The 144,179-nt window shown below is 34.7% G+C and overlaps 13 protein-coding genes across 22 annotated transcripts; 4 read left to right on the top strand and 9 right to left on the bottom strand.

Moving 5' to 3' along the window:
• Positions 1–1,734: 1,734 nt before the first annotated feature.
• On the bottom strand, positions 1,735–3,705 carry LOC128671226 (NADH-ubiquinone oxidoreductase 49 kDa subunit-like). The gene has a single exon (XM_053747545.2). It carries the CDS (start codon positions 3,165–3,167, stop codon positions 1,800–1,802), a length of 1,368 nt encoding a protein of 455 aa, XP_053603520.1. The 5' UTR covers positions 3,168–3,705; the 3' UTR covers positions 1,735–1,799.
• A 1,190-nt stretch (positions 3,706–4,895) lies between these two features.
• LOC128671224 (aldehyde dehydrogenase 1A1-like) lies at positions 4,896–12,983 on the bottom strand. Its single transcript, XM_053747544.1, has 11 exons — positions 12,849–12,983; positions 11,613–11,717; positions 10,303–10,570; positions 10,041–10,157; positions 9,071–9,258; positions 7,941–8,043; positions 7,504–7,688; positions 6,489–6,653; positions 6,107–6,264; positions 5,254–5,328; positions 4,896–5,017 (listed from the first exon to the last, which is right to left on the bottom strand). The coding sequence occupies exons 1-11, from the start codon at positions 12,873–12,875 to the stop codon at positions 4,948–4,950; spliced, it is 1,461 nt and encodes a 486-aa protein (XP_053603519.1). The 5' UTR covers positions 12,876–12,983; the 3' UTR covers positions 4,896–4,947.
• Positions 12,984–16,959: 3,976 nt separating this feature from the next.
• LOC128671523 (RYamide receptor-like) lies at positions 16,960–40,495 on the bottom strand. Of its 2 annotated transcripts, XR_008404855.1 has the most exons (8): positions 40,218–40,495; positions 30,700–31,383; positions 29,924–30,122; positions 29,026–29,094; positions 27,800–27,958; positions 25,076–25,163; positions 19,972–20,852; positions 16,960–19,323 (listed from the first exon to the last, which is right to left on the bottom strand). XR_008404855.1 is itself a non-coding variant. In XM_053748040.1 (7 exons), the coding sequence occupies exons 2-7, from the start codon at positions 31,338–31,340 to the stop codon at positions 20,662–20,664; spliced, it is 1,347 nt and encodes a 448-aa protein (XP_053604015.1). In that variant the 5' UTR covers positions 31,341–31,383; positions 40,218–40,495; the 3' UTR covers positions 16,960–20,661. The 2 variants fall into 2 exon arrangements, 1 of the variants encoding a protein (XP_053604015.1); XM_053748040.1 differs by having other exon boundaries at positions 16,960–20,852.
• A 6,571-nt stretch (positions 40,496–47,066) lies between these two features.
• Positions 47,067–62,703, top strand: LOC128671319 (leucine-rich melanocyte differentiation-associated protein-like). 4 transcript variants are annotated; one of them, XM_053747717.2, is made up of 7 exons: positions 47,067–47,326; positions 47,799–47,895; positions 52,512–52,597; positions 55,142–55,283; positions 61,610–61,749; positions 61,862–62,076; positions 62,212–62,703. In XM_053747717.2, exons 2-7 carry the CDS (start codon positions 47,890–47,892, stop codon positions 62,289–62,291), a joined length of 669 nt encoding a protein of 222 aa, XP_053603692.1. In that variant the 5' UTR covers positions 47,067–47,326; positions 47,799–47,889; the 3' UTR covers positions 62,292–62,703. The 4 variants fall into 4 exon arrangements, 3 of the variants coding, with proteins under 3 accessions (XP_053603692.1, XP_053603691.1, XP_053603690.1); XM_053747716.1 differs by lacking the exons at positions 47,067–47,326; positions 47,799–47,895 and adding an exon at positions 48,817–49,070; XM_053747715.2 differs by lacking the exons at positions 47,067–47,326; positions 47,799–47,895 and adding an exon at positions 50,190–50,615.
• A 332-nt stretch (positions 62,704–63,035) lies between these two features.
• LOC128671318 (aldehyde dehydrogenase 1A1-like) lies at positions 63,036–68,604 on the bottom strand. Its single transcript, XM_053747714.2, has 11 exons — positions 68,497–68,604; positions 67,929–68,033; positions 66,652–66,919; positions 66,407–66,523; positions 66,094–66,281; positions 65,265–65,367; positions 64,855–65,039; positions 64,542–64,706; positions 63,837–63,994; positions 63,410–63,484; positions 63,036–63,243 (listed from the first exon to the last, which is right to left on the bottom strand). The coding sequence occupies exons 1-11, from the start codon at positions 68,521–68,523 to the stop codon at positions 63,174–63,176; spliced, it is 1,461 nt and encodes a 486-aa protein (XP_053603689.1). The 5' UTR covers positions 68,524–68,604; the 3' UTR covers positions 63,036–63,173.
• A 1,606-nt stretch (positions 68,605–70,210) lies between these two features.
• LOC128671338 (aldehyde dehydrogenase, cytosolic 1-like) lies at positions 70,211–76,240 on the bottom strand. The gene is made up of 11 exons (XM_053747739.2): positions 76,070–76,240; positions 75,205–75,309; positions 74,539–74,806; positions 73,963–74,079; positions 73,546–73,733; positions 73,211–73,313; positions 72,731–72,915; positions 72,488–72,652; positions 71,922–72,079; positions 71,345–71,419; positions 70,211–70,436 (listed from the first exon to the last, which is right to left on the bottom strand). The coding sequence occupies exons 1-11, from the start codon at positions 76,094–76,096 to the stop codon at positions 70,367–70,369; spliced, it is 1,461 nt and encodes a 486-aa protein (XP_053603714.1). The 5' UTR covers positions 76,097–76,240; the 3' UTR covers positions 70,211–70,366.
• Positions 76,241–77,233: 993 nt separating this feature from the next.
• LOC128671336 (SH3 domain-containing kinase-binding protein 1-like) lies at positions 77,234–101,584 on the bottom strand. Of its 2 annotated transcripts, XM_053747736.1 has the most exons (15): positions 101,374–101,584; positions 99,630–99,813; positions 95,979–96,084; positions 93,695–93,827; positions 93,080–93,265; positions 88,486–88,612; positions 87,938–88,064; positions 86,905–87,008; positions 86,521–86,694; positions 84,864–84,949; positions 84,346–84,490; positions 83,882–83,993; positions 83,274–83,406; positions 82,477–82,862; positions 77,234–81,766 (listed from the first exon to the last, which is right to left on the bottom strand). In XM_053747736.1, the coding sequence occupies exons 1-15, from the start codon at positions 101,396–101,398 to the stop codon at positions 81,614–81,616; spliced, it is 2,181 nt and encodes a 726-aa protein (XP_053603711.1). In that variant the 5' UTR covers positions 101,399–101,584; the 3' UTR covers positions 77,234–81,613. The 2 variants fall into 2 exon arrangements, with proteins under 2 accessions (XP_053603711.1, XP_053603712.1); XM_053747737.2 differs by lacking the exons at positions 99,630–99,813; positions 101,374–101,584 and adding an exon at positions 97,053–97,207.
• Positions 101,585–102,139: 555 nt separating this feature from the next.
• On the top strand, positions 102,140–103,106 carry LOC128671343 (NADH dehydrogenase [ubiquinone] 1 beta subcomplex subunit 2, mitochondrial-like). The gene is made up of 3 exons (XM_053747746.2): positions 102,140–102,337; positions 102,462–102,588; positions 102,751–103,106. Exons 1-3 carry the CDS (start codon positions 102,240–102,242, stop codon positions 102,832–102,834), a joined length of 309 nt encoding a protein of 102 aa, XP_053603721.1. The 5' UTR covers positions 102,140–102,239; the 3' UTR covers positions 102,835–103,106.
• A 756-nt stretch (positions 103,107–103,862) lies between these two features.
• On the bottom strand, positions 103,863–105,343 carry LOC128671342 (uncharacterized protein). Its single transcript, XM_053747745.2, has 4 exons — positions 105,151–105,343; positions 104,791–104,934; positions 104,400–104,481; positions 103,863–104,163 (listed from the first exon to the last, which is right to left on the bottom strand). The coding sequence occupies exons 1-4, from the start codon at positions 105,169–105,171 to the stop codon at positions 104,042–104,044; spliced, it is 369 nt and encodes a 122-aa protein (XP_053603720.1). The 5' UTR covers positions 105,172–105,343; the 3' UTR covers positions 103,863–104,041.
• A 335-nt stretch (positions 105,344–105,678) lies between these two features.
• Positions 105,679–129,357, top strand: LOC128671339 (importin subunit alpha-7-like). Of its 4 annotated transcripts, XR_008404839.1 has the most exons (13): positions 105,679–105,838; positions 106,465–106,638; positions 106,827–107,039; positions 107,271–107,494; positions 108,227–108,336; positions 109,006–109,159; positions 109,537–109,741; positions 111,729–111,856; positions 112,471–112,637; positions 113,308–113,504; positions 121,187–121,367; positions 121,818–121,926; positions 128,936–129,357. XR_008404839.1 is itself a non-coding variant. In XM_053747740.1 (11 exons), the coding sequence occupies exons 2-10, from the start codon at positions 106,465–106,467 to the stop codon at positions 113,490–113,492; spliced, it is 1,560 nt and encodes a 519-aa protein (XP_053603715.1). In that variant the 5' UTR covers positions 105,679–105,838; the 3' UTR covers positions 113,493–113,504; positions 115,706–118,235. The 4 variants fall into 4 exon arrangements, 2 of the variants coding, with proteins under 2 accessions (XP_053603715.1, XP_053603716.1); XR_008404838.1 differs by having other exon boundaries at positions 121,187–121,926; XM_053747740.1 differs by lacking the exons at positions 121,187–121,367; positions 121,818–121,926; positions 128,936–129,357 and adding an exon at positions 115,706–118,235.
• Positions 117,018–120,916, bottom strand: LOC128671337 (juvenile hormone esterase). The gene is made up of 3 exons (XM_053747738.1): positions 120,635–120,916; positions 118,710–119,980; positions 117,018–118,522 (listed from the first exon to the last, which is right to left on the bottom strand). The coding sequence occupies exons 1-3, from the start codon at positions 120,812–120,814 to the stop codon at positions 118,312–118,314; spliced, it is 1,662 nt and encodes a 553-aa protein (XP_053603713.1). The 5' UTR covers positions 120,815–120,916; the 3' UTR covers positions 117,018–118,311.
• LOC128671344 (uncharacterized protein) lies at positions 122,853–123,267 on the bottom strand. Its single transcript, XM_053747747.2, has one exon. It carries the CDS (start codon positions 123,156–123,158, stop codon positions 122,940–122,942), a length of 219 nt encoding a protein of 72 aa, XP_053603722.1. The 5' UTR covers positions 123,159–123,267; the 3' UTR covers positions 122,853–122,939.
• A 4,708-nt stretch (positions 129,358–134,065) lies between the features above and the next one.
• Positions 134,066–136,373, top strand: Adat1 (Adenosine deaminase, tRNA-specific 1). Of its 2 annotated transcripts, XM_053747742.2 has the most exons (3): positions 134,067–135,194; positions 135,468–135,779; positions 136,170–136,373. In XM_053747742.2, the coding sequence occupies exons 1-2, from the start codon at positions 134,266–134,268 to the stop codon at positions 135,760–135,762; spliced, it is 1,224 nt and encodes a 407-aa protein (XP_053603717.1). In that variant the 5' UTR covers positions 134,067–134,265; the 3' UTR covers positions 135,763–135,779; positions 136,170–136,373. The 2 variants fall into 2 exon arrangements, with proteins under 2 accessions (XP_053603718.1, XP_053603717.1); XM_053747743.2 differs by lacking the exon at positions 136,170–136,373 and having other exon boundaries at positions 134,066–135,194; positions 135,468–135,811.
• Positions 136,374–144,179: the final 7,806 nt, after the last annotated feature.

The raw sequence follows: 144,179 nt of genomic DNA, 5'->3' as shown, positions 1-144,179 counted from the left end.
GTGTTTATGAAGGTTCCCATTATTTCTAGTTGTTGATGTTAGGATTGAGATGTCGTCGGCGAACAAGACACAATGTTCTTTTATTATTTTTGGGAGGTCGTTGATGTATAAAAGAAATAGAAGACATCCGAGCACGCTTCCTTGGGGGATCGAGGAGTTCATCGGCACACAGTCAGAACGGACGTTTTCGATTATGTTTGTGTTGTAATTATAATGTTCAATTTCAACAAATTGTTTCCTGTTTGTTAGATATGAAGTAAACCACTTTTTTACATCGTTGGTTTTTTCATTGCCGTAAATAAAAGCACTTATAAAATTACGTAATGTTTGTGCATTCGCGTGATCTGTCTAAGATCCCACGATAGTGTAGAGCCGGAATTATAGGTATTCCTGTAATCCATAGTAAATGTTTTGTAATAAACCTCTAACACCATTTATCCAATTTTTCGCGAATTAATTATTATCCTATCCTATAAGGGTTTATTTATTTTTTGTACAGAACCCTAAAAATAATTAATTCTCACAATACCTCTAATAAAACACAACAAGGCCTCTGACATACTCATAGTCGCCGTTAACGTAGTCTTGTTTATGCTGTCCTTTATGACAAGGTAAATTTGTTGCGGTGCTTCCAGTTAAGTGTTTACTGCGAATCCTTTCATCAATTCGTACGAACGTCGGTTTCTCCCGCTATTCTCAGTATTTTTACCACTGGGTATGGTTGCTATGATGGTCACAGACAGACATGTGTGACGTGTATCTATAAATACACAGACACAAATACTTACAACTCCTCCTTATGTCGTCGGGGGTTAAAAACAAACAAGAAATGATTGTATAAAAAGACGCCCCTTTCTGTGTCGGCTACCAAACTGAAGTAAATAAAGTAGAACATCCACAAATAGTAATATATTTGAAGCAAAAAAATGCAAAATGGAAATATTTATCGTCGTAACAAATTAGCTAATTTAATAAATTTATATATAAAATGGCCTTTGGAAAATGTGTCCGTTTTGACGTTACGTACGTATAAAGAAATTAATGAAATCTAATATTAATTCGCTAGAACCATTTTTAGAAGTACCAATTTAAATGAAGGAATAACGGCGTGAATTTGATTTTTATGAAAATGCTAGGTATAATTATGCTTGGAATAATTAGATCTTGCCCGCCAACTCATTAATACATTCTACGATTTTGAATTTAATTAAATCGAATAGTGAATAATCATAACTAATATAAATGCCAAAATATTGATTGTTATTTCTTCACGTTGCATCTACATAATCTCTTATGTTTGTACATACCATTAATACCGAAAAGCTCGGGTTCATTCAGGACTTTGAAGCCGTGAAGCCTGGTTGAGCGTGGAAAATAAACCTTATAATTTTTATGGTTGAATTAATCGCATTTGGGTAAAATCATATGGTCCGATCATATGATTTTACCCAAATGCGATTAATTCAAAATCTACTGAATGGATTTTCACATAGTTTTCAGTAATACATAGTGATTTCTGGGGATGGTTTAGTTCTGTGTCTGTTATGTCATACAAACATTATAATTAACAGGTACAATATAAGATCAGACACCATTTCTTTGTCACTGCATTTATATATTAAAATCGAAGCATGTCTTCGTAAATAAAACCTATGTAGGTATAAGTTCGGATAAGCGCTTTCATTATTTGTGAATGTGTAAATAATTAAAATTTTAAAATTGATAAACATTACATACCACGCACACATTTATTTCACTAGCTACTTATAAATAATCTTATTTCAAAGTACACATATTTTTCAACGATCAATATCACCAAATACAATATCAATAGTAGCTATAAGAACGGCTACATCAGCAAGCATGAGTTTCGGTGCCAGAATGCTCAGACCCATGAGGTGTGTGAATGAACACGGTCGCAGATGAACTCTGTATGGTTTCGAGCTGCCATCCGACACCATGTATACGCCTAGTTCTCCTTTAGGAGCTTCAACGGCACTATAAGTGGTCCCAGGTGGCACAGGATACCCCTCGGTACATAACTTAAAATGATGAATAAGCGACTCCATTGACGTTTTCATCTCCTTCCTAGTCGGGAGACATACTTTGGAATTATCTGTTTTCACCTCGCCTTCTGGCATCGTATTTATCACTTGATCAATAATTCGCAGAGATTGTCGTAATTCCTCCAAACGAAGCAAATGACGATCGTAGCTGTCTCCAAAAGTTCCTACTACTGCGTCAAATTCGTACAAATCATAACCATCATAAGGATGAGAGATTCTTAAGTCCCATTTAACTCCCGTGCAACGTAACATTGGCCCTGTAAAACCTAAACTAATGGCCTCATGAGCACTTACTACTCCAATACCAGCGGTCCTTGCATAGTACAATCTATTGCCAGTACATACATCCTCTGTTTCATCACAACGTTCACCCAATTTCATGCACAGTTCATGGACGTCATCCATGAACCCTATGGGCATGTCTTGAGACACTCCCCCGGGCCGCACATATGCACAGTGAACACGAGCGCCACACAGTCTTTCAAACAACTCGTAAATTTTTTCTCTTTCTTCACACATCCAAAAGAAAGGTGTGATACCACCAGCATCAAGAATTGTGCCTGAAATATTTAGCAAATGATTTGCGATACGACAAAGTTCACTGCCCAATACACGTATAGCTTTAGCTCTTGGTGGTACTTCGATGTTCATTAAAGTTTCAATCGCTATGCAAAAGCCGACTTCATTTGATATTGTAGACACATAATCCATGCGATCCATAAACGGCAAGCTTTGATTATAATGTTTATTTTCCATGAGTTTCTCCGTCGCTCGATGTAAGAAACCAATATGCGAATCAGCCCTGACCACGGTCTCCCCGTCCAGCTCCAAGATCAGGCGCAGCACGCCGTGAGCGGCAGGGTGTTGAGGACCAAAATTTATCCACATATTCTGAAGTTTCCTTTCAGCTGGTTTCAAGATTGAATTGTAAACCTTTATGTAAAACTTCTCTGTGTCTGCTGACGGAAACATGACATTTCCTTCGAACTGTTTAATGAAATCCGTATCTGGATACCATCGATGTCCGTACAGTGGTGAGCTTGTTGATAAACGACGGCGATGGGAGATTATTTTGTATAAAAATCTATTAAAATTTTGCATTCTATTTAATTATTTCCAAAATCACTAATAAAATATTTAACAGATTAAAATAAATCACAATTGTTTACAAATAAATTAAACTTGTTGTTTTGGTGTATGAACTGTCATATTTGTTTTTCATTTCGTAGCATGTCGAAATGTAATCTTTATACCGGTATAGAGGTTAAAAATACTTACTTAAAACTTCGTCGAATTTTGAACAATTTGTTGAATGTGATTGTGGAATTATGTGCAGTTATAAGTATGCTAGGGGCTTGTATCATGGTACGATAAGCACTAATTTTCTAACTTAACTAGCTTTTCCCAAGGTCGCATGTATGTCTCGCATGTATTTCTCAAGGCAATTTTAAGATATCATATATAATAAATATAAATATAAATATAAATTAGGACAAATCACACAGATTGAGCTAGCCCCAAAGTAAGTTCGAGACTTGTGTTACGGGATACTAACTCAACGATACTATATTTTATAACAAATACATATATAGATAAACATCCAAGACCCGGGCCAATCAGAAAAAGATCATTTTCCATCATGACCCGACCGGGGATCGAACCCGGGACCTCTCGGTTCAGTGGCAAGAACTTTACCACTGCGCCACCGAGGTCATCAAATATATCCTTCATCGTACTGGGATAGTAATGCATTTCAACCCGAAATGAAACCAGAGACTTCCAGAGCGACAATCCAGGATGATATCCAAATAGGTATACCTACCTGATGTGCTAAGTAATATAACTTCTTCTTTAAATTTGTTCATTTTTAAATTTAAGTTTTGATGATTTTATTTAATCTATATTATTATTGTAAAGAGGTAAGCGTTTGTGAGTTTGTATGTTTGAGGCGAGTAATCTACGAAACTACCGAATCGATTTCAAAAAATATTTTACCATTAGAAAGGTACATTATCCAAGATTACTATACTATATTTTATCTCAAAATTCCCACGGGAGCGAAGCCCCGGGCAACGTCTAGTTTATAATATGCTTGTTTTATTAATATTTTTTGAAACTGCGTTTATCATCTTTCATTTTAATTGTTATGACGCCACGTCTTACACAACCTTCACTTCTTTGTGTAAAATCCGGCAAGTTAAATGGACCTTCAAGTAAAACTTAATGAGGCTAAATTCTGCTTTGTATAATAATGACATTGTTTCAGGACTGTAAATTTACAACAATTGTCTTAATTCTAGAAACAAGGATCAGATTCTAAAGGTTTACGTAGGCAGTTACTTATTTGTTTATTCTACGAAGGTAGCAAATTTTTGTGTTAGTAGGTACCTACATTCTAGTAGAACAATATAGGTAAAACAATGCAATTGTTGTAAACGTAAAAGTCTATAGTCCTATCTGTCTGGGCTGTACACTAAATAGATATTTATAATATTCAAATAGAGACCCTAATTCTAATTCCTACCCACCTAGAGACCAAAAGTGGGCGTGAAAGATTCTATGACAATTGCTACTTAATAGGTACATTTTTTCGTTGGTCGAACGTTAGGAAACACTTGTACTTACATATAAAAAACTTGTATCTTCATATAAAGAAGTAAGCGTTTGTGAGTTTGTATGTTTGAGGTGGGTAATCTCCGAAACTACCGAATAGATTTAAAAATTATTTCACCTTTAGAAGGGTACATTATCCAAGATTGCTATATGCTATATTTTATCTCAAAATTCCTACGGAAGCGAAGCCCCGGGCAAAATGTACTTATAGAGGAATTTTAAGAAAAGAAATATATTTTCAAACTATAGTCACAATTTGATAGTCGTTTTAGAATTTCTTAGGCAAAGCCATGGTCACCGTCTTGACCTCCAGGTACGGATCCACGCTGTGCAAGCCACTGGAAATAATAAAAAAAGCTTAAAAAAGTGAAATAACAGTAAATATGTTAGGTAAATAAATCTTTTAGTAAAGTAGGTAAGTCGGCTGTATTTTGTCTGTGTGTATTAGGGAACGTTTCGTGACTGTGGAGAGGATTTTTATTTCTTATCTTAAATATAAGATAAGTACCCATACATAAATATACATAAATATATGTACCCACAAAATTAATTTTTCGATTTTAATAATACTTACTTCTCACGTCCAAGACCGGAATCTTTAAAACCTCCAAATGGCGCCTGGCATCCCATTTGAAGATATGTGTTAACCCTGACAATCATATAAAAATAACAAAATAACTAAGAGAAGAAGAGAAAGACATAGAAAGTAAGACGAGACGATGGTAAGTCGTAAATGCCCTTTTCAATCGATGTAAGATATCTACTATTCCTATCCACTTCAGTTTGAATTTGAAATACGAGTAGAACCGAAAATAACAAAACCTTGTAATGTTGTACCGAGAATAGACTCAAGTTGTCTTGTTTTGGTGACAAAATTCATTGTACAATATTGAAACTATAATCAAAAGTATATAATATGCAAAAATAGGATATGATTTCATCGACATGTATCGTGACATTTAGAATAAATTGTGTATTTATAAGAGCAAATATTTTAGTTAATACACTCCATATATGTGCGGCTTGCAAAGTGTATTCACTTAAATATGTTAACAGGATGCGTTTGTAGTCTCGATTTTACACTACACGTTAATTGGGTTTGTTGCTATATTGACATCAATCAATGGTGTAATTACCCATCATGTTTGTTGAACATCAACACCGACAAAAAATATATGCTCTCAAACTATGGCGGATTGACTTTAAGAGATCGTAAACGGATACAAGGAGCCCAAGACCCGATTTCCAACTTTTTTGTCTCCATTGCGCACCGTCGTCGGCATCCCTAGTTTTTAGACCATTGACATACATATCATCCTGACGACATCAAGCCTACATTTTTAGGGTTTACACTTCCGCCAGGACGAAGCGGTAGCGGCATAATCAGACATCTGTTATGTACGTAATTTACCGGTCTAAGTTATTACCAAACAATGCCAGCTTCGACGTGTTTTGAAAACTGCAGCGCTGTGTTGATGTTGGTGGTGAAGATGCCGGCTGCCAATCCAAAGCTGGTGTCGTTGGAGCGGTCGATAACCTCTTCCAGGGTGTCAAACGAAAGAATATTTTGAACTGGACCGAAGATCTGCAAAAAAATGAATTTACCAGATAGCTTATTGTATGACTAGATAATTATTTAAAAATAATTTGGTATAAATTAAAATATATACCTACCTACTCATGCGTTGAGTTACTATGCGTTCAGAAACTGTGTCGGTGAAAGTTCCATGTTTTGTGTCTATAGACATCTACATTGAGAAGGTTTAATATAGAATTATGTATAAAACTATACTAAGATATTTGCATTACCTCTTCTTTAGCAATGGTCATGTCATCAGTAACATTGGCAAAAACAGTAGGTTCAATATAGTAGCCGCTGCTGCCGATCCGCTTGCCTCCCGTCATCAGCTTAGCCCCTTCCCTTTTGCCTTGTTCAATGTAGCCCAGTACTTTGTTCATCATTTCTTCGTCCACCTACAAATAGATTCAGGTTTATCTAAAATTTGCATCTAAACTGTCAGAAATAAACAATTGGGTACGTACCTAAGTTTCTATTCTATCGTAACTAATATTATACATGCGATGCGAAAGGAAGTTCGTTACCTCTTCACGCTCTATCTACTCAACCAATTTTTAAGTATGAAGATGGACATAGGATATCTTTCCGGAAAAATAACTATTCCTGTAGAAAATCGCACTGGGTTCGGTACTTATGGTACTCATAAAAATATGTTTATCGTGTAATACACTATGGACAATGAAAATACCAATATAATATTTTAATTCCATTTACTTATTTACCAAAATGAGACGAGACTAGGCCATTTCATATAATGGAATATCAGAGATATTTCAGAATAACAATGAAAATCCTATTATCTATCTCAGCATGATCTCAGCGGTTCTAAAACATTTTGTAAAGAATCCTTTAGAAGGCCACGAATTTGACGAAAACCTAAATCTAAACTTGTAAAATTAAGTCATGTTTTATGTGTAGTGACGTAACAGGTGACTTCAATAAAGTTTTTATTTTAATTAAAATATTTTCTCCAGCGCATATTTTGCCAGTTCTTTTTTCAGTATGGCCTTTTACCAGAGTCCTGTGGCTTCACGGCAGCAACTTTTAAGAACCGCTGATCTATCTATCGTGGGTGGTGGTCATTTTTCTTGAAGAAGGAATTATTTCCAAACAAAATCAATGATTATTAACATTACCATAATACAGATTAATTATTTCAAAGTTAGGTAGTAAAACTATTTTTTGTCTTTGATAAAATTTGAAAAATTCGCGGCGGTCGCAACGCTCTGAAAACCACCCCCTTACCTGTGGTCCTTGTTGTACACTCGCATCGGTCGGGTCTCCGACTTTGATTCCCTTTGCGTGTTTGACCGCAGCTTCCACAAACTTGTCATAGATGGTGGACTGCACGAACAGACGGGACGCAGCCACGCAAATCTGCCCTTGATGGGCGAATACCCCGTGAGCGGCAAACGGTACTGCTATGTTTACTGGTAATAATACAAAAAACATGGTGACTTTAAATATCAGCCAAAATTTCATTGAATACAAAAAGAACCAAAAAAATGTTAAAAAGAACGTAAATTGTTGACTTTCTATACTAAATCCGATAAAGCTGATGGTCAATTGTATGGGAGAGAAAAAAATAAAAGTTTTTGCTATACACTTCTAAATTCCTAAACAGTCTAGTATTTCGCAGCAATAGATTTATTAAGACCAGAGAGTATTGTAAAAACATTTACAATCAGCGTCGTCCATGATGATGAGAGGACTCTTGCCTCCGAGCTCCAGGGTTACACGCTTCAGGTTGTTGACACCAGCTGCTTGTTGAATTAGCTTGCCGACCTGCAAGAAAATATATTATGACAAACAACATGCGCGTGTCCTCAAGGATCTTCCTCTTATCTGAGTGTTCGCTTATGACATAACCTTAAATTTTTTTCTATTCGGCTGTGGTTCACACATTCTTCTCTTTGGGAATTGTTTTGTTTCTCAGGTGTCAAGGATTTTAATCACCCACACATATCACACACGGATTCGTTATAAGTAGGTAAGTTTCTATGCAGTAAATAAAAGAGCTCTCATACAAATTACGGCGAGTGTGAAGTGGGAGCTAGCATAAAGTCTACACCAACCAGATGTTTTTTATAAATATATCGCAACAATGAATACTTTTATTTTTTAAACTGCATATAAATATTGCGTGACGTCTTGGTTTTATTACTACACATTATGCAATGATTATGATTATAAATATTTATATCATGATTATTAGTGTATATAAGCTATTTCGCTAAAACACTTAATACATAGTACAAACACACAAAACACAAAATTTAAGTATCTAAACAAAAGAAAATTTTAATTTACTTAAATTTCACAACTTTAAGTAGTCTGAACAACTTGTAAAGAAAATTAGAATGGAGATTTAAGAATACACTCTAGAAATATTAGCAGATTCCCAGAAGGTATTTAATTTTAATCTTATGTAAATTAACTGTTTCTCAACCCACCCCCGAAACTAGAAATGAAGTAGCTCGATAATATAAATTTAAATAAGAGTTCTCAAAAATAGAAATTACGATACGAAAAGGCAGGGCACTTCATTTCAGTTTGTAAAGGAAAATTCGGTAATTTAAGTTTTTATTTCTTGAAGTTGATAATGCATGCAAGTGACTTCGCCTTACATGACTTTTGAGTATAATGTTTAAATTATCTTCAAATGTTTTAGACAGAAGATCCTTACTATGAATAAGCTTATGTATATGGTGCGTAAGGGCACACTTGCGGTTTCCCCATAGCCAGTGACTAGGTTGACAAAGCCCTTCTTAAGAACTGACTTCTGTTATAAGACCACGAATATGAAGCTTACCTGAACGGAGCCAGTGAAGGAGATCTTAGCAACGTGTGGGTGGTGTGTGAGGGCAACACCGGCAGTCTCGCCGTAGCCGGTGACCACGTTGACGACGCCCTTAGGAACGCCTGCTTCAGCTAGCAATGCTGCTAAGGCAAGGGCTGTGAGCGGGGTCTGTTCAGCCGGCTTTACAACCACCGTGCAACCTGCGACATGATTAATTTAATAAACAAATTTAAAAATCATATTCAAATTACGTCGTCGTCGACCTGGCTTGCAAAATGGCTTGAATGTTCATTTCTTAAGATTTCATTTTTACGTTGCTTCTGCTTAAATCCAATAGAGTAAACATCTGCACATAATAGTGCATATTATTTTAAATATTGGTATTATATTCTTTAGCGGTGGGGTAATAGTTAAAGTTCGAATACTGTTCATACCACGAGTTTGTATACCAATGTGACTCGTGTATAGTAGATTTCATCGACCACCTACCACTTGCTTCCGGTGAAGGAAACATCGTGAGGAAACTTGCAGTCTGTTTCATTATCAATCTGTGTGTAATGGAGAAGGCAATGGCAAACCACTCAATTAATAGTGCCAAGTTAAATTGTGTCCCAAGGGAACTGTACGTATTTCCGGGATAAGAGTAGCCTATGCTATTTATATTCCACATCATATCCATAAATCTATAATACATAAACTGATTGATGAGTATGGAAAGACATAAATCTATAATATATAAACTGATAGATGAGTATGGAAAGTGCCCATGACCAAATAACGAAAATGACGAATTAAGGAAAATGACGAGTTACAATACACAATGTTCATTTAGCACATGACAATGTTAGCGGTACATGATGATGCCCTTCAGATTTCAATCCTGGTGACAATTTTGTACTAGCTAGCTGGTGTGCTCGCATGTGAACGCACCTTTGATGTAGCTGTACCAATATATGTTTAGCTGTGCAGAGAGAAGTCTCACCTGCAGCCAGCGCGGTCATGACCTTATTGAGGAACATAAGGATGGGGACATTCCAGGGCAAGATCAGGCCGCAGACGCCCACAGGCTGCTTCAGGGTGTACGAGAAGCCGTCACCATCTGCGTTGCAAATTTTATTTATTTATTTATTTATTTATTTATTTATTTACATTTTGTCCCACTTAATACCAATGTATTTTTAAGCCATTAAAAACTAATGATTATTATTACAATTCAGACGCTAATTCAAGTCTAGCTCACTTACCGACTGGTAGTGTGTCTCCTTGGATTTTGTCTGCTAGACTGGCGATATACCTAATCGACTTCCCTGCCCCGGCCACGGCCATTTGAGCCATTTGGGTCACCATACCATTGTCATAGGACTCCAACTGCGCGAGATACTGAACATCTCTCTCGTACAAATCTGCGAATTTGTTCAGAATTCGGCCTCGTTCGGACGCGTCCATGAGACGCCATTCTGAGTTGCGGTGGAAAGCACAACGAGCTGCTGCCACGGCTGCGTCTATATCTGCCTGATGGATTTATTTCATTTTTTCAATGTTTAAAATTAATATTCTCAAATAATGCCTAATCAACTATTATCTTAAACCTGTCTTTTAAAATACGTATACTTTTAACGACAAAAACCTAGTTCTCTGTCTTTATTAATAAAGGTCAAGATATTTAACAGCCTTTACTGTCCTTGTGCTAGACAAAGACCTCTCTTCAGCTCCTCTACAACTCTCGCTCCAGGGCGTGGTGGAACTTATTCAACTCGTCATATTCGAGGCCACTATGAGGCAACTAATTAAAAAGTAGCAAATAGCTTTAGGAAAACACGTGCTTACAGTGAGACGAAATGGGCATGTCAAATAACCACAAACCTAAACTATGTCATGTCGTGATATTGGTGTAATTAATTTAGCTATTTATTCGTAAGGCAGTTTTGACATTCCAGTACATGTTAATTTCAATAATAAATTAATAAACCTATAGTAGCTATGCTCCAGGGCTTTGCTCCGATGGAAGGCATAAAAAGTCTATCTACCCTAAGTGCTATTTCATATTTTACCCGTGTACCAAATTTCACTGCAATCTGTGGACACAAACCTATCTAAACTTTCACATGAAATTCCCATAGCCCTTATATGTCAAAAGAAAATCTGACATAATAAAAATAAAAGCAATCGCCAATCATAAGCAGTGGAGTATAAAAGATATGGATTCTAACATAACACGCATGAGAATGCAACTATCAGTCGCATACTAAGTCGCAACTAGCAGTCACACTTGCACAAACACTTGAATTGGGTATTCGGAAATTAAAAAAATAAAGAATGCCGCTCTTTCATTGCCCTAGCTTCCAGACCATTGGGCCTTTCATCATCACTGTCTTATAAAACATCATATTGTGAGTGTGTTGCTAGTGCTCAATTCTACTCTTGAGAAACATAATTTTCACGCAATCTGTTCGATATTGCTCTCAGATACTAGCGGTGAAAGTGACCCTAAGGATAAAAATCTATAAGGGTTCCGTTCTTGCCATTTGGCAACGGAACCCTAAAAACACCTTACCTTGTCGCCCTCAGCAACTTTTGCGATGACAGCTCCGTTATGGGGACTCCTTGTTTCGAAAGTTTTCCCACTCTTTGCGTCCACCCACTCATTGTTAATGAACAGCTAAAAATAATAAAACTATTTTAGAAATAATAAAGCGTCTTGCTGTTGGATTAAAAGTTATCGCTGCAATAACTTCGGTCTGGACTCTGGATATAATTGTTGTTTGTACAGTTTGTTGTATTTGCGGTTGTATTATATTATTTGTATCGACAGACTCATATTTGTGCTGAAATTGAAATAACAATGTAACTAATGTATTAGTTACAACTCCCGTTTTTTACGAGTCATAACTAATCAATACATATAATAAAACAGTAGAAAAACATTTTCTGTACAGTGAATATATTTACAGACGATAAGAGTCAAAGTAATAGAGTAAGAATTAGAAAAAAAAATTACGTCTGTTTGTCTTTATGTCCGTTTGCAACTATCAGGAACTATTGGACAGATTCGAATGAAACTTTTTTGTTATTAAAACAAAATCAACCCTCATAAAAAACTAAAATGTTGTAACAACTTTTATTAAGAGGACGAACACATCTATTTTCTTTGCGAACATTTTAGAAAATTGTGACGTCACTTGTTCATGTCTTTGGCGTGTCCATGTGTGATTTTATTTTTGTCGTGTCGTGTATTTGTGTCGTGAATTGATAATGTCATTATCACAGTAATTTTTTTTCACTGGTGTTTCTATTTTGTTATAAAAGTAGTCATCAGAACAAAAATTTATCAATTAGCCTATTATTGCTTTTTTGAAGTGAAAACTTCTTTCGCGGCGTTGTGCACTTTTTGTGATGTTAAACTCGCGTCAGGACACGTGACTTGATCGAAAATTCGTAAGACGTAAAAAATGCACAACGTTAATATTCAAGTTTTCACTTCTGCCGGCAACCCGGGGTACAACCCGTTTTTTTAAATAAAACAAATATTAGTTCAAACATATTGTATTGTAAAGTAAAACATGTACTTATTAACCACAAGAGTACCTAATTTATTAAAAAGTCTAATTCTAATATTGCTGTAAAATCATAAAAAGATAAGATTGTTTTCATAATAAGATTTGTAAGATGAGTTTGCACATTTTACCTCACTTTATCTAATTGTTTAGCTGTTTTGTGACATTTTCTACCACCTTATCATGGTTTAAACCGGTTTACTACGATTTTTTCACTTCAATTTAATTCCACTTACCTTTGTATATTTAATTTCGGGAGCCATATCTTACGTTTTTATCGATCACTGCGAAGGCAACAACTAACAAAATTACTTGATAAACGCTATTATAGTATCCAAAGCGTATATACGTTGTAGATAACACTTGTTATGAGTATGACATGAAGGCTAAACGATTGAGCGTGACGCGGTCTACAGGTTCCGAAGTTATGGTCTTTATATAATGTTGTAGGTTCAGCTTTCAAACATGTAGGACTAGCTTTTGCACGCACGAATATCCAACAGGAACATTTCTTTTTCCGAAATGTACTCTGTATCCATCTCCGTATTTCGAACTTCTTTGAAACAGAACACAAGATTAGTGAAGAATATAAAGCGTGAAAAGTTAACAAACCAACTTACTTTCGCTTATTTTAATTTAAAATTTAAATACCTATATTATGTATTCCAAAAAAAATCTTTCTAAATCTGATCGCAAGGTGTCGTAACTTGCAATCTGGTTCAGAAAGAAATTAGAGCTGCTTAGGGCGGATTGGCTTGTCCTTATCTCTATTCCAGGAATATCGATTTTCAAAGACGAATTATCTTTTCTTCATAGATTTTTAATAATAGTTACTATTTCGTGCAAATAAAAACCACGATTTTAACAGATTTCATCCAGTTGAGCAGGAATTGTATGCAAATATAAAGATTCTGTTTATTACTACTTACATGTGATTGTCGTTAATTTTGATTGTCATTTTTTGCTTTTTAAAACGTTTAACTAATAATATATGTACTCATGTATTTCGGCTAGTCATTTTGAATCATGAATCTTCGTGATGACAAAGTCAAACAAGTTTGAGATGTTGTTGATGTAATTAATGTTGCAATATAACGTAAAATTATGAAATTTTGATTTTGTTATTTATTTAGACTCTGTACATTTTGGTATACAGGCATAATTTAAACATTTGCGCCAATTATCTTTTTACAAATTTGAAATTCACAGAATATTCATTGTTATTATAAGAACTTCGCATTATTCGGTACCTACATAAGAAGTTCTAGGTAGGTACTTACGTAATTAATAATGTCGTTTTTCCATCAATGATCAAGTCAAAGAGGCATAGTTAAATTAACAATTTCTGCACGCTGAAAATGCGACAGCACATAATAAATTGATATTTTCTCGAAATTCACTAGTAAAAATTCCCGGTTTCCATGTTAAACATTCATGTGAACAATCAAAAAACATGTAAGCAAACTTCCGGGGCCAGATTTAAATTTAATCTCGTACGTACCTACATGTGATTGGAACATCATTCGGATCAAATTAATAAAACTAATAGGTTAAACATGAAACGTTCATTCTCGCATGTAAACCAAAGTGGGTAAACACAATTTTCAACGTGCTAACGTGCAACCTTAACTAATAAACCTCCTGATCCCTTTGAAATACAAAGTTAAGATATAATTATTATTTTTATTATATTACCTACTAGCGGTATGCACATACAGGATCTTTTGGTATCTGTAGTATACTTGCGAGGTTACGTGCCCCGCCCTCGCACCTGACAGTACATCACAGCCACATGACTGATGCTCCAACGTCTGTGCGTCTCGCCGTCTCGTAAACAACTGCACCCTTGCAGCGCTATTGCTTATATCACAGTAGTGGGGAGGAAGTGAATATAGGCATACACTACAGTATCTATAAATCTGTCTAAATAACAGTAAATATTGCGTCACAATCCAAACCTTGTTTTATACTATATAGTGACAGTGATTATAGGTGAAACCACGGCTTCCTTCCTGTAGAAATTTCGGGAATCAGGATAACTTTCGTTATGTTGGTTATCCTATCTAATATGGCTGCTATACACAAAAATATGTTTACCAATTATTCCAGAGTTTTCAAAAACAAATTCTTGCGCTATTAATATTGTTTGTTTTACTTTCATCAAATATAAAAAAAATCATCTTTCCTAATATTTTATCAAGAATTTTCATTGCTCAAGCTATTTTCATTGGGAATACAAATAGTATTGAAAATTTGTTTGTCAGTATAATTAACTAAACACGAAAGGGTTTGGTATTGTCAGAAGCATTTCTAATTAAGGACAATGTAAATTCAGTTCTGGGCTTGAAAACTAATGCCCGGGGATTCCAACTTAGAAGACATAGACTGATAAATATATTTTAATTGGATGTCAGTTTTGTAAGTAAATCTATTTTCAAGGACATCGGTAATTTTATGTCAATCTTTTTTATGTGCTGTTATGTCTAAGTGATCATAACTATTTGGTGTATAAGCTTAGGGCGGATCGACTTACATTCCTTAGAAAGGAACGCACTAAGCATTCCATTCCAGACAATGTATTTTTGGATCGAAGAGCTAAATAGAATATTTCACAGCAACATCGTTTCATCATGGCTCTACTTTTAAATATAAACTTAGATAGCAGTAAATTCTATCTATATGGAAGTAGTATTCTATGTAATGATTGAAAGAAATTAATATCCCTGTATGATATATACTTTCTGTGAATGACATATTTCATTTAGGCAAGATATCTATAACAATAACGGCGAAGATTTGCGAGGCTGCCTGATATTGTTAGCAATAAATTGATGGCTCGTTGTTCGCCGAAGCCCTTAATCACAGGGCTTTTGTTATTTTTGATCGTCAAATGTTTGGAGAACCGTATATCATCATCAATTAAGTATACTTTGGTCCCTCTCGTGTTTTTTAGGATATAAAAGCGAATGTTTTCTAAGATAGGTTTACCAACTTTGGGGTGTGTAGATTAGGATATTATTTCTTGTGGTATATTTTTTATATAAAAGAATAATAACAAAAATAAAAATTATAAAAAATAAAGGGATTCTAGCACGTCGCCGCGCGTAAGGGTTACAAGAAGGCTGGCAGCTTTACCCCTTTGAACCGTTATGGCAATCCTTTGTGCATATGGCAATATTTCAACACTGGTGTCAGATTTTATTCAAGTCGTCCAAAGGCCATAGGCATCTGAATACTTACAATATCGGCATCAAGTGTACACTATTGAACTTTACAGGAAACTAACAGTAGAACACGAGTCTGATTGTATACAAGAGTAGGATTCCAGATACGGATAATTCAATTACAAGTGGCAGTCGTAACCACTAGACCACCATCGCTATTGAACTGATTGATTTCGGCATTAGATTTCAGATAGTATCGCAAGAGAGAAGTGGGATTATTACAGGTTATGACCTGTTCTATTGTCGGGTAATAACCTCATTGGAGCTATGGCTCCAGGCAAGGGCGCCACCAATAGGGGCAGGGTTCAGCTACCCCACCTTAAATATTCTAAATGAGATCAAATAATTTTATTTACTTAAATAGGGTAGGTAATACAATATCCACATGTAATGGTATAGAATAAGCCTATTTAGCCGTTGTCAACAGCATGCAAATGTTAATAATAGCATATTTAAAAAATAATAAATAAAATATATACGGACTAATTACACAGATTGATCTAGCCTCAAAGTAAGTTCGAGACTTGTATTATGGGATACTAACTCAACGATACTATATTTTATGACAAATACATATATAAATAAACATCCAAGACCCGGGTCAATCAGAAAAAGATCATTTTCCATCATGACCCGACCGGGGATCGAGCCCAGGACAGGACCTCTCGGTTCAGAGGCAAGTACTTTACCACTGCGCCACCGAGGCCGTCAAAATTATAAAATGACATCAGATTAAAATAAGATAAAATGTCACTTACAATCTACATATGTATGTTAATTAATGTCATTGTGATCAAAAAAAATCTTTGATTGTGTAAAAAGAAGCCATTTATCAAGAAGCCATTTATTTGTCTTTTAAATTGATTTAATGGCAATTCGCGTATGAATTTTGGAATCTTGTTGAATATTTTTATAACCATAACATAACAAATTTTTGATATAATGTGTTGAGTCTAAAAAAAATTGCTATATAAAGCAACCAAATTACTTGCTGGTATTTATTGATCATTGTCGTAGGTCGGTTAAAACTCTAATGAATTCAGCAATACCGTTCTTAGTACGCGCTTCGTCAAAAAATGTTATGCATGAAATAATGTGCTCTTGACTTTCATTACTACTTACTCATTCTTATATGTCCCAATGCAGCTGCAAAAAAATTACCTCCAGAGACGACATAATAATAATAATTAGCAATAAAACGACAAAAACATTCAATTATTTAATTAAGTGCGTACAATTGTATTTAATACATTTAAGTACAGTCACGAGAAAAAAGTATACAACTTTGAAATTCGAAAAGTTCAAGCATGGGCGGAGTGAACTCGATGAACTCCGCTCAGACGTAAACTCAATTCACCCTGTTTGAACCCTTGTAACCTATATCCAGGTGATTCAGGTCTATTTACACTTACTTCTATCATCTTATCGAAGTTGTTATGCTAACACTGCGGAGCCTAAATGCTGCTGACATGACTTTAGCAACAAACAACCAGCAAACAAGGATGATAGTCACGTGAATTAAATAGTCAATCATTAAACAATTCGTGAATAAATTGGTATACAAATCATGTGACACGAGTAGGATTCCATCTTGATACCTTTTGTACATGCTATGGGTATAGAAGATACATATGAAAAACAAACTACCTACTTACAAAGTGAAAATACAAATAAAAGTATCGAATCGGAGTCTCCGACAACCAAACGATTTTGGAAAGTAAAAACTTTTTATACGTATTTTTGTTGATTTTCTTCTTACAAATACAAATAAAGACGTTAGAGGAAGTTTGATCGAAATCGTTCTTCATTTTCACAATAAGCAAAACACGTACACATTCATACACCTGAACTAGGTAATAAATTGGTATTTTGTAAGACAGGTAAATTATACGTGGGTAAAACAAAGGCTTAGCATAAATCTTTCGGAAAGAATTCTCTAGTATATAAACAATGATAAAGCCTTATTGATATTTATTATTCAAGACACACCTTTATTAAACATAATGAAAAAGACAATTAAAAATAACTGGTCAAGTGCGTGTCGGGCCACGCACAATTTTAGGGTTCCGAATAATGTTCTTCACATGTAGTACATATCATACGACATACAATAACAGATACTTCCACATTTAATTCCAGATATATATAGATAACGAAGATTTGAACATGTTATTACACCTAGTCTATTTAATACTATCTGAAAACTAAATAAAATTTGTTTTTAAACTTAATTGAAAAATTGTTTTTTTAAGATTAGTTACTTCGTGTGAAGCCTACATAGTAGTGATAGTTTTCCTATAAAATTCATTATATTTCCTACCATCGTGAATTTTTTCAAGTGTCCACTAATCACTGGTTACCAGATATAAGATAGAACACATGTCTCGGACAAAATGTTGTTGTCTTAAGTAAACTATTTCGCAAACGATTGATTGGTTGGTTGGTTTATAAAAACCAAAAGATTTTCAGAGAAAGTCTTTGAACACACATATTTTTAAAGACCTATCAAATGACAACTCATGATGTCAGGATAATCGAAAGAAAAAAGTGTCCCTCTTTAGATGTAGTAGAGGTACCTCAAAAAAATTTCGTTTCCACGTGATTAAAGTGTATATTTCTGCCAAGTTTTACAGTTTTTTAGTATTACTAGTCTCTGAGCAAAACCGATGGTGGACGCACAAATATGACGAAACTAAAGAGTTCCTGCCTCTTTTACTTCGGAACCCTAAAAACAAAAATGTATACATACAAACACGAAGTTCTTCACAAACCTGCATGTATGTCAAAAGAAACCTAATAAGTATCACAATTCACAATCATAAATAAAATTATAATTTTTCTCTTTAAGTTGTGAAAAAATATGTTGCATATTTTGTGATTTTACAATGGAATTAATACTGCTACTACTACTACTAAAACTTACAATACCGATAAAGGACAAAAACTAAAAATATGTAAGTTCGTAATAGAATAATGGAATTTACGGAATCTTCGGCGTGTCCAACTAGCATATTTTAATATCTAGTGCAAAAAATATTCTATAGATTTAAAATCAATTTCGGTGGTGTGTTAAAAATTCATTTAAGGAGATTTTTATTTTTGGCGGAATTTTTTGTTCCAATTGTAGAATCGGTTCAGGGTAAAACTTATAAAAAAATATAATTTCATTTTTATAATAGCGTATGAATGTACATAGATATCTTAATTATGAGTACTTACGATGTTTAATGACCATCGTGACATATTATTATTCTCATTGTTATCATTTCTATGGTATCCTGAAATAATACGCAATTTTCTCTATAATCCATACATTTTTTTCAAACAAACATCGAAAGATAATTTACTAACGAACAGTATATACATAATCGGGATACAATCTCATTTAAATAGTTACCAAATGTAAGCATTCCCGCGTGCACCCATCTTACGTTACCTCATGATGATTGTTCGCCATCAATGGTCAGTCATTTCTCTCGTTCTTATCCTAAAAGGAAACGCTAACACCAATCACCTTATTAACATCAACTATTTATGTATATCGCTTAGTATACAATACGTTAAGAGGATTTTGGAGGAGGATGAGATTAGAGATAGGAGGATGATTCCTAAAAAAAGAGTTTTGTAACAGGTTCGATGAGATGAAAAAGTCTTATATAACGTAGTATTTAACGAATTCGTCGCCTTTCTATTTCTATTTTCTAATATAAATCTATGCATTCTACATAAACCAAAAATACAATATATGACTAAAATGATGGAGTCGTTATAAAGTCATGGCATGACCGAAGAAAATCCCGATCTATTATAGAGATACTTGTACGTGCACTGAACCCAAAATAGGTTGTTTTTCAAGAATTTTTAGTCAGTCTCAAGATTTAGGAAAGTCAAGTTCCAGCGGCAACTGTATCCTCTTCATAAACTTTACACAAAATCCTCATTACTTTTAGATCAGTGCACTCCACACTTTGGCCTCTTTCTGAATAATGTGAACGAATCACGGAGGGTGGCCGAAAAGTTTCGATGGGTATTAAGAGTAACCGTATTATGAGTGAGATGAGGGCCACGTCAAAACACAAGATTTATTCGCCAATGCAAGCAGAAAATAGATCAATCAAGTAACAGGTTAACCTACCTTCATTATTTGGTGTTCTCATAAAACAATATTGCATTTTTCGTTGTCTCTAACAACAGTATAATTTGCGTCGAAAACGTAACTGAAACATGGAATGGAAATTCATCGAAAAAGACAAATAAATATCAGCCTGTTCTAAAGAAGTCTATAGTAACACAATATTGTTTATTGTACTAGCTTCTGCGTGCGTCCGCTCATAACTTATTTTGACAATATCTCGGGTTCTAAACAACGTATCACGTGGAAACCTAGTATATATATATTTTAATATATATACTAATGTATATATATAATTTAGATCATCTGCTATAAAACTGTGAAAACTGCATCAAATTTCATCAAGTAATTTTTGTGTGATGCGTGAACAAACATATCGACAGACAGAAAGACAAAAATTCAAAAAAATACATTGGCTTCTAATTTATTTTTCTTTAATATCTTCTATGTGCAGACATAGCGCGCTAAGTTTTATTATATATTTATATATTGTTTGTCGCACACAAAAATAGAATAAATAATATTTACTTTAATTTGTTAAAAAAATACTTCGCTCGAACTAATTATACATGTTATGATGTATTGTAATATGTAGGTACTACTAACGTTTATCACATAAACTCAAAATTAGATGCGCAAAAGACGGTCAAACCGCTTCAAGTCATACGATTTTAAAATAAAAGAACTGGAAATTTACGAAAAATGTGACCGAACGGACAAGGCTTGTGCAGGAGCCGACCTGGTCGAGCTGCTGAAGATGGTCTTCAAGTGTCGCTGTGACGAGCAGCTCGCACACGCTACCCCACTACTCGCGCCGGGTGGAGTACATTTACAACCAGTTCCCCGTCTACTCATCGAATTGTTGCCGTGCACGCCGACCATTTCTGTTGGGCAAATAAAACTAAATTAAAAACTCCCCTCTGAAGTTACTGGCATCATCTCATCTGCTAGAAAACTGAATGCTAGCTGAATGTATCTTTTCCAAATAGAAGAACTCGATTAAATCCTGTTTAATTTTTTTTTTAAACTAGGTCAAAATCGGTTCAACCGTTTGGCTGCTATGATGTCACGGATATAAACGGATATAACTCTCCTCCTTTCCTCGAGGGTTAAAATACATTTTAACTATTTCTACAAAAGTCATTGATGTTGACATAATGCCATTTAAATTGAACTTTTTGTCACAATATGAAGTGCATTTCTTGGCATTTGGTGACAGATTTCAGTGGCATTGGAATTTTAGTGGGTTCGAGTCTCATATACCTTATGGATGAGACGAGGGTCTTTCTACACGTTAAAATTAGGTATTTAAGGATGTTATAAAATGGATGCAAAATGCGTTTTCATAAAATTTGTAGAGTCTATGGATCTATGAAGAAGGGCTTGTTACTTTTTATCCTTAAAATCCCAATTCCCTTGAGAAATTAACAAGGAAAGTGAATTATCACTTTATGTACTACATCATTCAAGTTTGTATCCCTTGGGAAATAAAATATTTACTTATTTTGGCTCATATAAGTTTTGTATCACAAAATATTTAAATTGTGATACATATGCCACTTCGTCCTCAAATTTCAGAAAGTAAACACCATAGATAAGTCTATTCCCTATGAATACTTAACTTTGAAATTAAGCAACGGATTTTAATGCGGATTTTTTATGGCGATTACTCCTCGCACAGTAGCGCCACCTCACATTTTTATTAGATAGAGTGAGAAAAAATTATATGTATGTAACTTGCGTAATATTACACCCGAAGCCGGGGCGGATCGCTAGTAAAGTAAGTTCTTGTTTATTTACTTTTTCTTTGTTGTCGAATACTATTCGAACATATTTCTCTTCTAACATAATAATAATAATAAATATATTAGGACAAATCACACAGATTGAGTTAGGTAAAGTAAGTTCGAGACTTGTGTTATGGGATACTAACTCACCGATACTATATTTTATAACAAATACAGATATAGATAAACATCCAAGACCTGGACCAATCAGAAAAAGGTCATTTTCCATCATGACCCGACCGGGGATCGAACTCGGGACCTCTCGGTTCAGTGGCAAGAACTTTGCCACTGCGCCACCGAGGTCGTCAACACGAAAAACGGGAGGTAAAAACGACACTATAAATATATATCAATCTAAAAACCCTATTTATTTTCATTGCTGAAACATAATGGCCATTTCCTCAGAATAATTTATTGACAATGAATATAAGTATACCAGCTGTGGCCCGGCTCCGCTTCCGTGGGAATTTCGTGATTAAAGTTCCATGTAAAACCATATAAATTTCGGAATCCATCTTGTAGATTTTGCGTCTTTGAACAAGAAACTCATAATAATACTCATCTAAAATGTATTATAATATCAGGGAGCTAGTTGAACTAGTGATAGGTATTGTTCACTTTGAGATATTTTGAGATTTAGATCATGTCTAGGTCATACTCTTTATTATTATGTAGGTATTATATACTATGTAGTGGTTTATTATAGTTTCGCAGATACGTAAGGAACCCACTGTGTCTAGGTACTGTACTGAGTTGGATTTCGTTGAAAACAATTAACCCTTAGAAACTTCACTATATTGGATACGAGTACATGGATTTAGGTTTTATCTTCTGTCTGTCTACGTAACAACAATGTAATCCGTTCATGAGCTTTTGTATGTATGAAAGAGTCTTGTTCTTTCTTCTTTTCAATCATTACCAGTACATTTGATATTTATTTTTATAGATAGTCGTAAGTAAGATGGCTCGAGCATCCCCGCTCGAGCTATGATTTTTTTCATCTCATTATTTATATAAATTTAGTATAGCTTATATGATATTCATATTTGTATATATTTTTTTATTGGCATAACTCGGAGAATGAGGTCAATGAATCTCGGTGAATGAATCAAGTCCCAATGCATCGTTATTGGAAGCTCAAGGCTCTTATGTAGATTGAATGTATTGAATCTCCCATAAATAGACTTTGATAATACAGTTATTAAGATTAGCAGCAACGTTAAAAATCTTGTTATACACACAGAGTACACAATCCTGGTCAGTGCAAATATCGGAGGTTAGTAGGAAAACTTTCGCTGCATTCTGGTCTCTCCGAAGGATCAGTAAATTTTTGCCAATTAGTACCAAAGTTATGCTTGCTCATTCCTTACTGTTCCCTATCCTCGATTATGCAGATACCTGCTATCTAGACCTTACTGAGGAGCAATTAAATAAGCTCGAGCGTCTTCAAAACCTTTTTATTAGATTTATTTATGTTCTTCGAAAATATGACCATGTTTCTGAATTTCGAACAAAACTCGAGTGGCTCCGACGTCGCCGTGATTTGCACACACTTTCTTTGTTATTCACAATACTTTTCAAACCTTCCTCTCCCGGCTACCTTCGAAACCTCTTCAAATTTCGCACCGATACTCAGGGTCGTTCTTTGCGTAGTGCTGCAAACCTTCGTCTAATTACTCCAATCCACTCCACTGTTTTTTTTCCAATTCGTTCACTGTACATGCTGCTCGTCTTTGGAATGCTTTACCTTACTCCATCCGGTGTGCTCAAACTCTGAGTAGCTTTAAATCTCAGGTCAAGACATATTATTTATCTCTTTGATTAGCTTTTTCTGTATTTCCATTCTCATTCATAATTCATAATTATGTGCAATAATATTTATGTAATGTGTGTATGTAAGTTTATAGTATTAACATTTATGTAGGTTTGTAATATTTATTTTAAGTATATTTATTATATTAAATCTATTTTTAAAATTGTCAGTTTAATCCGACCCGCATTTCTGTATTTCCTCGTCTAGCAATTTCCCAAAAGGTTGCCTGGAAGAATCTATACCATAATGTCATTCTATGTGTGATTATACATTTTGTACCTTTGTATACTATGTAATAAATTTGTGCAATAAAGATTTTTTATATTGTATTGTATTGTAATTAGGATTTAATAACGAATAGTCTTTTAATTTCATCTTTTACTAAAATATATGGAGATCGCTCACACAGTGACCTCATTCTCGGATGATTTATTATTCTGCGTCTTGCAGAATATTTCACACAGTAAATCACGGCGGCAAGATTCAATTAATCTAGGAAACCAAGACGCACCATTGCGACGGTCATGCTTAAACTTCCACAACTTATGATCGGCTATATCTGCTAATATATCAGTTTATTTGTTTGAAATAACTTTATTGCACATAAAAACTACAAAAATAATTACAGAAATTTTAGAGGCAACGGAGAACTTATCCCATGAATGGATCCATCACAGAGGGTAGCGACTGTGCGTGCAGTAGAAAGAACAAATAAAAGGATACGGAAAAAAAAATATGAAATATTGATTTTGAAAAGCGTCAATATTAGAAGCCATTTTAGTGTCTAAGGGAAGATAGTTCTAGGGAAGAGCCGCTTCTGCCTGGCCCTCCGATACATAAAGTCCATGTAAGGCCAATCGTATTTTAGTTACATAAAACTTTCGTCTCTTCTATAATTTAATCTTAATTTCATCATCAAAAATTATTTACGCAGAGTTTTACTTTATTGTTCACATTATTCCCATTAATGTAAGTAAAAAGCAATTCTGTTAGTCTGCAACAAATAAAGCATCTGTTGCTTACGCAATCCTATCACGTCGTGAAGTATGAGTTATATGGAAGCTGAGGGTTTGAGCCCGTGCTGACAGCCGATACGACCTTGACGCCTTCGCGGATTTATTAACATACCTACCTATAAACATAGGACAGCTTTGTCAGTAAACAACATTTTAGGGTTCTGTACTCAAACGCTCCAAAACTGTCAGGCAGTCAGTCGATTCTGATAAGTTCGAACAACTCGCATTTTGTTATTCACTCTCTTTTCGCCTAAGGTTTATTTTAATTTTGTATTCTACATATAAGCCTAAAATCATTGAATCTTACACTGCCACCATGTGTTTTTTCATTTTACTACTGAGCAAGCAAACAGCAGGGCATATGGCCCACCTGATGGGAAATGGTTACCGCAGCCCATGGACGCCTGCAACTCCAGGGGTGTGACACGCGCGTTGCCGGCCATGAATTAAACTTCACTCCACCTCAGAGTACACGAAGAGTATTTTCTTACCGGACAAAGGCACACCATCACAGATGCTTGAGCGTTGGAACGAGCGGCGCGATTCCTTCCATTTAAGGCATATCCATCCACTTATAACCTGCAGAGAAAAATACATTCTATACTCTAGTATAATAGCAGCCTTAGCAGCGTTACAACCGAATTTCAACTACCGCGACGATCGTTGAACCACGGACAACGGGGAGCCTGACAGCGAATGGTCTTATTTCAAATACCTTTATCTTGAAAACGTTCATCTAAGTACACATTAGCCTGCAGTCCATGCAAACTGTTTTCAATGCTGTATCATGGACGGCTATTCGTAGGTCAGCATTGCGCGTAAGACCGAAGATTGACTAGTAGAGAATGCTTTTATATAATAGCACTAAGTCCGCCCTTTGTACTAAGTATATTCGTAAAAAAGTTTGAATAAATAAAATAAAAAGGATTTCTAAAAAGTTTGACCCATTTTCAATATTATATTCAAAATCATGAAATAAAATATATACGTGCAGATTCAATACTAAAAATGTATAAAGGTTCATTGTTATATTGAATCGGGAATACCGACGCAAGAAAATGATTCAGTTCGATCGTACGTGCAGAAAGGTTCTTTTAAAATATGGTGACCGAGAGTTGTCCGGGAATGAGACTTTGTGCGGTAATTAAATTCCGCTGCTTGTATTAGGTTGAACAATTACTCGGATATATAATAATTAGCACGAATGCGAATGGACTCTACTTTATGCACTTTCATGCGAAAGTCTGTCTGTCAAGCTTTTACGGCTAAACCACTAGGTCTATTTTGAAGCTAGGTAGGTACAAACGGGTCTCTATCTATAAGCATCAAAATTCAAGCCATAATTTAATATTGCATATTGTGTTATGATTTTTGAACATAATCAATAGCAAACATAATCTTACGCATAACGGTTTACGCATAACTAACCTAACCTAAAAGTTAATTATGACCCGTATGACGTAGTTATTGACCCGTATGCCAAAGACTAATAGGATAAAATAAATTATGCGACGGGCGTATCTGGGTGCAACAGAAATTTAAATATTTCTGTTGGTAGTGTTAGTTAAAAAATTAGGTTATAATGTCTCTCATAAGTCGCTTGTTTACTATTATACCTAGGTAAGTATATGTTTTTCATTAAAAGGTACTTTCAATGGCTGTCACAAAAAAATTCCCCACTGGCCTCAAATTTCTAACCTCTACACAGACTGTTAAACACATTCAGTAAAAAGCTTTTTTATGTCCACCAAAATGAGCAGTGCTAATGCGAGGTACCAACGTAAGTACTTACGCATATTGCCTGTTTGTTTCAATTCGATTCAGGGGAAAATCTAATTGTGTACCGCCCATGCAGTCTACTCAAATCAAATCAACGACGTTACTGAAATCGTAGATAGAATGTGTGAAATTTTCTACGTTGGAAATTACACTACACGCTAATACAAAGAACCCTGCTATTTATAAAAATAACAATTTAAGTTAAATTAATTAGTTAGAGTTATGGGATACTAACTCAACGATACTATATTCTATAACACATACATATAAAAATAAACATCCAAGACTCAGGTTAATCTGACAATGATCATTCCATGTTGACCTGACCGGGGATCGAACCCAGGACCTCCAGTATAGCAGTCCGGCATGATGACCATTTAAGCCACGGAGGTCGTCGGTTTGGATGACAGAAAGAGACAAAACATAGTAGCTTACATAACAGGGTTACAATATAACAAGATTGATAATCTCCGTAAAATGATCTAAACTGCTGTAAATCTATACTATTATTATAAAGAGGTAAGCCTTTGTGTGTTGGTATGTTTGAGGCGGGTAATCTCCGAAACCGAACCGATTTTAAAAATTATTTCACCATTAGAAAGTTACATTATCCTAGATTGCTATACGCTATACTTTGTCTCAAAATTCTCACGGGAAGCCCAGCCCCGGGCAACAACTATTATTTGTATTTAAACTATTTTATAATTTGGTATAGGTATGTTATATCCGTGATAATCCAATTTTCCCCTAGCTTTTAAACAAGCTGTTGCCCGTAGCTCTGCTAGCCTATGTTTGACCGCGGGTCATTAAATTTATCTACAACGAATTTCATCTAAATTGGGACAGCGCTTTTGCCGTGAAAGCGTGACGGATAGTCAAAGAAAGACAGACAGACTTTTACCTTTATAATATTTGTTAGATGTTGCCATCTTCACATTTAGGCCGTTTGCTGACAACATTGGAAAATGAAAGCAATAATTTAAGACAAACATTACAATGAATTTAATATTATCGTCAAAAGAAACCATTTGTTTATAAATTTAATTTGTTAAATCAAAGGCTGAACAATGTTCAATGTTTCTAAGAAACAAAGAAAGTATCATGTAACTTTTCTCGAAAGTAGAATATCACATTTCTTCTTTGTTTAGTAAATGAATATTTTGAATTGATTTGCCTATCATCTTATGCCCGTGCAATATTTTTATAGAACTTTTTTGCTAAAATATTATAATGGTATCACATATTTATATTTAAGATTAAAAATGATATGTTATGTACAGATTAAACTATCAATATGTATGAAACATTAATGATAACCCCTTCTGGCATAACGTTTTTTAAATAATGCTACAAACTTGCGTTTTGCGATGTTACTATATAATATAAACTCTTCGGTGTGCCTTCAGTTTTCTTAACATACCTATTTGGTAACTGACCTGTTTAAAACCCCGTCTGTAACGAGCATTCATGTAGCAGTAAATAATTGGGTTGTAGCAGGAATGTGACATCGCCAGCCAATGAGACGCGAACCACACGAACGGCATGCCCGGCCACGCCGCCCACGCTTCGTCAGCTCCGTGGACTTGCCAGAGTATCTGTGCAATGTAAATACGAAGAGAAGCTCACTGGCTCACTAGCGCCACACAATTCATCGACTTTATAGTAGAAGCTATTAAATGCCACAGGTAATTATGCTACACAAGATAAAGGGTTTTATTAGACGGTGTTTTTCCATTATAAAAAAACGTAGTCGCAATTGTGTCCGATATAAAACTATATGTAATACTTTCTAATAAAATGTATTATCAATTGAAGCATAAATTTGAATATTTTTTAGTTTTCGCTAAAAAATAAAATAAATAAAATAAATTTATAATAGCTAATAAAATAAATTTAAAAAGATAGCGCTCCCCCTTATAAGAAATGTGTTAATTAAAAATAAAAACTCCATTTGTCAAACAGTACACTTAGGGGCCAATACCCTGAATCGATTCCTCTCTGTCGCTCTTGAACATAATTATTGGCGTCGCGTCCCCGAGAATACGTGATGGGTTTGTAGGTACTTTCGTAATTTGAAGCCTGCACACTGGTTGACAGTTTCGTTCCCTGGTGTGTATGCGACTACCTGCCACTAGATGGCGGTAAGTAGTCGTCAAAGTCATGTCAGATGCCTTTAGGCGATTTGAATAAAATCTGACACCAGTGTTAGCAATAATACACTCCACATGATGATGATGATGACTTTCATAAGAAAAAGCAAAATTAATTTAGTTTGTCCGTCATGGTTAGCAGTCTGCACTTTCACCATTCTTAGATATGCCAGTATCCTACTCGTACTAATACTATAAATGCGAAAGTTTATGAGAACGGTTGATATACATATGTATACATATAAGCCTGCGGTGACGACGTAGGTGTGTATGTATTTTTGTTACTCTTTCACGTAAAATCTACTGGACGGATTATTATGAAATTTGACATTTTATTAATATCCTCATTGTTTGTGCTAATTGCAGATGTTCTGCACATCCCTGTACCTACACGAGAGCAGTTGAATTTTGTCATAGCTTTGTCCTTACATGCATTGAGCGCTCTAACTGTAGGATATAATTATATGCCTGGAGCTACGAAATAATATTTTAATCGAAATATATATACTTACTATGAAGACGTTTAGTGGAAGCCAACAAATGGTGAATACAGCGACAACCGTGACCATCATCTTTACCATCTGCGGACAAAATTGTGATCATAATTTTGTTTAGATTTACTTATACTTTTTCAGTTACCATAACGGCTTACCATGTTAGTAGAAATTCTATGAGTAAATTAAAAGTTATTAGAAACCCATAATGTAGTGAAAACTAATTAATATTCTTGAAGAAAAAGTTAACACGGATGAATGTGGGTTTAATGAACGAACTGAATAAGTCGATTTGAAAAGCACATACCAGTGTAATTAAATGTTTTGAATTAGCTATTTGCAAAGCGTTAGCATTCCTTTTGTTGCGGAACCAAATAAAGCTAAATCTTCTTGCTTCCTTCTAGCTTTTCTGTTTTTTGCACAGCATTTACCCAGTGCTCCAGTAATATGTATAAAACATACGTTTATATATTTTACAAATTAGTTTTAGCTCGCGTCGTCGCCCGCGTTTACTTCACGTGTCCGTCCATAAATTATTATTGTCAATACTACTTACGTGGGTTCTAAGTAACGTATCTCGATGTAACCTATACCAGATTTTAAGTTGGACCATCTATACAACTGTGAAAACAAACAAACATACATATATAGACAATCAAAAATTCTCAAAAGCATTGTTTTGATTTCTATTAGTCCCATAAAGATCCCCCATAAATATTTTTAACTAATATCTCTTATGTACAGACACAGCCTACTTCGTAAGAAATAAGACTTTAAAATGTAATGTAAAATCGTTACAAAAACGAAGAATTCATTAGTAATTATCGTTTATTTTCTGTTTCTTTTTGATTAATCGGTGTTTACCATAATGGAAAACCTTTAGAATATATTCAACACCTTAGAGAGAATGGCTTACTTTTCGTTTGGAGTGTTGCAACCGGGAATCGCGGAGAGTCTCGGCCTCCCCCGGCGGCCGGCCCCCCCACACGACGTGCGCGATGCGCGCGTACGTGCACACCAGCGCGCTCAGGGGCAGCACGAACTGCAGTGCGAGCAGCGCGCACGTGTACTGCTCGCTCTGCTCGTTGCTCGCCCATTTCTCCCCGCAGATGTCACTATAGTTACAAAATGCGACGTTACTTTATTCTCAATGAATCATTAGACTTCAGACTACCCAATGAAATTAAAACAGGTCACAACGCCATAATCTAAGTGATAGCGCACCAATAAATCTAACACACAATAAATCTAAGACGTAGCGCACCTTCATCGAAGCCATTTAAATCACTACAAGAAGTCCATACCTGGATATAGAACGCGGATTGTTTTTATTAGTTTATCTATCTATCACATTCGGTTCCGTAAGTAGTACTATACTAAAAATAAACGGCAACTTCCAGCTATTACAGCCGGGGCGCAGTTAACCAACAAGCAATTAAGTTGCTAATTAAGCGGAAGAGATTAGGTAAAATATTGTTAGCAGGATACGACAGTCTGTTAATTTTATGCCAATCCATGCTGAAATACAATAACGTGTATTTTATGAAGCCGATATAAGAGCCAATTAACTAAACTCTTCTAGAATTTAATATTTAACTTCATATAAATTAATATTATAAATCTGGCTCCAAAGCATAAGCTTTTGGCTGATTATCTTTGGATAAAATTGGTAGGTGGACTTAGTATACGTACACTTCACAAACTTCATGCCACGGAGACGGTCTTTGCAGCGTGGACACAATGAGTATCGGCGCTGCAGTGGCCAGCGCGCCCAGCCACACCACCGCCACCACCATCTTCGCCGCGGCCTTCCCCAGCCTCGGCTTCAGCGGCCACATGATGGCCATATACCGATCTATCGATATAGCCAACAACGTATACGCACTCACAAACACCGACACAGCTTGAGAATAGTTCACTACTTTACACATCACACCGCCAAACGGCCAGTACCTAAGCACCAACATGGAAACGAAAGAAAACGGTATACAGAACAGAGACATAAAAATATCACCGACAGCTAAATTAACTATGAAGAAGTTCGTAACAGTTTTCATTCGCGGCGTGGTGTGCACTACGAAGCACACAAGTCCGTTGCCCACGAGGGCCACAAGGAACACAGTACTGTACATGACGTAGACAAACATTTGAAACAGTGGTGACGAGACAAAGTCCTCGGTAGGCGCTTCGTACGCGCATACCCAAGTTTCTTGCCAGCTGTCATTGAAAAGTTGGGACTCGTTATAGTGACCAGAAGCATTTTTGTGACAATCCTGCGAGGTGCAGGCCCCGCTGTATATGTCTTGGTGCAAGGACTCACTAGAGTTGAACATCCTCGACGTCGTGACTTACATATTTATCGTTTCTTGTTTGTACCTGTAACAATACATATTTTTATTACATGTTCCATTTGGGCCAAATCTAATTTCTAAAATACTTTCTCCGCCAATAATAAAGCTTTAGATTTATTTATTTTTAAATCAAGGAATGTTTGGCCAAGCTTTTCAAGACACCACGAATCAAATTGATTTTCTAATAAAGATCTTCAAAGCTTTCCCAAAACTTTAAGAGTGGGTTGCACCGTCAACTTTGACGTGAACTTTAACGTGCGCAGAAAAACGCAAAGCACCACATTCCATTCAAACGCCAGCGGCACTCCGTTTAAAATCAACGTCAAATTAGACAGTGCAACTCACCCTAAATGTTTAAATCTAAAATATACAATAACAGTACACTATTAATTTAATAATAAAAAAGTACTGGCTAGTTCTTATTTATCCGAATATCTAAGTTGTAAATTGATTGATTTCATATTGAAGTAGCGTTTCAGCGCAACTACAACAAGAAATCTTATCTACAACCTAATCTATCTATCCATTGAGTATTGTCATTCCCATTGTGATTGGATTAAGACGATTGAAACTTTATACCATTGAATCAGATATCAGACTGGAAGTACTTATAATCTGTGGATCTGAAAATCAATCAAAAATTATCGAAAGTTCAGGATCCTATACAAATATCAGATTTAGATTCGAATATGAACTGAACTACTTACCTCAATGACTGGCTGACTGCCGACCCGCCGAGTGAGTCGTGAAAGGTTGGGGAAAGGGTCCGATTACTTACATATGCGTACGTTATTATATGCGCCTCGCAATGTCCCGCCCGTCGCATGGAACATTGACTTAGAATCCTAATAATGACTTCACAACTTTTTAACCAACTTCCTCAATGCTTAATTATGTCTGTGGCTAAGCACGCACATAGTATGATATGCTCAACATTTATTTTTGTTTTTACTAGACTGTGTAAAAGCCGGTCTCAGTGACCGACTTTTTTTGGGGGTGCTTGGGTGATTACTATAAAAAGCAAGTTTTATCATACTTTTATAAGTACGCGTACCTATATTTTTATTCGTGAATGAATATCCATTGTAAATATGTCAGTGGTAAAGAATAAGCAAAAGGTGCGCGTTTGGGATTTCAATTCTTGCTACTTTTTCGGTGAGAATTGCTTTCAGAAACACCCCCACGGGAATAGTCATGTTAGTTGAAACTTACTTGTGAGCGTTTGTAAGCTGGTTATTGTGTTCGTGTAGGGTTCTTTAGTATGTGGTTACATTTAAATTCCTTACAGTAGAAGCAGCATTTATTTTTCGACGGAAACAGATATTATGTTTCAATTAATAGTACAAAAGGATTTTATTTATTTGTTTAAACTTTATTCCACAACTTAGAAATTTAACTACATGTATACTTAAAGTTATGGTTAAAAAATTAAAACGCCACAAAACGCAAACGCTTGGGTGCTACAAATCTCCACTCCTTCCAGCTGTACTAAATATAATCTTCTTTGCACATTGCCTCACAAAAATATTACACGGTATTGTTTACCATTTACCGTATAAGTAGAATTATCACCAGCATTACAAACATATTGATTGTCTATAACTTTACAAAGCGCTACGCTGCTTATAACTGTAGTGTAGTGTCAGATAACATAAGCTACGCGTACGGTACGGTAAGCTACGAACAATGGCGCAAGCTTGCTTACTAATCATACTACTAGTTACTAATTATTATAATAATTTGTTAATATTTGTTATACTTAAATATTCTTGTTAAATCATAATATATAATTTAAAAATTGACGTGAAAGTCTAATTTCTGAATAAATCCTTTCATTTCATGTTAAAGTATTGGAATACTAAGTGTGGAAATAAAGTGTTTTTTTTACCTGCCTGTATCAAATAAAATACACACATAATATATCTCTCAACCCAGTTTTGAGTACTGACCCCCTTTTTTATCTGACTAAAACCTTAATAACGAACAGTAATTTTGTAGTCTAGACTGTGAAAATATTCATAGTATGTAAATCAACGTTACTACCGGCTGAAACATGCTTATTGTATAATGTTCTTGATGTAAATCATTCTAGGGACACAACTTGTTATGTCATTTGTTTCTCTGCGACACATGTGCACAGTCAATAGAATATTCATAACTACATAAGTTTTATTTCCCTCGAGATTTCTAAAGTGTACTTATTTAGTAGTTTGAAAAAATACTTTTTTACTTACGGTTAAATTTGATACGTTCAAGTAAAATTACTTGAATATTATTACAGTAATAGCTCTATTCCACTCTTATCAGCTGAACAAATTCATTAATGGATTAGTTCCACTTTTTGTTCCACTCAGATCCATTTTTGTACACCGGAAGTTAAGGCATTTTCTCTAAATTCTATTCAGTTTGGTTTAATTTACTAAATTGTCTGTAGAAACGTGAAATAAATGTATTGTGGGTTCTTACGATACTTAATATAACTAAAGATCACTATTGGATTCGTATTATGGCTATAATTTGGAGCCGGAATCCAACCCTCGTCGGATTCAGTCGCGAAACTGATTTAGGTGCCCGGTTATAGTGTGGCTGTTTTTTATTAGTAAATTATTTATCTATCTACTATAGCTCTACCATCTCATCGTATTCCTGAGGCTGTGACGTCACGAATTCCGAGAACAGAATATAAATGAAAAATTTACATCATGTTGCCGTCAATATATCTTGCTATTGTCGAGTCACTCTTCTTATGTTTAAGGTTAAAACTAATCTCGGGTCGTAGATAAATAATCACTGGCATATAGTTACGCCCTAGTATAAGATCATTCCGTGTCCTCTCGTGGTTTTCCCGAAGCGATTAAGGGATAAAGGCAAAACAGAATTTCTAAAGAGAGTTGCCATCAGTAAAGAATATTAGAATCTTCAAATTTTTAACTACAAATAAAGCTACTTTTAGTTGTAGTGAAAATTTTGAAGATTGAGAACTTTTTGGTGAAACAGACATGACACATGCATTGTAATTACGTAAAATGTATATGGTTAAATTATGTTACAGCGATGCTAAAGGAAATTTGCAAGCATTTTCACCTTAAATCCATTGTAACAGAAGGAGCATTGACAAACGAGAGGCCTCCCGTGTACATGAAATAAATCACAATGTCAATTACCTCGCTTTTCTTTTAAAAAAAAACTTTAGACATTTGTTGATGAGGAAAGTGATTAATGGCACAATCGAACATTGGACGGACAAGGACTTTCCTTTTCCCTATACTTAAAGTCCCTTGATTTGCATTTCTCTTGGTAAACAAAAGTATATTGACTTTGGTGACAGTTTTCACATACTTTGTCTAGACAAAGACTCTGTCCCACATCTGAGTTTTTCCCGGTTTCGGCCACAACCATAAAGCATCGGAGTCCAGGGTCCGCCCTCCCCACTTTGCATGGTCTGTATATCCTTAGTTGTTAGTTTGGCATTTTGTCCAGTAGGTTATCTAATATTCAAAAGTATACATTTTCAATATAGTCCGCTGAAGAATATTTAAATGATATTTTGAACATTATCACAAAGAATTTAATAAAAGACATCACAGCACGCGGGAGTTTCAATAAGGTCGACAATATTGTATGACATGAGACTGAACAACAGTGATTTGTAAGCAGACATAATCGAAAATAATTAAAAAAGTCTATAATTAATATGCGTATATTAATTATAGATATTTTTTAATTATTTGCGATTATAACTATATATTGCATGCGTAATTTTCGTTTGATAAAAAAAAAACAAAATATTAAACAGCTTAATAAAAATACGATATAACCACCATGTTTTCTCTCGTGGAAATATAAGGATAAAAAGTACCTTATATCAATCAGGAATAGTGTAGATTCCCATTGGTGAAAGAATTTTGGAAATTGATTGAGTAGTTCTGGAGATTACCTCCTATATACAAATTGTGTGAAAATTTACTTACAGGCGAGGCCCGCTACACACCTGAATTTCCAACTATCAAATTTTACGTTCATATATCTTGTAAATTTAACACAAATAGGCTTAAACGCGAATGTCTGCAATGCGCACAGCTACGTTCAAACGTAAGCATGTGAATCGTTGTCTACATGCATAAAATTATGGTCCCCGAGGACTAGTAAATTTGTTGTTTCATCAAAATTATAACGATGACGATGGTAAATTTAGATCATAGATAAGTTAAGATGTATTTAGACATAAGTCTGTGATTTAGACTCACGTTCGAACTGTGTTATGCCACAAATAGAATAATACCCAAATATACTTAATACATATAAGTTAAAACCAGTTCTAGCAGAACTTATTTTCGCCAATTAACAAAGTATTTTTCGTATGGACGAAATCGCAAACAAAAGTATGTGGGGTAAAAAGTTTGTAAATTTGTGTGATTGGATGTTTGTTTAGCAAATCACGCAAATTTTACTGAACAAATTTCGTTGCAAGTTTGTTACACGAATGGTATATAACCTGGAATAGCGCAGTTAAGGCGTAATAAATATAAAGGCTAAGCCATTTCCACCTGGTCCTGGCAGAAGAGGCAAACCCAACAAGTGTTAGCGTGATTTCGTAAAGGATTATATGCTTGCTAATGGTCCGACGACTAGGGATGACTACTAACTAACTAGGGATGACTAACCGTGCGAAGTGAAGACGAAAAATTAGGAAAGCGGACACTGGACTCCGACGCTCAACGGCTGAGGAAGAAACCGGGTAAACACTTAGATGAGAAATGGAAAATATAAGGGTATAAATTAGATAAACGTAAAAGTTTTACACGTAACCGCGTTTGATGATGAATGCGATGTAAAGTTAGAGGTCGGAGTTTGTTACATCCATAGCCTACACCGGTGGCTGTTATGTTCGTTGAACTCTGGTATCTAAATTAGTACAGACTACAGCATAAATACCTACTCAAATTCATTGCAATGTCGTCCGTAATACCTCGGCATAGGTTTAAACCATGGTAATTTGACATCTGACGTAGAGGAGGATACTGTATACACACGGGAAGTGATGTATTTAATTTTAGATGTAGGTGAACTTATGAGATTTTATAGTTAACCTGGAAGAAAAGTCTTAATAATTAATTTAATCCGTCATTTTTACCAGTATATCAATTATTAATTTTGTAATTACTGTTTTGTTATGTAGGCAGTAAATATAATATGTTGGATTTTATTATTTAAAGATCTAAGTTTGCTAAAGGGGATTAACAAAGTTATTAGGCTTTCCCGAACATAACATTAATAGGACAATTCCTATTATTTTACAGGAAGATGGGTTTCTCCGAAGATAAGGATAAGCCAGATTATCCCGGATCTAAAAAATCACATCGTGTATTTTATTGTAACAATGTAAGTGCAATTTTTGTCCCACCGATTGTTTTGTTATCTTAGAAACTTTATTAGAATATTTGATTAGACCCAATAGTTATTAGTAATAGTTATTTTTCTGATCTAATTTTTTTTTTCATTAAAAACCTATAAAAAAGTATAATAATATATAATCTCTCTATTTCATCTGAGCGTTTACCGGTTCCTTTCTCAGTCGAAACCTATCAGGCTCTTCTGATTTTTCATCTCCACTTCGATATCCTTAGTAGTAAACAGCTCAAAAATATATTATAGAACCAAGTTACATCTACGAGTGTTTTTACTAAGTAGCTAGTGGTCATAGCACGCGCTGCACAACACAGGCATCCATTTCGCCAGTGATATCGTACACGTCTACAATGACTTCAAAATAAATCTGAAATAGAAAATAATCTAAAAAGCGAAGCATTTTAGACGAGGCGTGACTACTATCCTATGTACTACCTAAGTGAATAGTTACGTCGTGAATTGCGAGGAAATACTAATGTATGTTCCTTATCAAGTTATTGGCTTTTTGCAATGGCGGAATATTTTTGTTTTATATTTTTTTCTCCAGTTTTCGTATTTCGTTGTCATATTTTGTTATCATAAACAATAATATTGGAAAAATAAATTCTATTCACCTTCATATCGAAAACGTGGATTTTTTATATTGTATTACTATGGATTACATACTTAGGTATGTGATCCATAATAGCGCTTGTAATAACAAACGATGTTTTCCCAACGAGATACAAAGCTTTTGCATCAGCTATTGCAAAAAGTTCTATAAATCGCTCACAACGCGTACTATTTTATCGCGGAGTACATAAAACATGCGTCAAAAAGGCATTTTATCAGCTCAAGAAACCTAAACAGCGGTCATATTCTTTTACGGGGTCTATTTCTTATCCATGTCGGAACGGTATGAAGAGAACTGACATATTGCGCGTACTGTAGTGAGTTATGATATTATACACACGCGGTATAAGTATAGAAATACTTACATGATCAAAAGAAAAGAAGAAATGAGGAAAAAAGAACGAAACATACTATATTTTTCCAAAACACTATTTCAAGTGATAGATTAAAAAATATTCAATAGATTCGGACAATTTAAACATAATATATTATTTTATCGAAACCCGCACGAAATAGGTAGTAAAATATATAGGTATTTCGTTTAATTTATTTTTTTCGTCTGTAATTTACATAATTCACGGAAGGCAAAATTAAATTTTTCGATAAAATATAATCACACATTATTATTACTTTTTAAATTTAAAAAGTACTCTTATAGGCTTACTAGTTCAATACTGACAAATCGTGTCACTGTTATTCGTCAACCTTTTTCGCAGTAAAAATATTGACATCTCTAAGACATTTGACAAGTTTATAATTAAGGTTTTTGAGGATAACCATAGTACCTATTAATTCCATGGGATAACCTTTTAGCAGTGAAGCCTTGTCACTCGTCCGACACAGCTATCCCTAAAGAATTGTTACCGAGGAAAAACAAGGCTTCAGTAACTTTTTCACCTGTTTTCTAGTGGAGAGAATCAAATTAAAGTATTTATTTAATCAAAATCCCTTAAATTTTGTAGATAGGTTTTTATTTTATTTAATGTATGTGTAATTTATATAATACATATACATGAGTACAGTAACACGTAGTTCATTATACCTACTAATATAAGTTGGTATAAAGGAAATTTAATTAAATTTTCCATTAGACTAAAATAATTTGCTACATCCTGACGAAAAATCAATAGGTACCATTTAGCCTTATATATGACAAAAAATTAAGCTAGGTAGGCATGTACAATGTACATAGCTGAAGATACCTACCTATAGCCTACCTAAGTATACGTACCTAATCGACCCGCTTGACACGACGACATTTACAAATAAAATGCAGATTCTGTAATCGGAAGTTGAAGCCTGTCGACTCCGTGATTCAAATCCAATTTGCAATCACTTTGGCGGTGTGCCGCAAAATTCCCTTTATCAAAATAATTTTAACATTGGAACTGCATTTTTTTATATGAATTCGTTTATTATTCATTAAGTTTGAATCCTTCTCCATTTCACACATAAGTGCAGGTTTCCTCACAATGTTTTCTTTCACCGGAAGCAAGTGGTGGTCGATAAAAACTGCTGTACATGAGTCAGATATGTATACAAACTCATGTGAAACGAGTAAGATTCGAACCTGGGACCTTTCGATTCACAGACGTCTTAACAACACCACCACCGCTTCAACGCCGTTCTGTACCCACATAGAGTTAATTGGAAAGTCCTTGGATCATATCCATCTCATGGGTGCCGTCAAACTGTACTCGTTAGGAAAGTGTGGTCTGTGAGATAGGCCGAGCTTAACGCGAGCTGTCTATGCTCGTGTCCCCGGATAAGTCAAACAGTGAAAACATTATACAGGGATGTTGATAAGCCAAATCACAATATGCTCAGCGCATGAAAATGAAAATTTTTGAAAATACATTGTGTATAATGGATCTGACTATTTTTATAAATGTGAAAATTTGAATGTGTGTTGGAATTAATGTGTGTGGTAGTGAACGTAACCTGAAATAACACATATATTTTTATTTGGTCTAAGATTGTAGATAAGAGGTCTAAGATAGCAAATCTTAGAACTATCTGCTCTATTTCGTCATCTACTTGTATTGGAAATGTTGTTGATGTTAAAAAAGCCGCCCGTCTTGTTTTATGTGTTTGTTTATGTATTTGCAAACATACAATATAATAAAAAAATAATACATTACAGTAAAAATAAATACATAAATATAATAAAATGAACATTCGTGTCAGATTCCATTCAAGTCGCCCAAAGGCATCTTACATGACTTATGAATATCGATATCAAAAGATAGTAGAAGCATACGCATAATGACTTAACAGATATAAGATTCTCAAAATATCAAAATAACTAGGTTACTAGGGGACCAATTACCTGTTTAAATTAGTTTCTTTCAAGGTTTGTATTTTTGTTTGCAATAAATTACTGGACAGATTTTGATGAATGATGACAGAAACCGACGAACCTTCAGGAGTAACATAGGCTCCTTTTTTATCATAGTTTTACCCGAGCGAAGCCGGGTCGGACCTCTAGTTTAACTTTAATTTAGGTAATTTGTATGAAACCCCAACAGATGCTTTGCAGAGCTATTTATTTATTTATAAAGTTTTAATAGTCGAGATCCAAAGTCGAACTCACAACAACCGCTGGATTCCCAGGATAGTACCACCTTGCTGGAGAAAAGAACAACTGGCATAGGGCCTTACAATCCACCCCTGTATTTTTTTAACAAAATTATTTTAAAACTTACGGTGTTGCCTCATTTAGCTCCTCACACAACCCCGTTATACTGGCGCCCAACGTGGGGGTCTATAAATATTCGTTAACTAAAGCTTTTGATTAAAATGGCCTAATTAGATAATTATCAACGAAAACAAACTTACCAATTTGTTTCAATATAAGCCAACCAACTTTATCACATCACAGATAAACAAAGAACAGTAAATTCAAACATTTAAAAACTTTCAAACTATTCACTGATACATAAAAACAGTGTGTAAAGTTTATATAATTCACCAACACATCTAACTCGTGAATGTAGTTTATTGACCGTTTCAATAAGTGTTAAGTAGAAAAATTTTCATACAATAAGTAAGTCTATAGAATAATTAGCGCCACTTCGACGAGAGCTTGTAGGTCCACCTCAAACGTTGTTCCCTGGAGCGGCCGGGCAAACGTTTGCCTCCGCTGCCAGCCCTCACATTGCTTGGCGCATGCTCGACATTCCATAACTTTTGAATTTAGCATGGAAGTGATTTCATGCACAGTTTCTTTTTAAATATATAAAAATAATGTTTTTGACAATAGAATAATAAAGCCTTTTGGATTATTGTGTACGATAGCCGTTTCGGACAACTTATCGGAAAATACCGCACACGTAACGCTCCACATCTATGAGAAGTGATACTTTAGATACTTAAAAAAATAGAACAGAACTCAATTAACTTTTCAAGTTCCTATTTTACAGTTTTACAGTTACATTACTATAATATATAAGTCCGTCCAAATCCGTAGCTTGTAATAAGTATTAAGTTTCGTAGCTAGCTCGTTAAAATTCTGTGTTTATTCCGGTCGTTCATAATCTTCGTAGCAAGTTTACAACACTTTATCTTTGGCTCGTAGCTCGTAGCAAGCGTAGCGTGCTGCGCCGCGCCAAACTATGACTTCGCCGTCATTACAATCATACATAATTTTTGTATACTTTTTGACCATATATATAAATGAGATTTCTCAGCATTTCTCCTCGGCAGTGAGCGTTCCGAAGTACCAGCGATTTGTTGCTTTTGAGAAATCCTGTACTATAATTTAAAATTTGACTTGATAAAGTGCCTGTGAAGGTCTAATTTCTGAAGAAATGCTACTTTTACTTCTTTGGTGCCGTTCTATGCCCGCGGTTTCCTACCGCAAGGGAGACACACATTTGATTTTTGTAGTGGCGTAGACATTTCGTAGTGCCACGTAAGTGCTAGATAGTCTTATACGCGATTCCACCAAAGAAAATTCTTTGGTGGAATAGCGTATAAGAACTATCTATTACTACGTCGACCTTCAACTACAGAAAAATGGCTATTTTTCTGTAGTTGAAGAATTAAAAAAAAATATGTCAGCCACATTCATGGAAAAGGGAAAAGAATGAATGGAAAGAATACTTAATAAGGATTCTAGGTACCTACTACGCCCTATTACTGTCGAGTAGCTTCGCGGAAAACAGCTAGGCAAATTATAATACATTTTTTATATTATTTTGAATAAACAAGTATTTTCATTTAGACGAATATGGACTAGGGCGGACTTCGCACTTTGAATCTAAAACATAACAATATAAGACGCTCGAGAGGGCGGCAAGGTCGCAGAAGTAAACATATAATCAAGACGTGATTTCTTCGTTTCTGCAATCTTTTTACCTCTCCAATAAGACCAGAAACTATCATAGTTCTTGGAAAAAGTAAAAATATATGTTAGATGAAAATTAAAGGTACACATAGTTCTTCATTCTATTTCGCTATAAATTATGGTTTCATATAAATTCCGATTGTAATCACTTTATTTGTAAATTTATGAACATATTTTTTTGAAAAGACGTGTACTATTCCCTATTTGAATTTTTTTTAAAAACTCTATTAAAATAATTAATCTAAATAACACAAAAATCCTAAAGAGTGTAATTTAAATATTATTTAAATATCATTTAAATTACACTCTTATTATTATTTTAAGTATCATTTTCTATTTTTATCCAATTTAAATCATTTTCTATTTTTATTCCGAGAATATAATGGAGTTGTAATGGATTTGAATGGAACAAAAAAATATTCAATAATGGATTTATTCAGTGTATTAGAAGAAATTATGTTAGTTTAGTTTGTGTATGTTTAGTGGTTGCAATATTCTACTCAACGTATTGATATCGATCAGTAACATAATATTCAAACCCGTTGTAACCCTTCTGATACCAGTACCGTATAGCTTTTCCAACAGAATATCTATGTTTTGTTTCTCTACATCTACATTCCGGCCTTCAAGTAAAACTTAATGAGGCTCGTAATAATGGTGTCATTGTTTTACAAATACGCATTTACACAATTTTCTTCCCTCCAACAGAGTAATAGGGTAGGTCCGAAATAGGGTAGATGACAAGGTCAGAAAACTGTAAAAAATATGTATTCTCTAGTTTGTGTAAAGTAAACTAAGTAGTGGAAAGTTCATTTAATAAAATTATAAAAATAAACTCAACCATCATAAATAACCAAAATTTTTAAACAACTTTTATAAAAACGTCATCACCATAAACGCAATAATTTAGGTAGATGTCGAATAAAAATATAATGTTTCGTTAAGATATTACTCTATAGTGATGTCACATTATAGTAGGTATCATTTAGTATAAAGCGTTTGTACGAGTCCAGAAATGTGTAGTAATGTTGGTACTTTGTGCGAATGAATCGAGATTGAATGAGATTATTATAAATGAGATTGAACCGAAAACACATCCATTATTCAAACGATTTTATTGGAAGAGTGCAGCATTAGGTATATTTTATCCCATACACTGCAATAACGGAACAAACTGTCCGACAACACTTTATGTAAAACTCCTTCCTCGTCTATTTTTTTTAGTTATTCCAAATGACTAATATGCATAAACCTTATTATAAAGAGGAAGTTTGTGTGTTACTCTCTACACACCTTCTCTTCTTCGGGACAACCGATTTAAAAAAGTTTTTCACGAGCAGAAACCTATAAAATTATCTAATCTAAATGTAGCCTATTTAGATTAGATAATTTCTAATGCTAGATTATTCCCGAGCGATAAAGAGTAGGTACTAATTACGCAAAATCGACTGGACGGATTTTCATGACAATTGTCAACGTAATAGGTAAAATACAATTTGGAATAGTACTTATATTTATATCTAAATTCCCACGTGTGAGAGGCCCAGATATCCTATCCTACTCGGGAAAATTGCTGATAGAGCGCTTTTTTCTCCCATAGGCACTCCCGTCCATATTTAAAAATAAGCCGGTTAATTTTGCTAAAATATGAATGAAGTATTACTTGAAGTTTGTTGGCTGTCTCTGAAATTATTTCGCATCAATTTCGCGTGACAACAAATTGTTGTGCTCACTTAAAATAGGTGTCATATTTTATTTCTTGAAATAAACAAACAGAAATGAAATAGGTAGTCATGCAATCACCCTCTACTAGGTATTTATTTAATTTTAAAAGTTTTTATTTTATTTGTAATGTATATATGTACGTATAGGTGTAGTGTAGATATGTAGGTAAGCCTATGCAATATGTATATGCATGATGGTGCGCCCAGAATAGGAACTCCCGGCGTTGGAACTTCTCAACGGTGTATGGCATTTTTTTTCTTTTTTTAATGCAAAAAATGCAGACTATAAAATATTTGTTATGCTTAATTGTATGTGTATTCAAAGATAACATTTTTGTATAAAACTTATTATGAATTGGTTTATTATTTCGCTTTATAAATTAATATCCTCTAGAATTACCGGAAACCAATTTGCAAAGGAATAAGTATAAAAATCGGCCATTCGGTAGCTAAACAGCGGGGTTAACCGTTATCTACCTATACCCACAAGTTAGTGGAATTTTGCTTAATCTGTAATCTGTAGTAAGCCCCAAACAGATCCAAAAGTTCTTTGGACTTTTCTGTCGAACAGTTGTTATTCTTTCTGAAATTTTCTTCTTATATTTATATAACCTTACTACTTAAGAACATATTAGCGTAGCAATTGCCTGCAATTTCGTCCGCGGTAGATACTCTGTGCCTGTGTTACTCCTAAAAGTCTAGTCTATTGTGCCAAACTAATTAATACCAATAGCGAACGAAGATGCGGATTAAAACTGATATTACATAAATTTACGTACCGTACCTATATTTAAGAGTGGAAAACATAATAGCTATCTAATTCGTAACTGTTCAAAAATGTCCCTGCAAAATCCTGGTCCGACTGCCTAGGTATGTGTTGTATCTACCATAATACCATACTGTCAATTTTTCCTGGATATCAAGGATCAACATTTTCCGTCGGACATACATAGGTATTGTGAAGTTCTGACAATTTGTGTAACATTTTCCAGACAAACAAACGTAATTGTCAGTATCAAAGTATCAATTAATTACTATTTAGTGAGTTTTACGAGACCTTTTTTATCCCGGACAAAGTATTTTTATGGCATAATAAAATGGCTAGTATCCTTCATACATAATTGATATTTACGACACTGCCTGCACGTATAAGCACCGGAATTTTCCCTATAAATTTACGAAGACATGGACAATGGAAAAAATACACTTTATTATACAGTAGAAAAGCTCTAGTTCGTTGCTTGAGAAAATATTATACCCTAGGTGAATATGCACCATACATACTTAACAAGAGTTTCATAACGCCATGCGCCACTGATGAAACTGGGAACGATAGTCTTAGCGAAAAGTAATTTAAAATATAGGTCTTGCCTAGATTTTCCCACATAATAACTTATTTTCATGGGAATCTACACTTTTCTACTATATACTTCTCACTCTTAATTTAAAAAATTGAAACGATTATTTTTGAGATTTAGAAATCACGTTTCCATTTTTACTTTTTTAAAGACCTGGCTGCATATTACTGTACGTGAGATAATTTATTTCCTAAATCTATAGGTCTAGATTTATTACTCACACGTCGCAACATACCTCAAAGCCAATCACACATGCCTCACTTATAGGTTTGACGTAATAAAAAATAGATTTCGTTTATGATGATTACCATAATACGGTATGTATTACGGTACATGACCCACTAAAGTTTTGTGATATCCTGACAGATGGACGATACACATAACTTGATGACATAACGGTTGCGATTTTGCAATTTGATTACAGAACCCTAACAGCTTGGATTTGAAACTTTACTGGTTACCTTTATATTCAGCCACGTATACAGTACCTATATCTACAAATTTTGTCAATCATTTCCTCTCGGACAATAACTCAGTCCTGTGACTGGGGGTACCTACCATGAAACATCTTGAACTTTGGTTACACGCCTTCTTGGGCGAGTTGAGTAACGAATAAATCCATCCAACTCCCGCGAGACTTTCCTTTGGTTAAAATATTTGTTCGTAAGAGAACGTAGAGGATATAATATTTATATTTATATAATATTTATATTTAGACTAATTTTGTTATTCTCAAAATTGATATTTTTCCAAATACCGCATACCTATTATTTAATTTTTTCTAGTAAGTACAAATAAGGGTTAGCTGGAAAAATTAGGTCAGTCCGTCAGGGAATGTCGCAAAAATTGCACGCTATCTGCCGTTCCATAACTACCTACGAGTAGGTATTACTAATTTATAAGTAGTAGGTAAGTCAGGCAAGGACAGCCTTTTCTACGTAAATATTTTATTTTTTAAACCCCGCATTTCTGATTACATACTACTTAGAAACGCGAGGATAGGTACTCACAGGAAACTTAAATAAAAAATAATTCACCAACATGGGTAAGGTAGATAGATAGATAAACTCTTTATTGCACCATTCACAAAGGAGTACAGTTACAACAAGATATTCAAACATAATGAGTGCAAAGGCGGACTTATCGCTAATGCAATTTCTTCCAGCCAACCTTTGGATGGAAAGAGACACAAGTAAACTAAGAGGGTGCAGTAAACTTAACAGTATTAAATAATTAGACATATCACTACAAGGTATCACTTCCGCATTCCACATTGCTACGTTGCGCTCCGTTGCGACTACGTAGCACGTTGCAGCTACGCGCGTTGTTTCCTATGGGTTTGACATTGACATGCGTTGATGTTCGACGGAGTACCTACTAATTTCATGTATGTATGTACTACGGAGTACCTACTAATTCCATGGTTGGGCCATTCGTTGTACAACTGTGGAAATTAAATCAAATTCCATGCAGTAGTTTTTGCGTGACGCGCGAACAAACATAAGTAGAGATAGACAGAAAAATAAAAATTAAAAACTTAAAAAAAGGCTTCTTTGTATCAGTTCCATTCCCCCTAATTATTTTTTATTATTAGGTAGTTCGACGGAGTACCATGGTACAGACATAGACATAGCTCACTTCACAAATATAGGAACAATGTAATGTTCGTATAACTGTGGCTTACTTACAATTGTATTTATTACATGTACCTATTAGGTATATTATTATATGTATATATAGATATAGAAAGCTGGTATTTAATAATTATTTTCTCTTCTAGTTCAACAACGATGGCGGCATCAATATTTTTATGAAAAAACATATGGCTGTATGTGTACAGATAAAATAAAAATCAATGTTTTACTACTACCATGGAATAGGGAGTATTACTACTGTACATTTATCCCGCCAGAGTACATCACTGTATGTTAGGTACACAAAAGTTTTGCCGCCATTTGCTATGTCGATTAAAACGTTTATTTTAGAGTACTTTATTAATCCTTTCTTTATGTAAGCATTCGTTTGTGAAAATATACAACAATGTAGCATATTCGGATGCCGATAGGGTAAACTCGCATTATTCTGTGATACGCCTAATTCGGTGATACTAGATTCAAAGCTCTGTACCGAGTGATGCAAGTAGTTTTTTGTCATTTAAATGCTACCTAATGGTGAAGTAATAAGTCTTATTTTCGTAGGTCGAATTGAGTGAGCGACATAGCAATTGGCAAGTTAGTCGCTCGAGCTGTCACTTCGGCGTCTCGCGGTGATGTTAAAACAGGTCCACTGTTTATAATTAGTTTTAAAATAGTAAAAGTGTTTAGATTTCATTAAAAATTAGACAGTACCTTGGAGAAGTAATATATTTTGAGTACTATATGTGAGTAATATATGTTGAGAGTAGTTTGTATTTTGAGAAACAATAAGTAGTTTTTGAACAGTGTCTTGTACAAGCCAGTCAAAAAGTTACGTTTTTCGTAAGTTTGAAGCAGAAGCGGTATCACTAAATTAGACAAGGTAAGATAATACGTGTGCCTAAATCTTGATTATAATGCATGATTAAAAAGTTACATTTATTGTTTTGAGTCAGGAAAAAAAATTATAATTATAATACATAAAATAAATTAGATTGGAAGAGCAAAGATAAAATAAGCGTTAATTTTTATCACCGAATTACAAGAATACATACCTGTGTTTTTAAATGAAATTATTTTTTACTGGCAATGTAGGTAGGTATGTATGTAGCTATGTTTGTTCGGGTTGAATCTTGGAAGTTAAATTAGAACCACTTTCAATGTCCGATTGAACTAAAATTTTGTATACTTATGTAAATCGCATGCCAATGCAATATGAAGTCATGGAGTTGATCCGATGATGGAGAACTACTTGACGAATTATTTCCCAAAGATACCGAATTCACAATATGAATTCGCTTACCATAAAAGCTTGTTACTACCTACTTAATGTATTAAAAAAAAATCATTTACAGAACATGGACAACAACAGAAAGAAAAGAAAAAAATCGTAATTACAAGGATGCTACATTAAAATCAGCTATTCAGAACGTTTTGGAGTTCAATATGACGGTATATACCTACAAGATCGCAAGAATTCGGTATTCAAGAAGTATACATGTGTGACGCATGTAGCGTAGAGAGTTTCAGCGAAGAATAGCTATAATAAAGTCGGATTTTTAAACTGATTTAGCTTAGAATGCTGCTTAGAATTTACCTAAACCTGCTTGCTCATTATTATAGTATTTTTAATTTGGTGCCAAAAAAATAATTTTTAACTGATTTGCTTAGAATTAACCTAAACCTGTTTGCTCATTATTTTAGTATTTTTTAATTTGGTGCAAAAAAATATTAAAGCTTATAATTCGGTTTTATAGTCTAATTAGAGTAGTATGTATTACCGACTTAAAATGATTGTCACTGAATTAGCAAAGGGCACCACAAAGAAACCTTAATAATAAGCATAATTACTTATTATTACTATTAGATCGTTTTCCATAAGATAAAAAAAAAAACTTGGAAAGCTATGGGATACGCCTCACGCTGTAAAATTTTCGAGTCAGTAAACGGTCGAAAAGAAGCTCGGAACGAAGATTTATTAAAATATGGACTTCATACAGGTACTTAAGATCTTCAGTCAAAATCAAGTTTATATCAGTTTATGACCACAGTTGAACATTACCTAAAATAGTGTTATTATTTTCAGGATAATCCACGAAATCCTTCCTTTTTCCTTTAAACTCGCACCACGATTACGTAGAAGGTATTTTTGGTCGTAAATATGCAACAATATTGAAAATTGGCGCTTCTTCCTCCATTGGCAATGTTTGTGTACCTTAGTTGTACCGGTATCGCCATCTGCGTTGAGCTTTGCGTAAAATGCCCTATTACTCCGTACAACGTACTTATTAAATTAGTGACTACTACCTACTCCAAGACAAAATTGTCAAATAAAAGTCAATGTCATTCCCTTGTCAGTTCAGTGGCAACTTATTCACATTCCAATGACTGACATTCAGGCAGGTTGGCAGGTTCTTGTTTTGCATTGCAATCTTGTTTATTGTTTTTTCTCTGCCTATTTTGGTTGTAGATATAAATTAGAAAATTGCTTGAACAATAGAATATAATTTTAAAACAAGTTTAATTTTAGTGATTTATTTTTATTAAATACAAAGTAAAGGAAAATTATTAACAAGATGCAAGAAGGACATGTAAATAACTTTGCGCTGAATTTCGACAGTGGTCGGGTAAGTTTAATATGTAAAATTTATAATGATAAATGACTATATTCCAATAGTGAATTTATGCCTCACATTCTATATATTCTTTATAAATCTTTACTGATTTTCCTTGATCATGTTGCATTCTTCTAGCCCCCTTGATTGTATCCCAATTTACTTGGAGCCAGCTCCAGCTCTCCTGGTAAATCTTCGGTCATTTGGTCTATTCATTGTCAAAAATCTGGAATACTAAAAATTAAACTTACTTCAAGATTTGGCTTTGTTGGTTATCAGTCATTTATATTTTGCAATTATCTGTAAATATTAATGTTAACAAAACACATGAAAGAAAGAAAAGAAAGAAATCATTTATTCGGCAAACCCATAAAATCCAAACATTAACACTTAAAGGTAAAGTACAAAAGAGTAACAAATATAGATCGAATACAATATGTAAGCCGAAATGGCGACCAGCTCAGCACATATAAATAAGACCAATGCACAAAGTGTGAAAAGACATTGTACACATGTATGTCTTGTTGAATTGCTGTGTTAATAACCCTTTGTTATAAATAACTAACTATACAAGCATACTTTGTTATGTTTACATAATATTTACTACCATTGAACTATTCATGATAATAATACCTATAAACTTGACTGACTGATATTGCTGTTTGAGTGGCAAGTAGGTGCTTTAATTTACTGATAATTATCAAACATCAAAATATAAGTAAAATGTTTTGTAAGAAAAATTGAGTGAAGATTGTATCTTTGTTTATATAAGGTTTCTATTTTGTCTATAATCAGACACATACTTGAATATGTTGATTTAGTTTGATCAAACTGGCCACACAAAACTCTACTAGTTGCCGTTTCAGAAATAGGACAAACATTCTAAATGTTTTTACGTTTTTTATTAGTCTATAGTGTCCCATTGTGGAGCAAAGGCCCAGCAAGGTAGAGACCTTGCTATCCATTACTGACCATTTTTATTAAGTGGGTACTTAAATTGATAGAAGATTATATGCATATAGGTATCAAAGTAGAATATTACATTGCGTTGAAACTAGAGCACTTACAATGTGGGGGCCGACTTATTAAATTACTCTATTAAATGCAAAGTGGAAGCCACAACAATGTCTCAGTCTCTTGTATTGTTGCTTATCTCCCTCACCTATGTTCTAGTGTTTGTGTATTTTCTTTACCTTGAAATAGGAAACAATCAGACAAAAAACATAGAGACTCATATACCAACTAAAATAAATTTTCAAAATGTTTTCCTTAAATTTGTCAGTGATTTTAAATATTGGAGTAATTTTATTTACCTTACTTGAATCATATATATTTCCTATTGCTATAGTCAAGTGGATAGTCATTGTTGCCAAATGTAGTGGGATTTTCACTCTATTGAAAGGTAGTTCAAAAAAGCCTTTGAGAAATAGATATAGTTACAATTTGTTATTGACTACAAGTCGTAGGTATGTCAATATGACTAAGCAACGTGAATCTCATGTGAATGTAATTTTAGAAGATGAATGCCATACACCAGGATCTTTACAATCTATACAGGTAAGATTGTCTGAAAGACTAAAAACAGTTTTAAAATACCTACTGTGCTAATCTGGGTGTTGATTCTGTTATTGCTAAGTAAGTCACGATTGCATCTCAATGGTTTTGCAAAAGTAATATATGTTAAACTATCGAGACACGATTAAGGTTGGACAATAGCAGAATAAATGCTGTGTTTGATGGATCTCATTTTATAGGCAAGACATTTTATTTTTACGACAGCTCTCCCTATTTTACTTAATTTACATAGTACGAGAGCAGAGGCGAAATCGTTTGAATATTTGGGCTTTAGATAAATAGGTACCTATTTAATCTCGAATGTCTATTGAATCATCTATGCGAAGTTCTATATTTATAGCGGATCATCTCACATCAGATAACTAGATAATATAAAACGATTCTCCAATATCAGTACGATTTTACAACCATATCATTTTGCTTTACCCAACTCCAGTGAAGAGATAAATATTTTACTATCAATAGGGTTGCCGAATACGTCCCGCATATACGGACTATCACGAGTTTGCATCCCGCCTTGTTATAATGGCAAGTCCCGTAGGTATTTCGATAGAGTCTACTCGCGCTCTAAAGCGCTTGGTCCATATTTGTTCCGTATACCAGCATAAGGCCCACGTCTTAAAGGTCATTCGAAAAATTGTTGACGATTGAGATACGGGAGGTTTTCTCCATCGCCAACAATTTTTCAATTCGATATTGGTTGCTTACTTAGGGCAACCCTAGCTATGATCGAGTTAATAAAATAACCGCAGTAAAGACAGAATACCTCAATATGAACATTGTCGTCTGAAATAAAAACTGGTAACAGGATAGTTAAAGTTTATGTTCGTTGTAACCAGCGAGTAGTAACGTGAAGAAGCAGCTTATTACGTCGCGGACTCCCGGGTTACGAGGTCTGTCATCCCGATGCTAACAATAAAAAGAGAGTAAAATAAATCGCCACGATTTATATGTCCATTTTGTGCACAGAAAATTTCCTTTTAATTTAACTTTCATTTTAATAAACGTAAAGCCAATTCAATGAATTTTGTAATTTAGAACAAAACTCGTCCCTAACTCGTTGTCTAATTAAACGTGTAAGTACAATTTAACGAGCATTATAACTAATCTAATCTCTGTCCTCTTTCGACTCGAAACGTCCTATTACCGGAAAATCAGAGCTACCGATAATATAATTATTACGGATTACAATCACCCATCCAAGGTTTTGCTGAACAATGAACCCATTTACTGTAGAATACACCTGGCTTCTCAGGAGGAATGCAAAATAGGAGACGGGAAAGAAAACGGCGGAATAGTAACCCTGAAATAACATTATTTTCGTATCCCAATTTCCTTTGTAACAATTGCTTGGCGAAAATGCGGAAAATTGCTCAAATTCAAATATCAGTCATTTAGAAGAAATATATGTATGCGGATATTTTGGTACGGTATGCAATGAAATTATTTCGCATAGGTATAATAATTTTCGCGATGCTAAGTTTGGATTCGAAAAAATTAGGGTACTATTACTGTTTGGTCCATTTTTTCTGTTTACCCAAACAGCCCATGGTACTATTACCTAATTACGCAACTCATTTTGATACTAGGTTGGTCGCTATTAGTTATAAGGGATGGTTGTCACGTACGTCAATGCCGCGAAATGCGGCCTCATCTCGCAGTATACATAGTTCTAATAAGCTTATAGTATTGGTCAGCCCCCTTCCAACTCATTTCTTTCGTGACAATACATTTCTTAAGAACACCCTTGATTGCCTTTCCTTTGACGTATTATACTCACTTTGTTTTCCTTATCTTGTAAGTAGCAGTAGGTACACCGTTTTATACCGTAAATAAGAGCAAAAGCTCCGAATACTGAAAATTCCTTTCCTTCCACAGTTGAGTTACTGCGGACAAGATTGCAGGAGGATACCCGCGGCTCTTCAAAAACTGTATGGTACCAAAACAAAATGTTTAGATTTAAGGTAAGTTGTTTAGATTAATCGTAATAAAACTTGTAATAATTTGATACTATTATATCTCTATAAATATTTAATAGTAATTTTAAATCAAGAGCCAGACTACTATAATATAGTTACTCAAATATAAGTAGTTACAACTTTGATAAGCTGATGTCAAGAAAAATGATGGGGCTTGAAGATAATTAGATATACACTGCCGTAAATTTGCAGTTTTACTGAATATATGCATGTAGATAATTACGAAGGCCCGACCCGAAAATTGCGGGCCAAAATATTTGTAGCTTTGAATTTCGCGGTCGGGGGCACATTAGCATTTCAAATATAAAGGATTTATTTATAACTGTTTACTTGATGCGCATTTAGTTTTATGTACATAAATGAGTGCATAAAATGTACATTTGTACATATTTTCAAGATTATTTATTTATTACATTACATTTTATGCGCTCATTTATTTATTTATTGCTTAACAACTATTGTTCATTGTACGTGAAGAAATAGGAGAGAAAGGAAAGGAAAAGGAAAATATCATGGAGAAATCTGTACACTAGAATATTCTAGTGTACAGATTTCTCCATGATATTTTCCTTGCTCAGAAGTCACACCATATGTAGGCATTTCTTCGAAGTCTATTGCATTGGGCTTGATTGGGTTTGCAAAGTCTGTTTATCATTTCCACGACAACACAAACGGTATCTATTCTATCAACGTGAAATCATAATCGTGTTTTACTTGTGTTTTAATAATGGTGGTAGAACGAAAGTTGGACATAGTTGATTTTAATCTGATTAAAGATAATAAGGTTAAAATAAATGAAGATTACTTTCAATATAATCTATTTACATTCAACCGTGATTTTTTTCCAGAAATTACAATATTATTTTTGATATTATTTTTCACTACAATCTTTGAATAGTCGGTAATCTCGACATCTGTAGTTAGATTACATCTATAGTCCTTTCTGAATATTACAAAATGCAGTCATAAACGTTAATCCAATCACACTTTAACAGTGAAGATGACTATTATCGATGCTCCATTGACACGATTTGTACCGAATGTTGGCAGAAAAGACACCCTGATCTTTGTGAACGCAATTCATTGCTTCGTTCCGAAATGAACTTTGATTTTGTATGAGGTTCAATTAAGTGCGTTTCAATTTGCGACACAGTCTGAACAACACCACTCATTTAGAAAATAAAAGGGAGTTAATTAAATGGCTGTTTCTTGCGAAATACAACGCAATGGTCCGAGTGATTACGAAACTCGAATTTTACAACCCGCCGTCTGCCTGACCTCAACCCTCCTTGGGAATATTCCACTCCATGTATACTGGAACATAAAACGAAAACCTGGTTAATTTTATGTTTTTCTAAAAAATCAATATTGTAAATGAGAAAGTTTGGATGTCTCTGAGTGTGTGAAGTTTAGTATAGGTATACGGGTAGAATATAACCTGAAATAGGAAATAGGATATGTCTCTGTAGGTATTTCTTATCCAGAAATTCGATCGAAACCCCAAAACGCAACTAGTATGTACGAGATAAAATTGTTCTAAAAATGTCTAATAAATGTTCACTCTAGTTTTAATTACGAATGAATTTCGCGTTATTTCATTTTAACGTCCCGTTAGATGAATTAGAGAAAATTTTGAACAAAACTTTAGCATTAAAAGTTCGCAGAAGTTCGCACTGTTTGTAGGTAACTTGCTAGACAGCCTACGCTCATCTAGCAAGTTACCTACAAACAGTGGTACGTTTACACCCACAATTAACAGCCAAGTAAATATTGGAGGAGGCGACGTAAAATCCTTCCTAAAGTGTTATTAAAACAATGTTCCATTACGACGAAACAATTTTTCTGATTGCCATTTCAGTCGAGAATATCATAGTCTTTTGTATATACATCGTTTCAATATTGTTTCACTGTTATCCGTGATGTGCTAATATTTAAAGTAGAATATTTCATCGATCTGTTCTCTGCTTTCTTGTAAATTAAAATGTAAAATTGTATATTGAGCACTTATGCTCATTCCGGATAAAAAATCCTGGTTGCTTCCATCGCCACAGAGTGTCGGAGCAGCATTTCACTTCTCGCCATCGAATCGATTTGAAATGAGAGACAACGAACCAATCACATTGCGCTATTGTGACGCAACGACAACCAGACTGCAATGTCATTGGTTCGCTGCGTCTCACTTCGAATCAATTCGATGGTGAGAAGTGAAATGCTAATCCGCACTAACCCGTCAGTTAAATTACGTTGAATTGTTATTTTTACTCGAAGTTCTTTTCTTACTAAAAACAATATTTTATTCTATAATCTATTCTAAAATCCTTTTATTATAGAATTCTTGTCGCTAAACGGCATATCTATTTTTCGTCTAATATTTGGAATACCATTTAAAAAAATTTTCATTATAAAATCTTATTGATTGTTCCAAAATTAAAACATTCAAAAGTTATCAAATTCAGAATCGAGACTTGCCCCAGACAACAGAGTTTCTTGTAACTGGCGTTCGATTGTATCTTTCCTGATTTATTGCAGCTACAACACTATCGAGACGCTAAAGGGACTGGAGCATTTCGGCAGATTGGAGGAACTGATACTGGACAACAACAAACTGGGGGACAGCGTCACCTACCCCTACCTCCCACACCTGAGGACCCTCTCGCTCAATAACAATCAGGTAATATCTACCAAGGAATTCGGAAGTGTAGTGTAACGAGCTAGGGGAAATTTTGGTTACGCAGCCTATGCGCAGCTTATGTTAATTACGTTCAAGCACGCAAGTATACTTGTCTAATTGTCTATGTTATCTTGATTGATATACACGACAATTTTCAATGACTACACCAGCCACATCAACTATCTGTAATCGCGTTCGATTTTATTTTTCATGTTTTAAAGTTTTCAATAAAATCAAGTGAATTTCATCTTAATAACGTAGCAAATGGCCGGATCGATATTCTCGAATTCGACACTGGATGCCAAGCCCGAGCTAAAAGCTTGTTTATTTATAAACCATTATTACTTATTGTTCACTTTAAATGAGCCCGACATTTTCCAAGAAATTACCCATTTATAAATTCCAAATGAGAGTCCATTATGAACAGACTAGGTTTGCGTGAACGGTTAAAATATCAAGTATTTTAAAAATTGGTTATTTATATAAAGTAAATGATTTACGGAAGTACTAATAAATCATTATGTATAGAAAATGTCCGTTTTTCAATATTTTCCTTAACAGCAAAAGTTTATAATAAAGACTTAAGGATAAAAAATTTTGCTTTAGATTCACATAGGACTTTGCATGGGTCTGCTGTAATAAAATTTCATTTGAAATAATATGTTTGTCTCTTTTTTATCTCTGTGTACCTAAGAAATAAAATAACACCCCGCCTTTCCTAAGAGAAAATTTCCTAAGGTGTCGTTTGTCGCTGCTTGAAACAAAAATATATAGAACGTTCTCGAAGAAATCTTTGCTCGCGGTTGTTTCGGATGAAGTGGCGTCCAACTTGACCAGGGAGGGCAAGCTTTGGCAAGGGAGTCGCCTTGCCCTTAAAAAAATTCCACTAAAAGATCTGTAACTTTCTATCTATAGGGATTAACTACACTCAGAATAATTACATTGAAAAATGATTAATGAAATGATATCGAATGGGTATTGAAAAAATGATAAGGACTAGACCGGTTCAGTTCGATAAAAATAAAGTAGGGTGCAATATACATCCATATTTTGCACACTAGTCAATTTCAAGTAAATGTTCACAAAATTGTGAAATCATCATTAAATTAAAAATATATCTATCAGAATAGAATGCGGAAATCTTTATTCATTCAGACGCCTCGCGTGTCCATGAACGAGATCTTAGTGTGGCCCCAACACAATTTGCGACCATTACGTGCATTTAATTAAGCCACCATCTCGCCTCGGAAGTTTATGTCTAAAGATTAAACAGTAGTTAACAGTCAAAGAGGACATTTCGCCCTTAATTCGTGGGAAAAGGCGCTTATCGTCTTGTCCACTCCGTACCGCACCTCGAAAATAAACAGAGCGAAATTAATGTTTATTCCCCATATTTACCTTCTGTGATATGTATTCTTACTTATTTAGATGTTCCTTCGCTATATATAAAATACTAGCTGCGCCCCGGGGCTTCGCTCCCGTGGAAATTTCGGGTTAAAAAATACCGTATGTTAACACATAATATTCTACCCGTGTACCAAATGTAATAACAATCGGTCCAGTAGATTTTGCGTGAAAGAGAACACATACATCCTCACAAATTTTCCCATTTATAATATTAGTAGGATTCTTTTTTTAAAACTTGAATGATGGATAGATTTAGTACTTTAGTGATGGATGATTCTCGCGGGACTCATAACAAAATCTAGAGATAACTCTTTATTCTAATCCAGCTAGGGCTTAGTGTCAGACAGAAGTATAATACAACAGATTTCTTCGCATCAGAATTTTTTAAAGGTTACTAAGTGAGAAAGATTAATAAAATAAAAATAAAAACATTTAACTAATATCGTTTATCCATCTAAATAATCAACATTATCACAAGGAAACTAAATGAATATTGTTTTAATGAATCTAAAAATGAAGATATATGCTCACCAAGTTAGTATTAAATTAATCTCTCAGTTCTAGAAATCTGCTGTACTAAGTAGTAACTACGATAGTTCTTATAACTTCAATTATCAAACACAAGTTCGAAATTTATTACAAAATGGGTCTCCAGCAAATATCGTCGTGACCCAAAATTACATCGGATAAAGTAATTTATTGTACACAAGCTTATGTAAAAACTCGGGGTTACTAAAGGATACGAAGATACGGTTACGAATTAAAATACGAGCAACTTAGTTTACTTAGCTAAGTCTCGGAATTTCAGAATAAAAAATATTCCAACAGGATTTATTCTAATTATAAATACACAATACGGACTACTTCCGTGGCATAATGGACATCATGCCGGACTGCTATACCGGCGGTCCCACGTTCGATTCCTAGTTAGGTCAAGATTGAAAATCATTTTTCTCAGATTGACGTACGGATCTTGATATTTGAGATAGCATCCCTTTACTGTGTGATTCGTTCCTATATATTTATTTATTGTTTAAATTATAACAGAGTTTATTTACTTCTAAACGCAAATAAAATCATTTGGAATGCTCAAGGCAGTATTGGTTTGGGCATTGGTCTCAATCAGGCAACGCAACAAAGAACACTCAGATTAAGCTTCCTATAGTGTGTATGATAATATGATGGAAACAAATACATTACGAACATATATTTGCATGTGGACAACAAATATTTGCCCGCATTACAAATCGAATCCTGGAGTGGTTATGGTTAGGGTTGCCAAATGAAAATTAAAAGGCCAGAGAATAAACCTGAAAATTCGGCTTCGATTTTACAACCGACCGCTTGCCTGACGTCAACTCTCCTTGGGAAAGCTATTGTTGCCTATCCGCTCTCTAGACTGTGTCCCTTAGTGGCCTCGCACGACATCCACGGTTGGATATGGAGTGTCCTATTCTAGGGCGAAACCACACGCCACAACTTGAAAATCTTAAAGAAGTAGGTAAGGTAACTACTTACATATGAACATTTAATATGTTACTAAATGTTGATTTCATTTTTACTTATAGTAACTATTATAAGTGATAAAAATGAAATGTCATTTTTGTAAGTTTTTTATATTAACAATTTTATTAAAATTCTAAAAATCGTGTGTTGTTAACCCTGGGAGTGGTAGTGTCGTATTACGTATATTTCTCTAACACCCTGTTCGAATATCTTATTTTCTGGACAATAATAGGTATTGTAGTGTAAAATAATTTGTGAACAGACTTCCCATGATAACAATTTTGGAATACTAGGACACTGACCTCACAAAATAGGATTAGCATCGTCAAGTTAGCGTATGGCGAGGTAGCAAATAAAACTATTTTTTGTCCATTGAAGATCCTTATTTAACTGGCATGAAAAAGCAATTTTTTTTTGTATCTTAAATTTTCGTTCCGAAATCCATTCCTACGTGAATATTCATTAGTCATATTTCTAGACTCTTTTTCAATTTATTTGCCAAAAATGCCATGTTTCTTTTTGATTTCAACTAGACTGATAAATTATAACTCTTACTACAATAATGACGTAAAAAATTTCATAAGGTTTCATGAGTAGAATATAAATGGGATAAAATTTCTCTTGATCCTTTATGTGTGAATGCGAATTCGGGTGTGGATTTCAATTCGTCTGCTGGTAGTCAAAAATCGTGCCCATACTCCCGAAGGACCTCAAGGGTGTAGACAATTTGACGCTGACCTTTGCCTTAGAATAGTTTATTAAATATATATGAAATGAATAAAACAATAGCAATCTTATCTATTTGAATAAAATGATAAAATATGTAGGATTATTAGCGTAGCATTATTAGCCTAAACACGAAATAATGAAACCCACATTACTTATAAGCAAGTGTACTGAAAATATAGTCTTTCAAACCAAGTATAGTCTTTAAAACGTGTAAAAATATAGTTTTCATGTTTTATTTTGGTTGACGAATGGGATTTTTTATAAAAATTCCCATACGTCCTTAAAAAAAAAACGAGACAAAACGGAGCTAACAAATTGGAATGACCGGAATTGTCAGGACAAAAGTCAGTGAAACAAGTACAAGTATTTACTTGCAAGTCAATTTATGATTTCAATTGAATGAAATAGAACTATCAATATAAAAAAAAGAAATACAACGGTAAAACTAATCATCTAATTGAAACAAGATTGACTGGTTCTCAATAATAATTAACGAGATTGTCGAAAACAAGATTGCGTTTATTTAACCCGAAAAGCAAAATTAATATGTGCATACCTAGCATGTTTTATTATGAGTAAATTTTATTATAATAGGTATCATGTCAGGATCTAATAATCTGTATCATATAAGGGTGAGTCGTAAAGCATAATTAACTGACAAAATATGGGGTGAGCGAGCACATCCCGAAGATGACATCACCCAAACCTTTATGTTGGATGGGAGAGGAACATAAATTTTGTCTATAATAATGCCTACCGCTAGCTTAGTTTATTACGCTGTTACTCGTACGTTGACTCTAGAACTTTAGTCATTGTAGAAACTTCTCGATTCAGTGATTTCCTGAAATCGTCTTGAGAAATATTTGATATTTCCTAAACGACTGCTCTATAATATTGAATGTAATTGTTAAGGGGTTTGTGTAACTATAAGGTCTCTTGGTCTCTCTCTCTCTCTCTGATCTTAAATGTCAATCTCATTATTAGGTGTGACGCCCCGAAGCCCGGGATCCGCCAATAAAAGTAACTGTACTTAATAATTCGAAGATTTGGCTGTAATTTTACTTATTTTTCTAACACTGAAAACTGACATATGGTTTTGGTTTTTACATGTACTTGTAAGTAGATACTGTCAATGCAGTTAGAATTAATAAGCCCAGTTGTTTATTTCACAGAAAAAAGATAGCGTTTCACTTTTATTTAAAAAAATTCCTACTAACTAAAACTAATGGATAATAACTAACAAATCGATAAATATTATGACTGTTGCATCTCAGTACATCTTCGACGTACTTATTTTTGTTAAATCTAACTTACACCTGTATAAAACATTGAGCTATGTTAACAGTGTAGTCACTCGTAATAGACATAAACTTTGTATGAACAGATTCCGACTTAAAAAGGTCAGGCGGTCTTTCGTGGGTCAAAGTGTAAAATTGTTAATAAACTCCCTGTAGAGGCTATTAACTTGCCAATGCCAAAATTTAAATCATATATTAAAAATGCTTTAATGGCTAATGCTTATTACACAATTAGCGACTATTTAAATGATAAAAACCTTGGACCCTTCCTAAAACTTCTACCTCTCACACTTGATCTTACTTTTTTATTATTATTTATATATTTTCTTGACATGTTTATTACATATATTTTGACATTTAGTTGTAAAACATATGCGTGATTTGTGATCTTCAAGTGTCTGAAAGTAACATAGGTATCTATTATGTTAGATTATGGAGATCGAGTATGTCATGCACACTCAAATGGTCAAACCGGTAGAGGCGTCGTGGATCGGGTCGGGAGGTTCCCTCTATTGTGGTTGAGCTTCGCGATGGCTGACTCACGCGTCAACTCGTGAACGGGTGCTGCCGGGGGAACTGGTCAGCTCGATCTTTTATTAAAATTTTTTTTTGGTTAATTATACATATAGATATATAGGTATATATATTTTCCTTTCATCAGCACTTGATCACAATCATAATATTTTCAGTAGTTTCAGTATACCTTTTGACCATGTACTTTATTGTGTACTTACATTGTTATATTAAAAAAATATTATACATAAATAATTATACATAAATTTATATTTAAAAAATGGTAAGCCCTTCTGGCATAATAGGGACCAACACTGTTTGAATGAGTTTCTTTCGGCATTTCTTCTCAGCAGTGGTCGTTCCGAAATTCTAGTAGTTTGTAGCTTTGGTAAACATCATTTAATTTAGAATATGACGTGAAAAAGTGCCTGTGAGGGCCTAATTTCTGAATAAATGATTTGATTTTGATTTAAAGATTGTGTAATTTTTCAGAATCTCTTTTAATTACGTAGTATAATATCTCTGTGATTCATTCGGCACTGATATGAAATACCCAGGTTATACCATAAGTTGAGCAAAGATGGGTTTACGTTTATTGGTTGGCGAAATTTTAATGACTGTAGTCGGCACCAATAGTCCCCTCTTTTATCTGATCGTGTTTCCGGTTGTTTCATTAGCCGATAGACGTCGGGGCACAAATTCAGCTTTCCTAGCTTTTCTTTCTTTCTTTCGAGTGTGTTAATTGCTAACACTGGTGTCAGTTTTTATTAAAGTAGCTAAAGGCATCTGACATGACTAGTTTAAAACCAGCATCGACAGCAACACACGACATACAAACTAAGTTTAACTGTTATTGCTATGATTCTCTTCCAGATATCGGATCTAGAGGCCCTTATAGAGCAAATAAGCGAGCGTTTTCCATCCTTGACTTATTTAAGTCTGCTGAGCAACAAAGCTTGTCCGAACCAACTCTCCGACTTCGACAAAGACGACTCTGACTACCAGAGATACAGGTTACACACATTTTTAGTCAAAAACTAACATAACAAATTACCTCGACCATCGAATGTAGTTACCAGACGAAAGGAATAATTAGAAAATATACTGTAATTGCAATATTTTCAGGTATTTCGTGATTTTCAAACTGCCGCATCTGTGTTTCTTGGACTCGCGTCGTGTGTTCGAGACCGAGCGCAGAGAAGCGGCCGTGCGTGGGGAATTCATGCGCGTGCGCAGGCCCGCTGCTGATGCGATACACTCGCCCACACAGACATATTCGCGGTCACAACCTCAAGCCCGCCCTTTGCCCGTGGACTTGGCAGCGTTGGGAAAACACAAAGGTTAGTCTCACATTTTTGAAAGCTTTTCTTTAGATTCACATGTCCTGTCTGTTTGTATATTTTCTCTCTAGAAGAAATATTTTATTTTATTTATCCGTAGAAAGTGAAGAAACTAATTCTGTTTTTTTTTTTCAGGAGCCTACGGAAAATGTCACTACAAGTACACGGGCAAGCACTCAGAGGGTAACAGGTTCATAGTCAACAGCGATTTGTGATCTCACTAAAATGATCTTGTTGGCTTGTCAACCAAACCCTATTAATTAGAGATTAGTTTCTTCGTCGAATTTCCAAAACAATAACGGCAACGAATGTATTGAACCAATGAATTTATACATAGCTTTAATTTAAATAATTTGTGCGTTAAAACTTTGTTACGACCTAGGGGTTAAATGATTTGGATAAGAACGCCTGATTAGTTTTCGTAATAATGTTAATAAATTACTAAAAATATATTAAAATATGTTCTAATTGACGACCTCGGTGGCGCAGTGGTAAAGTTCTTGCCACTGAACCGAGAGGTCCCGGGTTCGATCCCCGGTCGGGTCATGATGGAAAATGATCTTTTTCTGATTGGCCCGGGTCTTGGATGTTTATTTATATATGTATCTATTTTTAAAATATAGTATCGTTGAGTTAGTATCCCATAACACAAGTCTCGAACTTACTTTGGGGCTAGCTCAATCTGTGTGATTTGTCCTAATATATTTATTATTTATTTATTATTTAATTGAACACTGCCATAACATACTTTGTAAATAAAATATATTGACACTTAGTTTCTAGGCATTGTTAAGTTTAAGTAAAAAAAATTAAGGTCCGCGCCATTATAAATGCATTTTAATGTCAATTTGTACGTACCATTATATCGATATTAAAAAAATGCTCAATTATGTTATTAACATCCATAAATAATAGTCCATATTAATTTCGGTGATACTAAGAATAATTATAAAAATATATAAATTTTAGTTACTGAAAATAAACTTTATTATTAAATCACACTTCGTTAAATTATTTATATACAATCTTATCAAAGTTAAAAGTTAATATAATATTTATTGTCTCAGTCATTTTAGCTGCCTCATTGAGTTTTCAATTTAAAACTTCTTTGGAAGCGATATAGACACAGTCTTTACTTCCAAATAGGCGTCGACACAGTGGAAGCCCCTGAAAATTATAATAATTAACCATTACAATCATAACAAATATAAAAGTTAAATTTAAATGTAATAAAATTATGTTTCATAAAATATATTTTAGTTTCATAAAAAAATTGAGCATATAATATATTTTTATTATATGCTCAATTTTTTTACGAGTATATGAAACTTACGATTCTCTTCCGATTCCAGAATCTTTGAAACCTCCGAAGGGAGCTTGGGAACCCATTGCAAAATATTGATTGACCCTGAAATAAAGAAAGAAATGTATTAGTTGTCAAAAAACTGTAAAACAGGACCAGAAGAAGAAACAGAGGGAGGTCTTTGCCCAGCAGTGGGACACCTAATGGCTCTAATAAGTTGTTTGGTTGAGAAAGCTCAGCCGTTGAGCGTCTGAGCCAAGGATCCCCTTTCTACTATTCCGTCGACTTTCCACCTCCTCCACTGCGCATGGTCGTCGGATTCCTAGTAGTGGTGTAACTCATGTGGCACGAGTAGGTTTCGAACCTTGGACCTTTCGGTTCACAGACCTCTTTACCATTACACCAGCACCGCTTCGAAAACCGCTTCAAAATGTGATGATATTTTGGAAATATTTACCAAACTACACCGGCTTCGACATGTTTGGAGAACTGCAGAGCATTGTTGACATTAGTCGTGAAGATACCAGCGGCCAGGCCGTAGCTGGTGTCGTTGGCGCGGTCAATGACCTCCTCCAGAGTATCGAACTTCAGGATGCTCTGGACAGGCCCGAAAATCTGAAAAATACGATTTGTGTCGCTATATAAAATGTTTTATAGCATAGTAGGCAACGATGGTAGAGCATTGATTACCATCAGGCAACAAGCCTGATGGTAATCAAAAACCGTAATCCATGGAATCCGGCAACACGATAAGGCACCTATGCGTTGCCCATTTTGCCCGTCTTGCCACACTACTCTATACAAAACCAAAGTTTTCCTACGGTATAAGTAGATAAAAATAAATAATCAAATACCAATTGAAAAACAATTATAATTTATGTAAGTAATCAGATTACTTGTACAATCTGATCTAAGATTGATCCGATTCACTTGTGATTGAAAGTGATTACGCTTAATCATGATTACTTGTAATCTGTTTATTCGTTAGATTACAAATATAGTTGATTTCGCCCAAGTCCTTTGTTAATAAATCAAGAATACAGTTAACCTCGGTCACTCACCGTACGTGCGCAAGTGATGGGCAAATCGCCCATTTCAGTCACACTTAAAGTGGCGATAGGACATTTTTCTGAGACGCAATATAAATGACTATATAGTTTACCTCCTCCTTGGCAATGGTCATGTTATCCTTGACATCGGCGAACACAGTCGGCTCGATGTAATACCCCATTTTGCCGACACGTTTGCCTCCCGTCAGTAGTTTCGCTCCCTCTTTCTTGCCCTTCTCGATGTAACCCAGCACCTTTGTCATCATCTCTTCATCGACCTACAACATTCAAAATGTTGGTTGTAAACTAACATTTTATAATGTATTAAATAAATTTAATATAAATAATACCTATATTTTAATTAAAATTTTAAAACCGGCATTTAAAAGAACGTGATATTATCAATTTCAAGAATCAAAACGCAACCTGTGGTCCATGTTGCGTAGTGGCGTCTGCAGGGTTGCCGATCTTACGCGCCTGCGCATGTTTGACAGCCTCAGCCACAAACTTATCGTAAATCCCAGCTTGCACGTACAGACGCGAAGCGGCAATGCACACTTGACCCTGGTGGGTGAAGACTGCATTCGCGGCGAATGGGATAGCGACGTTTACTGCAAAAACGATTTAATTGGGAAATGTTAGAAAATCAAATTCGAAACCTGTAAAGTAAATCATCATATTGCGCATTTTAGCTGATGTCTAATTTATTTATGTACCGTTTGGCAATTTTGAAGTTACAGTACAATTACTATTATCATCACCATTACTCAGACTTACTTAAAAGATAATTTAAAGATAATATTTCTGTCTGTCTTCTTTGAGAATATAAAACTTACAGTCGGCATCATCCATTATGACTAGAGGACTCTTCCCGCCAAGCTCCAGGGTCACCCTCTTCAGGTTGTTCACCCCAGCGGCTTGCTGGATCAGCTTGCCAACCTGGAAATATTTTTTCATAAATGATTACAAGATATAGAAGAAATTATATAGAATTTCAATTACATTTTAATCTAAAAACTGGATTAGATTTATCAATCAAATGTAATCGATTACTCCCAGACAGAGTTGGGCATAATCGATTACATTTGTAATCTGATTAAGAATCAGATTAAAATTATTTCTGATTACTTTCAATCGAGGTACCGAGTAATCAGATTAAAAATAATCTTTAAAAAAAATTACAAGATTATTTTTCACTAGCGACTTTATCATATATTTTGGTAGCGAAGGACAATACAGGGTAAATAGAGCCAACGTTGTATCAGGCAGCCCGTTCGCATTTTACGAAATAAAATCACGGTGAAATATAACCACTATCCAGCTACACATGACCTTGGAGTCTCACGACTCTTGGCTCTGTCTAAGCAGTAAGAAGTAAACGACAAAACACGTAAGCAACAAAGCCGGACCTGGGTTTTTGTCTGGGCATGGGGGGCCTTGAATCTAAATCTGGACCTCCGAGTCTCGCCAAAGTGGAAATTACATTTTCTAAATGAAAAATTGCTGAACTTGGCAACACAGGTTTAATTTTTTGTTTAATTAGGTAGATAGTTTCTGAGGGTTGCTCTGATTGCACTCTCCTAAATTTGAAAATTATGAATTGCGAATATCTCATACCTCAACAGTTACTTTGTTAGTGTTGGTCTGTAAGTATATTACGCATACCTCAACAGATCCGGTGAATGAGATTTTTGCGACTTGTGGGTGGTGCGTAAGCGCAGCCCCTGCGGTGGGCCCATACCCGTTGACCACATTAACCACACCTCGCGGGAAGCCAGCCTCGGCCACCAATGCTGCTAACGCTAATGCAGTCAGAGGCGTCTGCTCTGCAGGCTTGACCACCACCGTACAACCTGATAATTAAAATAAAGAAATAGTTCATTAAAAACCACCTGATATATAAGTATACCTATAAAACAATAGTTTCCAAGGTTAAAGTTCATCCATAATTCCAAGAAGTTTTTATGATTCCACTTACCAGCAGCCAAAGCAGTGGCGACTTTGCTGGCGAAAATAAATATGGGGCCATTCCACGGCAGAATCAGCCCAGCTACGCCCACCGGCTGCTTCAGTGTGTATGCAAACGTGTCGCCATCTGTAACAGTAGGTACAACCATAAATTTAGAAATGTATGCATGCATAACATATCATCAATTATATTAATTTCCATATCTCTAACTGCTGTTCAAACTGATTCAATATTAGTAATTCTACATAACCAACCTGAAGGAATAGTATCCCCCTGAATCTTGTCGGCCAAACTGGCTAAATACCGAATGTTAGCTATGACAGCGTCCATAAAGTGCATGGACATGCCAATAACCATGCCGTTGTTATAGGTCTCCAACTCTGCAAGGTACACGGCGTCACGTTTGATGAGGTCAGCGAGCTTGTTGAGGAGGACTGCTCGTTGGGACGCGTCTAACAGTCGCCACTCTGAGTTGCGGTGGAAGGCGCGATGCGCTGCCTTCACTGCTTCGTCGATGTCAGCCTGTAGTGAGATAATACAAATTTACAGTAAAAATTCCCTCACATGATTGATAATTATATGTCTAGTATAGAAAAAGGAATTTTTTACTATTTTCTTTTTTATTTTGAAATATATGGTATAAAACCAAAAATAATAAACAATTTCATGGAACCCACGTTGCTCCACCGAACCCATTTTAGGAATCACCGATCTACCTATATCATTATTTATGCTACGGTTACGATTAAAAAAAACATCAACATTCAAAGCAACTGGACCCACCTGCCAGTTACATAGCAAATATAAAAATTATGTGATCATCATGACATGCTATTATCTGCAGTCATTGGTACACAAACCAGTTTAGCTACCCAGGTCCAAATTATGTGCTATGGTATTGCACAATATGATCCGACACGTCATGTTGTTTACCTAGATCTGGTTTAGTAGCCAAAACGCGTACTTTAAACTTTGTGTCTGCTAGAAATATGTAATGGCAATAAAACTATGACTCATAAATTAACAGAACAGGTTGGAACACTTATTGGAAAAAAACTTTATATTTAAAACAAAAAAAATATATACCGCTTGAATTTTGCATAAGGTACCGCGGTAGTAACCATTTTCTTCAGACTAAGTAGGTACAACTGCACCACGACCTATAAGGTCCTTCGATGGGATTTCAAGGATTCCAATAACTAAGTATCTAAACTATCTTTTTTAGAAAAAGCTCCTAAAAACACTATAAGGCTTACTCAGAATACAACTCTAAGTAAAGGGTGAGTTGCACCGTGAAATTTGACGTTGATTTTAACAGGCTCGCCGCTGGATAGAATAGTGTTCTTTGCGTTTTTCTGCGTCAAAGTTGACGGTGGAACTCACCCTAAGAATGAAAAGTTATTAAAACCTAGTTAAGTATGTAAATATATTTTTTAGGTTTTTCTTTGCCCGCAAGACACCGAAATAGTGTTGTGCTCTTAGAAGTATTTTCATCAGATACAGAAATAATTAAAGTTAGGATCTAACTTACTTTGTCGCCTTCGGCCACCTTGGCTATGACGGATCCATCGTGAGGAGTGCGCGTTTCGAATGTTTTGCCGCTCTTCGCGTCCACCCACTCGTTGTCGATGAACAGCTGAAATGTGGATCGATATATGTATACATATATGTATTGTACTCATATTTAATTAAGTTGTACCTAATTTATTTATTGCTTACATTGTTAACACAACTTCTCAAAAAATACGTAAATATATCCTATTTCCTTATTTGAATTGAGATGGTAATTACAAATAACTGTTATTATGGTGATTGTATTAAAAATGTTTTATTATCAAATAAGAAAAAGTATACAGTATATTACTTTGACTACCTAAGTATAATTAATTATATTTATTTTTAAATTATTTGTTGTACATAATTGTCATCGTAGTAATATTATTTTGATTTTTGTAGACTTCACATAATTCATTTAAGTACCTACAATACAGCAATAAATTTGTAGGTAATTATTATAATAATTATTAGGACAACCAGAGTAGAAATTACTTTTATTAAAATTTAAAATAACAACAATATGTAGGTATGTATGTACACACCTTCGTATATTTAATTTGAGGAGCCATTTTGTACACTACAACGATCGGCGTGCGCGTATCAGCAATTGAGATAGGTTTGCTCTGGTTGACTGTAATACGAGTATATACAACTTCTTGTAGGTACGATGCGTACATAATATGATAACAAATCATGATAACACATTGACATGATAACAAAGAATGACTTTCAATATTTTGGATTACAGGGAAATTTATACATATTTTGGACCTTGCGCAATATATAACTTTTATTACAGAATGGGATCCTTCGTCGCTAAGTCATATTACCAAACATATCACGTACGTGCCTAAGTATATACCTAACTGACTTGCAAATTAACACCGTAGCTGCTGTAGGTATAGTCCCAAATGGACTAATGAGCTAAATGACTAATTCTCAAATACTTGGTGACCATCGGAACCCGACATTGATGACGCCAACAATAGTATAAAAATATCAGTCAAGCTGTCGGTCGAGTTGAGGAGTTGATTACATAAGGTTCCGTAACATGATTAAATAATCATGTTACGTAGGTACGCCATTAGGATTTCTTCTTTTTCGAGCTTCTGTCTGCCTGTTCGACCTTCACATATGTTGTTTTCTCCAAAACTATGGAGCCGATTGAGAAAATTTATAATGTCTTTGGATCATACATTTAGTAACTTAAGTAAACAAATGAATTTTTATACGACACCTGCTCACAAATAATCATATGTTTAAACTTAGATTTTAGTAGATACCTACGTGATTGTAGTCGAACGAAAAATGAGACCGGAAATAATGTATGAAAATCCGTTGTGCCTTTGAGAAGAATAGTAATCCGGCTGAAATAAATACAAATCTCGCTAAATACTAAGGGTCATTCAGCAAATCCAAAAACATTTTTATTGTGTTATAAGCATGGAATTAGTAAGTACCTGCCAGTACCTACTTAATTCCATGGTTGTAAGGTACCTAAGTATCCAATGACAGTGATGACAATTCCATAAAAAATACTCAATTTCACATGTATTAGAAAATTGTTGAATTTTACTTGCAATTTGTAGTTTCTTTCAAATTTATAATACTCTTTCTTTATATATTTGATGATTTATCGAAATGTCGGGTATTGTTAATCGCTGCACCTTGGATTAACGAAAGTGCACGGTGCACAAGCTGTGACATAAATTACCTTTGTCGGAAAAATTCTTATAAAATCTTCATATTTCATAGTCCTTGTAGGCGGTGTCGTATAAATCACTAGGTATGTATCACTCGTAAGAAAGTACGATTCTGAACTCGGGTGGTTAACGCCCTCGGTTAACATGTCACCCTCGTTGAAATCCGTTACCTTTTACATTTTTGAAATTTTCTAAGCACAACATTATATGTGACATGACATGACATGTCAATTGAAAGGGCTTATTTTGAGTACCTAGGCATTTCTGTAAAATATATCGGGATCGGGATTTTAACGCAAGATAAAAAGCTTTTCGCCGCCTCACTATCTAAATGGATATATAGTGTTCGACCAAACGACAAAACCTTAACCTGGATTATTACCGGAGATGGAGAATGAGCCTTAGACCAAGGCTTAGCCCTGGACCTCAGTCAGTCACATGGTTCTGTTTACACCAGAATCTAAAAAAATATATTGACGATGTAGGAGATAGGTACCTACGACAGATACCAAACCGGCATGGATTGAGAGTGAACATTTTGAAAAAAACCAAGCGTTTCCCCAGTTGTATTAAAAAATATATTCAATTAAAATATTTTAAATATTTGAGCTACTTTATTAAATCACACATTTATAACAAGTAGGTACTTAAATAATATCACACTTTTCCGCTTGAATACTGGCGTCTTCAACTCAGCCTCGTGTAGTGCCTAAATTCTTTTAGGAAGTGATATAGATACTGATTTTACTTCCAAATAAGCGTCGATACAGTTGAAGCCCCTGGAAATAAAAAAAAAATTGTTAATAAATAAAACCGGTATGTGGGAATCGTCCATAAACGGTTCCGTGCCATTCTCGAAAATAATAAAAAGAAGTACAGGCAGGTTGCAAGTAGAATGTGGAAGTAAACTTCCTGACGCGCCTATCTGTATGAACGCGATAAACTCAAAAACTACCGGACAAAGTTTTGTACGATTTCTACCAATAGATTCCTGGAGGTATAATTGTTATGGTTACTCGAGCGAAACCGGGATGGGCTATAAAAACGCCAAAAAATTTCGTTCCTGGTGACTACGAACCCACAAATTATGAGCTTATTGTATTTATTATTATAACGACAATATAAATAGGTAGAATATCTGTGAAAATTTCAACTGCCTGACTATAACGGTTCATGAGATACAGCTGGATTACAGCTTACAGTCAGACGGACAGCGGAGTCCTAGTAGGGTCTCGTTATATCCTTACATATTATAAAACAAAATCTTCTGCCGCATCTGTGGCGCAGTAGTAAAGTTCTTGCCACTGAACCGAGAGGTCCCGGGTTCGATACCCAGTCGGGTCATGATGGAAAACGATGTTTTTCTGATTGGCCCGGGTCTTGGATGTTTATCTATATATGTATTTGTTATAAAATATAGTACCGTTGAGTTAGTATCCAATAACACAAGTTTCGAACTTACTTTGGGGCTAGCTCAATCTGTGTGGTATGTCCTAATATATTTATTTATTTATCTGTCTGCCTGTTCGCAATAAACTCAAAAATGACTGCACGGATTTTTGCCAATGAATTGTGTGATTTCGGAGGAAGCTGTAAGTGTGGTGGTGTTACAGGCATCCATAGGTTGTGGTGACCACTTCCTATAAGGTGGATCCGTTTGCATGCTTGGTAATATAAAAAAACTTACGATTCCCTGCCGAGTCCAGAATCTTTAAAACCTCCGAAGGGAGTTTGACAACTCATTGAAAAGTATGTATTGACCCTGTAATAATAAAACAATAAACAAACTTAAGCTACCAAAATCCGTGTACTAAATTATAACTAAATAATACATAGAAAACTATATACTTTCTAACAAAATCCTTTTATCTAGTTTAAGATAACTTGTATGGATTATTTTATTATGCTGGCTGTCGCGGATCAGTTCGCCGAAATTTGAGTTAAATAAAAGCATTCATACATATGTATTTTATGCATACATATGTGTATTGATGTATCTAAGTTCGGCGACAGTTTGGAGCTGGAATTAGAGAAATCGAATGCCAGCTACACACTATCGCCGAACTCGGACAGATGCCGACGGGTATGCGCGAACATTGCGTAGTATGTATGCGTGCTTTTATTTTCCTCAATGGAATCTTCAATATATACCGAATCTGCCAAAGTTCGGCGAACTCTTTGGCGACAGTATGCAGCCGGCATAATAAAAGATATTGATAAAAATGTGATGATGGCGCTAGTGTTATGGTGCAATGCAATGTTACCAAACTAAACCGGCTTCAACGTGTTTGGAGAACTGCAGAGCATTGTTGACATTAGTCGTGAAGATACCAGCGGCCAGGCCGTAGCTGGTGTCGTTGGCGCGGTCAATGACCTCCTCCAGAGTATCGAACTTCAGGATGCTCTGGACAGGCCCGAAAATCTGAAAAATACGCTCATATAAGTAAATGATAACAGTTGATCTTAAAATATTATTTTATTTTATTCTTTTTATCCTAATATGGGAGCAGAGACCAAACCTCAGGTTCAAATCTTAACCGAAATTTCGATTATTTTATTTATTTTGCATGATATGGTCAAATAGAACTGACCATATGGGCATAATACCTACAAGAACACATAGGAACATCGGTATAACAAATGGTTCATATGACAACTGCATATATCTCCAATATTTAGCAAGGCAACATTTATAAAAACAACACGATATCAGGGCCTCTAGCGATTGATAATGTAACTATTTCATTGACCAAATTATGATATGATTTATAATATTTTTTTAATTTTCTAAATTAATCAATTTTGTATTACATGCTAAAATAGTGCATACCTCTTCCTTGGCAATGGTCATATGATCCTTGACATCAGCGAAAACAGTGGGCTCGATATAGTATCCACTATTGCCAACACGATTACCTCCAGTCAATAGTTTCGCTCCCTCCTTTTTGCCCTTTTCAATGTAACCCAGTACTTTTGTCATCATTTCTTCATCGACCTATAAAGCATTGTAATTTTTGTATGAATAAATTTTAACAATATTACAACTATAAATCTTTATGAACTAAAATATAACCTGTGGTCCATGTTGTGTAGTGGGGTCTGCAGGGTTGCCGATCTTACGCGCTTGCGCATGTTTGACAGCCTCAGCCACAAACTTATCATAAATCCCAGCTTGCACGTACAGACGCGAGGCGGCAACGCACACTTGACCCTGGTGGGTGAAGATTGCATTCGCAGCAAATGGGATAGCGACGTTTACTGCAGAAATATGAAATTGTTAAAATCAAAATACTAGTTTATATTACTTCACAAGAAACTAAATAATCATTCCAGGTGACCGACCCTTAACAACCCCGTAAATGTCCCAGAAAGCCATTAAGCTCTTTGTGTAAATTTATGAACTGTCTGTCAACTTTTATAGTCGTTTAGTTCTACCCTAATGTACACACACATCAACATAATTATATAATAGTTATAATAATTTGTAAATGTTTCGTATTAGTTTAGGGATGCCTAATTTTGCTATATGGCTATACAAAATATAACAACTTACGATCAGCATCATCCATTATGACCAGAGGACTCTTGCCACCAAGCTCTAGTGTCACCCTCTTCAGGTTGTTTGCCCCCGCGGCTTGTTGGATTAATTTGCCAACCTATAATGTGTTTTTGAAAAGTGTGTGTCTTAAAAGAAAAAGAACTTAGTGAAAAATAAAGAAGCAAAATTCCGAAAATAGAAATAAACTTAATAGTCTCATTTGTTTGTTTTTTACTCATTGACCAACTTAATAATCTTATTTGTTTGTTTTTTATTCCTTGACCGTATCAATCAGTAACCAAATGATATCATAATCTAATCAATAAATTGATGTTGTCACACACACTTACCTCAACAGAGCCGGTAAAAGAGATCTTAGCGACATGCGGGTGATGCGTAAGCGCAGCACCCGCTGTTTCCCCATACCCGTTGACCACATTGACCACACCTCGTGGGAAGCCAGCTTCCAACAGTAAAGCAGCTAATGCTAATGCAGTAAGAGGTGTTTGTTCTGCTGGCTTCACTACTACAGTACATCCTGTTAAATAAAACTATATTAGGAAAATTTATCTTCACACTTTGTTTTATTTAGCTGCGCCCCGGGACATCGCTCCTGTGGGAATTTCGGGATAAAAAATACCCTAAGCGTTATTCCAGGTTATTTTCTACCCGTGTACCAAATTTCATAGGCGGGCCACGAAGGGCTGAATATAATGATGATGAAACAGGTAATTCTGCGTAACAAAGTTGTACCGAACGTTACTTACCAGCAGCTAATGCAGTGACGACTTTGTTGACAAAAGTTATGATAGGGCCATTCCACGGCAGAATCAGCCCAGCTACACCTATCGGTTGCTTCAGCGTGTATGAAAACAGATCGCCATCTGTAACAATAGTTTTAGAATTCATTTTTAGGGTTCCGTAGCCGAATGGTAAAAACGGAACCCTTATAGTTTCATCATATCCGTCTGGCCGTCAATCCGTTCATCTGTCCATATGTCACAATCATTTTATTGGGAGACTATGCGTGGTATAAGAGTGAAATTTGATGGGTAGGTGTATTCAATTAACCGCTATAAAATTGTGCTGTATGCTTTTGAAAAATAATAATATTAACGGTAGCAATCACATACATGTAACTTAGGGATGAATTTTTTTTTTAAATAACATAGCATTGTGGGGTATCATTTGGATAGGTCTTTAACATGAGGATTCTACCTTTAGTAGTAGTTTACCTTTAGTACTGAGATCTTACTCGAACCACTGGACAATCAATACTACAAATAAATACTGGTAAATGAACTCCTAGTTATTATTTATTTTTTATTATCTACTTAACCTACCTGATGGAACGGTATCCCCTTGAACCTTATCGGCTAAGCTGGCCAAATACCGGATATTAGATACGACTCGAGCCAAAAATTGAGTAGCCACGCCCATAACCATCCCATTATTATAAGATTCCAATGCTGCAAGGTATGCAGTGTCTCGTTGGATGAGGTCTGCGAACTTGTTCAGAAGAGCTCCTCTCTGGGACGCGTCCAAGAGCCTCCACTCTGAGTTACGATGAAAGGCACGACGCGCTGCCTTCACCGCTTCATCAATATCAGCCTGTAAATAATTAAGTTCGATTCTTTAACGAAAAATATTTAGAACAAGTTTAGATACCCCAAATACATATTTCAATGGTTAAATAACGTATGACCTTTAATTTGACGACCTCGGTGGCGCAGTGGTAAGATTCTTGCCACTGAACCGAGAGGTCTCGGGTTCGATTCCCGGTCGGGTCATGACGGAAAATGATCTTTTTCTGATTGGCCCGGGTCTTGGATGTTTATCTATATATGTATTATATTATATAAAATATAATATCGTTGAGTTAGTATCCCATAACACAAGTCTCGAACTTACTTTGGGGCTAGCTTAATTTGTGTGATTTGTCCTAGTATATTTATTTATTTTACGCAAAGAATACTTAGTAAATGTACAAGTAAGTACAAACCACTTACTTTGTCGCCTTCGGCCACCTTGGCTATGACGGATCCATCGTGAGGAGTGCGCGTTTCGAATGTTTTGCCGCTCTTCGCGTCCACCCACTCGTTGTCTATGAACAGCTGAAAAACATGTAAACATAGATAAATATTTTTAGAATCGAATCGGTAGGTACTTCATCCTTTATTAATTTTTTTTTTTTCATTTTCATTTAAATGCATAAAAAAATATTGAATCCAATTTTAATTTTTGTTTTTATTTTTTTTTTATACATATAAATTGCAGATTTCATGATATGGTCAAATTGACCATTAAGTACCTATGTTTAAATTGACCATAGTATAATCCATACGAGTTGTTGCCAACACTATCTGCTTTATGCAAGACGATAAAAACGAGTCCTAAAAGTAGGTAAATAATAAATGTATATTACACACAACACAAAACATACAAGGAAGTATTATAGGTACACTTAAAACGAAAATTATATAAGTACACTAGTGTAATATATTATAGTGACACTGAATAAGTACATAGGACCCTACCAATACAATTAACATTATATACCTATTTTACCTGTGTTCGATTCCTAGCGCACATATTTGGAATTGCCATAGATGTTTGTCTGCGGTTATGGGAGCAAACATTTCTGTGTTTGTGTATATCGGACTTGCGATATTTCAGTAGGTACTTACTGTGGGCTGTTGAGTGTTGTCCATTTACCTGTGTACTTACCGAACTCTTACTCGTTGTAATAATTCCTACTTTTAAGGTTCATAATAAAATATCCATGGTCAAATTCTTATCACAATATTACACCATATATAAATAACTGCAAATAAATCTCGGAAGGTGGATGAAATTAAAATTCACAATACACACCTTCGTATATTTGATTTGCGGAGCCATTCTGTCTGTACACTTTAGAGTTCGTCGCACGACTAAAAGCCGTTGAGATATTTGACGGTAATTTATAGAACTAAAGACAATGATAAAAATAAGGATGACTTTCTGTAATAAGAGTTCTATTCCTTGAAAAATAAACTTCTTAGTACCATTCCAGCCCATTTCCAACATTGCGCAATATTATGTAAGTAGTACCAACATAATATTGCGCAATGTTGGAAGAGGGCTATATTCTGAACTATCCCATTTTAGGTATAAACCACGTACCTAACTACAAATCGTCTGAATATCTACAGCCCATTTCCAACATTGCGTAATATTATGTAAGCAGTACCAGCATGATATTGCGCAATGTTGGAAATGGGCTGTAGATAATCAGACGATTTGTAGTTAGGTACGTGGTTTGTACCTAAAAGGGGATAGCTCAGAATCATTTTCTGTATCACTCATAGCGTTTTAATTTTGTCTATTATTAAGCCAATTGTATGAACATACGTTAGTTTGGTAGTTAAAAATGTACAGTTTAAGAAAAGATATGTCTTAAATTACTAAAAGTCATATAACTAAAGATTAGGTGTTCATGATAGCAATGATAAAAGTAAGGATGACTTTCAAAAAGGGCGTAATTTTTTGAAAAATAAACTTAGAACGTAGGTAGTACCTACCCAAAATACTAAATAATTTGTAAGGATAGGGATTCAATTCAAATAAAATTCTTCCTAAGTTTAGTTTAATTACCTACTACATCACTTACCGCGTCTAAACGCCGACTTCCAAAGCACAGGAGAAGAAGCGGCGCAACAAACTCACCAGCAGCCTTTTCTTAATATCCGTTGGTGAAAGCAGCATGAAAGTCCTTGCAGTAGGTACCTACTTTATATAGTAGATAGTAAAAAAGGTTGCTAGTGAAATTTGTTGCGCCGCTTCTTCTCCTGTGCTTTGGAAGTCGGCGTTAGACGCGGTAAGTGATGTAGGTAGTAGGTAATTAACTAAGCTTAGGAAGAATTTTAAATTTTAAATTTGCCCATGTAGGTAATATCTGACATATTTTGATTACAGAATACAAATTCTATGCTCAGAAACAGATCGTCGATATTACATAATAAGGGGAAAACTCAAAATAAGTGGAATACCTAGTTCTTTTCTTCTTTTTTTTTTCAAATGTACTTTACCACATTCGCCTATATGTCAAGTATCAAAATTGTCACAAAATATATAAATGTTCTCACTGTATTTTAAAATTAAAACAAACTTGTTATATCCATAAATTTATTTATTGTTTATTCGTAATTCACAATGATGAATTCTGAACTGTTAATTTTGGAGGAATGTAAAGAAAAAAGTTACGTGTATGTCGGTCAGGTCTTATAATTATAAGCTATGGTTTATCATATAAACCATTTCATTTAATATGTACTTCCCTCCAATATTATATACATTTAGGCTTCGAGTTATGTACAAAATATACTCATAACTGCAATATTAAACTTGTTAGATTTGGGAAGCAAACAATTTATAAGTATATATAATAGCACTCTACAGAATGAATATATTTCGACTGAATTAATAGCACACAATAATTCTATTGTGTGCTATTAATTCAGTCGAATTGAAATTTAATTACTTCGTACTGTGTCATAGCAGCTTTCTAAAACATTAACGTAACTGTGGTCAGTCTGGTACATACAAGTCTAGCATGGAAATATATAAAATTTATAAAAACCAAACAGCGTTGGAGATTTTTTATACGAAACTATTGGCACCATTTAAAAATATTTACTCAGGAGAAAGAAAGAAATACAGTATATCCGAAATCGTTAAAAAAGATGGCATTACTGAATTACTACGATCAAATTGGTGAGACTTTAGAAATAGTGATCTCCTTTAAAATGAAAAATAAGATTTGTATGAATTTTTAATTCATTAATTATGTACGTATCAATTTATTTTAATTACTTTTAAGCTAAAGTATGTTTTGTCACTAACGCACTTTATATATTTGAAATTGACAAAAAGGGACAAATTACATACCTGCAAATTGCATGCTTCTAGTTTATATAACATATATATACCTTTTTTATGAATAAGAGGGTACATATTTAATGAAATTCGTTAGTAAATGCAATTCAGTTTAGCTTAACAGCTGCCGGGGTATCTATATCACATAAGTATATATTAAGCCCTATATTTACCTTGTCCGATAGCAAATCGTGCCAAGTTACAAATTTAACGGGACCATCTCCTGTTGAAAACTGATTATTATTATTTTTACTTATACATGATTTAATTACCTGTTTGTTGCTGTGTTTTAAGAATTGTTCGCAGCATTTATATTATTTTAAAATTAAAATATTTATTTAAAGGAACAAATCAAAATTCATTTTAACAATGCATCATTGTTTTATTTTAATTTCTTCACATTAAATATACCACATTTTCATAAATTGTTAATTACTATGATTTACTTTTTAATATCAAAAAAGCATTACTCAATTAATATGCATTCCGTAATAAATATTAAAATGTGTGACCTTACTTTGTGCATGATTTAAAGCAATTCGATTTAACGAATAATGAAAAAGTTTAGAATTCATAATTATTATGTTAGGCAGCGTCTATCACATTGTAAGCTAAACCTACGAATTCTAGTATATATTTAGTTTAAGATTTACTTACTTAATATCATTAATACTACACCATCTTCCAGAATCTACATTAAAGAATCGGTTTAAGTCGTTTGCCGCGTGACGCTCAGTCATAGCGAGTATTTAACCTATCACCAACAAATTATTATAAATGGAAGAACTCGATACTATAAATGCACAAGAAGCACAAACGAGTAAACAGCATAACGAGATTCTCAAATTCTCTCGTCGGGAAATACTTGATCGCTATTTTATCTGATACTTTGACAATTTTCATTTACTTGCAAAAGAAAAGTAATTTCAGTTTTCTTATATATTCTTTGGCTTAATACACGATAGCTTTTTTTTTCAATTCAAAGACGCAATTACTCATACTAATATTGCACATTCGAAAATTTCGTTAAACTGTTCATCTCGAGGAGCAATGGTGAACTGGCGTGATTCGCGGCGGACCATTTACGACACGCCTACGCGGCTGGATTCTGTATTTATTGTCGCGTGTTACTAGTTCATGTTATAATAGTTCGTTGTCTATTACGTCTGCAAATGATAGACGAATAGATAGACTGAATAAGCGCTATGACCACGCGTTGCACAGTGGTCACACAGCAACCAATGAGCGCACTGCATATTTTACACATCTGTGTGTGAAAGGGACAGCTATATATTTACACAAAGCCCAATTTTTACAATTTGTCTGGAAGTTGGCATAGCAAGTAGGCTTCCAAGGTGAATTTTGGGTCAACATTTAACTTCACGTGAATTGTAGGAAAATTCACTTTTCGTTTCATTATGAGCCATACAGAAAAGACTGACTTTTTTGTTTATTATTCGAATATGAACGAATTTTTTATTATATTATTTGTTTCGGTATCGCTCAGAACAAAGTATACCAAAATAACCCACACCTAGGGCGTTTGCAGTAAAATATTTTGTAAATTTCGATTATTTCAAAATATTGGATGGCAAAACACAACCAGATTATAATGGTCACAAATTAATTATTTATTAGTGAAATTTAACTACGATATCTAACTATACAAGGTGGTTTTCAATTTGACTGATTCAATACAAATCAATATAATAGATATGTATTACAAAAAGGTACAGCGTTATTTAAATAACAAACAATTTCTGTACAAATACAAAAATATATTAACTGTAGGTAAAATATGGCTCTTGATTTAAGTAAATATACATTGTAATACTATACAACGTAGATATCAATACAGCATACTCACCAAAAGCAAACTTTGGTTAAATATAATCCAATAATATTAAACATATAAATTTTGTATATAAAATCGATTTATTAATACTTTATGCGATTATGGAATGTGTCAATCACAATAAATTAACGGAACTTCGAATTACGTCTACCTTTTTTATAAAATACATCCCTGAATTATAGTACAATTAATAATGTGCGGCGAAACGAAATGGCACAAATTTTATTATTATACACAACTATTATGTCTTATCTATAAATCTTATACAATTAAGCATTATGATACAAATTACAAAATAACCTTTGAGATACGAAGAATTCACAAGACTACCACTTGGTACCTGCGAAAGGACAGAAATATACTGCAGTAACAATTACTACCTCTGCATTACAATTTATTTTTTAAGTTCAAATCAATATGCTATTTGTATTCAATTTTTCCTTTCAAAACAATTATAATTGTGAAACTTGATATTGAGATAATCTTAACATAGGTGTGAAGAATTGGTCATTTGTGTGAAGAATTGGTCATTTACCACCATATTTTAACAATAAATATCACACTACCAAGTGGTAGTCATAAGTATTAAAAACAATCCCGCTCAGTGTAGATCTGAAAAACCAAAATTATACGTAGGTACTCTATATTACTTTATGACATCGACAGCCTAATCAAAAAGTTAAAATGGCTATAAAAGTATGTACAGTGTAAATTACATGATAATCACAAAACTTATCAAAATATTGACTTAATTGAGACCCATGAGCTAAACTAGCATGTCTTTAATTTAAATATGAAACAGAAAGATCTCTCTTTCTTTTTCACGAATATACTAACCTATCCTCCGATAATGTATATTCCCTTCTCTGTTTAAGTACCCACCCACCGGTCTTTTCTTTGACTGGTTCTTTTTAATTTCCGGATACACAAAGATTTTAATTTAACGTTTAGTTTATTTTTAAAATTACAAATTAAATAATAATTACATTAGCTCACGTGCTCAATCAAATCATGGTCGTTGTACATGTGATAAATAAGAGATAAACTTTCTTCCCTTTATAATAGACGAAGAGATAAATGCGCTATCATCAAACAATGTTTAGCACCAGACATGGGTTTACACCCGGCATAAACCAAGAATAAAGGTTTTCGCCCGGGCATAAACCATTTCTGTTTTAATCTCTGTATCTCACACTTGAGCACATATAAAGCAACTCAATAGTGATGGCGGGATGGATTTTAAAAAAATTACACATTAAATTAGGATATAATGATACAAATGCAAGTTGAAACGTATCTATTTACATAAATCCGAAAGTTCAAAAAAGCCGAAACGAACTTGTAGGACACTGTTTTTTAATTGTTTAGTTTTGTTATAACTATTTGTTATATTATGCAGCTATACTCCAACGCAATAACACACTCAATGACGTTCACCTTGATACAATCAATAAGGGGTTTATCACACGCCAAATATGACTTCCAAAGTTGGAGCAATAATAACAAAATACATCTCATAAAATCTTTCTTTTGGGGTAATATACTATGCATTCATATAATGCGTCATAAACATAATTAAAAATGTACATAGCTGGAATATTCTCTAAAGAAGTTGCCACGCGGTATTGACTCTATAGCATTATAGGCTACACTTGCGTGACGCAGTGCGCCAGCTTCTCGATTTCCGACTGTAGTGCCAGCCGCTTCTCAGTTTCGGTCTTTAGCTTGGCGTTTAGCTCGTCTATGGCCGCGTTGAACATTGAGTTTTGTACTTCTATAAGCTTCTCGAGGTTTGTTATCTGCATATGCAAAAAGAAAATATTATGTGATTATTTCAAACAATACTACTTACACATGGAAGCGACGAATGCCAACGAATGTGTTTTTATTACAATCTATTTAGCATACTATGAAACCAAAGACAAATGAAACTAAACACAATAAGCTAACATAACCAAATGAGCAAAATTTCATTACAACTACCCGGCCGTTCTCATACAAAGCTGCAAGATAGGCGTTCTTAGACCACAGAATGAGGGATAAGATAATAAAGCGCTCTGTCTCGTTTCTTCGCCCTTCGTTGGCTCGGTATGGACATATCATAAGGACACATATTAACACGATATCGATATAATCGATAGATTAGGCATACTTTGATTGGAACTATGTTCATGATAAAAATACATTTTGTTTGATTCTTAAATTATCAGTAATCGTCGGTTATGTAACTATTGTGGATTAAATATTTGTTTATTATTTTCGTGTCTGACTTTTGATAACTTCAGGCGATTTGATTAAAATGACACTCATAAAAAAGAAATCGCAATTAACAAGAAATGCCTATTACAACATATTACAAAACAAAGTCGCACGCCGTGTCTGACAGTTATTTGGACTGTTATTTAGACAATTTGTTAACGATGGTACTTTGTTAATGAATTGTATTAGGAATTAGAACGTGCGAAGCTGGGTCGGATCGTTAGTAAAAAGTAATGTTTAGAGTACTCACCCTATTATTAAGTTGAGCGATCAACGCCTCCGATCCCTCGGCCTTTTCAGTTTTAGGCTTCGACCTCTCCAGGGTCGCCGAAGCACTTTTATCATTCAAAACGGTCCTTTCGGGCGTTTTTTTATCATTCAAAATTGTCCTTTCCGGCGTTTTTCTTTCTTCCCCCTTCTCCACGACTTCGCTTTTGAAAGGACTCGATTCGATAACGCTTGTGGTTTTGGAAATAGAGTTCATTTCGCTGTATTTCTCCGTGGAATGTACAGTCTTGGTAGAATTTTCTTTAGTCGATTTGTCTGCGTATTCGCCCGTGGTCCGAACTGATGCGGAGGGCGGCTGGGGCGCTAGCGGCTTTTTTATTTCGTCCAACATCGCAGCTAGAGTCCTCCCTGAAGGAACAATTTTATTTTTAATTTTTGTGTAATGTTCCATATTTAAAATTGTACAAAATAATTACAGAAATATAATAAAATTCAAGTGCAAATAATAAAATATAACATTTCCATTTGCAATGTGATGTGATGACTGTCCCACTGCTGGGCAAATATCTCCATTTGTTATGTCAACAAATTGGGGTTATGTTGCCCAAAGTTGATTATAACGACCAGATTAAAATGAATTAATTCTGATTCGATTCAAGCCATTTCGAACTCGATGTTTTAGATGTTCAATTTTAAAATCGATTGAGAATGTAGCGATGAATTCTCGTCACAGATCCGTGCCACAACGTCTACAGTACGGATCTGTGATAAACCAGACGAGAGGTAATAATCTACTCTGTGTATAAGTGTGTGGAGTACCGGCGGCCGTCGGCGAGGGCGCGGGGGGTGCGGGGGCCGCGGCGGGCAGGTGGGGGCCGGCGGAGGCGCGCGAAGGCTCATCCCGCGGCCCGCAGGTGTCCTTCTTCGAGTCCAGCGAGTGACGGACTTTGCTCTGGAATTATACATATATTTCACTATTTCATTCTCCATTGTCCTCACTATTTAATCGAAGTGAGACGTAGGTAACCAATCACATAGCGGTGTGGTTGTCGTTGCATCACAATGACACTCTGTGATTGCTTGACTGACTGGATTGTGAGATGTGAATTGCAAACCCATACTTCGCCCTCTGATCGATGGGATGCCCCTTGATTCTGCGATGGTTCATGCTGCCTTATAATATATATATATATATATTTATTTTTACTGTCACAAAAGCTCGTAACTGCACAAATATCATTACTGACAAACTATTTTATTTCGGGATATAAAGTACCATATGAATTATTCTAAGTTATATTCTACACGTCGACCAAATTTCATAACAATCCGTCCAGAAGATTTTGCGTGAAAGAGTAACAAACATACACACATGCATCATCACAAACTTATTTATAACATTAGTAGGATATAAGACATATACTGACCTCTTCGAAACTTTCCATAATAGACATTTTGCTGCTTATAGACGAGGTACTCTTGGACATCTCCATTGAATGACTTGACGATTTCTTCTCTTCTAAACCACATTCCAATAATCTGAAACCAAATAAACATTTCATTTTTCATATTATTCATTTCTTGTGAAAGCTGTACAAAGATCCATCCGGTAGTTTTTGATTTCCCACAAGACAGACAGATATATAAAATAAGTCACTGAAAGACGTGACTGATATCAACGCACAGCCCACTGCTGAGTTTAGAAGCTTCTACACTAAGAAAGGATTTTTCATCCTCTCAAAATTTATCCTCTAAGGAGATAAAAAGGGGGTTCAAAGTTTTTATGGGGAAACCAGATTAGTTAAAGTGTCTAAATATTTCACTGAAGGGAAAATCATGCGGGCGAAGTCGCGGGTAAAAGCACGTAATATATAAGAATGATTATAGTGACCTGTCAGTGCTGCCGGCGCCGGCACCGGTCTTCCGGGCCTGGTTCAGCTTCAGCTCCTCCATCCACGGCGCCTTGTGCTTCTCCCACTCGCGCGCGCGCGGCTTGATCTCCTCCGCCTTCGAGGGGGCAGGCTTTTCGGGGGCCACTGGAACAAAAACGTTATATTGTTTTTCTAAGTACTGTCCCGAGTGTGTTATTACTAAAACTGGTATCAGTCATTTCGTTCAAGTCTCCTAAAGGCATCTGAAACGACTTTTACAACTGCCACCGTCTATTTATTTATATAAATTTTACAAAAAATTAGAAATGCGATAGCTTATCTATAATCGATCTCAAAGAATTTGTTCACTCTTCACGCTTTATATACTCAAAACAAATATTTTTGAAATTTTGCAAAGTGTACCTAAAAGTACGGAGAACACAGCACAATTATCCCGCGTAGTGGATTATCGTTCCCTCTTTATTCATCCATAGCCATCCAGCATTAAACAAATGATGATGATGATATTCACTCTCACCTTCATGTCCATTACTTAATCCTATTTGTTGCGGCGTGTCGTCCCGTAGAGATTGGCTGGGAGGCCTGCGACGCGGCGCCTTCACTCTGAAAATATTATCTCTTTATTGTATACATTCAACATTTTTGTTATAAAATATGTCAACAGTATTATTATCAGTACGTCATTTCTTACATAGCAGTGGTGTTCTTAACGGCTACATTTTCACAGCGCGTTTTATGGAATACGCAAAATTTTTATAGCGGCTTTTTTAACGCTACATTATAATGAACGGGATCGCGATTCCGACCGCAGTCCGCCCGCACGCGTTGTAAAGTTACCGACGTTATATTTATTTTATATTCTGATAATATTTTTAACAACAACGTTTCCTAACTCCTAACGTATACAGACAATTTTAACGTGGTGGGTTAATATAAAGTTTTCATAGAGAATAATTGAATTTGATGGCTTCTTTTTAGTTAATTTTATTATGTTGCTACTATAATGAACTTCCCTTCATATTTTGCAGGCTTCGGACTGTCTATAATTTTAATTTCGTATTCATGTTATATTTGATCAAAAATATATAGAAATGGTTATTAAAATTATAGGAATCGTCCTCAGTCAGAGATTAACAATTGTTCATTTTGTATAAACAACGAGAGTTCGTAACTAACTTATATTTACACAAACATATTCATAACATAAATCGTTCATTGATTACATTATTAAACTATTAACATTATTTTACACAAACAAAAATCTAGAATCGCTCGAAATCTAGCGTCTTTCGCCACCTACATACGTAAAACGGGCAGAGCTAGAGGCCAACTGATGATTTTAATGCCGCAAGTTAAACAAAATTTACCCGATTAAACAACGACAAAGTTTCAACGAAAATCGCGCGCGAGCAAACATCGCGCAGTCGCGCGCCGCGGTAGGTCAACGACCGCGGCTTCGTTTTAATGTAGCTTCATACGAATAGATTTTAAGCAGGCGCTATACGTTGCGAGGAAACAGCGCGTTGTTTTTATCAGCTATACGTTTATATTAACCACCACTGATACATAGTATAAAACAAAGTAATTTCCCGCTGTCTGTCCCTTAGATCTTTAAAACTATGCAACGGTGCAAATGTGATGCGTGTTATTTTGATAGATAGAATGATTCAATAGGAAGGTTTACATGTATACAATAACATGCATAATGGACACTTGCGACGTCGGGGCGGGTGGCTAATAAGATGTATTTAAAATATTCCCTTTTCCTTCAGTCTTAAATCTACCTTTCACCACCTATCACCAAGAGGAAGGAGGGGGAGTCAAATATTCCAAAATAAAACATCACATGATTAATGGACGGCCCCTATATTATATATGCGAAAGTTTGTGAGGATACATGTGTATACGTTATATAACCTGTAATAAAAAATAGGGTGCTTTTTATGATGACCTCGGTGGCGCAGTGTTAGCCTGTGAACCGAGAGGTTCCGGGTTCGATCCCCGGTCGGGTCATGATGGAAATGATCTTTTTCTGATTGGCCCGGGTCTTATATCTATACATATGTATTTATTATAAAATATAGTATCGTTGAGTTAGTATATTCCATAACACAAGTGTCGTACTTTGGGGCTAGCAATTGCGAGCAACTTAGAGTGAATGTGAAGTTGGCTACCTCCGAGCGCGAGGGTCGTGCAGCAAGGAGCCGCGCTCCACGTGGTCGAAGCTGGCGCCCGCCTTGCTGCCCGCCGGCCCGTCCGCGCGGTCCAGCTCGCCGCCGCTGCCGCTGCTGCTGCCGCTACCGCCGCCGCCGCCGCCGCCGCCGCCGCCCGGCGCCGTCGCCTTCTCTCTGCAATAGGGTAATTGCCAAGGTCAAAGAATTGTAAAAAATATGTCTGACTAGCACCATCTACATTGTAGGGTTTTTTCAGCACGAGCGATGAAATTATCAGTGACAGACGCCTTGCCGCATCACATGTTTATGTGAGATTTTTTATCGAAAGATATTTGTAGTTTGGCTATGCTTGCTATCTTTGTGTTTGTATGAAAAAATACTAACCTCTCTGTGGTTGCAAGCATTTTGCTCTTGAGCCCGCTGAACAGGCCGCCTACACCTGACGATAACGTTGGACTCTTCTTCAATGGCACTGGTGGTTTCTTTATCTGAAATCAACATTAATATCTATTTATAAAAAAATACAGAAAATCAAAATAAAGTCATAAAAAGTTACAACGTAAAAGTATTGCACTATATGGAAGTGGGCTGGAATATGGTTAAAAAGGATCAAGATCGTTTGGAGGCTTACGAAAACTGATTTTGATAAACAGGACATAAATTAATCACATTTTCGCGACAAAACGTGTCCATAAAAATGTAAGTTCTAAAAATCTAGTTTATGTCTGTGCCAAAATTCATGAAAATCGGTAAAGTAGTTCTGAGTTTATTCGTTACAAATCTCTTTTATAGATTCGTATAGAACTATATAGATATACTCAAATATATTTATAATTCCAATTACTTATGTGTACATAAATAATTGGGAAAACTATACATAAGGAAGGCCGGTGCCCCAGCAGTGGGGTCCCCCACTGGAGTGATATTTTTGTGTTTTCATTTATGATTCAGGTGTTGATAATAATTCTATACGACGCAATACCACGTATGTGTGTAATGAAACTGATAAAATTAGCTTCGTAGATTAGATGATAGATAATTTCGCGGCAACTCATATTAATGACCAACTCATATTGTTAATTTATAAACTATCAAACACGTTTAGCAAACATATTGGACCAAAAACGAATGGGTATAGAAATTGATATTTTGTACGTTGATTACTCGGAGAGTGCAAGGGTATGTAAGGGAGAATAACCTTAAAAACTGGTCAATGAAGGTTAATGGTTACAGATGAAGCAGACCAAGAATTGTATGGTTGGACTGTGTAAGAGATCAACGTTGCGTTGACACCCCCGATTTTGGCGTACATATGTTGCAGCGACCTCGCGCCATCAGGGTGACCGCATGTCTATTTTCTTGCTCTGTAGGATTATTATAAGATTATTGTAGGATGATAATACTATGTAAAAATTACCTGTCCATCTAGCGTCCCATCTGGGGTGGTTTCACTGTGAACCGTTTTCTCAGACTCACTCTTGTTTGTGTGCGTGACTGTACTTTGTGTGCTGCTCTCTTTGCTGACCGTATTTTCTTTGTGCATGCTGTAATGAAAGAAAACAAATACATTGTTTTTTTGTGTGAATGAAAGAAAATAAATTCATTTAAAAAAAATTGTGAATTACCTACACAGGTTTTAAAATGCTAGAATTGTTGATGTAGTTTTTACACGACTGCTTAGATAGGAGTGTTATTGTTTTCAGGGTATATGTAACCTGTATGTATACGAGTATTTTTTTCCAATAATTACTAAACGCTTTTGAGTGGGTATCCTAATTACTTCCCTGATAACAAAGGCTGCGATACATTAGCACGTTTAACACTCATATGCTTTTTTAAAAATTAGTAAATATATATAGTTTTAGTAATTTTTATAGTTTTTTGCAATGCTATAGGTGGACTGTCAGTTGTATGGTTACAGACTTGGTAGACTTGGTAGTCTAGATTATTTTACATCGAGCATACCTTATCCTAGACGTAGTGAGTTCCTTAATAGAAGCAGTATTCTCAGAGTACTTATTTAGAATGGGGTACACATTTGGGGTTTTCGACGGAGGCCGATCCGGTTTCTTTTCTTCTGTGTCTGTTTTCACTGAAAAAAAAAAAAATATACTTATCAGATTATGTGACAATTTTAACGAACTACTTCTGAACGAGTTGGATAATATAGATAGAAATAACTTGTAATTTTAAGAATTACACGGTAGTGCGATTATAATGAATTGACTTTCGTTCGGCTTGCATTTATTGTTCGTTTCCAATAAAACATATGTAAGATAAGTTTAATAACGTTTGCAATACAAATAACATATTGCATTTCTGATCGCTTGAAAGATTTAACATATTTAAAAGAAATCACCGCGTTATAATTAATTCAAAAGGTCATAAGTCAAATTGGCAATATTTTAATTTTTATTTTGAAATGGAAAATAGATCTATAAATAATATCAAAATAGTCAGACAATAATTAAACTTGAGTCAACCAGAATCGTTATTATAATGAACGCATTTTTTATTCTAATATTATTCATAATCCACGACAATGTATTGGAATTATTCAAAAGTCTATAGTTTGGCTGCCTTCCTACTTTCTACCGTCGTCGGCTCACGGTCAAAATAATTATGTACACAGGATAAAAATCACGAACACAAATATTTTTCACAGATATTTTATCAATATTATATGTACTCGTAACTAGAATTGATTTAGAGAGCTAACAATTTACCTCCTTTCATTATACGATTTGTGGTAACAAATCGTATAATGAACATTTTATATAACAAATATTTCGTGTTTTTTTTTGTGATTACACAAAAACCGTATACCAAACACAAAAATGTAGCATCTCTATAACAAAAAGAAGAATCTCCTGATTAGGTTATGATAATATCTTAACAGAACAAAAATGTATAGACCTATTTCTGCCTACCAACTTTTTTCAAAGAGCAAATCTAAAATTTAATAAAAGAGATGAATATCAAAATATACATAGAGTACCTATTTGCATACATAGATGTATATAGTAATCAGCCACGATTTTAGTGTCAAATAATGATGTATACAACATGCAAAACATCTGGCCATTTGACTAAGGGTCATCTTTACTCAAACATAAACTATGACGATGATGACAGACCTATATCTGAATCGATGTTTATGCGAACATATATACATATTTTCAATGTCAAGCAAGAGAGCTGATGTCATTTGAATATGTTAATGCATGAAAGGTACTGTAGTTGATGCTTAAGTTTGCGCCCGCGAATTAGTTTATTTTCGATCATTTACATAGGTTTTAGATATTATCTATTTATCATATAATATATCTACTGATCTTAAAAACAAGATCTTTAGTTAAAGGGATCATTGAGATCGAAATATTAAATTAACAAGTTTAAATTATTTAAGAAACTATAAAACAAAGTAATGAATATTTATATTAAACATATTTTACTCATTTGTTATTTATTTATTAAACAAACCCCGCTTTTCCATTACAAGATAAGAGCAATAAAATGATCCATATACTCAACTACACTACCAATAGACAATCATAGTGTAATTAATTATTTCACAAAACACAAACAATAGACACTCACACTCGACACCCATTTTGTTCAAACGCAGAAAATGGAGGAAAAAAGCTTCACTGAGATACACGATCACATGGCCTAACTAACGGCAACTAAGTATTAAAGGTAACTAAGATAGCATGCCGAGTTGGTTACGCAAAATCACGACTGGTGGCAACCTTCATGAGAAATGTCAATAGTGCGGCTCCGAGGCTTCGAATGCTGAACCAGTGTAGGCGGTGTTTACTATCATAATTGTACTCCACGCATCAGTTGTATGGTCAGCAGAACAATTACCATAATAAGCAGAAAAATGATTGGTTTGTGTCGCAGTGTCAACTACCGGCGCTCGTGCCATCACATTCATCAAGGATGATTTGGTTAATTTTGTTTGCAACGTTTACTTCGTTGTGGAGATCTTGTTTGAGATTAGAATGAATTGAATTGTTAGTGCAATGATGCTGGCAAGTTACACATGCTAGGTTGTTTTATTTTTCTTTTTTGCTTTTGATGTTTTTTTTCGGCCACTTTTGCATACAATACTACATCCAATATAATATGTAGGTATAATTTTAATAAATTAATATTTTTAAGGTAATCTTTGGTAGAAGTTTATGTCAAGTAATATAAAAAACATATTAGGACAAATCACACAGATCGAGCTAGCCCCAAAATAAGTTCAAGCAGTGGACTTCTTATGGCTGAAATGCTGAATGAAACAAATATTATCTTTTCGCACACGATACGAATTTGTGTTAATATTTTCTTTCCTGTATTTGAAATACAACGGGCACATTGTTACTGTGTACATGAAATACTTGAGACTCCGGTCAGCCGTCATAAAAATTATGTACATGTTATTGTTTTGACTGGACAACTAATTGTTACAAAAAAATGTGAGTACAGAAACCACGCTTCAAACTAAATCCTAACTAGTATCCTAACTCAAGTAATCCTAACTCATATAAATTACCTAAGTAATGTAACTCTTCAATAATATATCATTATCCTTACCCTTACATATTATAAAACAAAGTCCTCTGCCGCCTCTGTCTGTTCGCGATAAACTCAAAAACTACTGCACGGATTTTCATTCGGTTTTCATCAATAGATAGTATGGTTCCTAAGGAAGGTTTAGGTGTGTAATTTATTATGTTTCTACCCGAGCGAAGCCGAGACGGACCGCTAGTTGTATATAGAATACGTTATAAATCGAAAATATATTTTTTATTTTTTGTAAGCGAAAAATACGAGTAACGTTTTTTTTGATCCAAAACAGTAGCACCATTGGATATTACTATCAAACCATGATGTGACGTCACGGTTAGTTTAACACGAACGTCTGAGATATGATATGAATGCAATTCTCTGGTCAGTCTATATACAATAGGTTCTACTTTTTCGAATGGACGGCGGAAAACAAAGAAATTATTTGTAAGTATTTTCCATTTTTTTGCGGTACTGACGTGTTTCTGCAGACGACTAATGTTTTTGTGAAAAACATATGACACCGTCATTCGATTTATTCTTTGAGAACTTACTCAGAATGTAACTCAAAATATTGATAATAATAAAAATCCTAATCCTACTAATATTATAAATGCGAAAGTTTGTTTATTACACTTTCACGCAAAATCTACTGGACCGATTGTTATAAAATTTGGTACACGGGTAGAATATAACCTGGAATAACACATAGAGTATTTTGTATCCCGGGAAAATTTATACGAGAGCGATGCCCCGGGGCGCAGCTAGTATAAATAAGACTTAAATTGGCAAGAATTGTACTTGTTACACGCATATCCACATTAATCGTAATTAAATTTTATTCAACGGTCCCTTTTCTTACATCGTTACTCGCGAGTCACTTCCACTTTCGTTTCCAACCAGTCGGACAGTGTTTACTACGTCGCCTAATTACAGGAACAGCATCCGTTTCCGCCGAGAACACTGATTTACTGTGCTTTCTTCTCAAACGGGTATCATTTCGTCTACAACTCGCTCTTTACTGATTGTTAATTAACAAGGATGTTATATAATGAGCGAAATATACAAGTACGGAAAGATATGTACAGCGAGAAATCGAAAGTAAGGGAGAAAAAATATAATGTCATACATTCATTTATTATTTAGATTTACCTTGCTTCCGGTGAAGAAAAATATCGTGAGGAAACCTGTTCGCTTGTTATTACGTGCTGGCCACATCTATGGGTTGACTATTCAGTTTTGACAATGTGTATTGCCTTCTTGCAACTGTACAAAGTCGTAAAACATTTCAGATGCCTTTAGGCCTCTTGAAGAAATCCTGTCATTAGTGTTAGCAATGACTGGACTCAATAAGAATAAGATATATCTATCATACTCTGTAAACTTTGTGGTGTGATCATGTAAGATTTGACAAACCAGACATTTGTCACTTATATTGTACCATTACAAAGAATGAATCACACAAAGTGCTCGTAAAATAAATGCGACGAGCGATCACTGAGAATTTCGCCGACCTTTATTGCTGGGATACTCCCCTTGCTCCCTAGTGTTTTGACATTATGGAAGTGATAGCCATACGCTGCACGACGACAGAAAAATATATAAATCATTTAGTTTCATTTCCAAGGTTATATGGTTTAATATAATTATACTTAAATAATCCATAATTTAGGCTAATATCTACCTTCCATCAAACAGGTTAAGTAAGTAAAAGAAAATATTTTTTAAGTCAAGTTTTATCTCACTAATTACACTTTTCAGCTTTTAAAAGCATAACTGTAAATAAATATTAAATTCACAAATCACTCTTCAAAAGTTCTGTACTAAACCAATCCGAGATGTTGATAAAAGTATATTTATTTTCACTCAGAAGCAACTACCTACCCTATAGTGAATATTGGCTGTCATCGCCAAATTAATGAGCGAATTTATTTTTAAATGACTGCAACATGTCCCAATTTTGGGCAAAATAAAATAAAAGTAAAATGTGAACACTTACCTTTAGGCGGCAGCAACTGTACAAAGTTATCAGGAAACAGGCCCACTCTCCCGTTGATCTCCCCCCGCCACCATCCCCTGTCTGGGGCATCTTTCGATATTATCGTCACTATGTCGCCCTCGGCTAGTGTCAGCTCGTCTTCGTTCACTGCACTGTATGGGAACAGCACTCGACATAGCTCCTTAACTGTTGAGGCAAATAATATGGTATCTTCATTAAGAACATGACTAATAAAACTTGTGCTTTTGTTCTCCGAGTGTGAACAAAGTAAGACCAGTAAGCAGAAAACATAAAATTAATAAATGTTAGTATTATTAAGCGATGCTGGGCATGGTTCATAGATAATAAGCTAAAAATAATGCTTTTGGATTTACACCCAATTTATGGATGGGTTTGCACCGGATTTTTTGGGAAGAAATTGGAAAGATATTGGGCGTAAATACATGTATGCCATCATCCCATTACAACATAAGGGATGTTAAAAAAGTAAGCCATATATGTCGGCATTTCAAAAAATATATATATCCAAATGTAGTATCAAGCGAGGATCACAGTGAGAACGGATTTTTATAGATATTTTTCTGATGTGGAAGTTCAAATAAAAAAGTAACTTACAAGGTTTTGGTGGCAGCGCCGGCGCAGGCTCAAACGGCGGCTGGGGCTGCGGTGAGTCCAGCATCTCGACGAAGTTCGAGGGGAACACGCCAATTCGACCCTGCCGACGACCTTGCCACCAGCCCTCTTCAACCTATGATAAAATATTTCTTCATGTAAAAATCGTCTGCAGCATCTAGTTACATGTCACATTATAGTTATACATTTTCATTCGATGTAGTTAAAGTATTTAGAAATTGTCATTTAAAGTGATAATGACACTTTTTTTTCAATCTAGTTAAATTAATACTTAGGGATGATTTATATATGAACTTTAGTTATTAGACTTTACAGTTACTTACAGTTCTATAAACATACGTACATTTTTGTTAGCGACATTTCCATTGCTCTCTCATAGTTTAGCCGAGCCCTTAGGGCTTTTGATCAGATACTCCAGACCTTAATTTGTTTCTTAGCGATAGCTTGATGATGTATATATACCTAATGTTGATTAATGAAACGCGAAACTTAAAATTAGTTAATTCTAATGTGTCCTTAAAAGAATAGTAAAGTATTAGTATACGACTAGTATCTACTAATTCAATGGTAATGGTCTATACCCAGTTCAATGACAGAAATTAAGACATTTTCCTTGCATTTTAACTCCAAAACTAATTTGAATCACTATATATTTCGCCGATAGCCGATACTTAGTGTGCTTTTCAACTCAAATTCACATATGATCCAATTGACCTAGTGATAAGCAAATACCTTTAGCGGTGTAAACATAAACCAAGCAACCAAACATTTTTATGCGATACCTAGTAGTGGCACGGCTTCGTTATCTATAGTCACTAAAACTCAGTGCGATAAAAATGTTTTTTTTTATAAGACCGGAATTCAGTGAATGATCTTATTATATTAGAAAATACATATTACTCATCTTTCGGCACTTAATTGATATGATGTTGCAAACAAATTCTCCATTCAAACAGTTAAAAATAAATACAAAGACGATGTTTATGGATATACTCGTCTTTCATCATCACAACTAAACACTACTCAGAAACACCAGGTCAGAGGCCTGATATTCAACATACAACGAGTTGTAACGTAATATTTTACTAATGCAATAAGAGTAGTTTGTTGGAATTCTCTACAACTAGGTCCACAAGTGCAAAATTTTTTCTGTGTATATTAGCCACATATTTGACGGAAGGTATGCGCGGCGCAGTTTCCTGAAATTGGGGATTTAATATAGATTGATGGTATTTCATTACGGTAAATAAAAGCTCTCATACAACCTACGCAATGTATAAACATTTGCGTCGGCATCTGTCCGAGTTGCGATAGTGTATGTGGCCGGCATTACAAATGCGAAAGAATGGATGTGAATGAGTGAAGGGAGGATGTTTGTTAGTTGCTACTCAATAATGCAAAATCTATTGGGAACATGTCAACGATATTTATTACACAGGTAGAATACAATATGCAATACTTTTTATCAAACATATCCTACTCTAAATATTTCAACTAGAAAGACAAAATACTAAAACCAAATGTAACTAAACAAATAAATGATCACGGAACAAAATTTTTGGGAAACCCTGATTTAAGGCCGCTTAGGGTGGAACTCTTGATCAGTCACCAGTAATAGTAGTCGCTGGTACTATAGTTCCATTTTGAAAAAATTTTTAAGTTTATGATACATACATTACTTGAGGCTACATGTACCAGAATCCAGAAATTCCCGTGACAGCAGGCCTTAACTAGTACCTAGTACACGATAAAGCCACATCAGATTTATCCCTTAGAAGAAAAATCTGTTCATGTATTTTCCTCGAATAAATAAGCGGAAAAGTATTAGTGAATATTTATCGTGACAGAATGTAGAAAAGCTATTGAGTCATACATGCGTCATATGAATAATACACCGAACACTGAAATACCGGGAACTATTCCCTGTTTATGTATGTGTTTAGTATTCCCAGACTCATTTTTATTTATTTTCTTTTATTAGCTTTTGTGTAGCTACCATTCCCACTGCTGCAGCAAGCAACTTGACTTTGTATGACTACGTTTCCGCCAATCACAAATATAATCGTGACGTCTTTTTTTCGGGTGCCTATTTTCAACTTAATTTGAAAGAAAAGACAAGTGATTAATTTATTTGTAGTTCCAAATTTATGTTTATTTATCGATCGAAATTCAAACTTGACAAAAATCAATTAGCAACCCACAAAGTTAACAATTATTTAGGTTACATTTACGTTTACACGAATAACCAAAGCAAGCAAGTACTCACCTCAGCAAGTACTTCGAGCACGTCGCCGACACACAGAGGAAGCTCGTCGGGATTCGCCGGCTGGTAGCTGAACAGCGCTCGGCACCGACCCTGGACCTCTCCAGACCTGGAGACAAAACCAAATCCATTTAATGTCATAGTCAAAATATTTATTTAGAAATTAGACCTCCACGGGCAATTCTTAACATTTTTTAAAGCTACAAAGGAATAGCATTTCTAAAGACCCACTGTTAAGAAATGTCGAATAAAAAATATCCGAAGTATTGCAAAGTTCCCTCATTGGAAGCTCATATTGGGTTGGACATCATACGACATCAAGTCATGCTTATCAAAATACTTAGTATTGTAAATTTTCTAGAATTAAGGGTTCGCACTGCACTAATAAAACGAACAGAGTACCTAAAGCTACCTCACAATCACAACTCAATATTGATAACAATATTGGTAAATATTAAATCACGAAAAAACTTATCACTAATATACATATGTAACACCAAATATCTAGGTAGTTAACAGAAAAGTACAGCTCATAATAATGACTCTTGAAATGTTGGAGTAATTTGTTTTGTTAATTCAAAACTGGTTTTGTTCTAAATCGATACATAGATTATAGTTTGTGAGTCATTCAACAGTCCAGCCGTGATTTGGTTGTCAACAAATTGCCGATTCTGCTAACAGAAGTGACAATAGTCGTTATTATTTGTGTGTATATAAGAACTACAATTGAAAAGCTATTGAGACACGATTCATATTAGCGAAATCGATGTATCCATTATATTCTACTAGACACTTCATCAAATACTCAAATATTTCAGAACGAAGACCTGGGGCGCAGCTATTATTTAACATCAGTATGTGTATTCGTCCGGCTCCACACTATCGCGGACGTAGAGGTCCGTCAAATTTTGACGTTTTCGTCATACATTACTGGTTTTAGATTGCGGTAAATATAAACAATCCGCAAAACAAAGGATGAGTTGTATTAACTGGTCCTAATTTATTACAACCGGCTTACCTGTGATATTATTTATTGTATTAGGTATATGTATGTTGTAACTTCACAATATAACTTACGAATTCATCTTCTAAGTATACAAACACATTACTCCCATGTTCACTAAAGTGTCTGACCACGCCTTATTTACTAGCACATAGCACATTATTGGAATTCGTCAAACAAGATGTGGAATAAAAATATATCACACGTATGAAGGTGTAAACGTCGACTAGCGAATGGAACGCGTTATCACGCCCTTATCCGCACTGATAAGATACAGCAATCATCATATTAATCGGAGAAATACTTAAATGAGCAAATCCATTTTACAAGGGTGTACGTGCGTTGCTTACTTTATGGGCAAGGATCTTTTGCCACAGTCACAGTGCCCCTCACAAAGACAAACACAAAGATTATTTATTTGCAAAAACATGAGTTTACATTTTTTTTCCCACCACACCCTTCAAATCGCTCTTTGGCGGCAGAAATAGATAAAGAGACGGTACCCATGCAGACGACCTTTGTAACCAAGGACTACATCTTATCATTTTGGTCACGGAGATTTCAATTGACATACAAAGTTAGAGTAAAATCTATTAATAGTTAATCAGATTAGTAAACAATACGGATCGATTCCAAGTTCCACTATTTATTGACAATGTGGGCAATTCTTCAAGCTGGAATGACATCATATTGTTGAGTTTAGCCGTGAGTAACACTACTATTGTAGGTTTCTATCTAGCGACGTAAACACATGAGTTTGCTCGTCTTCAAATCTATAATACACGTTACCATACATGGTAACTGACGTGTTTGATGCTGCGAGGCCCCGTTAAGCTATGAAGTTCCACAAATCATGGGCATTTCGTCGACGCATTTCGGACAATCCAAGCCCAAATTATTGTTGTCAGTCATCAAAATGGGACATTAGGGCCGTTTTTATGTAATTAATTATTGATAAGTACTGTTGTTTATGTTTTCGGCTAATACAAAAGAAATTTGTAAAATTAATTTATTTTGTATATGTATGTAATCAAAGACTAATCGTTTCAAAGGTTATGTTAGCATCAGAATGAAAAAAAAAACATAAAACCGCTTTTCGTATTTATTAGTCTTTCTTCTCATTTCGAGTACACACTCGAATTGCTAAAAACTGGTGTCAGATTTTATTCACGGTGCCTAAGGGCATCTGACAATTATAAGTAAGAAAGTGAGTATGTTATGGAGAGTAGTATGATAGGTTTATCTAGGTACGTACATAAATGGAGAGCGCTTTGTTTAATTCGACGATACCAAATAGCCAAACCAATACAATACGGTCAAAGATGTTTTGAAACACCTACTAAACATGTAACTCTATGAATCATAGATATAAAATCGTGGAATATGACATAATAATAACACGGATATGTAAGGCAGGCGCGACAGGTACCTAAACACACTCCTCGAAGTATGTCAATGAACTAGAGGCAGACTCACATGGTAATTGTATACATAGGTAGTATAAAAACCAGTTTGGAAGGAGCCGTCGCTCGCGGCAAAATGTATAATATTGCTAAAGCAGCGGTATAACAGTAAAACGTTGGTTGGTCTGAGATTAGATGACTTCTTTCTTAATAAAGTCTGGGGGTCCAGGATTTATCGGAACCGTAGATCGTAGGCAAAAAAGGGGCCGGCGGCGGCGTGAACTCAATAACTATATACCTAGATACATATTTCAACCGCCTAATACAGCTTAACAACTTTTATCATAATTATAGTAGGTACCTAGACCTAACTAGATAAGCCAGCCAAGTCACAACAAATCCCTATGACTCAATATTATCTTTGCACACAACGATTAAACAGCATAACAAGATTTTAAAACCCAACTAGATAAATCTAACTGCTCTATAGGTATCATCTGTACGTGCTCCCGACTTCATTCACAACTGTGACTCCTCAAAGCCCAGGGAACGCTCAAAAAAAGGGTTTTGGGGATGGTCGCCTATTCCAATAGTTAAGTATATATAGGTCCACCTAGGTAGTAATGTATCTAGGCTAGGTATATATAGTTTCAATCATAACTAATATTATAAATGCGAAAGTAAGTTTGTTTGTTACCTCTTCACACTCTGTCTACTCAACCAATCTTCTTGAAATTTTGCATACAAATAGTTTAAAATATGGAAAAGGACATAGGGTACCTTTCATCCCGGAAAAATAATTGTTCCTGTGGGAAACCCACGCGAGCGAAGCCGCGGGCAAAAGCTAGTAAGAAATAAATTACATTAATGGTTTTGGGGTTGTCGCCTACTTGACGTAAAACAAGATTCTTTGGGCTTGCTATTGTTGCCTATCAGCCCTGAAGGCTTTATATAAATTTGTCGCCTCGTACGACATCCACAGGAACGGGATTGGTCCTATTCTAGGGCAGGAAGCACTGAAAGACACAAATAAACCTAATTTTGCATTCACACAATCAAAATGCGGCGAAATTTTCACCCCCAATTGAAACTGAAAAAAATTAATTAAATTGGGCCAGTAGTATTGCTGTGAAAGCCTAGATAGACAAATACACTGTCACATTTATAATCAATACTATTATAATTTCAGTTTTTCCTAAAGATTGCTAGAGAATGGTTTTAGTATTAAGTCTGACTTTTACAACTTACCTGTTATTAGCATGGTCTGACAGCACAGACACAAAGTTATCCGGGAACATGCCCCGCCTGCCTCTGAGCTCACCACGCCACCAGCCCCCAGGGAGTCTTTCCACGTCTCGGAGCACATCACCAGGTCTGATCGTCAGCTCATCAGGCTCTGATGCATCATACGAGTAGTTCACTATGCAAGACACTGGCAAAATATGGATTCACTTTAAATTGGGAACATGCTTCTATTTTGAGAACATACCAACTTTTAGATAATTTAAAAAGTAGAGACCTAGCAGTTCGATAATAATCAGAAAAAGTCATAAAAAATCAATTACATGTTATTTTAATTTTTTTTAAATCCTACTCATGCCACATGAGTTTGTATACCAATCTGACTCATGTATAGTAGTTTTCATAGACCACCAATTGCTTCCGGTGAAGGAAAACATCGTAAGAAAACCTGCACACTGGTTGATTATTATTAACTTATGTGTGAAATGGAGAAGGCAATGGCAAACCACTCCATTAATAATGCCAAGAAAGTTGTTGTGTGTGTAAACACTCACACAACATTCCATGTAATGACCATGACCCTCAGCCATGAGGAATAAGACTATGAAGAAGAAGATTTTTTATTATAATTTTCCTTACTTCGAAAACACAGAAAAAAATATTTTAGCTTGTGCAAGTGGAACAAAAATTGGTTAGGTAAAAATCAAATAATTGGATATTATTATTTAATAAGGAATTTATTTAACAAAATACAATAATTGCATGTATTATTTGTATTATATAATTATTTACATTTTTTAATGTAGTTTGTTATTTAGTAATACCTTTTATTTAGTTAGTAATATATTAAAAAAATATTTTTGCCTAATGTATTGTTATTTATGTTAATTAAATATAAAAAATATCTGATTTGAGTTTCTAGTTGAAAAGTAACCAATTTAATAAATTCATCTGCACAGAGGTCAAAGTAAAGTAAGTAATTATTTTGTGTGGAGTACTGGGTAAAGGCACTTTGATTTTTGTTGGGACTCCCTAATATCCTAATTAGTTTTACATTCTTAATGAGGTTGCATATTTTAACAATTAAGAGATTTTATCTTTTATTAATTATGGGGTAAATAGGTATCTAGAAAATCAAAACGGGTATATCAAAATGTCCTGTGGGTATATTTATTTATGTCAACCAAACACATAAGTACCTAGGATACAATATTGTAAAAAGAAAGGTTTGTTTGTATTAAATATGAAACCAAAAGGATTTATAAATTAGGGTTTTAACTTGTACTCAAATTTATTACATTATTTATTGAACATGTTATAAATTACATTTACTTACTTACCTATGTACATGAGATGGGTTTGTTTTGTAACTTGAAATATGTGTATTGTTTATTAGCATTCAACATGCATATGACATCACAATGCTATGAAATGACTCATACCTAAGAGCAAACTGTTTCGAACTTGCAAGAGTTTATAAAATTTCAACTATGTAAATTCGTGATTAATCTACTCGGTTTGATAAGATTAACTCTCATAGTGATATTTTGTATTAACTTCTGTAGCGTCCGATACATAATTAAATATTTGACGCATATTTTGTACTTTTCATAGTATTTCTTCGAAATTTTCAGCAAAATTAGAATTCTATGTTATACTAAGCTTTACCACACGTTACCAGAATCTGTGTCGCCCAAGTACAGTTATTTCATACACAAACATACAAGCCTGCTATTTCCCGAGTACTTACCCTTCTGATTAGCATTTATCTCCATTTCAATAGTTTAACCACATCACATTATCACATAACATTCACTTGATTTCGCATTAGCGTACACATTGTAATAATTGTAATAATATCGATACAAAAAGCAATTTATAAAAGGATCGTTCAATAAAACTAAGAAACGCTCGCACGATGAAACCAACTCCACTGTTTTCCCGAGGAGAGGAATCATGTTCAACGACGACACAAACTATCAACGTCAAAATGTTTTTTTTTTCATTGCAAAGAAATACATTTCAAATCTTTCGGTGGTTATTCTCAAGCAACATTTTATCTCACAAAATATCTATAGGTCTACTCCACACATGTTAACAGTTCAATGTAATGTTCTTATATATGTGGTCTAGACCGGTTCAACCGGGCAACCTGAATAGTAGTAGAGTACATTCAATTTCACATATTTTATTTTAAAAAACTAAAACATCTCGTCGTGTTGCCCTAAAAACAAGAATATGTTGGATGCATGGAATTAGTAGGTACGAAGTACGAATGCTACTTTCATGGAATTAGTTACTCAGTACTTACTAAATCCATGGCTATTTTGTCCTTTTGTCTTGTCAGACCCTGTAATGTTTTTAAATCTGTGTGTCAGACAAAATGATTCTGGGGCCTACTATGGAATTAGTAGGTCGAAGTACTTTTAAATCCATGGTACCCATGGTACTTACTAATTCGATGTTCTTGGGCAAAGGTAAAGTCAATGTCAAAATCAAGCAATAGTTGTCAAAGTCACTCAATAATTCCGTCTGAATATTTGGGTTGGCTGGAGATTTCTCTATTGTAGATTCTTTGTAATATTTAGTGTTTAGAAATTGTAATTATTGTACAAAATGTTAACTAAAAATCTCGTGTCAAAGGCCTTGCTGATACGAACTCTAAAAAATATAGGAGAAAACGCGAAACAGACTAAAAGAAACGCAGGCCATGGGTATGTTGTTATGTCATACTGTCAATCAGAAATTAGTATTTGGTGAAAACTACTGAGCATATTATAAGAGCTCAGTATGAACCTCCTCTATAACTGGATTATAAACAACGAACTTTTATTTCAGCGTGTGGTCATATCGCGTTCCGCCGCCAACGCCATCCAAAAGAGCAATCATTGGGTCCAACATAATAGGAGGATTATGTTGGTGGTGGATACTTTACCATGTGGCGACTGAACCAGAACATATATATGTAAGTAAATAATTATTCAACATTGCTTTGCTTTAAGATTATTGGAGTAAACAGAAATTCTTGCTCTTGTCAAAGTTGATAGTGTAGTGTAGATAGATGCACTGGTGTGAAGGTTCAGTGTGGAGGTTGTCATATTTATATGTGAAAACCTTTTTGTTTCAGGGTGAATGGCCATACATTGATCCTAGCACATACACTGATGAGGAATTGGGTATTCCTCCAGACTCTGCTGGTCCTCTTAAGTAGTCAATCAATGAACAATGCATGAATTATATTAGTTTGAAATTGTTGATGTATAAAAATAAAGTATTTATGATTTCAAATAGTGGTTTTAAAAATGTAAGTCTTATTTACCTACTAGAACAATTTGTAAAATGTAGGTATAGGAAGGCTATATAATGCTATCTGAAATTCTCACAGGTGTGAACTTGAATTATTACTGAATGAAAAAACTTTAAACAAAATCCTTTCGTATTATAAAACCAAGTCCTCTGCCATGTCTGTCTTTTCACAATAAACTCAAAAACGATTACACAGATTTTTATGGGGTTTTCACTAATAGATAGTGTGATTCCTGAGAAAGGTTTAGGTGTATAATTTATTGTTTTTACCTGAGAATAAATATTTTTTAAAGTATCTCGGAGTGCTCCCTAATTTATTCAAGCCCAGGGTCTTCTTTCTCAATGAAGAGAGATGGAAATCCATTGATTAATTACACACCTACCTTCCCAATATTATCATAAACTAGCTGCGCCCCAGAAATGGTTGAAGCTGTGGGGGCTCACTTCCATGGGAATTTTGAAATGAAATATAGCCTACAATCTGGAGAAAGAGAAATTCGGGAGAACACACATGTTCATTCACCTGACATAACACCAGAGTGATTTTCAAGTATTAGTAGCAATCTTGGCAAATGTAACTTTCTAACGGTGAAAGAATTTTTGAAATTGGTTCAGTAGTTTTGGAGATTACTAGCCTCAAACATACAAACTCACAAACACTATGGAATTTCTCATGGGAATAAAAAGTACCCTATGTTTTATTTTCTACCCGTGTACCAAATTTAATAACAATCGGTCCAGTAGATAATGTGTGAAGAGATAACAAACATACATACTTTCGCGTTTTTAGTTGGGATTGGGATTTAATAGAAAACAATCAATTGTGAAGAACCATGTATAAGTTATAAATTAATAAAGAGATACTATATGTCCTAATATATACTGTAACATAACTGGAAATTCCCTATGGGAGTAATAAATAGTGCAAATATGAATATTTTAAAACTTTAATAAAATTTCTACACAAAGGAAACAACAAACATCAAATCTTGACTAGTTTCTTATACTGTTCACAAATATTTTACTTATTAGCTATTACATCTAAAACTAAGCTGTATAATCTACAAAATATAATCAAAGAAATCCTGTCCTGTTTATTATCCCAATTAAAATCATTTATTTTGTGTTTCACTTTGACAGCAAGGTCTTCTCCTTTTAGGTGCTATCTCAATGACTGCATTTTCATCAAATGGTATATTGTCCAACTTTGTAGTATCTTCATTTATTCTTGCCTCTGAAATAAAAAAATATAATTACAGAGTATAATAGGTATATATAGATAATGCAAGCAATAATATAGAGTTGTTTCTATAGCTTCTATATGGGTCTTCTTTTTCCTGTTCTTCAAAAGCACAAAAAAATAAATATTACAGTTTTGAGTACATATTATTTAAAATTAATATGTAGTTTTCAATATTAATGTCAATATATTTTTCAATATGGTTAAGCTATAAGTAACAGGTTACATACCAAATACACCAGGTTTTATCTCTCTAGCTTGAATAACTTGAGTTCTCAACTCTCTCTCAACATCTTCACCAAGTTTTATCATCTGAAAATAATATAGAAACATTTCCTAAATCAGAATCTTAATAACTCACACTCTTATTTTATATATTATGCTACAACACAATCAAAAAGAAAGAAGAATTATATACATTTACAAACATTTTGATGTATTATACAGAAATCAGTTACTATAATATGAAACTTGAATCCAAAAAGAGAATGTTGGATTACTATGTTAGTGAAGTATATAGTCCCAAGAGAAGAAAGAAAACAAGATAAGTTAAGAAAACAATCGAAAAAGGATGTGATAAGTGTTACTTAAAAACCCATAATTGGATATCAAAGCATTTACCGCTTTAATAGCATCCTCTTCTGTAACATGTTTATTCTTATTAAATTCTTCATTAATTTTTACTCTAGCAGCAGTCAAAGCCTTCTCATCTCCCGAGAAAACTTTCATTCGTGTGCGATGTAACTTTTTAAAGGTATGAAGGACCTGAAATTTATGTTGTAAAAAGGTATTTAAGAATATATATATATATATATATAAGAAGCATTTTCATCAAATGTATTATAATATCATTTGGATCTAAGGAATTCAGATAAGACAACTTACTATACAAAAACAACTTACTATACAAAAAACAATTTACTATACAAAAAACAACTTACTATAACAAAAAACATCTTACTATACAAAAGACAAACTTACCATACTTCTTAGGTTACTCATGCTGCCTAGTTTGTAATATGGTCTAAATCTACAATAGGTAGGTAAGTAGCTAAGTACTAACAATTATTGATGAATAGGTAGGTATGTGATGATTTTTACATTAGGTACCTAGGTACAACTTTTTCTTCCGAATGAAATGAATTTTGATATAAACTAACATATCAATCACCTCACTAATCACTGTCATGTAATTAGTCATGTCATGTCAGTCTTATGTCAGAAACGTTTATTTTTTTGTCGAATATTTTGGATTATCCAAAATCTTTGATCTAGTTATATGTTGGGTTTATGATCTATTCTCTAAGGTTGGGTTGCACCTGGGTGCTGTTGCCGTAGCTACACGATTTCGTAAGGATTCGGCGTATGATCATTACCTATGTTATCGTATCGTTCGCAGATTTGTAACAGGACGGAGAGGCAAGGCAGGCAGGCAGGATTTGCCAATTTTTACCCCTGCCTCTGCCTGATGATACACAAAGAAAGTTAAAATCCTTAGCTGTCATAATGTCATATTTCTTTCGTTTCGTTTGTGACGTTCGACGTGACATGAAGGATATTAATTTACGTATAGAAAAATAAAAAAATAGTATTTAATTTGTAGTGGTTTTTAATCTTTCACAAGTAACAATTGGATTCTTAGAATTATTTATCTCTATTTCATACAAATGTGAGTGATCTCAACACTGAATACGTGTTATATATATATTTCATTAGGTAGTCATTTTTCTACACCTGATTGTCATATCAATATTGCAATTAGATACATATATTAATTTAATTTACAATGATTAGTATTCTTTATAATGAAGGTATTATTTGCGTAAGAAATGGCTTAGTCATCCATAGAAACGTTGTTTGTATTTCAAGGAGGTTTTCCATCGTCGCCTATATACTGTCGTTATGTTACTAACAAATTCCAAATATTATAGATTTGTTTAGACCTTCACAATCCTATATATAAATATAATTGTTTCTCGATCTATATTTGTTTCTAAGCTCATGCAAATGATCTATAAATTGTATGAATATATTGTTTAAACTTTTTCATTTTAATTAATCAGTTTTCTTATATTATCATGTGCAACCATAATTTTCAGTACAATATTATTAAGATATAGTATAACAATAACTTAGTAAAACCTCAGCAAATATGTGTAGTTTATTTATTGAATAATATACAGGCAGGTTTTGCAACTGATGCATCTATATTAGGCAGTGTGCAAGTTCTATAGTCAATTTACATTGTAGTTGCACTCTGATAGTTTTTGTAAATTTTTTTACTACTGTTTGCAGATGTCTGGGGCTCACAAAAATCGTTATAAGAATGCAGGCCTAAGTGCTGATGAGTTGCGGCGACGCCGTGAGGAAGAGGGTGTCCAGCTCCGGAAACAAAAACGGGAGCAGCAATTATTTAAACGCAGAAATGTTAATCTTCCATCTTCAAATGTCCCAGATGTATTACTACAAGTAAGTTTCTTATTATCTATATTCTAATTCTAATATCTATATTCTAATTATAATATGAACATTCTGTAACAAAACTGTTTGATTTGAAATGTTTTTTATTTGTAGGGTTCTGTACTTGTACCAGAAAAACCTGAACCCTTATAATATATAAATAGCAAATAAATGTTCTTGTTCTCGTTTTTTTTTAGGATGATGTGGGCTTATCTCCATCTGAGGATATTACTCCAGCAATGGTTGCAGCTCTCTATGGTGACAATCCCCAAGAACAGGTCATGGCTACCCAAAAGTTCCGTAAATTACTGAGCCGTGAACCCAATCCTCCTATCGAAGAAGTAATAAGAACTGGAATTGTTCCCAAATTTGTAGAATTTCTTACAAATAATGCTAATCCAACACTACAGGTAAAAACTACAACTATTCATTTTATTTTATTTAAATGTGAAAAATTTTATAGCTTTTGGCTTGTGAATTAGATACAGGTAAAATATTTTGGCAGTGTCTAAAGTTCACAGCTTTATGTTTGCATCACAATCATTTCGAAACATTTTAATACAACATATTTTTTTTTTATTAATAACTGGGTTGGTTTAGAAACATAAATTAAATGTCGTTAAGATGTATGAAAAATTCAGTTCGAAGCCGCATGGGCGTTGACGAACATAGCATCGGGTTCATCAGAGCAGACTCAGGTGGTAGTGGAGTGTGGGGCAGTGCAAGTGTTGGTGTCGCTGGTGGGCAGCACGTGCAGCGACGAGGTGCGGGAGCAGGCCGTGTGGGCGCTCGGCAACGTGGCCGGGGACTCCCCGCGCTGCCGCGACACCGTGCTGGCGGCCGGCGTGCTGCCGCCGCTCATACAGTGAGTCGTCTCTCTTCACATGTCATTATACCATTTCCACGCTATCTGTTAACAGTTCGCCTAATTTGGCAGATTACATTGCTGATTTTTTATTGGGGTAAATAAAAGCACTCATACATATTACGCAATGTTTCTGCATTCGCGTCGGCATCTAGAGTTCGGTGATAGTCTGGGGCCTACATTAGACTATGTACAATTCCCGATGTGACAAAGTTGGAGATTAAATACATTTGTATACAAATCAATGCATGTGACTAGCTAGTGGTACTTACTTCTATATGTCATATAACTGTATCCATTTTTCATTGATTGCTTGGGGTCTCTGCAAATAATACACTTTTAAATTTTGAAGTTTACTGTGATACAGCAAGTCATCATCAGCCTTCCTGGACCCAGTTGGTTATAATAATATCCCTCTGAAGTCTATGCATTTTGTTCTTGGCCATCCTAATAATAATTTAGTTGTTCTTTACTACATCTAACCAATGTCCTATGCTATTCACAAATGAATACTGTGCTTATATTATTTTTATGCTGATATTGGTGTTGCCTCAGCCACGAATGCAACCTGAAGATAAGAGAGACTGTGTTTATATTTAGTAGATACATATTGTTTTACATAAATCTAAATAAAACACTGAAAATAGTGGCGGATATATTTTATATGGTAATTAGTTGCGCCTTTGTCTCCATTTCCATGGTAGTTTAATTAGATATACTTTTCTTTTACAGGATATTGAATAAATACACTAGGTTATCTATGACAAGGAATGCTGTTTGGACACTGTCAAACTTGTGTCGAGGCAAAACCCCACCCACGAATTTCGAAGCAGTCGCTCCAGGTAATAAATTGTGCACATCAAATGATATAAATGTGAAATATTTTCTGATACTACTTTTTAGTTTTCACTACATATACAGATATAAGCAATAACTCAATCAAAAATCAGATAATCATTTAAAAGCAGAAAACATTGAGAAAACATTAGTAATCTTGTTTAAAATAGATATAAATAATTCAACATAATGGCTGATTTACATTGGACCAGGATCTGGATTCATTCTGTATCAACATTTTTCAGTAGTATCCAGTTGGATCAATTTAAATCAGGAATAAAAGGCACTTGACGTTAAAATATTTGTTCTATGGAACATGACGTAGATCGAACTGAGAAAATAAATGTCTAAATGTACTATGGAACTACACTTTCTATAGTTTAATAAGTTTAGTAAATCTATTTTTTGTCGAGGCTTTAGTTGCTTGGTGCGACTATGCCAGCCCCATAGAGAAATTCCATTTTATTTGGTATTATGTCTGCCTTTGCATCATCACCCCTCCAGAATATATAAATATCTAAATATCATCTGCCCTCCTGAGACAATGGGTATATAGTTCTAGAGTTCGGTTTCTACAGTTAAATATGTAAATAATTATTTTCTCCAGTTGACGTAATACGTCAATGTTCCATAGACTAATAGGGACACTATATAAAACTTGCTGTATCGTACAGGTATCCCGGTGCTAGCGCGGCTGCTGCACCACACTGACGCGGACGTGCTATCAGACGCGTGCTGGGCGCTGTCCTACCTCTCCGACGGGCCTGATGAGAAGATACAAGCTGTTCTCGACACAGGCGTCTGTCGGAGGCTGGTGGAGTTGCTCATGTATGTCTATTTTATATTAGTATAGTACATTCATTGCAGTATATGGTTTGACAACTAGGGATGCCAATGGCCGTGCGAAGTGAAGACGAAAATGTAGGAAAGCGGGCTCTGGGCTACGACGCTCAATGGCTGCAGAAGAAACCGGTAACCGTTCAGAGAAGAGAGAGAGTGGTTCAGGAGATCTCGATATGTCTATACTAATATTATAAACAGGAAATATTTTGTATTTTTATTATATATTTTTTGTTTGTTAGGCACAGATAAGCAACAACATAATATGTTATCGCGAAAAAAACGCACTTGGTGTCAAGGGCGGGCACTACATTTCATAAAATAAAAAAAACAGTTTTAATTCAAATCTAAACTTTTATTTGCAGGCACAACAAATCAACCGTAGTATCGGCGGCTCTGCGCGCAGTTGGCAACATAGTGACCGGAAATGATGCGCAAACGCAAGCTGTGCTGAACTGCAACCCGCTGCCCAACCTCCACCACCTCTTGCGCTCCAACACAGAGGCACTGAGGAAGGAAGCCTGCTGGATGCTCTCGAACATCACAGCTGGGAATGCTGTACAAATACAGGTATTAGTCCCGTTTTTCTTACGCCGGTTATGCACTATTGGCTTATGCCGGCTTCACACTATCGCGGACAAGTTCGCCGAAATTTGACATTGCTGGTTTTACGTTGCGGTAAATAAAAACACTCGTACAACTTCGAAACGCTCAAATGAGAAAGTCAATCTGTCCAATTTTGCAAAAAATGGATTAAGATTGTTTTGTTGAATTATAAATTCAATGATTTCTGTACGCGACAACTCATTCATTAATAAAAAATAAAATAGTACGTCAACACTCACACAAGCGGATTGCATAAGTTCATAGTGAGTAGCGTAATAAATTTCTACAAGAAAAAGACTACATCAATGAAAATTCATTGAACTTCTGTATTCCTGGTGCAACGAATGTAAAGATGGCCGAAGAATTCGTAGTGAATAGCGTAGTAAATCTTAAAGTAATAGACAAAGACAGATATATAACAGACAGAGAAAGGCTACATCAATGAACATCAATGAACTTCTATACTCCTAATATAACGGATGCAAAGATGGCCGAAAAATCTAGAACTACTACAACAAAAGAAAACAGAAGGCAATATATAGATCGCAGCAAGAAGGAACGAGACAGGAATAATCGAATGCTCCAGAACCAATTACAAGCCTTCCTTCCGCATACACACACACACACAGAACAATAGCCAACATACTAGAAACGCCCATTTTGCAATAGGTGCGAAAGAGAAGTAAATACATCCTTTACGCCGTTTCATTCTTATAGTACCAGGCAAACATCATATCATCTTCCGCTATAAGTTCGATTTTATTCTAAAAAGTTCTTACTGGAATCTTCTACAGTGTTCCAACAGGAAATAGCTCGTCGCTGTCTGGGTATATAAGAATCTCAGAGTCCTTCGGCAGCTCAGTGTTTTATTTTAACAGTTCCAGTCTACAGTCTCTTGGAAACAGTGGAGTACAGAAGAAATAGTTATAGTGAATAGTTCCAGTAAACAGTGAATACAGTATTCGGTTATAGTAATTAGTTTTCAGTCAGTGTCAGTTTCAGTGTTTTATTTTAACAGTTCCAGTCTGCAGTCTCTTGGAAACAGTGGAGTACTGAAGAAATAGTTATAGTGAATAGTGAATAGTTCCAGTAAACAGTGAATACAGTATTCGGTTATAGTAATTAGTTTTCAGTCAGTGTCAGTTTCAGTGTTTTTATTTTACCAGTTTCAGTCTGCAGTCTCTTGAAAACAGTGGAAATAGTTAAAAGTGAATAGTTCCAGTAAACAGTGAATACAGTTTTAGATTATAGTAATTAGTTTTCAGTCAGTTCAGTTTCAGTGATAAACAGTCAGTTTATTTGAGCACAGAAGAAACAGTGAACAGTTTCGTTAAAGTGAACAGTTATAGTAAACAGTGTTTCAGTTTCAGTAAACAGTTTTCAGTTAGTGTTCAGTCAGTCTTTAGGAACAGTGTTAGACACAGTACAGTGCAGTGATACTAGTACCTAGAGAGAACACAGTGATTATTAAAAGTGATAGCATAGTTCATCGTATTAATTACAGATAGAGACTGTGTATATGTATAGATAGTAATTGATAGACAGTGATAGATTATAAATAGAATAATGCATAGACTAAGAATATAGGATAGTATACTATAGTTATAACAATAAATCCTGGACTGTGAAAAGCCGTGCATTTTCTTACTTCTATTTATTAGTGAACCTATAGTAGTGCTAAAAGACACCTAGGCGAGTCTACGATTAGCCTGTGTCCTGCACAATTTATTTTTTTAAATTTAAATAATGAGATGAAAAATTTGAGGATATTTTTCGATCCGGGACTGTATTCGATTCCATTGCGCGTGTTCGATTCCTCATTATTTCAATTACCTTGTAGCCTTGTATCTTTTGCTTGTACTTGGTACTGTGTACCTTGTAATTATTTATACAATTAAGTTATTGCCATCAAATATAATATATTTAATAAATATTTTATTTGCTTTTACAGGCGGTAATAGATGCGAATATATTCCCGATTTTAATCGAAATTTTAAGACAAGCCGAATTTAAAACGCGAAAGGAGGCCGCGTGGGCGATCACCAACGCTACAAGCGGCGGGACCCAGGCACAAATAAGGTATGATTTTCTTACTTTCGTGGATGTTCCATGTAGGTTATTTGTAGAAGTTTCTGTATTTTATTTCCCTTACATAATATCAAAATCAACGAGCAACATTGTCTAGGCAGCTACAATTATATAAACAATTCGATCAACCGGGTGAATTTAGGCAGCCTACACTTTTAAGGGTTCTGTATCTAAAAGGTAAAAACGGAGTCACAGCTAGTTTTATCCAAAGTACTGAATCGGTTGTGTAGAAATTTTATATACATGTAAATCTGTGATCCAAAGATGGACAAACAACGAAAATCATCATCTGCAGCCCTCCGTGACAAATAACGAAAATAAAGTATTTGAGGCAACTTTTGGTTGGTAAATAAAAAAAAAAAATAAAAAAAATTCGCTAAAGACCTATATATCTATTGATATTCCCTATTTAATCATTTCATACTTAGAACATTTCTAATGTAACTTTCTTTCAAATGTGACTCATGTTGCATTTGAAAGAAATACAATTCAGTCAAGAAATAACACTTCATCTACAATCATGACAACAAGAAATTATTATACTAACGAAAAAATTTAATTCACTATTTTTTATACCTATAACAGATGTTGTATGTTATTTTCAGATATTTAGTAGAACAAGGCTGCATACCACCCCTCTGTGATTTATTAACTCTGACTGACCCAAAAACGGTGCAAGTCGCTCTAAATGGACTGGACAATATATTAAAGGCCGGAGTACAGGCGGAACAAAACGTTAATCCATATGCAGCACTTATTGAGGAATGTTTCGGTAAGTCGATAACTATATTGTGTACTGTATGCATCTAGATAAACTATATATTATGTAAACTAATTAGAAATGTATGGAGTGCGTCGGCGGGGACGTTTTAAAATTTATGTTGATATTTGTTTATTTAATCCGCCTTTTACAAAACATGTAAGAAGCGGACTTAAAGCTTGAGCCTGAATCAGTCAACCAAAGCAAATAGACTATAATAAATATAAATATATGAATATATTAGGACAAATCACACAGATTGAGCTAGCCCCAAAGTAAGTTCGAGACTTGTGTTGGGATACTAACTCACCGATACTATATAACAAATACATAATAGATAAACATCCAAGACCCGGGCCAATCAGAAAAAGATCATTTTCCATCATGACCCGACCGGGGATCGAACCCGGGACCTCACGGTTCACAGGCAAGCACTTTACCACTGCGCCACCGAGATCGTCAAATACAAGTTATTAAATTTTAGTTTTTACTTACTTAACTTTCATAAATAGTTATTAAATAACATAGGAATCTTATTATTTCGAATTTAGGTCCATAATTTCTTAGTCCAATAGAAAAAATAACAATAAAAGTATGCAATACTTTTTATTGCACCAAAGAAAGATACAGAAAAAATTAGCGTAAAGTCAGAGTTAAGTTTTTAATTTTTTTTTATTACCAGGCCTGGACAAGATCGAGTTCCTGCAATCGCACGAGAATCTAGACATCTACAAGAAGTCGTTCGAGATGATAGAGAACTACTTCGGGTCGGAGGAGGAGGACGGGCGGCTGGCGCCCGCCGTGTCCTCCACCACCGACAGCTTCCAGTTCAGCGACCAGCTGCCCAGCGGCGGCTTCCAGTTCTAATCTAACTCACAGGTAATGTCACCATTTGTTCCTCCAATCTCACAAGAATCGAGACTACTATAAACTCGCAGGTGTAGTGACAATTAGTTCTTCCAATCTCTACAAGTCGTCGGAGTAGGACGGGCGGCTGGCTAGCGGCGGCTTCCAGTTATAACTCACAGGTATAATAAGTGACTATTAGTTCCTCCAATCTCACAACAATCGAGACGTCTATAAGAAGTCATTGATAGAGAACTGGTAAATTGGCATTTATTGGCATTTATATATTTATTTTGACGACCTCGGTGGCGCAGTGGTAAAGTTCTTGCCACTGAACCGAGAGGTCCCGGGTTCGATCCCCGGTCGGGTCATAATGGAAAACGATCTTTTTCTGATTGGCCCGGGTCTTGGATGTTTATCTATATATGTATTTGTTATAAAATATAGTATCGTTGAGTTAGTATCCCATAACACAAGTCTCGAACTTACCTTGAGGCTAGCTCAATCTGTGTGGTTTGTCCTAATATATTTAATATATATTTATTTATATTTATTGGCATAAATAACCATTAGTTCCTCCAATCGCACGAGAATCGAGACATCCATTAAGGGTGAATTTCACGAGCGTTTGAACGCGGCGAGTATAGCGTTTCATTTGCGTCCGACATTTTTGTTTTTAATAAAGAATTTTTTTTTTTATATTAAATATTTATAAAATTACCATTGTACCAGTACTTTACTTATTTATAAAATCGGATAATTAAATTGATTACTGTGTATGATATAATTTAATAAACACTAATGGCAGCTCGCGGCGGAATTCGAACGCTCGTAAAATTCCCCCTTATAGAGAAATAATAAACTACTTCGGGTCGGAGGAGGAGAATGGGCGACTGGCTAGCGGCAGCCTACAGTTCTAACTCACAGGTGATGCCAATAAGTGACTATTAGTTCCTCCAATCTCACAACAAGCGAGACATCTACAAGAAGTCGTTGATAGAGAACTACTTCGAGTCGGAGGTAATAATAATTTCAGTAATTAGCCCTGAAAATATTAGTAGTTAATTTGTGTCCACCTTGTATAAGTGACGTGTATAAAACAATATGACTCATTACAAGTTGATATTAATAAGCAATATCAATTATATCACCGTCGGAAAATGCCGACAATATGCTTGATATTTGTTATTTATATACGTGTATGTACAGGATGTTACAAAATACGTATATTCCGTTTTTTACGAGGCTTAACATGTAAATAATCTTCATTCACAGCACTTATTTTTTAATTTTGTTGAAAATAAATCAAATATTAGTTCTAACATATAGATTCATACATACAAGTATATACCGACATTCTAAAGAAAAAAAAAGTCTATTTAACACGAAAGTAATTTCTTAAAATGTCTATTTTAATTTATATTATATTTCTGTAGAATCATAAAAAGATATCGTAAGATTCTTTACATAAAAAGACTTATAAAATGGAGTTTATAATATATACGAATTAGTAAGATATCTACCTTGCCTTGGGTGGATCCTGTATATGAATTATGAATTTATTAACAGCTTACGTAAAAATGGCGCTCGTAAGGAGGATTTCGAGTTCGTTACAGAAGGCGCGACTGATGACTGATACTTTAAAGAAGAGTTAAGTGGGTTGCACCTTACATTTTGACGTTAACTTTATATCGCACGTCAAATATTGCGCCGGTTAAAATCAACGTCAAATTGTACAGTGCAACTCACCAATACACTGCACCTTAATATTAGATAGTCGATCGATTAGATTAGGTCGTCTAACAATTTCACTGCTGTCATAATTTCTTTTAAATTTAATGTTCCGATCATGTTGCAATAATATTGATAAAGTTCAATACCAAGATAATCTGATCAAAAACTTCACTATCGCGCGAAGTAAATCGGAGTGTTCCGTCTCGTTTGTAATACCAACATTTGCCCACTTGTATCGCAATGTACAGTCGACCGCAAGTCAAGTTACCCTGCCTGGTTCTTTATGCCACAATAATAGGAACGAGTTTGCAATGAATATGGTTAGCTTCATACGCTGTTTTCTGCACTATTGTTATCTCGTTTCTGTTGTATTTTTTTTATAAACGTCCGAATTAATTATTATTCATAATTAGGATTTGAAAGTAAGTTAACGCCACAAAATTTTACATAAAGTCCCGGGACTTTCCAAACCCTAATAAATATAATGATTTATCTTACAGATGCCTGCCTGGTAACAATTGCCTTCGAGACGACTAGTTCACTGAACAAACGCTTACACTGGAGTGTATTATAAATATTTTGCACACATTATGTATAGATATTTTATTTATTTATAAATATGAAATTATTAACAAAATTTGTCTGCCCTGTGTTTCGCTATTGTATAGTTAACAGCATATCTAGTTTACCTATTACGTAGTAAAGTGTATGTGGGAACAGAATTAATACAATAACCACGATAGATTCGACGCACGTAGTTGTAGGATTTACGAAAATGCAGTATAAAATGTAAATATCAGTTTGGTTATGTAACGAGGATATCACAATTTCCGTCAATCATATATTTAATTGAATTAAAAAAGCGAAGTTTTACGGTTTAGTCACGACTAGAGTTGTGCCGGGATGCTAACGTTAGCTAATTCGCCGCTAGGGGCGCTGATGTTGTAAAAGGTCCGTTTTCAATCGAATTTTGATGTTTGTGTAGTGCTCATCTTGCTTTCTTTTATACACTCGACTTACTTTTTGACAATTTCCGCTCTTGGAGCGCCAGACTTTTTCCTATATATCTCTTGAAAAAAATGTAGTACGGCACATCTCTAGCATGACCTTGAACGGTGAATGAGGGCAACGAACGGGAATCTTTGAGAATTAAACCAACCGGAGAGGCCACTTACTTACAGACGTTATTCCATGACAGACGTTTTCACATAGAAATTTCCGCTCACAATCTATCCAGTTGGTTTAATTTAAAGTTCTACTTTCTCCTGCATGTTTTTTCTAGGTATATGTTTCTTATTGTAGCGTAAGCGGATTTGATATACGTGTGTATAAGAAATGATAATATATTTTATTTCCTAGCGTGACTACCATTGCTTCCCGCCTATCGCCCCGCGCTATGTTTCCACTCACCGCTCAAATCCAAACCGTTACGCGTCATAGCATCAAATAAAATGAACTGTATATAAAATATTTAGCATATAATAATTATATACTACTTATCCACATGTATTGTGTACGTACGTGCAATAAATGTAATACGGAATCAACACATTCTGCGAAGGGAAATTACATTGACTGTCATTGAGCATTGCTTTCAATGCAATTTTTCTTAGAAATTGTAGTTTGGAAAATCCCACGTAAAATATTACGGGATTTTCCATGTGCCAGTCTTTGTTATTGTATTAGTTACTCGTATGTGTTATGCTAAAAGTTAACATGTTTACCTACTTATTTCACATTACACGATTGGTACAGACAAAATTGGCATTTTGATTATACTGTTGTACTTATATTTATATACTCGCTTTCTAATTTATTTGTTTTTTTTTTGTCTTGGAAAATTATTTTATGATCTGCATTGGGATGGTCACATCTAAAATTGAACGCTCTTATTTAATGACCGTATAATTATTAAAAATTGTAAATACATATTATTTGTTTCTATGGCATTGTCGGTTTTAATTTAGACGAAATCCTAACTAACGGTAAGAGTTTTAAATTATATTTATTTATATTTTTGATTTGTGCCAGTCATATGTTTATAAGTACTAATTTTAAAAAAGGCTTGGTAAATATCTTACTACATATTTTTAGAGACTTATTGACATTGCCTGTTCGGTGTTTATATCGCAAGCGATATTGTGCCTTACGGTTTATGTTCACAGTGACAAATTTAGTATGAAATGCTTTAGCACCTCGACAAATTGAATACGATTTATTTGTAGAAGATGTGGCAAATAAATTAACATGTTTCGCTCTATTAAGAGGTTGCTCTCTGCTCACTAGCCTTTCCATCACTTTTTATCAATTTCTTTTAATTTACCACGAGAATTAAAAAAATACCATCGGAGATTAGGCTAGACTATATACCTAAAGAGATAGTATAAACTATAAATAGGTACTATTATTGTTTTTCATTGTACAAATAGTCACAATTTACAACAAGGATATTGGTGTCCAATGAAAAACTATAAGTAATACTTATTAATAAAATCATTTATTTAGTGAAGCATAATCATAATCACCTGTGATATGCTTTTAGTTTTCGCTATTAGTTAAAATAAAATGTTAAAATTGTAATGGTGGCGCTAGTGTGCGGTTTGACTCACCTCTTCATATACCGTTGAATAAAAAATGGGCGTCTATAGTTCTAAGATAGTCAAATATACACAAAAATGAAAAATCATTTAAAAAAAACCTAAGTTTAATCAATATTTTTTTATAACAAGTAATATATATCAGAAAATCAAATACAACGCTTATAATGTAATGATAGGTCTCCTTTGATTTTTATCACGTTAAAATAGTACCGTGCTTTTATTTGCTGCGAATTAACAGATCAACAATCAACAAAAGCATTTTTTGCATAAACATCTACGACAGAGATGTTCACATCTCAATAAGCCTTAATCAGGGGAAATTTGTACATTTGCTTCCTTTCAGCACCCCCAAGTCTACGAATTACGAGATTATATTAAATTATATTATCTACGTATTTTTAAAAGTAAATAAATTAATGTATTTTTGTAATGAGTCTCAATACCATTATTCTCTGACTACGATCCCAGAGTTGATAATGATGTGTCAATTTATTCTCATAATTTCCTTACCACAAAATACCCATCTCATTAAAATAGATAATACATTTCAGCATTTCACTATTGCTATGGACTTCGTCCCAAAATTTCATTCTGTCGTGAAAAGGATTCCTGCCCACTGTTAAATCATACCCAATATTGAGATAGTTTAACCGGTTGTTGTTTTCGACGGGGCTCCATGTAACTTGGAACAGGGGGTCTTCCTCTGGAGTAGGGTGTCTGGAAGCAGAACATTCTAGATAAATATTTGTAGGACTATTAAATATTGAAGACTATTAAATATTGAGTGATTTGCTATGAACAAACTCGGATTACAGTTGTGGTTCGCTTGTGGATTTTAGAAATCAAACAAGAATGTGTATAACATGTAAAATTTTCGCAAGTGGCAATTACTAAATATTCTTACCCATATTTCGCAAAATTGGTCCACATTTTAACCATTCTTTTGGATGTGAGACAATCTCCAGTAATTTTGGAAGCACCTTGATATTTCGTTGGGAATAAAAACCTCAATTCTGCACTATATCCAGTGAGAAAGTTAGTGTCCTTTATGCCCGTGTACTCTACGTAGCAGTTGAATATGTAATAAAATATAGGACTGTCTTGTGCGTACTCACTATGTAGTCTCACGGACTTATTTATGTGATACAGGTAATAATAATCACTGACCATCTGCATATATTGATGGCGATTCGCCTCTGTCGAAGGTTCATGTTCTCCCAAAAGAAATCGTAAAAGTTTCTGTCTACTTAAGGTTCGGATTGACTTAGATTCTTCACTAAAAGGTTTAAGACTATTTACATTAAAATTAACGGCTTTCAAGGTTTTATAAATGTCGCTCGTTAAATGGGCTAGCATTGTTCCTTCTATGTTGTTACTTCCAATAATCATAGGGACTTTATTAAATACCCCAGATTTTAGTAAATTGTTTGGAGATTTTGTAAGGAATGCTTGTTGCCCTTCAAATTCTGATTCAATACATGGTTTGAAAATGCCTTCGACGCAATCAGTGTCGTGTGTTTTGAGGCACAATTCATAAAAACCATCCATAATAGTTTGTGTTGGTAAACTTTTCAACTCTTCGATAATTTCATGTTTGTGAGTTTTTTTAATTCCGACCTGTTGAGCTAATTCTATTGCAGTTTTGAGTGGATTTAATGTTATTGACCAATTGTTCATTGCGCATGCACTCTGTATGATAGCTTTGTGAAATAATCCGGATGCACTCGGCGAGAAAATCAACAAATGGGCGAGGCTCCCCCCACTATTGCTTCCAAATAGCGTGATATTCGTTGAATCACCCCCGAAGTGTTTTATATTCTTTTGTACCCATTTCAGTGCCATTACGATGTCTTTAAGACCGCAATTACCAGGTGCTGCTAAATCGTCCATAGAGAGGAACCCAAAAGGTCCTATGCGGAAGCCACATCTCACAAATATTACGCCACTGTTGTTCAAAGCTGTCGGGTCGTAAATCTCGTCAAAACAATATGAATAATTGACACATCCGATCCAGAACATGACTGGTAAGGGCTGGCTAGGCTTTATATCTGGGCTCGAAATTTCGATGTAAAGACAATCTTCCGAGCCGAGCTGTGTTTTGTTTAGTGATATTGGCATTGGCGTGTCCTGTGTGCAGTCGATTTCTCCTGTCCAATTTGAAATAGGTGTTGGTGGCTAAAATACAATTTATTATATAAGTCAATGTTTTGTAGAAAACCTTAAAAGGTGAAAACCCAACCAAGGATCACTTCGTGGTCCGTCTGTCTATCAAGAGTCTTGACGCGTTCTTGACTCGAGACCATTTTGTCAGGAATGCGTAACTAAGTACTTAGAGATATACAAGGAAAAATTATATCAAACTAGCGGCCCGTCCCGGCTTAGCTAAACCTTCCTCAGGAATCACACTATCCACACAAGTTACCCAAGTAATTATAAAGAAAACGACCTTATGTACCTAGTTCTCTAGTTTATTGTTTCGTTGAGGAAAATCTGTTGAAAAACACTGACCAACGTAAAGCAAGTTTGTTTTTCAAAAACATTGTTATTTTTCGTTAAGTATTTTCGACAATAGAAGATGGTCTAAAATGTAATCAAGATAAATCTAATTAACTATTTTGCTTCTAAAGTAAAGAACAGTTACTACTAAGTACTAGTACCTAACTCTAGAAGATTCTTAGACTACTATTTCATATTTTGAGTACACCTACATTTATATAAATTTGATGAGTCTTTGCTTCGCCTACAATAATCTCACATTTCAACAACGTCGAAATACCTATTTAACAGAATGTTTTTGTTGCTACCAGAAAAAATAAAGCTTGAACATACCATAAATCTCAAATGACCTAAAGGTGGTTCCGCATACGGGACTCTCTTAAATTTGTAAAATGTCCCTTCATCCGAAGTGTCCACGTAACCTCTAATCGCTCCATTTTCACTTTCAACAACACACTCATTAGGTTTTGTATTTTCAGTTTTGTTTTGATCACCAGAACTAGAATTATTCATATTGTAGCAAACAGATATAAAGCACTTATGACAAAACAAGAAATACGTTCTCTTCAATATGACATTGATAGATAACAGATAGTTATCAAGTAACGTAATGAATGTGCGGGCTAAGTATATGATACAATTTAAATGGTAAACATGGTTAGTAGACATGAAGTCCTAACTAAAGAATTAAATTATATTTGTAAATAAACTTAAGGCTTCGCTAATTTGTATAAGTATCTATCGTTTAGTTAGAATATTTTGAAGAACTATTTTTTATGCCAACAATATTTAATTATATTATTACGGGATGGGATTACGTTGTGTTGTTGCATAATAGGTAGGTACCTAAAGTATGCGATGTAGAATTTTATCTTATATTTTCAGCATGGGTTCTGTCTACCTTTTGGTGTAAGGAGCCCTAAAAATAGCAGTGCTGGATAACGAATACCTAGCAGCTGAGCTATCAGTATCACAAACTAAGAACCCTTTCGGCATAGGTGCAGCGCGTAGCCCAGAAGCATTTTGAGAACAACGACTGCTTGGAAAGGAGGATTTTGTTTTTAAGGTTTAATCTGTTTGTATTTAATACTTGTAAAACTGAAGGCATGTAATGAACTCTGTATCAGTAAGATTTACTAAGATTCCTGAGCACGAGAAGTACAAATTATTTTTCATATTAGGTGTCCAGTCGTAGTCCTGCCGGAAGAGTTGTTGAATTTTTGAATGTGGTAAATCCCCGATGTATCCTTAGTCACGTAGCGTCGGAGCCCAATGTTCACTTTCTTACCTATTATTTTTCCATATCACACTATCTTCGGTATCCTCATTTCAGATTAGAATAATTCACTATACTAGGTATGTTATAAATGTGAAGTACCTATATAATAGTAAGTGTAATATACAATCGATAGTACATCAAGTTACCCCGCATGAATCCCAATGGCGCGGTAGGTAATAGTCGTAAGTTTGCAATGAATATGGCTGTTGACTGTACCTATAATCTGCTATAATTTAGTTATTGCAGAAATAATTATTAAAGGCTGATAGCGACGAATTAGCCGCGGTGGCGACACGACGCGACGGCGGCGGCGGTGTCACCTGCTGCTTCGTCTGGATACCTATAGGTAGGTATGTTATACTTAAGTAGTGATAAGCAAGATAAGATTTTTACACACTTTAGTACCTACCCCATAATTTTAGAAAGAAAGAAAAACGTTATTCGCTCAAACATAAAATCACGGACGTAACGTAACAAAAAAAAATTACTTAAGTAGTAGGTACTCTAAATAGTTCTCTAACTAGCTTTTGTAAGCGGATTATTTAGTAATATAGACTAATTGGGCATGGTTTATTTATATTGATAAAAACTTTATTTTTCAGACAAAAATTGTAAAAAAATTGTTTTGGTTTCTATTAGTCCCATAAAGACCCTTGTGATTATTTTTTTAAATATCTACATACAGACATAGCCCATTTACTTTTATTATATGTATAGAAGACTTATTAGTGTATTTTCTTGGGTACTTCACAAATATGTTAAAAAATTATACTACTGTTTTTCTCATGGATAATTAGTAGGTACTCTGTACATATTAATTCCATGGTGTTTTTCTTAAACTATGATTTGACATAGTTGAAAGTCATTGTAATTGTCTCATATGGGAACATGAAATACCTACTAATTCCATGTATGTTACTATTTTATTTATTAGAAATCACCATTCAACACCTCTCTCTAAATAAGTATTTTTTTTCCTTGTAGACATGGTTTTTGTAAATGCAATTGGGTAAACAGACACTCACAGATGAAATGTCTAAAGTCACCTAAGGTTCTGGATAATATAGTCCAACATAAATAGTGGAGATCACCCCTGGGTAAGCTAAGCGTGGTAACCTGCGAAAGGTTGTAGGGCATGACTGGATGCGAAATGCCCAAAACCGACAGCAGTGGCGCACCTTGGGAGATGCCTATGTCCACCAGTGGACTGTTACAGGCTGATGATGATGATAGACACAAATATAGTGATCTCTCTACAATAAAAAAGTAGAATTTAGCTAGCTATTTATTTCTAGAATTACATAAGTATAAAATTAGGTAATATTAAAGCTATAATAGAGGTTGGTTAATATTTAGTTTTCATTCTCCTTCAAACTGTTGAATTTGCTTTGTTCTCATGTCCTTGATGAGTTGCTGAATAGCCTCTTTATCCTGGGGATTTTCAGGTGGGAAAATATTGCGTTTGGTTTTGGTTACCCATTCTTCAAAATAAGTAGGTTGGTTGAAGTAATGGAAGAGTACAACAGGAAATGACATATACATAGCCATCCTTCCGACTTCCAGCTTCCAGTTTCCCATATTTTTCACTTTCACGTAAATAACAATGAATCCTTTTGATATTTCAATAAAATATAACACAGAACAGAAATCAGCTGGCAACCATACAAAGATCAACTTCAATCTGCCAGTGACAGTGACAGATGACAGTAGGCAAGTGTCATCTGTCACTTTCAGTTTTTTTTTTATTCAAAGCAGAGATCAGTATTGTAAAGCCAAGCAAGAGTTATGAATAAGCGTTATTTCAATATTAAATTGACCACAAAATAATAAATTAACACTGCTGCCGCCGTCGCATACAAAATTATTTTAGATATAGACGACCTCGGTGGCGCAGTGGTAAGGTTCTAGCCACTGAACCGAGAGGTCCCGGGTTCGATCCCCGGTCGGGTCATGATGGAAAATGATCTTTTTCTGATTGGCCCGGGTCTTGGATGTTTATCTATATATGTATTTGTTATAAAATATAGTATCGTTGAGTTAGTATCCCATAACACAAGTCTCGAACTTACTTTGGGGCTAGCTCAATCTGTGTGATTTGTCCTAATATATTTATTTATTTTATTTATTTATTTATTTTATATAATGGGTTATTATTAAATTCGAAATAGTCAATTAGAACAGTATATAACCTACCTATACCTATTAGTACAGTATATAGGTAGGTTACCTACCTACCTATCTGTGTTATATACTGGACTATATATACTATACTATACTATACTATATGTACTAAGAAAATATTTTTGAACTGCAATATGTAGGTAGATATATTACGCCTAAACCCTGAAGTTTGGCTAGACCTCGGCTGCACTATTTAAAAACACTGAATTGACCATTTCTTAAATATTACAGGAGAGCGTTTTTTCTAAAATTATTAAATTTAATATGTTTTCAATGGATTTCTTCGTGAAACTGTTAATTTTATTATAAAACATGAATTATTGCAGCAGTGTAGATAAATAGACTGCTAAATATAATTAAAAAATCTAATTAAAAACAGGATTAAAAAAAAAAGTAGTAATTTAAAAATTATATAGTCGGAATATCAATATTAAAACACTGAATAGTCCCATTCCGTGTTTTAAATTTAATTAATTGTTTTTTTTTTCTTGATCTGGCTTTAAGGTGCCTTAAAGCCAGACTACATTCAATAGTATACTCTGGAAATAATACACAAATAGTATGTCAAACCAAAAATATTTATTGAAAAATAACTAAAATTATTATAATTACTCATCTGCCACCGCTTGTCCATCACTTACTAAGTCTACTGCGTGCTGGCTTTCGACCAGGGAGTGCCAAAAAGCTTGCCTACTAGTAGGCATTAATTTTACAAGTTTATTAATTATTACTTCTTTCTTAGCAGAATTAATGCCTCGGAGCTCCGTTTTTTTTTTGTGGTGCCATTGTTTAATTGAAACGTGGTTGCAAAAAACTAAGAACTTTATATTATTCTGAAAAAATATTTTTAAATTGAAGTTGGCGCATACCGCGATGAAATTTCACTTCAACAACGTTTTTCAAATTGAAATCTTTGAGTGGGTCATTATTTTTAAGAGGATTGCGTTTCTTTTTCTGCCAATCATGAAATTCTGTACACGTTAGTACGTTTAGGTTTTTTCTTGCCTTTTTCATATTATCTATGAAGTCACGAAAATCATATACATCGTTTTTTCTCATTTGTTTTTTAATATTTCCATGAATACCATCCGCACTCATATGGGTGTGGCCTTTAGTAAGATATTTAAAAATAATCGATTGTCGCTGATAATATTAGTGTTAACAATAGTAATCATTGCTGTGAATAAGTACCAATTTTTGTTTTGAGCCGCGCAGTTATCCATCCAGATGATAAAATTTTTAACATCTCTATTCTCCTCTAAAAAAACTCTAATAGCGTCAATGATCTGCGGTGCATCCCTTCCCGCGAATGTCTCATGCCATACAACACAATAACATTCAGAATTCTTTTTCAGTGAAGCAAATGTTTCATTAAATGCAAGTAATCTACTTATAAAGAAAGCCTCTTTGATTTTAGGCATATGGGGAATTAATAAAACTTTCTGTAAATCCATAGAAAATATTTTTAAGTCACTACTTTCCTCAATCTTAGCATCATTTTTGTATTCATTTGTTGCTTCAGATGCCTTTGCTTTATGTTGCTCATACTTTTCTTTTTCTTCATTATCTACAACTTCCCCTGTTTCTTCACATTTGTCTTTCATTTTTTCATACAAGGCACAATCGCTGCAAACATCACATTGTGGCGTTTTCAAAGAGACTCCCATATCCTTTATCTCTCTCCTATATCTATATCTTTAGTACTTTTCGATAAGTTTATTTTGAGCCGACTTTAGGGTTCTTTGCCTTAAAATTGTCATAGAGTTTTTGAATAGTCAACCCAGGTAGTAAGTATCGCATATTTGGAGCATTATGACGCCTGTGGTGAGCTACAACTGGATTAAATGAGTTAATGTGATCTTCTATTAGTTTGTAGTTACAAATTTTTGCCTTCTTCCTGCCTCTATTTTCTTTAACAAGAAAATTCAAAGGAGCTTTATTTGCAGCTTTTGTGATTTCTGTGATCACTGAATCAGATGAATATCCCAATGTTTTCACCAAAATAAGATAGGCACACTTTGTGATCTATACCATTTTTCCTAAAATAATAAGCCCTGCTAAACTTTTTGCGAAACTCTGTATCATTTACTTCATTGTTTTGAAGAAGAAGAAACACAGAATATCCAGTAACTAGCACAAAACACAGAACATCCTTTGATATTATGTGTTTCAAGTTTGTTAGTGTGATATTGAGTTTTTCATATTTGTTTATTCAAAAGTAATTGCTTTTTATGTGGATATTCCGTGTATTTGCATAATGAAAATAAAACAAAACAATGTTGTAGATCAAAATGAGTCTTCACATTGTATAGAAAATAACACGGGACATCCGAAAAAAAGTTAAAACTTTTTTTTTCAAAAGTGGCTTATTCAGTGTTTTTAATTTGTGCAGCCGACCTAGTGCATCCTGCATGTTCGGCTAGACCTAGACATAGGTTTAACCTTTATCTTTCCGTAGAAAATAGGTGCAGTCGGTCTTCGTTGGTTAGGTATATGTATGTGTATCATGCTTATCTTTGGCTGCACATATGTCTAGCCAACATGATAAAGACTATAAACCTAGGTCTAGCCAACTGAGACCGGCTGCACCTAGGTCTAGTCGTCCAAACCTAGGTGCACTTCGAGGTTTAGCCGTAGCCGTAGGTAATAGATATACCAAAATCTACGCGGCATTTATTCCCTTAGTTGCCTCTTATGACATCCAAGGGAGAAGATATGGAGTGATCCTATTCTAAGGCCTGCCTGACATTAACCCTCCTTGGGAGTAATTGTTGCCTCAGCTGCCGAACCCAAGTGCCCCTTAATCGCCATGTACGACATCCACGTAAGGATATGGAGTATTCTATCTCCTATTCTACCACACACCGCCACAACAAGGTAGTTATATATAGAACAGAAAAAAACATTAAAATTGCCATTATGATCACAATCATGATCGCTTTCGCGTTTGGCGTCATACCACCGGCCGGCGACTTGAGTAAATTGCTTCGCTATTACAGGAATTTACGCCGTGTAATGGCTGCCATTATCCATTCCCGTCTTATTTTGATACAGCCCTGGAGTGCCGGACACTCTGCTGTAGACATCGCTAACACTGGATATACTCATAGGCATCAAGTCAGTGATGAAATTGCCTTGATGAATCTAGTAAGTAAGGTGACGTAAATTTCGACGAATCGACACCTAGATGTTTCGCTATTCGATAAAATAATATTATACTATATCCTATCATATCGTCCAAATAACGATAACTAAGTATCGTGAAAACTTTGCGTGAACGTAAAACATTGCAATTTCTTAACATTGAGCAGTTACATTTTCTAGTCACTTATGTAAGTACTTAGGTATATATTTTTAAACATGTCGTGTCCGTTAGCATACACTTCGCTGTTGGACCACCCTGCCTTTATTACCTGGGTATACTGGCTAATGGAGGCAATCGCGGTTATCCCGGACCGCGCCTGTAAACCATTGCTTCAAATTGAAATATTTTCCAACGAAGATAGTTGCGAGATGATTATTATAATAGAAGTAATTTCTTTGGAATTTGTGCGGCTTTTTTATCTGAGCAACAAAAAGTCCAAAGTAGATTTGTTTGTTATTTGCCTAATTAACAAGTATTTTCACAAAAAGGAAATTTTTGCTACATAGTTTTTATTGGCGTCAGAGAAAATTAAAATGTTGTAGGATAATGGGAAGTATAGTTACTTAGGCGAAATTTAATCTGCAAGATTTGATAACAGTTAATATCGGGACAGGTGTGACTAAATAAATTTGTAATAAAATGTGACTAAGTAGATGAAAGCAATCCAAAATTAATCCTTAATTTATTTGCTATCTTTATAAATCGGTCGGGACGCCACGTTTCTGTATATGTCTATTTCAAATAAGCACATTTATTTAGAAACAAGTTAATCCCTAAACAGTTAATCTTCACAGAGTGGTTGAATCTAATACTTGTTGCAAGTACCTGGCACCGTTAAAGCCAGACACATAAAGATGTTACAGAGGTATAGAATTAATTAATCATGACAGTGTTACCACTGGTACTCTAACCGAAGCTTTGTAGCATGCTCATAAGGGTTTACTCGACTTACATCTACTGTACTTACATTCTGGTTTAGCGGGATCTGAGAAAACTTTACTGCTGATTATTTCTATGAGCTCCCAACATTTTTGCATCGAAATTCTTCGGTAACTGGGAAAACCTGTACCTACAATAAGATTAAGACATCTTTAGTTAATCTTGATGTTGTGATTGCGAGAAGTGTGTTTGGTATATAGAATTAGTAAGTACCTAATTCAAGGAAGGATAATGTATTACCTACTCCTACATATAGGTACTTACGTAAATGTACCTATGAATTTTCTCCTTAATATATCAGTCCATGAAATGAAGATTATTTTCGTAGGTAGGTAAACCCGCGCCCGATGGCAAGTTCCATCGGCCATTTCTTACTTTAATAATTAAATACTTGCACTAGGTACCAGGCGGTCAAGAAATCAGGAAACCACAACCAGCGACTAATTTCGAAGAATTCTGCTTAGCAGAGCACTAATTTTTAAGTGTCATTTTGAATTGCCTGAAGGTAGGATACAACAGGAATATACCTTCGTAAATTGTCATATTAAGTGGCGCTCAATTTATATACAAATCGGCTTACAACTGTTGGTTTTGCATTAAGACATTATACGGCTATGAAATTGAGTTGTGCCTGCAGCCAGAGATTACTTAATGTTATGCATATTAAGCTTAGTTTCCGGGTATTTCTGCACTAGGCATATATATCTAAATATATATCTAAGTACCTAGTGTTATTAGTCTTTATTAGGTAGCTCATACCTCTAATGGAAGGTATGTCGAGCTACCTGATGAAGACTAATAAAGAAAATACAAGTGATTGTCATAAATTACATTTTCTACATCCTATCTATGTTCGGCCATGGGAATTGTAATATCTACGTAGTTACCTAGTATATAGATGTGATTGTAATATGGCTATTCAAGAAAAATAATTATTCCTATCAGTCTTACGTGGCACTAATGGAATACTTGGCGACAATACCGATAAAAAAGCGCAAGCTTCTAAAATATTTAAATCATCGACGTAATGTCTAATGCAAAATCTATAAGTACACGCTGCTTCCGTCTCATGCAATGCAACCTGTTACAGGAATCAGAGGTCCGCATCGGATAAAGCCAGGCGAGGCTGATCAAAAGATATCATGTGCAGAAACAGCGTGGCAACTGTAATAACATGAAATAGTACTGGAAGCCATGCTGTATCTGATGCCGTGCCGGCCGGACCGTGCCGTGCTAATGTGACTCCGGCACGATTCCGATTTGTTATCACAGCCATTGAAACCTAGACGTATAGGCGAACGTCTTTTATATAATTTGCAAGCAAAACACAAATATTTTGTTCTGTCCAATCCAGGTCCAGTGTCCAGGTTCATTCTTTATATTTCAGTTAGTAACATAATTATGATTTGGTACTTAATTTATGCGATTAATGTAAAGTGTTGGATAGGTTACTTTATTTTACTGACGTGTGAGTAGGTAACTAATTACTATTAAATTATATATTTGAATATGGATGTGTCTTTGACCTGACTTGACAATGGAAACAAATGCATACGAGACAAAATCGCTTATCTTAGCAATGTCTCATTGAATCATTTGACCTCACTTGCTTTCGAACTCTGGATCACGAGTCTCTATATCATCACTGTCTTCAAGGCCGCGGCCAAAGCCATGGCTGGGTAATGATCTTCATATTAATCGATACAAAATAGTCTGATCAGTACTTATTATGTTAGAAAATGTATTAAGCAAGAGGTTTTAAAATATATACCCAGAACCCTTTTCTATTAAACTTTATAATTGTGTGTTACCAATTTGTATCCTAAAATAATGTTCAAAACTACGACATACTTATTTTACATTATAAGAAAACAACAAAAACATCAACACAAAATAATATCAATTTCGTTATCCCTTTCATTACCACAAGATTAGGCCAATAAATGAAACACAATGTAGCTCACCTCAGAAATCAAGTCTTAATCTATGTTTTTTAATCAGCTATTACTAATCGATTATAAAAATGCAAATTGATTTAATTCTTTTGTTGCATTATAAGGTGGTGTGCCCCAGGGGTCTATGTTAGCGCCAACGTTTTCAATTTGTAGGTTGCATAATTTAGGAAACTTTGACGACCATCTGATTGGAGATAAAAACTTCCCAAACATTACACAACTTGTTGCAAGTCGACCTTGCCCATTTGAAATCGTGAATACAGTGCTTTCTTATTGTTTATCTCAAAGATCATCTACAACTTTATACCTTGTGTCGACATTACCTTATTATATCTTAAGTAAGGTTTGATATTCTAATAATGCAGGATCGACGAATTTAGAAATATCACATATTTGTGGGTTTGGTGAAGAATTTTAGAATAATGTTCGTTAAATACACTTGCTAGAATAAGTCAACAAATACTAATAGGTGGGCACAGTTTTTATAATTATGACTAAACTAGCTGTTGAGCACTGGTCTACCCGCGATAGGCCTTATTGAGTCATCTATTCAAAAATTCATCAAAACTCGCTCAGCGGTTTAGTCGAAATTGGTAATAGACGGAAAAGCTTTCGCATTTATAATATTAGTATAGGTAGGTAGGTATGAATTACTTCAGTAGTTTTTTTCTTTCGTTATATAGAACGTATCAATGAGAGCATGCGGAAGAAATTATCGGATCATTATAAAGCAAATGAACAGCCACAGTCTAGAAATCACTAGGAAATGATCACCATGCTTTGTTTCCTTTCCTTTCACTGCTCACTGCCTTCGGCTGTATTTTGATTTCAATACTTGCTTATCTTTTTATTTAATAGCGAATATTATTATTATGAGGGAATTTAGAATGGCAGTTTGCCAGCCCTGTACATATATAGAGATTCTTAGAATTTATTTGTACCTACGTCCACAGACTCCACTACTGACATTTTGCGCTCCCGATAATGGTTTAAGGCAAAACAGATGATGATTTTACTGCACTTTTGTTGATGATAGATGTAATGAAAGTCTAAAAAGGCACTGAGAAACGGGCGAGTATGCCATGTCATGGGGAAAAGAGCTACTGAGAGGTAACATACGAATTTCTATTACATTGTCTCTCTCTTATCTGAGCGTTTTCCTCCCTGTTTTAGCCGTTTATTAGTCGGAGCCCAGGGTCCGCTTTCCTACATTTGTTAGACCATTGGCACGCATATCATCCTTGACGATTTCTATTATATTCTAAAGGTTGGGTACAAATATAATGGTTTAGACGTTGGATTTAGTGAAGAGTATTATTTCTATTAGTGTAGGCACACTAATCATTCTGCGATTTCCCATAAATGAGTCTCCTTTCACTAAATCGATTCCATAACGGTGGTATGCTAAAGTTTGTTTATATGTTTGTTACATAATTGTGATTTAGTACTATCTATATAGATTAACTAATATAAATTTTTCTTCATTTTTTTTTCTTTTGATAATATTAATGATTTATTAATGAAATAAAAAAATATAAATAAATATATATTAGGACAAATCACACAGATTGAGCTAGCCCCAAAGTAAGTTCGAGACTTGTGTTATGGGATACTAAATCAACGGTACTATATTTTTATAATACATATATAGATAAACATCCAAACCTGGGACAATCAGAAAAAGATCATTTTCCATCATGACCCGACCGGGGATCAACTCCGGGACCTCTCGGTTCAAAGGCAAGCACTTTACCACTAAGCCACCGAGGTCGTCAAAGTATAGGAATTAATTAAATATTTTCTGCTCAAATAATTACCCGTGTATTTGTTTCTAGTTAAGTTAATAATTTCGAAAAATGCTTGGATGGAATACATTCAAAATGTGGAGAGTTCACCCATGTTGATCAATGTTATGCTAGTGAATTATCGAAACACATTCAAATCAGATCAGATCAATCAATAGTACTATTTTATATGCTAAATACTTTTATAACCACAATGGAGATGCATATCGAAATCAATTTCTTTCTAGAGCCCAATTTCCCGTATCGGAAAGATAGCATAAACTGCATGGTCTTTGATATTCAAATTGTTGGAATCTGAACTGTCATCCCGTAAAATAATGAGGCGTGGAATGACAAACTACCCTCTTTCATCAACGCCCACTGATGGCCAAGGCTGACCTTACATAGAAATAGATAACACTCCAGATTTATGCCAGATTTTACTAGGTGTCTTTTTATGCCTTGATTTATTAAGTTGACTAGCGGCCCATGCCGGCTTCGCCCGTGTAAAACTATAATAAATTATACACTTGGTAAAAACCACATGAAAATCCGTAGTAGTAAGTAGTAGCAGTAGTTTTGAGTTTATCGCTAATTTACAGACAGACGCAGCAAATGACTCTGTTTTATTGTAAGGGACATAATGGTGTTTGAAATATGTGCTCTATGTCTCTAAATCTCTCTTTATTGCGTTATATACTTTTGCTTTCTTAGTAGATCTTAGTTATCTCAGTTTTAAATTCTCTCAACCAATTTATTATTGTCTTTGCCAGCAATCCTTCCTTTTTAACTGGTGAAAAGTATTATACATGAGTCAGATTGGTATATAAAATCCTGTGGCACGTGGGTGATTCGCACCTGGGACCTTCCAATCACAGGCGGCCACCCGCTTCAAGTCAGCAAAAAGACAGCCGTATTTCTTGGTAGGTGATGTGTAACATTTGTGCCTGTTTATCTCCTATTACATAGTAGGTCTATGTGTGCTGTATAATGGGAGACCATAACACCCGTGTCCGGCAACTTATGATGAATGGTTAACGAGGACTATCTAACTAGCATGGTATGGCACTTATCCATAATATAGTACCTATGGACTGAGATATTATTTTTATATCCATGGTTCTGATATTGCTCAGTATTTAAGTACAGTTTCCAAATTTATAATATGTACGTACCTATTTACCTTATTAGAATCGGGTCTCCCGTTGTTTGTTTATAATCCAACCTTGCAAGATTTTCACCTATTTATTACTTGCCCTACAGACAGGGTTATAATTTTTCACGCTGCTTCAGTGTCCATGACAATGGTTATTACGATAAGCTTGACGATGGTGCATTTAGAATAAGTTCCTCAACGAGTTCGATCTTTCTGATGATGATAAAAGTTTGTGGCAAAAATGACTTTTTTGTAAAAATATTATTTTGGGCGATCATCGCAATTTGATATTAATTGAGAGCGCCAGTGTAAAGCGCTAAGTAAGTAGGTAGTCTAGCCGTTTGACATTAGTAAAAAAAATGTAGGTATACTCTTTTTTTTATAAAACTTAAAGTATTCTTAAATCCCGTTAAACAATTATGTATTAAGACCTTGCTAAGTGCCCAAACAATAAGTCCCCATAATTAAGAATGATCAATTCGTCAATATTTACGTCCGAAAAGATTACATGGTACGTTCTGACGCGATGGTCTCAGATAAAGGTGCCGTTATACTGCGCTTCAACGGTTGTGTGATTGATGAAGACTTTATTGTTGCGTTGTTCTAAATTGGATGATCATTTGGAGGTCGCTTGTCCAGTCCAGCCCACGTTATTATTGCGTTATGATAATACTAAATTTCCTATTAACCATACATTTAATTTGATAAAATTGATCAACTAACATTAAAGAATGACTTATAAAAATCAATTAATTATGGTACGTATTTAGTGTACTGAGAGTTACTTAAAACTTTAGGTCCTAAGTACTTAATCTCCAGTTTCTACCAGTAGCTCTTTTTGCCTTTGCGTGTTCTATTTCCTTCTGTAAAAATAAACCTTTATAGTACCTAGGTATAAAGATTCCGTTATTTCCTGCCTAACGTCAAGATTCTTTGGGAATACCATTGTCATATCACCTCACAAGGCTATATCCCTTAGTCGCCTCGTACGATATTAACGGGAGGATTGGAGCGGTCCTTTTTGGATGGTTCTTGGGCAACTGACAGTGCAGAACATTATATTGAAGTAATGTTCTTTTACCTGTGCAGTGCAGCACTAAAGGTTGCGGGTATTTTTTAAATATTTTTAATTTAATTATAAGGTATGTAAGTTATATTTAAAGAAAATAGCAATTTTAAAATGTAATCTACTGTACATTATAAAGACGAGTCAAAATATTCCAATTGATTTGAACTTAATTTGAATAATTTGAACGCAACTTGTTTGAATTTGCTTACGTCAAATTCAAAGTTAGACTTTGACTTTTGACGTTCTAATGTCAATGTCTTAAAATAGGAAGTTCACAAACAAAATAATTCAATCAGACCGTATAATGTAACCTAATTTATACAGCAAACCAACCGAATCTAACTAAGCAGTTTAAATTTAAATTTATTTTTTACATTGTATTTAATTTTTTTCTGCTATTGCATTATTATATTTAGTTATTACTTAGTTTTAATCGGTCAAGTAATCAGTGATCAAATGTCTAAACTTAAAATGTGTAATGTGGATGAATGTGCTCAATATTGTTTGAATTTATTCGAAAATCTTCCAAAAAGTGGGAAGCCCACAGAAAATGAATGGACTGTGTTGTCATGTGTTCTGCAATATGACAGTAATATAGATAAACTGGACGTGGTTTCCTTGGGCACTGGGTCCAAATGTATTGGAGCTTCAAAAATGTCTCCATCAGGTGATATCTTAAATGACAGTCACGCTGAAGTCATCGCTAGACGAGGATTTTTACTCTATGTTTATGATAATATTGATAAAACTTTACAGAATAAAAATTCAATATTTATTAGGGAATGTAATAGGTTTATGTTGAAAGACAATATACATTTTATATTTTTTTCATCACAGTTGCCTTGTGGAGATGCTTCTATATTTCCTAAAAGTGAGGAAGAACAATATGGTGATATTTTACAGAATAATAAACGTAAAGCAGACAATGATGAATCTGAAATAGAAGAGAAAAGATCTACATTGAGTGATATTCATAGAACAGGTGCGAAGTGCCTTCCACAAAATGAGCAGGATGGTAGAGGATGTGGAGTTCAGTATCATTTGCTAGGGCAAGTGCGCACAAAGCCTGGCAGAGGAGATAGGACTTTATCAGTATCTTGTAGTGACAAAATGGCTAAATGGATTCACATGGGGCTCCAAGGCAGACTATTGGACTTGTTTTTAGTTGAACCTATTTTTATTACTAGATTTATATTTGGTAGTGGAGTTCCTTATTCAGAAGAGTCTTTGAATAGAGCACTACTGAAAAGAGATCCTAAACAATCTGTTATAGCTAAATTTGTACCAGAATTTGTCCAGACATCTGTCATATTTCCACATGTAAAATCAGAGAAAACTGTAAGGCCCGCAGCAGGAAGCATTATTTGGACAAAAGCTAGAGATGGGTAAGTTTAGTTATTTTGTTTCCCCTATTTAAAAATTGGTTTATGTCTCTCCTGCCCTCCAACTATCTCTTCATAAAGAAATTACATAAACTTATTGCTCCTCTTACAAATACAGTTTAATATTCATGATATGTATTAGTGTGGATTAGCTGAAGCCGGCAGTTTTATTTTTTTATATGTTTATATTTGTTTATGATAACTATACACAGGATAGTAAAAATATAAGGTTAATAAAATACTTAGACCTAATTATTAAATTTATAAATGTTTAAGGTTATCAGAAGTTGCTGTGCAAGGAAGAAGACAAGGTGTCACCAAGAAAAAAGCAATATCATTAAGTTGTTCACTAAGTATAAGCAAATACAACATGTATAGGAAATTCCAAGACATATTATGTAAAGATGAGCATCTGCGTGAAAGTATTGCCAGTAACATTGACATTCCATATAATACAATGAAAGAAAAAGCAACAAGATATGATAAGAACTGGCAGTTTGTTAAAAGTATTTTTTTTAAAACATGGACCATTAAGCCTGATATCTGGGATTTTAGAGTGAATGTTATATGAGCAATATGTTATATGACGTAATAAAATTATTTTACACTGTTATAATAAATATTTTTATTTGGACCACAAAAATGCCAATCCAAATTAGTTCTTAAACACTTTAACAGCTAATGATGTGTTTCTAAGTGGCACAGGCTGTGATAATTTGTGTAAATTTGTATTTTTTTTACAATCTGACTACTGGGTGTGGGGCAGCCACACGACAAAATTCTTAATGTGATAAAATTCCACATTCAAAGTGTGCGGGCATGAATACTGGGCCATAATAAATAAATAATAAAATACATATAAACACACACACAATAAGGACAAGGACTATCGGCTTTATTTCAAAACGCATCTCTCGTTAAAGCAAACCAAACACAAGTATCTAATAATTTAAATATATGATTGTCTTTTATCGCTAGGTACCCCGGAAAGGACCTCCGGCGCACAATGATCTGACGTAATATGTATGCAGGTATAAGCGCATTAAGGGTTAAGTAGAACAAATGGGTGCATGTCAAACTACGCCCACGAACAATACGGAAGATTAAGTGCTTATTAGTTATTGATTACGGGTTATTTTGTGCCTCTGTAATGCACTGCCTCACAAGAACTCGCGTTGTTAGGTAAGTATCAGTCAGTAATAAAGCTATACGATGTATTCTCTACTTGCACCGAGTTACCGTATCTTTGATAAATCATATCCCCTAGTATCTATTTTATAGTTCTATGATTGTTGCTCGGCTAATAAAAATCTATTATTGATTTTTGTGCGACTCGGTCTTCCCATTTAAAAACAATAGTCTCCATGTCTACATACATAGGTATGTAGACATGGAGATGGTTAAGGGGAGGTCAACACAAATAAAAGCTGAAGAAATAAGTTGAGATGAGCACTGAAGCATTCTGTTCCGAGTTACAATAGTTTACTATCCAAAATGTCTTTTCTTTGTTTAGTGACGCGTTCTCGGGCCTAGGTATAGTATAGTGCATTATTATTTAGGTCTCATTTCTCCATACTGCAAACAGATTTCTCTCGTAAAAAAATCGTTTATTTTTATGATAATCTAAATGAATAATGGCGAGTGCGCTCGAGCTTCGCATATCGATTTAAATCGGTTATCGATTCATATCAAAATGGCCCGTCAGCCATCGCTCGCCACTTTGTCATTATTTGGACAAGAATCGAACCGATTCGCCCGTTCTGTTCCGTGTTTCAGTTCACCCACTTTCTACCGGAAGGCAATTAAAAATAATATGCATTTCTCCTTGTGTCAATACAAATTTTACGCGGATTGTGTGATAAAAAATAATTACTATGGTTATGGCGGTTTTCCGATATTGAAACTAGCAGAAGCAGTATTTTATACTCCAAACGAATTATTTATATTTTTATTCAGTTAAGTTTCGGGCTTAGTTCCCTTGGGAGTATTTCCGATACTCGCATCTTCCACTTTGGTTGCATTAGTATGTGATGCCCAAAGAAGTCTGTTAGATAAACTGATTTTATGACCGGCCATCTGTCTGACGTCAACCATCTTTAGGAACACAACAACAGAAGTTGTCGCCTTATATCGTTATATCTCTTAGTCACCTCGTACGGCAACCATGGAAGGATATGGAGTGACTTAAATTCTCTCGGGAACGTTTTTTCTCTCTCGTTTCTTTATTAAAATCAGTAAAAAATCATTTAACGGTTTATACGTTGACACTTTCTTTTGGACCATCAATCAGTATTATTCTAAGATTTTACTATTATTCCGCGATGAAATTATATTGGCTTCGTGTAGTTCACTCCCGTATTATATTTAGACAGGTTTTGATATCTAAAGCAGGAAGGAGACATCTTCGTCTATTTATATCTCAAAAGGCTATATTCTAAACAAAACTTGTAAAGAGCCGGAGGATCTGCGACCTCACCTGCTATGATTTACGGAGCCAGCGCCGCCATTGTTCTGTCATGGCGGCCGCAGACTTATGAACCAGTGCACTCAAATGTCTGTATTTGAGATAAACAAATCATTGCCGAGATTCCGACGAACGGATTAAGCTTTGTTATTAAATAAAATAATGATAATACTGATTATACTTTTGTTATGAGATACGAATAAATACTAACTAAGGGATATGAAACTTTAATAACTAAGAGGCAACAACAGCATTCCCAAAGAGGTTGATATCAGGTAGGGGCCAGGTGGTAAAACTACGGCCATATAAATTTTTAATTTTTTTTTTATTTTTAAATTTTAAGGTGAATGTTTTAAAACGATTTTAAAGAGAATAAGGTATCCATACCTAATAATGAAAGGTTTGAGTGAGTAGTTACATACTTTTTCCTGGTTTGTTCTGTCTTCAGATTCTAGGAAGTGTAAGAAATAGTTGTGTTGTATGGTGCAAATATTAGTGTTTACAACACAGACAGGATTCTGGAAATGGTGATGCTAGATCACAATCCATATAGATCATAGTTACCTGAATTTCATTGGTAGATATATATGTTCAATGATCGTCTAACCTAATTATCAATTTAAAAGCCTAAACGTGTTAACCACTGACTGGCCTAAAGCATAGCTGTTCTTAAGTCTGCTGTGTTCGCAGGGCGTCACTTGTTTTATCAATGTAATAACTTCAAACTGCATACATTTAAAACTTGTGACTTGTGGTAAATAAATCTGAATCTATAATGTCAATTTCCACGAAAGTCGAGGTCGAATCGCGGGGCGCGATCCCGAATGGTCCTTATGGTTCCTCCGGGTTGCTTACGGTATCTTCAAAGGTTATATTTATGAAACGATATTTGATGCTTTTGTTCCGCTAGGCAATACGAATATTGTTGTATAAACATAACAGTTAGGTCGTAAATTGGATGCTCTTAGTTCAACAAAACGTTAAGACAGCGAGGTGTCATCTTTACATATTGTAAAAACAATTGTTGTTTTACATATAGATAGTGTGATTCCTGAAGAAGGTTCAGGTATATAATTTATAACGGTTTCACCCTCAAACCCGTGACGGGATGATAGTCTGAAATAAAGATGACGAAGAGTTCTAGGAACGTTGGGGTAAATACCAGGGGGGTAGGGAAACATGTAGGAAAGTCATGGGTCTCAATAAATCCTTAAAATTTTCTTTTTTCGAGAGTGATTCAAGTCGCCTAAAAGCATCTGACTGTCTTTTATGACTACCTATTTAGAGTTTGGAATAACTTGTACCTATATATTTTGTCACATGTTTGATTGTCAGTTGTTCTCTAGTGTTATTTAAAGTTATTTTGTCGTAGTCATATCATTTTAGGGCGGGACCACACGTCTCATGCCTGTTATATCTCACGGTACGGCGCGTCTTTACTTTCCAGTATTAGGGTCTTCGTGAGTCCCGCTATCGGGGGTTGGCTGGCTCACGATTCATTGTTTATCCATAACAAATTGCGATGGTCAAATTCCGAAAGCTGACATGTATAAGCACCTTTAAGAATCTATTATCCTCACCTCGGTACTTTGCCCTAAATAATATAAAGTAAAAGTACTTCTGCTTTATGTAGGAATTTAGAGCAAGAATAGAAGACGGTTCCAAAGATTTTGTTGAATTCGAGATGAAGGAAGGTCTTTTCTAAACATTGAGAACTCATCGTCAACAGCTAAACGTGCCCACTGGGGCACAGGACTTCTTTATGGATGGATAAGAAGACCCACTACGAGAGCCGAGAAAGGCGGTTTTTAACGACTGTAAATACACCCGGGACCAACGGCTTAACGTGCCTTCCGAACGAGAAGCTCAAGATAACACATTTTTAGTTACCTATCCAATGTCCCACCGTTGCGAGATTACTCTCGCAACGATGGGTCATTGGATGGGTAGAAAGAAAGAAAGAAAAAAACGCTTATTTGCTCTAACATATTAGTACAGGTACAAATAAAAACAAATGTAATGCTTGAGACAAAACGCGCACGGCGCTGGTCTTCCGCGGATGCCATAAATAAAACAAACAAAAAATATATAAAGTTTAAAATAAAAAATAAAGTAAAACTTAATACTACAGGAACAGGAATATTGGTGTATATTGATGTATGTATAATGTATGTATCAGTGCAGTTATTTCATATATATATATATATATATATATATATATATATATATATATATATATATATATATATATATATATATATATATATATTTTTTATTTATATATATATATATATATATATATATATATATATATATATATATTATTTTTATATATATATATATATATATATATATATATATATATATACTACTTTATCAGTGTTAAGGCTGCGTTATTAAGACTTTTGGATATGCAATATATGCTCTTTAATTTTATTTTGGAAGGTTTCAATATTTCGTAAGCTTCTTATAGGGGGTGGGATGTTGTTCCAACATATTGTCACAGTGTATCTAAAACTACCTCCGAAAGCGGCAGATTTATGTATGGGATATATCATAAGGTCGGGTACTCATGCTCATTGTGTGAACTGTAATTTTTGGAACAAATATGATGGGGTTTTTTTTTGACAATGCCAAATAACAGTACTGCTAAATGAAGCTTACGACGTGATTCCATATTAAGTAAGTTATTACTGTTAAGGTATGGAGTTATGTGTGCTCTGCTTGGGATGGAAAAACAGTATCTCGTGCAAGAGTTTTGAACACGTTGTATTAACTTTTTCGTGTTCTAACCGCCACTATCACAGGCTGAGCGCGCTATTAACCACTGTGGCATTGAGCTCCTCTTTGGCATTGATAACGGTTCGTTATTTCTTTCTAAGCCTAATTTATTTAGTTAGGCGTCATGAGTGAGCCTTCGAATCAGGAAGCGGAGCGCGGCCGATGGTGTAGGGAAGGTGCTCATGATCCCATGGTCCATAACCCAAGAAATGGTCCAGACTTATTCAATTACCGTGCCTATTAAAATAAATACATTCCCATACAGTTACACTGCTGTGGGTCTGCAAGGTGCCTGATATTTCAATGGATCATTTACTAGTTAAATTGGCTCGTACAGTGAGTGAACATTATCTGCGCCCGCGCAGGACTGTTTCGTGCTCGCTTTGACGGTTTTGGGTCAAAGGTATTTATTTAGCAAACAGATACAACAAGATAGTGTACTTATTTTTCGCAATGCATTTGCCACCCACAAATAAACAACGCTGTGCAATTTATTTTTGCTAACCGTGGACTAAGGAAACTACTAATAAAAATGGAAGCAGTAGGTAACAGTACTTGCCAAATGCCAGATGCTTTTGAGTGACTATTGAAATCAGATATCAGTGTTAGAAATATAAAATAACACATTTGATGAAGAAGTACCATAAAGATCCGAACTAATAAACCATATTACCTATATCTAAATATACATATAATTAAACTGTAAGTACATAGGAGATATAAAGATATAAAAATAATTATGGGGAATATTTATGTGACTAATAGAAGCCAAAACATTTTTTAAATTTTTCGTCTGTCAGTATGTATGTGCGCGTATCACGTAAGATTAAAGGGTTATTGCGATTGGACCTGAACTTTATAATACATAAGTGAAAAATAATTATACAATATATAATGTAATACTGTATTGGTCTACTGCTGTTGTAGGTCGCAGCCAACAAATAATTATTTTCGTTAACACAGCCTGTCAACTGCCCGTTTGCCGCGGATTGAGGATTTTTCGATTTATTAAGCTGTAAACAAAATTTTATTGAAAACGCTCCGTTCATTTATCACAAAAGGTGTTGCGTTAACAGTTTATCGGTTAGCGCTACGTTAAGTGGACATGGTTTTAAAACAGGCAGACATAAAAATAATAAATTTGCTATTTAGATAAGAGACATTAAAGTGGTGTTCTAGTTAAGAATATTTCATTACAAACGTATTTTCAGATGTCTTATTCATGAAAAGGTAGTAAGTATGTACCAATGTATTTCCAGCAATTTAAAAATAAATTCTATTGAAAAAAGAAATCCCAGGGATAGTCTGGTATGAAATTTGCTTTTGAAGTTTTTCTTATTCAAACCGTGTCAAATTATAAATTTGTATCAATAATAAAATACAGTGTTCACAGTTCACAGCTCACAGGATATAAGATGAAACGAAAGCCTCTTAAAGTTTCGTTATTGATCGCTGTGGTATATAATATGGAGAAAACTGGACTGAAGCAGCTTATTTTATGGCTGTTACAAAAATGATGACGAATATTTTTGAATTATTGACATAATTGTGCTTTTCATGGGCTTTAAATTATTACGCCACGACGACTCACGCGTAAATACATATTTCGTAACTGTATATTCTGTACTAAAATATGATATATTTAATGGGTCAAGCATAATATTTTCCTTGTTAACTGGTATATAGTTATATGTGAAAATACAGTTACTTTTCATAAGTATATTTATTAAGTATTCGAACATGCGAAAGCGAAAAGAGTGAGTGTTGTAGATATGAAGTACATAAATATGTCGTACCTAATAAAATTGTTACATTCTGCGTATCGATTTCAATTCGCAAAAATTAATGCCAGTCTTTATCAAACTGATACATAACTTGACTCTGATTAAATTGGCGCCATCTTTGATAAGAAAGGTCCAAAATTAGTGTTGTCGACATTGTCGTCTGACCTCATAATTATTTGGAGATATTTTTGTTTCATGTAGCTCAATTACCTTACGCTACACTAAATTTGTGTACCTACTTAAAAATAAAACGAACAATTTTGAAGATTCGTCTGTAATTAAAAACTATTATCACATAGAACCATTTTTAATGATGAATGTAAGATATTACTTACTTCTCATGTTATAGTAGCCCCTAGTTAATATTTCACGACAGAAAGGGTGAAAGTAATCGCAAGTATTTTAATTACCCATGAATCATGTTACAAGTCAATCTTTAGTGTATAGTTTGCCAGTTTAGTACGTTGTTGTTCGTAGTTCCTGGAAAAAGGATTAGATTGAACTATACTAGTTTTAAAACCACTTTCTTAATTTAATCCTTGGCGGTCACTGTCAATAACACAACCAATGTGTTATTTACATTGGTCAAGTACCTACTGCTCGCTCAACTAATCAACCAACATGTCGAGTTGTGTCACTCTGATCCTGACTAATGAAAGTGATTATTTTTATTTCTATCGACACTCCATTTCTCAGCGCTACAAAATATGTTTTGGATATGCGCACGATTTGTATTAAAAAGATGAAATCCTCCATCTATCGACACAATGTTTTGATGAGGGTTGTAATGATTATATTATCTTTAAGGTTTTTAATTAGCCAATTAGCGAGAATCATTTCTTCATGTTTTTAAACAAAAAAAAAGGAAAAAATAATGTAAGTAGGTACTTATTTTAACACACACAACACTATTTATCTTATATTTGTGAATATATTGAGTTTTAATGTAACTTTCACGAGTAGTTTTGCTATTATACATTTTCAAAGCAATGCAAACCCACACGTAAACTTGTAAACTTGGTTATAATTCGATTGAATACATTCCTAGGAACCGCATTATCCGATCACGTCTGTCAGCCAAGAGATCGAGAAGTTGATCAATCAATTAATCGTATTAAAAATGTCCTAAGCAAATTATTTGTAATAGTCGCCTGAGCCAAGATTAAACGTCGTAATCATGGCGATGATAGACGTGAGGTTTTATATCAAGGCTTTACACATCGACCATAATTGTTTGATCGCAGTCTTATGAGACGTGCATTGCGTAGTTTTCCTTTTAATTGGTGCATTGCTCGCATTGAAACCAAGCAATGTAGTTAGGTTGAAAGACGATCTTGTTCGATATGTAGAGGAGGCAGTATATCAAACTGGATGGACTACCCATCATGATACTGAGCAATTTTTGTTCAATTTCCTTGGCTAAACTTTGATGATTGCTTTGGAAATTGATTGAGCAAATAATTTAAAATCTATTTACGTTTTTCTACTGTGTAATTGATGATAGGAAATTGATTCTTAATTAAACTGAAGATTGTCCATCCCATGGCAATATTATACTTAAGCGGGGAGTATTTTAAATCTATTTTTAAAGGGTTTTTATCTTTGTTGTTGCAAACTTTCTTTTGCAATTATTGTTTCAACTGTGACTTCCATCAATTCAAAAATAGATTTTACGCTTAGCGGTCCCATCTTCTTTAATAACATTATTAGAAAATAAATACCACTTTTATGAACGAATCCTAACATTCTGAATTTTAACCGTATCAAGGAGAAAATAGAGCAACAATGTCTGCTTTGTTCAACGCCTTATTTATTTAGATTGGCGCTATAATACCCTCATTTATTAGAGAGAATGCTTTCTCTGTTGTCTAGCCATCAAGGGATGTACTGGGTCGGATCGAGACTAGTCGAAAGTAGGCAGTATCCGTTTACAATGTAAACGCACCTTTATTTATAGAC

Source organism: Plodia interpunctella, chromosome 7 (assembly GCF_027563975.2).
Source record: "Plodia interpunctella isolate USDA-ARS_2022_Savannah chromosome 7, ilPloInte3.2, whole genome shotgun sequence".
Classification (NCBI taxonomy): Eukaryota; Metazoa; Arthropoda; class Insecta; order Lepidoptera; family Pyralidae; genus Plodia; species Plodia interpunctella.
The sequence above is the reverse complement of the archived record's forward strand: the minus strand, read 5'-3'. Positions and strand labels throughout refer to the sequence as shown.

Coding starts and splice junctions, on each gene's coding strand:
- LOC128671226 (XM_053747545.2), bottom strand. CDS start 3,167: ATGCAAAATTTTAATAGATTTTTATACAAAATAATCTCCCATCGCCGT.
- LOC128671224 (XM_053747544.1), bottom strand. CDS start 12,875: ATGGCTCCCGAAATTAAATATACAAAG. Junction 6,654..7,503: donor GTGTACAACAAGGACCACAG/GTAAGGGGGTGG, acceptor ATCTATTTGTAG/GTGGACGAAGAAATGATGAA. Junction 6,265..6,488: donor TGACCATTGCTAAAGAAGAG/GTAATGCAAATA, acceptor ATTTTTTTGCAG/ATCTTCGGTCCAGTTCAAAA.
- LOC128671523 (XM_053748040.1), bottom strand. CDS start 31,340: ATGTTCAACTCTAGTGAGTCCTTGCACCAAGACATATACAGCGGGGCC. Junction 27,959..29,025: donor TTCCACTAAACGTCTTCATA/GTAAGTATATAT, acceptor TACATTGCACAG/ATACTCTGGCAAGTCCACGG. Junction 20,853..25,075: donor TGATGGTGTGCCTTTGTCCG/GTAAGAAAATAC, acceptor TTTGCCCAACAG/AAATGGTCGGCGTGCACGGC.
- LOC128671319 (XM_053747715.2), top strand. CDS start 50,319: ATGTTTTCCTTAAATTTGTCAGTGATTTTAAATATTGGAGTAATTTTA. Junction 55,284..61,609: donor TCTCGCTCAATAACAATCAG/GTAATATCTACC, acceptor ATTCTCTTCCAG/ATATCGGATCTAGAGGCCCT. Junction 62,077..62,211: donor AGCGTTGGGAAAACACAAAG/GTTAGTCTCACA, acceptor TTTTTTTTTCAG/GAGCCTACGGAAAATGTCAC.
- LOC128671318 (XM_053747714.2), bottom strand. CDS start 68,523: ATGGCTCCTCAAATTAAATATACGAAG. Junction 65,040..65,264: donor CATAATGGATGATGCCGACT/GTAAGTTTTATA, acceptor TCGTTTTTGCAG/TAAACGTCGCTATCCCATTC. Junction 63,485..63,836: donor GTCGAAGCCGGTGTAGTTTG/GTAAATATTTCC, acceptor TCTTTATTTCAG/GGTCAATCAATATTTTGCAA.
- LOC128671338 (XM_053747739.2), bottom strand. CDS start 76,096: ATGGCTCCGCAAATCAAATATACGAAG. Junction 72,916..73,210: donor CATAATGGATGATGCTGATC/GTAAGTTGTTAT, acceptor ATATTTCTGCAG/TAAACGTCGCTATCCCATTT. Junction 70,437..71,344: donor TCTGGACTCGGCAGGGAATC/GTAAGTTTTTTT, acceptor TTTTATTTCCAG/GGGCTTCAACTGTATCGACG.
- LOC128671336 (XM_053747736.1), bottom strand. CDS start 101,398: ATGGAGATAAATGCTAATCAGAAGG. Junction 99,814..101,373: donor GATAAATGCTAATCAGAAGG/GTAAGTACTCGG, acceptor ATATTTTGCCAG/TGTCTTGCATAGTGAACTAC. Junction 96,085..99,629: donor TCAGACCATGCTAATAACAG/GTAAGTTGTAAA, acceptor TTTTGTCTCCAG/GTCTGGAGAGGTCCAGGGTC.
- LOC128671343 (XM_053747746.2), top strand. CDS start 102,240: ATGTTAACTAAAAATCTCGTGTCAAAGGCCTTGCTGATACGAACTCTA. Junction 102,338..102,461: donor AAAAGAAACGCAGGCCATGG/GTATGTTGTTAT, acceptor CTTTTATTTCAG/CGTGTGGTCATATCGCGTTC. Junction 102,589..102,750: donor CTGAACCAGAACATATATAT/GTAAGTAAATAA, acceptor TTTTTGTTTCAG/GGTGAATGGCCATACATTGA.
- LOC128671342 (XM_053747745.2), bottom strand. CDS start 105,171: ATGAGTAACCTAAGAAGTATG. Junction 104,482..104,790: donor AAGAGGATGCTATTAAAGCG/GTAAATGCTTTG, acceptor TATTATTTTCAG/ATGATAAAACTTGGTGAAGA. Junction 104,164..104,399: donor GATAAAACCTGGTGTATTTG/GTATGTAACCTG, acceptor TTTTTATTTCAG/AGGCAAGAATAAATGAAGAT.
- LOC128671339 (XM_053747740.1), top strand. CDS start 106,465: ATGTCTGGGGCTCACAAAAATCGTTATAAGAATGCAGGCCTAAGTGCT. Junction 107,040..107,270: donor ATGCTAATCCAACACTACAG/GTAAAAACTACA, acceptor TGAAAAATTCAG/TTCGAAGCCGCATGGGCGTT. Junction 111,857..112,470: donor GGGACCCAGGCACAAATAAG/GTATGATTTTCT, acceptor TGTTATTTTCAG/ATATTTAGTAGAACAAGGCT.
- LOC128671337 (XM_053747738.1), bottom strand. CDS start 120,814: ATGAATAATTCTAGTTCTGGTGATCAAAACAAAACTGAAAATACAAAA. Junction 119,981..120,634: donor TAGGTCATTTGAGATTTATG/GTATGTTCAAGC, acceptor ATTGTATTTTAG/CCACCAACACCTATTTCAAA. Junction 118,523..118,709: donor ACCAATTTTGCGAAATATGG/GTAAGAATATTT, acceptor TTCTGCTTCCAG/ACACCCTACTCCAGAGGAAG.
- LOC128671344 (XM_053747747.2), bottom strand. CDS start 123,158: ATGGGAAACTGGAAGCTGGAAGTCGGAAGGATGGCTATGTATATGTCA.
- Adat1 (XM_053747742.2), top strand. CDS start 134,266: ATGTCTAAACTTAAAATGTGTAATGTGGATGAATGTGCTCAATATTGT. Junction 135,195..135,467: donor TGGACAAAAGCTAGAGATGG/GTAAGTTTAGTT, acceptor TAAATGTTTAAG/GTTATCAGAAGTTGCTGTGC.